Here is a 144179-nt window from a genome sequence, read left to right as displayed (position 1 = left end):
GAACAATCAAAATTCTTAACATAGATATATTTTCATACAGAAATAACAATATAATTTAAAATAACAGTTATTACAAACAATCTACTATCTTGTGTGGAACTGAGGGTTCAGTTCCACGAGAAGCAAATTAATTCTGAGTTAATATTGTTACACGTCTCATGACAGGGAGGTTAATTAGCTATTCCGTTGGCTGGCATCACGCGGTTAATAAGCTTACTTTTTACCTAGGAAGATATCTAATGTCTTCGTAGAAATATTAACGTCTGCAGTTAATTCACTGAAGTTTGTAATGCTTGAAATACATAAATGTTCCTGGTCAAATATCTGTAGTTTTTCCGCTTAATAAGCATTTGTCACAATATCTTCCGAGGCTTATAGTGTACTGAGTGCAGCTACCAAACAAAACAATATTCCATTACTCTCACTGTGCAACGATCTTCAAATATATGTTAGTGTTTTAATAAAACATATATTGTTGATTCTTTCTCTCGAGAATCTTCTACAAATTTTGAGAACAGGATGGACGCTCATCTCTTAAATTTTTTTCCCAAATTTCTTGTTATAAAGTTAACGTTTTAGAGACGCCACTGTTGACTTTTCCACACCTACATTTACTACCAGCGTACATTACAAATTCACTAACAGTCATTCATATTTACACTCTAATTCTTTCCATCACTTATGGTGCAAGCACGCTATCCCTAAGAGACAGTTCCTATGTTTGAAACACGTCTGTGCTTCGATAACGCTGACTTCAGGAGTAAAGCAAACGACACGACTCGTTACTTTAGACATCAGAACTACCTCAACAACACAGTTGAGATGACTAAACTCGCCACTGTTCGTTGTATCACAAGCTGACTGTGACCACTAACGACATACCATATAGTTACAAAATTTCTTTAGTCCTTACATACCATCCTTTAACTAAACAGTTGTCCAGTGCAACTTTACCTTACTGAGAAGAGACAACACATCTCGCGACATTTTTACCACCTCACCCTCAAACGTGGAAGGAGTTAGAAAGGCTGTCTAGTACATTCCAAATTAAGACATTAATAACATAAACTAATGGAACTCGTCCGTTTGGACGAACTACTTGTTTTACATGCAATTATACGACAAACTTAACGACTTCCTCCAGTTCTACCTGGCCAATTCACCATCGGAGTGCATTATTTATTGTATTCACTGCACTAGATGCTTTATACTGGAGAAACTATATGCAAGTTAAGTGATATATTACGTGAACATCTGACCAAGTTTATAGAAATAGAACAGCTTGAACAATGACAGTGTGTTTGTTGTTCCACGCAGTACGTACATAGTTTAGAATATCTATATTATAATTCTTCAACAAGTCTGTATAAACTTTCTTTCTTTGTAATACAGTTTAAAACTGTGTGACGAAGGACTTTTGCCCAAAAAGTTGCAAATTAATATAAAATTGTTTTTTATAGACGTGTTTACTTACTTTGAACTTTTTTCTTTTCTTATTTCATTAATTTTCAACGGTCTTTTCTACTGTTTGTTTTTCTAAATATATGTTACATGTTAACGTAGCTATATAGTAAGTATTGTAAGTATACAGTAACGAAGCAAGACGTAAAAACACTAGAAATCGGCTTTCGATACTCGTGGAGGGCAGAGCACACATAACCCATTGTACAGCTTTGCGCTTAGCTACATATGAACAAAAGCACTAATAATAAAGTTACACAACAGTGATAATATGATGTAACGCATTAGTACAGACATACTAAACATTTCTTTGTAGCATAATAGTTCATTTTAAATAACAAAACACCAATCATTAAATTTATGAACAATCACGTGTTCATAGTTCCAGTTTGATTGAGAATATAAAATTTTAGTGAATAGAAGTTTCGTGCATTTTAATGTTGTGTGTGATGTGTAGTTTAATGTTGTGTGTGATGTGTAGTTTAATGTTGTGTGTGATGTGTAGTTTAATGTTGTGTGTGATGTGTAGTTTAATGTTGTGTGTGATGTGCATTTTAATGTTGTGTGTGATGTGTAGTTTAATGTTGTGTGTGATGTGTAGTTTAATGTTGTGTGTGATGTGTAGTTTAATGTTGTGTGTGATGTGTAGTTTAATGTTGTGTGTGATGTGTAGTTCAATTTCTAGATTCCCCATTTTCACTCGTTATTGAAAGAAAGAGACTGAACTTTTGAACACAGCTAACTATGTTTCTGTAATGAAGACCTGTCAGCAACATTTACATTAACAAGGGGAAGATTTCTAGTGATACTTTAATAAAACAACTAGTTTTACACCAAATATTTTACTTTCTCTAATCATTAACTTCTTTAACTTTTAACAAACAGGTTTGGTACTTCATCACTTTTACCATGTTAACAAGCCAAACTTTAACGTTCAAAGTCCAATATTATTAATAAATGCTTCTTGGTTTCCTACAAACCAAACAAATACGACTTTATTTATTCCTCTGTTTTATTCAAAATTTACATCGAATGAAAACTGTGCTTAGCTCACGTTTGGCTACAAACAAGAGTTGAATATGGTGAAACCGTGAATATGTACATATACAACGTTTCCAAAATATCAGAATACATTTTGTTATTAATTTGTAATGAAAAAATGTCTAATTTCACTATACTAATGCGATATATTAGCTTTCCAGGGTCTCATTAATAAGTCTAAAGACTTATAAAGCTAAAAATTGGGTTTCGATACCCCTGGTTGGCACAGCCTGACTGCCCGTTGTGTAGTTTTATAGTTAACAATAAACAAATAAAGCGATATATCGGTTTGTGGAAGTCTGAATATTATTAGTTACAGATGAATTATATCATATCTGATAAATTCCAGATAATCTAATGTGTTAAAATACACTTACTGAGAGCCTATAACTCTAAAAATCAGATTTCGATAAAACAGATAGTTCAAGTTGTTTAACGGTAGGTGTTTTACTTTTTTAGTTGTTTTAATTTGTTTTACTTCTAACTCGAGATTTGCTGTGTTATTTCTTCAAGTCAAAGTGCACACAGGAGGAACAGTTAAAATGGTTTCTAAACTGTATTTAATTTTGTTATTAAAATAACATTTTACAAAAAATTTCTGGATTTGATGATAATTTCTTAACATAAAACAAATAAATTAGGATTTGTTACATTTATCATTAATTTAAAAAACGTTATCTGCTTTTTTTATGTACTGGAATGTAAACATCATTTTTCAACAAACGTTTTGTTTTAAACAAGTACTTGTATTATATCATAAAATATGTATTAACAAAACTTTGTTCTTTAATACGTTTTTCAAACAATTCGTTGCACCGAAAGATGGTTGTGATTTGGTTGGTCAAGTTTTTCTGACGTCATCGTGAGCTCTTGGGCCTTAACAGTTTTTACCTCATATTCTTTAGTTGGTAAAGTTGAATGTGGCTCAATAGTTTTTTTCTTCTCTGTCACGGCTCTGAGAGTGAGGGACTCCAATTGGATGAAGGGCTGTTCAACTGTGACGTTACAGACGTAAGAAAGAACCAATGAAAAAATGGTGTTCCCGAGAAACAAGTACATCTGAAAAAAACAAACTTTAATTAAACCTAATCTAGCGAATGTGATCATTGAAACTTCGTGAAAACCAAAGACGTATGTTTATCCTATCGAACTTAATCACTGAAAATGTTGAGAAGGCCGAAGACTTAAGTTTAGCTTTGAAAACCGAAATTATCGTGCAGACTAAATTAAAGTTTATTTTCTCGAGTTTAATTGCTGAAAGCATTATGAAGAACGTACACTTAAATTTAATTAGTTGGATTTGAAACTTGAGACAAAGAGAAATAACGAGCTTAATGTTTACTTAGTAAGACAAGTAAAAACTAAGGATGGAAATATTTTATACATTAAGAAAATTCCAATCTGTTTAAACATTTTGATAACGAAATAATTTAAGGCAACAAGGAAACTAAAACCAACTTTTCTATGTGCTGCTATTTTGTTTTAAATTAAAAGAGACAAGACGTTTAAAAGGAATAAATGCAATTATTTTTCATTTTCTGAAAATATTATCAACTCTAAAGACACAACGACCTATAACGAATCCGGAATAAAATTATAGATGACAGCAGTTTGTTTTCTACAGAAAATGAGCATGCTGATGGTGGATATTTTATCTTTTTAAAATGAACAATAAGAAAGAAACAAACACTTTCTGTGTAATACAATATCTCTAATGAACAGTTCTATGTTCCTTCTGCAGTGAAAGGCTTTACCATTTCGAAATGACTAAGAAACAGACGTTCTTGAAGAGATCCACGTCGATAGAACAGTACAAGTGGGTGGGCCAAATAGAAGCAGTAACTAAGGTTGCTTAGCGGTATGAAGATTTTAGAGGATAGGAACTTGTTGATAATTCCTGAAAGTAGAATAAGATAACGATCACTAAGAAACCTTTTATACATTAAACAACATTTCGTAATCCTCTAAACTCTAGTCATCAGGTTTTGATGATCAAAGTTTAATGATTGAAACTTGTTGGGTAATGTAAATATAGTTTCTCATTCATTGAATGAAACATTTATTGTTGTACTAAAAATCATTATTATTTATCTTGTTTTAAATATTTTAGTTAAAATTCCACAATGTTCCTTTAATGGCTAATTTTTGTTTTAGTGTAAAACTGTACTGTGTTCGCTGCGGGAATCGAACTCCAAATTCTAGCGTTATATACTCAGAGCTTCCAACTGAACCACTACGAGACAACGGTAAAAACTAACTTAATGAACTAATATTTTATTTTTGTCGTTGTTAGTATAAATATCCTATAAGTGCAACTTACATATTTCTAAGAAATATTCAGATTCGATACAAATACATCACGTGACCATAGCTTTTTCAAAATACGAATTGCTAACATTGGTAAAGTTTAAATGAGAAGTTAACAAGATTTCTATTAATTACCGACTAATGCGTTTAAACAGAAACGAAATAAACAGGAATCGTTATAAATAAATTACGCTATAATAGTGTCTCAACACTTACAATTAATAAACCAAATTGTACATATTTTACTTCTTGAAACAATTAAGAAAATTAGCTATATGTTACAAAAATCGCTACTCAGTACCCACAGTGAGCATAACTAAGTTGTGCAGGTTTGGGCTTAAAATTATGGAAAATAAATTAAAATCCGACAGTTAAAGTCCGTTGGTGTCGTTTAGTGGATGAACAGTAATCTTCAAAATGTCATGAAACATAGTTCAAGGCTATCTAAGGAAAAGTAGCTGCTTGTTACGTGTATTTTATTTAGACAGTAATTTTGTGTGACAAAGTCAAACAAGCTTATATATACGATACACTCAATATTCAATTTGGACATTAAGTTCAGCAACCCGAAAGCTCAGCTGACATTACTAACACGTTGATTCATTTTACCATGCTGTCTTAAAGAGCCTTCTAGCTGTTGGCGTGTTTCGTTTGTATTTAGATCACGTATCATAACCTCAGCACCCAGCAACGACCACTTTATCCAGAGAAATTAAAAGCCAGGTAATAATCCATATACACAGATCATATTAAATAGAGTAGCAAAATTCTTTCAACTTGAATTAAATGAACTTTATCTTTCTTTTCGCAAGAGTAAACACAATACCCAAAGATATTATAAAAGCAGGCTGGAAAGGGATTTATTTAAATTATACGTAATTGTCATCTTTTTATATGTAGCGCCATCTAGTATTTTGAATCTGAAGTATTTATTGTTTTACCAAAAGATGTCTAAGAGTTTTAATAAAGAGAAATTTTGTACGTTTACACGAAAACAGTGTTAAATATGAGCTGCAACTAGAATTATCAGAGACGAACTCGCTCTTAAAGAAGTGTAATTTATTCGTTCAATGATTGTACTAGTTTTTCAAGTAACTGTCATGAAAAATATAAGTACTGCATCAAGTTACATTAAGAATAATTTCATGGTAAAGTAATACGTATTGTAACAGTTCCATATGCTTTCCCATTGAGTTCTGATGAAAAGATCATTATTTCAGCTCTTTCTTCTAAATCAGGCAACTTTCACAAATCGTCATCTCTTATTAACAGTCTTGGGTTAAGCCACTACAAAAACAGTTATCAATCCAACTAAAAATAATATATTAAACTTATGTTATAAGTGATTCCAATGCCAAACAGTTGTTCATATGAAGAAAATTATAGCAAAACATAGTCAAATATATTTCTATATCTTTCATCTCGGAGATAAATATGGTTATGTTATTGTAGTATTGATAACAACTTTCAATTTAAACGCTTAAAAACACGCAAAAAACGTTAGGAAATAAAATATATTATTTAAATTTTTACAAAATAATTAAATCGGCAAAAATGAATGCTACTTAGCTAGAGAAGGCGTTCTCAGTAAAGACAACAGAACACATACAAGGAAAATCAAAAGTTTGTTATTGAATAATAATAGGTGTATATAATGTTATTGAATAATAGGTAGTTTTAATAACTCTAAATGGTTCAATGTTAGTCTGTAAATTAGATTCTTCCGAAGGAATATTGTTAGTTTGGTTGCATCTGTGTCTAGCCCAACTGAAAACAAACATAAATAGGTGGTAATGTTTTTTGTTTTTTGATGAAGCACAGAAGTTGATACTTCTGTTTCTCGTTGAGATATTTGTATACCTTATACAAACCGACAAACGTCGTTTGAACCAACGAAATAAAACTGTTATTACGCAGAAAACCAAAAAGGGTTTCAAGCATCTATTGGAGGATATAGAAATGAAAAACTACAGTACATATCGAATGGATTCTTAACTGTTTGTTCTATCCAACCACCAAGGATGTTCGTTAGAGCCCAACATACTCGTGTTCCGTATAACGACCAAGGATGTTCACCAGAATTCACCATACCGACCACCAGAGATGTTCTTCAGTACAAACTATATACATGTTATTTTCCACGACAAAGGATATTCATTAGAGCCCGCCATATGAAAAATGGCACAGTCTTTTAGCGAGACCTAAAAAGACATTACACAAATTATATTGTGTTGAAGTAGATATTTCAACAAACTACTTTCAACGTAGCTGCTAGGATTCACGGAACTTAGTTCAAATAAATTACGAGAATCGACCAACAAACCATCATTTTAAAGAATATTCGTAATAATTTACAAATCTTATCAGTGTAAGCAGAACTCATCTTGGGTTGCTAAGTTCTGAACTGAACACAGGTAAGTATCAGTACAAAACTGTCACGTTATATTACCTGGTTTATACCAAAATTAGCGCAAGAACTTTGTACGGAAACAAGATTTATCTGCTGAAAAACCCACAAGAGACAATATCCTTCAAAGGAACATTATGTTGAACTAAAGAATTAAGGCAGTGGAAATTATAAGTATGATTCGAATAAAGAATCTAACATTTCAATAGCAGCATCGAAATGACTGAGACACCTTTGTTAACAAACAGAAACAACAGAAAGCAAATTGTTATTTAATTATTTGTTTTATATTATAGCTCAAAAGCTTTAAGCATTTTATTGGTGGCTGTTAAAATGGTTGAAGGTCATGCGCATAACACCTGAATGCAACAAATAGTCCTAAAACTAGTAAACAAAATATACTTTGTCGCCAAATGTGAGACAACTAAAAACCTATTGAACAAAACATAACATCTATACATTTGGGATTTAATGCAAAGTTAATCTACTTGAAAATCGTTTAAAGGATATGAATATTCTGATTATAGTTTATTCCAATCTTATCATTATTAGCTTTCATATAATAATTATCTTACTTTAGGGATTCGTTTCTTTTTAGATTTAAGTGCATGTTTGTCTTATAGCAAAGCCACATTGGGCTATCTGCTAAGTCCATCTAGGGGAATCAAACCCCTGATTTTAGCGTTATAAATCCGTAAACTTACCGCTGTACTAGCGAGAGACTTTAGATTTGACATTACCTGCCAGTGTCACAGCGGTAAGTCTACGGACTTACACTGCTAGAAACTGGGTTTCGATATTCTTAGTGGGCAGAGCACAGATAGCCCTTTGTGTAGCTTTGTGCTTAATAACAAAGATTTGACATTAAAAACTAGTTATCTGTTCTGTGAAATTATCTATTAATATCAGTGAGAGAATACCTATTTTTTAAAGCACAAAATTTCTTAAAATTGTTTAAAGAATTTTATGTTGATTAAGCCTCTCGAAATATGTGTATAACTAATCCATAAAAGGATACACAGAGATAAATAGATGTTCGTGTTCGCATGCAGTTAAGATTCCAGGTTTACGACTATTCTCAACACTCGTCTTTTTTCTTAGACAGTGTTTTATTGATTTACCACATTACTTTTTATTTGTTTAAACCTCAGTTGTGGAAGCATTCTTTAAGGGTCATGTTTCATTTGCATTTGTTTATTTCAAAATGATTTACAACAAATCATCACTCAAAGTCTTCATAAAGAAGGTGAATAAATTATCCAATATCTAGGCTGAACTGCATGTAGATAAATAAGAGTTATTTATATCTATAAATAACAGGAAAACAAACAATCCACAGTCGTCACTAGTCATCAAAGTAAAACAAGTACTAGTTTGTTTTCGCTTCAGTTGTATTGTGCACTAGGTTTTCTAAAGTTATATATAAAAGTAAGGTGAAAGTTAATGTGTAAACCTTTACCTCCATATCCAGAAATGCAGACAAAAGCAACCCAGCTGACTCCAAGAGCCCAGCCTGTTCTGTGACAAGCTGCATAGACTGCAGTAAGGACAGGATGCATCGGTGTGCCTCTTCTATATTGGTATGGTCCACATAGTGTTAACAGGCATAAACAAGTAGAGCAGGACCATCCCAGCACTTGAAGTTTCTGTTAAGAAAAGAAGTATTGAAGGATATGTTTGTTTATACAACTTTTATGATGTTACATATCTTACAGCATCACAATAAAACAAACATGATAGGCCTGGCATGGCCTAGCGCGTTAAGGCGTGCGCTTCGTAATCTGAGGGTCGCAGGTTCGCGCCCGAGTCGCGCCAAACATGCTCGCCCTCCCAGCCGTGGGGGCGTTATAATGTGACGGTCAATCCCACTATTCGTAAGTAAAAGAGTAGCCCAAGAGTTGGCGGTGGGTGGTGATGACTAGCTACCTTCTCTCTAGTCTTACACTGCTAAATTAGGGACGGCTAGCACAGATAGCCTTCGAGTAGCTTTGTGCGAAATTCCAAAACAAACAAACATTTTAAGGGTTACGTCAGCTAGTTAACTAAATCACGATAAGAGAATAACTTAACCAAGATAAGAGAAAAACGTTGAATATTCTAGGACTAATTAATGTTAAATTTTTTGATTAGGTATTATCAAATAGTGGTTATAAAATATGATCAATTTTTCCCTTGTTTTTAGTTAACCTTTTAATCATTATTTACTGTTTCTTAGCGAAAATAAGTCAATTTAAAGAAATAAAAAGACAATAAAATAAAAATATAATTTTTCCAAACATTTCATTGGCTATATATAAAACATTAATTACATTATTTTTATTTTATGGTCGATTTATTTTCTCAAGTTTCTGTCCCAAACAAAATTTTATATCTAAAATTCGATTGTTAAAGCCCAGCTATCAAATTTTGATATAATACATCAACAAGTATTGGCAAAACTCAAACAAATTTCCTTTTGTCTACTCAACCATAACTCTATTTTCATACCACATTTTTGTTATAAGGCTATTTTGTTAACTTAACTACATGCTACCTCCAAATAATCCTGCTTGAAAACTGTTATTTGCTGATGATATTATGGTCTTGGTTGTTGCTAGCTGTGAGGATGTTGCTGCTTTAGAAAATTATTTAGATCATTTAGTGAGTTGGGTAAATAAATAGCAGTTGGGTTTTAATTATAGATGCCCAACAACACAGGTGGGTTACCCTAATTTGAGTTTTAAGTATAATTTGGATGGGAATAACCTTAACAGTTTCATGAATGAAACGGGTCTTCGTGAAGTGATTGATACGTTTTTCAAGTCTCCAAGCAGTGTGCTGTTGCTAATGGTAGGGCAGTTAAGATTTTAGGTTATATCTACATAAATTTTGAATATAAGTATAAAGAGGTTACAAAATAATTGTATAGGTCGCTGGTTAGGCCCGATTTATAGTAATGTGTTTAACCTTGAGTTTCTGATCTTATAAATGAGATTGAAGTGTTGGAAAGGGTTTAAATGAAGGCTACTAGAATGGTGCCTATTATGAAACGAAGAGAGGTTAAGATGTCCGAAATTGTTTTCTCTTGAAATAAAGAAAAGTTAGGTCGATCTGAATGACGCATTTAAGATGGGTTTGATACTGTTGATGCCTTATCTTTTTAATATTTCTTGGTAAGAATGATAGGACAAGGGATCACAATATAAATTTTGGCAGGGTAGGAGTCATCTTCAGCTAAGATAATTTTATTTCTGTAACAGAGAAATCAACAGAACCTTCAGATGCTGTGGAGGTAGCAAATTTAAGCGAGATCAAAATAAAACTTGATAACTATATGAATGATAAGGGATATGCTTTAATATTTTTATTTTATTTAATAGTTTTAGCTTAGTAGAGAGGATGGGAGAGTTTCGATGAATCAATATGCCCCTTGTTGTCTCTAAACATCATATGTTATGTTATTACAAAATATAGTAAGTATAAATATTTAAATTATATATGAGTCACGCTACAACAGAACAAAATAATAATAATTCTGAGATCATAAATAAGTAATTCATATAGTTTATTCTATTATCAAACGAAAAAAACACTCATCCTGAACTGAAGCACTGCCGTGGACACTTAAATTAGTTTTAGGATTAAATAAAACTACAACTTGAGCAAATCAAGAGAGTGTTTCTCCAAAACAAACATTATTTTTTACATTATTTTAAAGTCAAACCATGTTGGATTAACATATTAAATTTGGAAAATTAATATGTTCAGAAAGCACACAAACAATCGAATATTATCTTACCTTAGTGAGTAGTATAGAGCGCCATCTGTTGATAAAGTATCCCAGACCAACTCCAACACAAAATGCTCCAACGTGAGAATACGGTTTGATGTATACAAGGGTCATTATCTCTTCATAACGTCTTTAAATATTATAACAAGTTATTACGCAACATCCATCCATCTATTTTTTTTCATACTTGTTCAATGTTATATAGGGTAGGAACAACGGTAGTATATATATTTTTTCTAAAATATCCGTGTTTCAGTTGCATATTTGATAAATTAAAAAAATTATATAAATATATGTACATATATATATGGTGTGTGTATTTGAGTCGAACAGAAGTAACATTTTTAAAACTGGAAGAATATTCCGTTCTCTCAAAATAGACAACTTTTACTGAAAAACAAACAATAATTTTATATACATTGTTTGTTTTGAATTTGAAATGTGAAACTACACGGGGGTAAGGTCTGTTGATATGTTAGAACAAAGCTAAACAATATGCTATGTACGCTATGGGGAATAGAACCTTGGAATTTAGAGTTGTAAGACGTAAATTACCAATGACCCACAGGCGGGCAAGAATTAGATGATAGATACCTAACAGTTTTGGGTAAGATATGAATCAATAAGGTTCACAAATACATTTAAAGACTCTGACAAATGTGCTTTGTAATGTATTAACATTGAGCAGGTGCCTATGTTTTATATAAAAAAGACAAGCTAGTACTTACTTGTAAGATCCAACTGAAAACAAAGTCGCTGGTGGAAGATTATATGAATATGTGACAACACCTGTCAAAACAGCGCCACCTAGCAGCAGTAGCAAATTACAAATCCATCCTAACACTGGCCAGCTGAAATTTAGATTAAATTAATGTTAATATACACTATATTTATCCGTCTTATTTCAACACTATCAAGTTTTAATTGGTTATATCAACAAGTAATGGAAAAACTTACAGTTTTTCTAATGTACATTCCTATACTATATAACTGAACGCATACCACTAAATAAACATATCTACTTATATAATTATGTAAACTGATGTTATAAGTTGTACTATAAAATATACATAATAAAATAAATGCTATAGTGAATTACTTAACAAACAATTTTAGACGCAACTATGTATCTTTTGTTTCAGATTATAGATTTCTAGAATATAGTAATAAGAACAAATTGCTTTATAAATAACTTATTTCCTAACGCTAAAACAACACTTAACTACGCACAGATACCTATCTTTTTTTTGTAATTAATAACACCTGAAATAAAGTTATACCGGAAGTATTATGCAACAAAAAAAATAAGACAATTTCTGCAATAAGGTGGTTATTTCTGGTTAATGTACAACTTACATTCCACCTTTTATAATGTTCCGGTATAAAGTCAAGTCGTTTAAAGTGGTGACTAAATAGATACAACAGGTACAACACTTTTCGAACTATTTTGGCATTATACATAATTCAAAGCTGAACGACGGAATATATGCACTGTGCCCATCATAGGGATTGAACCTCGAACAAACTTAGTTAAATTTTATTGAGCGGTAGTATTTTAAGGATTTTTTCCTCCTGGTGGTAGCTCAGACTTCAGTAAGACGATATAAATAGTCATTTTCTATTTGGTCCGGCATGGGTAGGTGGTTAAGGCATTCTATTCGTAATAAAAGAGTCGCGGATTCGAATCCCCGCCACACCATACATGCTCGCCCTTTCAGTCGTGGGGATGTTATAATGTGAAGGTCAATACCACTATTCGTTGGTGAAAGAGTAGCCCGAGAGTTGGTGGTGAGTGGTGACGACTAGGTGTTTTCTTTTTAGTCTTACACTGCTAAATTAGGAACAGCTAGCGCAGATAACCCTCGTGTAACTTTGAGAGAAATTTAAACCATTTTCTATTTTAAATTTTTTTTCTTCTTTTAATAAATTTATGCGTATTTTAATAAGTTCAGTTAGTTATAAAAAATCTAGTGTCGTTTTTATTACGTTTTCTTACTTTTATTTTAATGAAAAGATATTTAACAACAGTGAGATAAATTTACAAAATCTCTGAATCCAGTCAGTTCTATAGTTACAAGTTTACTAAGACCTAATTACTGATTGTTTTTTTGTTTTACTAAGACCTAATTACTGACTGGTTTCTGTTTGTTTTCGAGTGACGATTTGAATTCAGAACTGGTTGGCTTGTTTTCAATTTCGAGCAAATCTACACAAAGGTTATCTGTGCTAGCCGTCCCTAATTTGGTAGTGATAGACAAGAGGAAATGCAGCTAGTCATCATCACCCACCGCCAACTCTTACGCTACTCTTTTAGAAACGAATAGTGGGAGTGAAAGAACATTGCAACACCCTCACACAAATGAAAGTGCGAGAATATGTGGTAGAACAGTAATTCGAACTCGCGACCCACAGATTGCAAGTCACGTGTCTTAACCACTTGTCCATGCCAGTTCCGTTAAATTTATAAAAATACTCTTGACGACACAGTTGACAATATATAACAGGCAAGTTCGATTTGAGATTATTTTGAACCAGAATTATGATTTAAGGATGTTAATTATCCACGGTATGGGATTTACAAATAACTTATTAATAAATATTTAATATTCAATGTTCCATTTAATATGTTGTAGTTAGATCTTTTCTGAAGAACAGAAACTGAAACTAATGTTAATTATTACTTCTTCAGAAAAAATTATAATTGTACAGAACGAAGTGTCCCATTACAAATTTTATTGTATGGTTTAGAATACGTTAAAGTTGTTGTCGTACAATATATGGTAAGCCAATATATTAGGTGTTATAATGGAGCCGTTATAATGCGACGATCGATTCAGCTATTTGTTGATAAAAGAGTAGCCCAAGAATTGACGGTAGGTGGTGATGACTAGCTGCTTTCCCTCTAGTCTTACACTACTAAATTAGTAACGGCTAACGCAACTAGCTTCCGTGTAGTTTTGCGAGAAATTCAAAACAAAAAAAACTACAGATGACCATTTGGCGTACTGGAGCTTAGACCAAAGTTCACTTAATTATTTATGTCATGTGAATTTTTATTGTTATATAAAGCGAGGTGCTTCGTCAGTATGGAACTTGTGTTAATTATTTTTGTAAATTTTGTTAAGAAGTTATAATGCATCGTAAGTTGGTTTTTTTTTTTTTGTACTTTTACAAACTTTTACCTGATTTAACTTCGCCTTTCCATAAATGATACATTTTCCGAAAGAAACGATTTAGATATTTGATTGTAAGGGATTTTCGAATTGAAATCACAATGTATCAAATCTTAGGTGAAATCGATAAAAATTATATAACACCACGAAAACTATAAGCCCCAATTTTTGTGTTGAAACTTCACGCCATTCATAAAGTGAAAACAATATTGTGAGACAAATGAAATATGAAGTATAATACACTTACAATGTACAAGTTACAAAATCTTACAAGGGCAATTCATTCACTTACCGGTATATTAGGAGCAGGGTTACTAGTGACACTGAATAAATTTGCATATAGGATGACATGTACCAAGTGTGTAACATACACTGTAATCAAATAAAGCAATGATTAGAACTGAAACAAAACTCAGTTTTATTACTTAGTTACTAAATCTTGAAGAAAACATACAAAGATATAAGTAGGAATAAAGGCGCCATACTGCTTCCATTATGAAACAATATAATGAAATATTTTCAATCTGTGAATGTCATTATGAACGGTATTATCAACACTTTGTTAAACAGCTAATAAATTTAAGTTTACTCATGTGAATATACTTACTGTTGAGAAGTTTGATTACTGAATTACTTAAGCTACAATAAATCCCACTATTATATACTTACTGTTGAGAAGTTTGATTACTGAATTACTTAAGCTACAATAAATCCCACTATTGTATACCTACTGTTGAGAAGTTTGATTACTGAATTACTTAAGCTACAATAAATCCCACTATTGTATACCTACTGTTGAGAAGTTTGATTAATTTTTATGATTCACAGTGACATATCGTTTCAGTATCTTCGTAATTATATTCTTTAAAAACAACAATTTGTAAGTTTACCAGTTCCTTTACGTGAAATAAGTTATTGACGAACAAAAGGTTTCTCCACCAGTAATTTCTACAGTTTTCATATTCGGGATTTATAGTTTCATTCCACCAAGGTCCTGACCCGAGCAACGGAAGAATAATGGCTAAGCCTACTATCAGCATGTACACTGGCGTCATTCTTAAAAAGAGAAAGAAGTGGCGTTAGGTTGAATATAGTGACCACCGATCTTGTGTAAAGTGTTAACTGTAGTAAAAGGTATCTAGTTAAGTTAACTATTAATGGCTAGCTGGTTATCAACTTGAATAGTACAAAGTAAGAATCAAGTTAACCGTTATAATCTATGAGCCTGTAATTCATTAACATGATAAAAATCGAGTTAACCACTACAATCTGTAATATCAATGCTCATCAACCACAGGATAAGAATCAAGTTATCAACTATAACCTGTAAGCCCATAACCCCGAGGATAAGAACCATGCTATCCATTACAATCTAATTATCTGTAGGAGCAGATAACAGTAACGACAACTTTAAAACAATAATTTTCATATTTTTGTTAAGAATGCTAGCAAACAATTCTAATTAATTTAAAAAACAAAACAACAACACAAAAACAATGTTTATGAAAGTAGAATCACATTAAAATATAGTTTATATAAATATTGTGGAAATTGTTACTCAGACATAACACATAATATCATTTTGTTTATTCAGTTATACCTATTAAAACTTACAAATAAATATAATAGTCAAAAATAAGATGATTTAGAAGTTTATATTTCGACAGTCAGAACAAGTGGCAGTTTAAATTTATACAATACGAAGGACAAATATCCCAAAATATCACCTTGACATGCGCAGTGGATGTGAGATCGAGTTTTTTATTAGAAATTTTTAATGACTTGATTTAGAAGTTTATATTTCGACAGTCAGAACAAGTGGCAGTTTAAATTTATACAATACGAAGGACAAATATCCCAAAATATCACCTTGACATGCGCAGTGGATGTGAGATCGAGTTTTTTATTAGAAATTTTTAATGACTTGACGGTAATTTAAAAAAACAACAACATTTATAAAACTTAAGCTTAAAAATAAATAAACACGCAAATACTGGTGAAATATGAAAGCCTTGGAAATAAAGTGTTCATCCGTACTGACCACCTTCCACTGTTTATATGCTTAATTTATAAGTATTTCAAAGTTTATTTTAAACTTTTGATCAACTGTATTTGTATACACACACACACACATATATATGTTACTTCATTGAATTCGGATACATTAATGATTTAAGCCCGAATTTTTATTTTTCTTCTTCTGTCTGTGTTTTATTATAGCAAAGCTACATCGAGCTATCAATTCTGTCCACCGAGGGGGAACGAGCCCCTTATTTGAGCGTTGTGAATTTGTAGACTAACCGCTGAACCAGCATGGGACTTTCTTTTCTAGTATAAGGCAAAAGAAATTCTCAGCAACCCCCCAAAAAAAACAACAAACATCTAATTCTACAGGCCTGTTGTACAAGAAGAAAAACGAAAGCCTTCAACACGTAAGCAATGTTTTTTAATTGATCGGAAGTTTGTGTGACATCGCATCACATTTAAATTAATGACAACTTTCTACTAAAAAAGATTTACTTGAAACTATTATTAGTGTTATTGTCATGTGAGTCATGCAAACTACCGATCAGTAGATAACACTTCACAAATATAAAGCTTTATATACCATAATAAGACAGTTTCTGTTTTAATTGTGACGGATTTACTATAATGTATCTATTTTAATATCACTATTTCTTTAAGTTAAATGTATATTCAGAAATGTACGTAACTTATACTGTTAACTCAAAATTGCAAAATTCCCACTTATCTACTAAACTTGTATAAAATTCCCGAGTGTAAGAATCAATAATATATGTGTGTACGTAGGTATTGGTGGGTCGCCTATATTGTTGCATAAGCTAAAATTTTGAGAAACTTACGTCTAATAATATAATCAACACGACGCGCCAAGAGACAGTATATATATATATATATTTTTTTTTTTGTTTTGTAGTTGGTGTGCTATAGGCCTCGAAAGCTATAAATGTTATTGTTATAACGCTTATTAATCGTGAACTTCAGACATCTGGCTAGAAATTTTTATAGATTTCAAATGTTGCAAACCATATAACTTCAGAGGATTCACATCGGAAATTAGTACTTTTACGAAAACATTATATAACTTCAGTGGTGGATAACTCGGCGTGTGATCAATGAAGAACGCAAAGCTAGCTACCTTCGTTTTAAGTTAATTGTATCTATATCAACTCAAAAGTAATTCACTTATCGTAAACCCTCGATAAGATATCAAGAAAGTTCCAGACCAGATACAAGACTCACTATTGTTTGTAAGTTTCTAAAATTTTCATAGCTGGATCATTATTTGTAATAAATGTTACTGTATATTGCTTGTATATATGTGTTTAAAAAGACAACTGTGTGAGTCAATCTTGTTGGAAAGTATCATAAATTGAATAGTTATCAATATTTATTTGACTTCTAAATCTAAATTACAATTTAAGTCAGTTTCAAGCTATTCGCAACTACGTAATACGCTTTTCATGTTATAGCAGTTAAAGCTTAACTTACCGCCAGACTTTATGAATACAGAAATGAATCGGAAACAGTTTGCCAATATTTTTCTCCAACTTATTCCAATTAGAATAAATAAGAAGAAGACCACTGAAAAAAAAGATAATAATAAATAGATTACAATTAACATACGATTCATGTATAACTGAACAATAAACATTGAAAGGCCTCTTTAAATACTTTTCTCTTTGACAGCGGCTCATCGTGGCCAGGTGGTTAAGGCACTCGACTCGTAATCCGAGGGTCGCGGGTTCAAATCAATGTCACGCCAAACATGCTTGCTCTTTCAGCCGTGGGGGAGTTTTAATGTGACGGTAAATCCCACTACTTGTTGGTAAAAGAGCAGCTCAAGAATTAACGGTGGGTGGTGATGACTAGTTGCCTTCCCTCTAGTCTTACACTGCTAAATTAGGGACAGCTAGTTTAGTGGAATGTTACTTTGATTTAAAGTTATTAATTGTGTATAATCTATTATAAAACAAAAACAGTGCAATGTATTTGTTGGCTTAACACATCATTAATTAAACACAATATTTTAAGAATTTAAATTATTAGTAATTTTTTTACTTGGGGAAGAGCTGAATTATGTGCATATGCTATTAAAAATAGATTCAACAGAAGTTTGTTACACAGATTCTAGAACCAGATTTCAACATTAAATGGAAAATCTGCTTTTTTTATCAATTATTAGAAATGTTCAACAATGTTTGAAACTGTAACGACTAAAATGTTGGGTCTTCATTACAAATATTAAATCAGTAAATATTACAAACGTATAAAGAACCTAAATAAATAATTCATTAGATAATTAAATGAATTTGACCTAAACCTATTAAACAGTGATTTATTGAAGTCAACATTTATCATTCATGATCAACCTTAAAAAAATAGACAAATATTTAGAATCTTGAGATTTGCGTCTACAAATGATAGATGATTATGAGACCTTGAAAACAGTGACTTACCTTACTAAAAAGAAACTGTCTACGGCCACCGTAAAGTTCTCAACAATCCCAAAAATAAAGTTATTCCCAAAATCATGAAATGCCAGGAGTCCTCCTATACGAAGTTCAAGTAAAAATTCCAAAATCTCAGACTTTCAAAACGAAATCAGTGAGACGTGTATGAATAAACCAATCTACATCAAGTGACGTGTGTGAATAAACCAATCTACATCAAGTGACGTTTGTGAATAAACCAATCCACATGAAGTAGTTTTCACATACATTAAAATGCATTAGAAAGAATGATGCCAAAAATGTAAAGTAATATCAACAACAGACTTCAATCCAAATTATCTATCGTTTTAACACTTGAGAATGTTACAGAATCGTTATCATGTAAATAATGTAAGGATAACCGTGAATATAATAATAAACGAATTAGCACAGAGACTTAATACTCACGATATCTCCTGTAAGTTGATTGTGATCCTAGAAAATAGGTATGCCCCAAAACCACCCACAAGGCTGACAGGAAACGAATACCATGAAGGGCCCCAAGAGAGTTTTTGGTGCAGCTTATGGTGCAGAACAAACGTTCAGTGTTGCTGAGGATTGAAAAAGATGTAACTACCTTTTTCAATGACAATCGGCAAGGGTTTCTGCTATTACCTAGAAAATATATTATGCACGTTTTAAATTGCGTTATAAACTCAGCCAATTTGTTATTGAATTTTGAAACTTTTGTTTTAAACGCAAAACCCAACAGTGACTACTGAATTTTAGTGCTAACCACATCGGACAGAACTAAAAGTTAAAAGCTAGCCTAATTCATTTTATGTAACTACTCTAAGATGCGCTTATTGTCATAGAAAAATATGCAAGAAAACAAACATGCCAATGCCTGAAGTATGCGAATTAGAAACGCGTTGAATCACCATCGAATATTTTCGTTCTTAATCTCACAACTTTAAGACCTACGAGTATTTCGTAAGCATATGCTATTTTTTGCTTTGAATAAAATAGTAGTATCAGAAATGTCAATACTTAGTACAGTACGAACTGCATACATAAACATAAAGAAATGGTTAAAACAGCCATACGCTAAAACTAACTCTCAAGTCACTGTTTAAGCCAAACGTATTTTATCGGTTGTTTTGATGTAATAATAAGACATACTTTTTTACCAGTTAAATAATATACGAAGGTAGGCAACATGCTACGTATGTTTAGTCTGTTGTCTCCAGAACCGAACTTTATGGTTAACCACTGAGCCACCAGCGACTTCTTTCTCCACCTTTACAGCAGTTTTCACAATATCTGTTATTAAAGTGTGCGTGTTTTCATATAGCAAAGCCACATCGGGATATCTGCTGAGTCCACCTAGGGGAATCGAGCTCCTGATTTTAGTGCTGTAAATCTGTAGACTTTTACTAAAGATTATCTCTTTGCGTTTTTCGATTTTATGTTGTCGTTTTTTTTTTTTGTTATTCACGAATCTGGTGTTGTTTAGAATCAATAACACATAATTAAAATATTTCACTTTTATTAATAATTAAAATATTTTACTTTTGTTCAAGTCACGCATGAAAACTACGATCTGACATTTACAAAAACCTGATTTGAGAATGGATATACTCGTCTTTTAAATACAAACACTTCCTTAGAGACAACAAAAAATCCCAATTTTTGCAATAAAAAACCGCTGGGACTGTCTTTGCCCCTTGTGAAAAGTATTTCAGAACCTCTTTGTCGCATTCCCCATATATAAGGCTGGTTTCTAAGTGAACTATACACGTATTAAGAGTTAAAAAAATATTTTACATGATTCTATAAATAACATTTCTAAATAATGCCAATACAGCATTCTTTATTTTACTACTTGTAATATTTTGGAAATATATATGTAGTTAACATATTCAGAGCTTTAAAAACTCAACAACAGGGTTCGGCATGACCAGGTGGGTTAAGGCGTTCGACTCGTAATCTGAGGGTTACGGGTTCAAATCCCTGTCGCACCAAACATGCTCGTCCTTTCAGCCGTGGGGGTGTTATAGTGTGACGGTCAATCCTACTATTCGTTGGTAAAAGAGTAGTCCAAGAGTAGTTGGTGGGTGGTGATGACTGGCTGCCTTCCCTCTAGTCTTACACTGAATCTTACACTAAATTAGGGACGGCTAGCACAGATAGCCTTTGTGTTGCTTTGCACGAAAATTGAAAACAAACAAACCAAACTCAACAACAGAAAAATAAAAGGTAAATTTTCTCATGTATCTTTGGAAGAACGTGCATATATTGAGATTTTAAAATGTCAGAATTCTGTTTAAATGAGATAACCTACAAACTAGAGTTATTTCTGGAAATCGTTTGTTTGTTTTTAAGTACAAATTTACACAATGGTTATTTGTGCTGTGTCTATCCCGGATATCGAAACCCAATTTTTGACGTTATAAGTCTTCAGACTTACCAATGAACCACTCAGGGGCAATTCCTGGGAAGATACTGAAAACAATAATAACTAGATCTGCTATGTGCAGATCAATTTAACACCATTTTTACTGGTTTTATCTAAGTTTTAAAGTTTTTAGTTGTGGTGTAATTTATCATGTGGCCTAGTTTACTTAAAGTGTGTAATACTGTTTTAGCGACCCCTGATGTTTCTAAGCGCAAGAACGTACACTGCTGGCCAAAATCTTAAGGACAATGAACATAAATAAAAAATATGCATTTTGCGTTGTTAGACTCAACCACTTATTTCAGTAGAGCTTCGAAAGATGAATTTTAGAAAATAGAAAACAAAAATAAAAACACTTTTGTAACATTTATTAGGGAAAATGTGAACACTATGAAATTAGCTTAAGTACTAGCTGAACAAACGTTTAAGACCATACTGAAACGAATCATTAATCGGTAAACACGTAATGGTATTTAGTCATTTGTATTCATGCCAAAGCGAATGTTTGAAGTTATTTGCAATGACGGTCGTGCAACTCACTACTGAGACCTCTTGTTGGGCATTTCCTACCCTGTATAGGTATTCTTTTTGGTATGGTCTTAAACTTTAGACCAGCTAGTATTTAGACTAATTTCATAGTGTTCACATTTTCCCTACTAAATGCTACAAAAGTTTTTTATTTTCCCTTTTCTTATTTTCATCTTTCGAAGCTCTACTCAAATAAGTGGTTGAGTCTAACAACGCAAAATGCATATTTTTACTTTATGTTCATTAGCCTTAAGATTTTGACCAACAGTGTATAATAAGCTATGTGCGCTGTGTCCACCGAGAGCATCTAACCTCGATTTTAGCGTTATGAAATTTAAAGAACACTGTTGATAGATCGATAAGCCTAAATTATGAGAACTGTTAAATTCTCAAAACATTAGGAATTTATAAATATATATTTTTTGTTCAGGTAGGTTTGTGCTTTATTCCAATTACTCATTCTTTTGTTACCTAGTTTGGTAAATCCTTTTACTCAAAATATATTATTTAGGTTTCTTTTAAACAATTATAAGCATGACTAGGTTAGTGATGCAAAAGAAGATAGTTGCCCCAATGACGAGAAAGTATAAGTGGGGTTTCCTTGCTCTGACTAAACCCCTGAAAATCGTAGGGTTTTAATTTAAAGCACGTCTTACTTCCTCAAGAAGATACTAAATGCCAAAACAAAAGAGGCAAAACCTTTTGGGTAAGCATCTTGATGGCTCAGCAGTAGCTCTGAGGGCTTATAAAGATAAAAGTCGGGTTTCAATGTCCGTGGTGAGCACCGCACATATATCACACCGTGTAGCTACCGGCTTAAAATAAACATTTCTTTTTTGAACAAAGAGTCGAACATTCTCTAAATATAAAACAATTAGTTTTATCCGCAGCAAAACTGTCGAAAACGAGTTAAGAGAGCTTTACTCATTTTGTTTCTATGTCTTTTAAGTACGAACTAAAAATTAACGCCAGTTAATATAATGGTACAAAATTAAAATGAATCGTCTTGAATATATAATTAAAAACGGTTGTAGATGATGAAAGTTCACTTTTAAATAACATATTTCAGTTATTGCATTAGGTAGAAAATGTTTAGGTTTGTTTTTTTTTTGTCTTTGAGTTTTGCACAAAGCTACACGAGAGCTATCTGCGCTAGCCTTCTTAATTTAGCAGTGTAAGACTAAACGGAAGGCAGCTTGCCTTCGCCACCCACCGCCAACTCTTAGGCTATTATTCACCAACGAATAGTGAGATTGATCGTCACGTTTCAACGCTCTCACGGCTTAAAGAGCGAACATGTTTGATGTAACGTGAACTCAAACTCGCGACCCTCAAGATTACGAATTAAGCGCCTTAACCATCTGGCTAAGAAAATGTTTATGGACATTAAAAATATTTCTCATTGGTAAAAAATGTAGACAAGCAACTTATTACATTAGCTACTGACCATTCAGAGAATCGAGCTCATGAAAAGCAGTGATGTAAATTATGTTTTCGTAACTGTAATAGTTGGGGTGTTCTGTCTCTTTCTTTCTTATTTTCAGATTTATCTGTCTTGGTCTCATGATCTAGACATACGCGACAGTATTTGGGGAAAGTTTCAAGTTTGTAGCAATTTATTGAAGAGTCCAACCAGTATATATTTTATATACGTTAATATAGCATCTAAGCAATGAAGCAGTTTTGGTAGGACACAGTTTTCCACAGTAGTGATGCACTTCCCTACCGCGCAATATTGATGCTAAACTTCCTGATTATAATCTATACAATCTTTGTAAACTTTAACATAACACTACTGCCAACCTATTGAACTCACTTTGTTAAATAAGGTGAACTACATTGCTTTAAGAACTATTTAATGAGTTTAATACGATTTTGTAAAACTTCATATATTGTAATTCACCTTGAATGTGCAATTTGTTTTTCAACTGCCTTCGATGTAGGAGGTCAAAACTTGTGCCAACCAACACCATCAGTCCGATTGCACCTAGAAAACATCTGAGAAACAACAGATCAAGGAAATTATATTATGGCAATTGGTGGTTAAGTAACACCAAAACATTGATTAAATAGCTGAACAAAAGTTCTTAAGTGTCCTCAAACTTAACATTATAACTACTAGTCATTAAAAAAGAACATTTGATATAAATGTATTCAGTTTTAACCAAATATTACACAAGGCAATTTGTATGGCCAGTAAGTGAATATTGAACTTTTCACCTTCTGATAAAGGTGTACTTAGGAACTGAATAAACAGCCCCCATCCCTAGCGGATCAGCGGTAAGTCTGAAGGCTTACAATGTCAGAATCTGCGTTTCGATAACGTACGTGGTGGGTGCAGCACAGCTAGCCCATTGTGTAGTTGTTGTTGTCGTAGTAACAATACAAATAGAAAATAAACAGTAAAAAATGAATTAGTGTAACAGAATATGACAACTGACCAGTCGTACGTTATTTAACGGTTATTGTGAACTTGTTAATACACTTTCATTGAATTTATGATGTGTAACATACCGTAATTACAAAGTATTCTGACACATTATGTTTCCTTTTAAGCTATGAAAGTCGTTATAATTATTTACACTATCTTATACTCAGTTTTTATTTGAAGAAACCTATAGAAGGATAATAATTAAATTACATCTGGAATTAAGGTATTAAAGTATATTTTATATAACCCTAAATATTTCCATGAAAAACGCTTGGTTTTGTTTAATTTGAATTTGGCGCAAAGCTACACAAGGGCTATCTGCGCTGGCCGTCCCTAATTTAGTAGTGAAAGACTAAAGGGAAGGCAGCTAGTCGTTACCACCCACCGCCAACTCTTGGGCTACTCTTTTACCAACGAATAGTGGGATTGACCGTCACGTTTCAACGCCCCCACGACTAAAAGGCCGAGCATGTTTGGTGTGACGGAGATTCGAATCTGCGACCCTCAGATTACGAGTCGAGTGCCTTAACCACCTGACCATGTTGGGTCTGTCCATTAAAAATGAATTTAACTTCAACATTTTTAATTTTCAATATTATTTTACTTAATTCTAAAAGTGTCTAACCTTCTTATAAACAACACCGTAACACACACTAGTTTAAAATGTATTAGTACATATGTCATTGCGACTAGGTCCAGGTGGATAAAGCACGCGAGTCGCAATCCGAAGGTCGCGGGTTCGAATCCCCGTCGCACCAAACATGCTCTCTCTTTCAGCCGTGGAGGCGTTATAATGTGACGGTCAATCCCACTCTTTGTTGGTAAAAGAGTAGTCAAGAGTTGGCGGTGGGTGGTGATGATTAGCTGCCTTCCCTCTATCTTACACTACTAAATTAGGGATGGCTAGCGCAGCTCGTGAAGCTCTGCGCGAAATTCAAAAACAAACAAATCGTTGCGACTAAATCCATTTTATATTTTAATCACTTCCCTGTGTAACTAATATGATAATTAAGACGCAGATCCTAATATTTGTACTGTATAGACAAAGAAAGGAGAAACAAGTATCAGAAGACAATTTTATTTAATTGTAGAGATTTAGTTAAGGTGCGAAAGTCTTTTTTAGGGCATTTTGTTAAACTGGGGATATTGTTAAAAAAAATAGTGTTTACATATATAGTAATTAACAGTTTCATCTTGAACGCCTCTTTGTTACATATGAGCCAATCAGAAACTTCTAGGTTCAGGCTGTTGTTGTTGTTTTAACACAAACTTACAGAATGAGCTATCTTCTCTCTGTCCACCCTGAAGAATCGAATCTCGGATTTTAGTGTTCTAACCCGTAAACTTAACGTTACTGACAGGGAAACAAGCTTCAGACATAGCCACAAATATAGAACTTCTCACTCACCGTGTACGCGACTACTATTAACAGAATAGCGGGGGAATGGCTGTTATGTTTATCATGCTTCCACAGTTAATACTGTAGAGCGTGACAAATGACATATTGTGGCTCGAGCCTTGGACCTTTATATTCGCAATTCATCATGCTATCCGCTAGCCCATCAGATATATATACACATTATGACTCTGTTTAAATAAGTATTGTTTTATGGAAACTAAAGAATAAAGAATTTAAGAAGTTTAGTTGGTTTGAAATTTCTATAACCCTAAAATTACATATCAAATAAAATGTTACCATGAAGACAAAAGTAGATTTAGAGTTAATTCAGATAACTTAAATTTTAATATCAATCAGAACTTACAGTACAACTAACTGGTGCGTTGAAAGTTGAGTGTGTGTTTTCACCTCACAACGTGGAACAGAAACCGGAAAATAAATGGCCTTTGAAGCTAAGAAATAATGAAATGAGGACAGTTAACAGAAACGCATTTCGCTTCAATTAATCTGCAAAACTATTAAAGCTAGTGTTGTTTAATAACTACGTAGAATATTATGAAAACAAAATCATTGATACGTTGATATTAATACAGTACCAACAGTCAAATATACTCTTACTCATGACACAACGTATCTGTATTGAGGTCAAGACGACAAATGATATTTATATAATATCACAAAAATATGATTGAAAAGAGAAAACTAGATGTAAATATAAACAAAAAATAGATTAACGCTAATCAACTTGTTTTATATCTAAGTTTTAAAATGTGATAGGAGTAGCTGTAAAGAAAACTGGGTGACAGTAAAAAACAGGTAACAGTTGGTCACTTTGAAGAGTTTACACCACTTCTAGGTAGAGTGTAATTTTTTCATTGCTGATTAAATGTAAGATATAAACATGTTACCTTTGTAGACGTGATCTAAAATGCTCCATTACTAGCTTATATGAATTGCGACAACATTGGTTTTATAGTACAATAAATACATATTCGATTACATTCAAAACTGAGGTGTTTAAATCAATAAGGAATGATTTTGATTAGTATTTTCTATTGTACTTACGTTTTAATGGTAGTATCCACATATTATTGTGTTCGAAAATTAATTATGACTTATTAATATCAGTTTTTCTATCAGTTTCTCGAAGTGTTATTAGGCTTTTATTTAGATACAGCGGAGGGCATTGCCTTCGTCTCTCCCAGCTTAATGCCATTTATTTGTTTGGAAACAGTGCAAATATAGAACTGTGCGAAAGTGTTGTGACAGTGATTGTTTGTTTTTTTAAGTTAGCGCAAAGCTACACGAGGGCTATCTGCGCTGTATTTTGACAAAGTCAAAAACTATATTTCAGGACGGCTGGTATGGGTATTAACACATTTACTAACAAAGCAGAGGACAACATTTCGACCTTCTTAGGTCATCTTCAGGTTAACAAGAGAGTCAAAAATTAGATTTCAGGCTAATTAGAAAAAAACAATGGAAGGTAAATCACAGGTGAAACATCAAATTTTAATTAATCCTCATATTTAGTACAACAGAAACTGTTGAAGTGCGTGAGTTCAATAAACAGTTAATATTTTGTGTGTTTCCCTTTGTTTAACTAACAGCAATCAGTCTTTCTGGCATTATTGCAACATATTTAATCAAAGTGTCATTTATAATTTTATTCCAACTGTCCCTAATACACTCCAATAGAGTTTCTTTGGAAGCAGCTTTTGACCTGTCAAGGTTTTGATCTATCAAATCTCAGATCTGCTCAGATATTTGAGATCGGAGCTATGTGGAGACTTTACTACATTTGAATGACTCCAGTAGCTTATTTCTTAGACAAATAATTTCTGCATAGGTTGGCAAACCACTAACGGATCAGTATCTGATGGTACTTGAACTGGTCCATTATTCCATCTATTTTCCAAAGATCTTATGTTTCCTCAGCAAATAAACTCTCACAAACTGTTACACCACTTCCCTTATATTCCATGGTAAGTGCTATGCATTGAGGTAAATATCTTTCACCTTTCTTCCTCCGGACGTACAACCTACACTTTGAAACAAATACTTCAAACTTGAACTCATCTGTCCATAACGCTTTTTTTAATCATTTACAGTAGAGTTTCACGTTTGGTAACAAATTTTCAACTCTTTACAATATTTAGAGGTCGAAGTAAAGATTTTAGCACCTGCACGACCGACTGTTTCATTCTCGTTCAGTCTTCTTAATGCTGTTAATCTGGACACTTTTCTGTCATTTGGTACATGGTTTATGTCATGCTTGAGATCAGTAACAGTCTTCCTTCTGTCCTGATGCCTACATAAACTAAGATACTTAACATCAGTATCATTGAGTTTAGGTGTTCTGTCTCTTTCTTTCTTATTTTCAGATTTACCTGTCTTGGTCTCATGATCTAGACATACATGACAGTATTTGGGGAGAGTTTCAAGTCTGTAGCAATTTATTGAAGAGTCCAACCAGTATCACGTAAAGCTTTCATGATCTGCTAACAATTCTCTATGCTTTGTGCCCATGGCATGACAACAAAACTCAATATATAGTGTTAAACACTGTTTCTATGGAAATTTATTTGTGGAGTGCTATTAAATTTGTTTTCTCTAACATATACCGGTACCATATGACAGCTCCTTGTTAGATGTTTTTCTATATAGTTACGACACGGCATGGAGTAGCATGACAGTTATTTCAAACACTAACTTTGATCAGTATGTTCATTCATAACCCTTCGACATGCACTTGGTACAAGTATATGGAAACAGTAAAGTATGACAAGTATTCTCACTCTGACTCATTCAGTTGTTAACAGAGATCAGTGAAGCATTGGGATCATTACCATAGTGTTGAAATTTACATTATGTAGTGATATAGGAGAATTAGTTACATAAAATGGAAAGAATGACAACATATTCCCTTGTCCTAACATTTTTGTACAGTACTGTGTGTATATATATATATATATAGCACGCATACCTAGTTGACATTGTTCTAATAGTTATTAAATAATGCACGAAATAATAAGAACTAATACTCCAACAAAAGTCTAATTTTGTACACTTTACTCTTTGAAAAAAACAACCTCCTAACTGCCCCAGACCTCCAATAAAACTCAGTCTCTCCTTGAAATCTGTATTTATGTTCCAGAACTTTAAAAATCAAAACTAGTAATATTAGCCAGGTCCAACAAACTTAAAATGTTTATTAATATTGGAAAACATTATACACTAACTTCTTTTACTATTATTTATTGACAAAAAAAAAAAGACAGTTAAAGCACTTATGACTACCAGTAATGATAATAATACCTGTTGAAGAGAGTTTATGGAAGTTTTCAAACCAAAGGTAGAGATTATCATCTTGTGTGACAAATGTCTGTTTTATTAAATTTCGTTTGAAACAACAAACGTTTTTCTCTACATATTTAGTATGTGTTTCAATAGTTAGAATAATTCAAAAGGTTAACTGTAATGCGTTTATAAAGTTGAAAAAATAAGTTTTCATTCAAATTACAGGTTAATTTTATTTATTACTTAATTAATTTAAAAAAATTAACATTTATGAAGAGTTGAAAAAAAATATGTAAATAGTTACTGGGTGTCAGATTTTATGTGGAGCCGAATTATTTACTCTATGTGTCTGTGATTTACTGGCGATAAATTTGAACAATAAACAGACATCACACAATCCACTTATTTTGAAATGATATATATTCAAAAAAAAGGCAAACTTTGTCACATCAATGATTATCACAGTTGTATCCAGAGTTTTAAATAATTGTTTCTTTCCATCAGCATCACCACAGTTACATTAGAACACTTTTTTTACAAGATAAATTATTCTCCACTATTTCTGTTATTACAATACAAACTGTGAAACAAACTTTAGAAATCGCCCGTAATGGCTAATTGACAATCACGCAGTCCAACTTAACTGTCACTTCCACTAACTTAAGTTCTTCCACTATGTATATGCACGTATTTGAAACATGCGACAGTAAAATCTATAAATATCTAGTGTTCCGGTAACAACGATATTACATATACTGAGAAAAAAAACTTAAAGATTTCGAAAACGATGACGTCAACAATATCACAAATGCCTAATACAATAATTAAACTGTGTACACAACGAGCGACTTGTACTCAGTTACTTAACAATACTTGTTAAAACTTTTGAAATAATTATGTTTTAACACTTTTGTTATGAAAACTGAAAAATCATTAAATATTATATCACTGAGTAACTTAAATAATAACTCTTAAACTCTTCTATATTCGACAGTTGGTTACAACTCTCAGAGGAAATAGTGTTACACGGAGAAAATGGAACCAAAAATAGTTTTGAATAAAATATGATTATTTTGGAATTAATAGATGTTTCAACACTCACGAGGAGAAAACTTCAGCACGTTGTTCTATTGATCTATAGAACTTACAGAAAGTACGTCGTGATAATATCATTTTTGAATTTATAATACAAAAACAAATTTTTCTTCCAAGATATTTGGTATATTGGTGTTATTTTGTTAATAAAAACAGAAATCCAATAGCAACACCAAGTGCTACATTCACAAAATGTTTAAGTTTTCTTAAACACCCATAATTAAAATTGAAAATTTTAGTCAAGGTCGAAGATTTGGGTGAAAGTTAAATTTTAAGCCTTCAGCTAAAATGTTTTTAATCTAAAAATCTAACGATATAATTAATAATTAATGATAATTTTATATTTATTTTCTTGCTATTAAAATGCACTTGTCTTCTGAATAAAACCGTGTCAAACAATGACAACTTCACAAAAGAAAAATCAAACCTTTTCAAGAGTAAGTAACCTCTGTCTGTCTTCCAATTTATTTAGAAAATATAACTTTTCTTATTATTCATTTTACATGATAGGATACGGCTGATATTAGTCGGTCTGGCATGGCCAGGTGGTAAAGGCACTTGACTTGTAATCTGAGGTTCGGGGGTTTGAATCCCCGTCACACAAAACATGCTCGCCCTACCAGGCGTGGGGGCGTTATAATATGACGGTCAATCCCACTATTCGTTGGTAAAAGAATAGTCCAAGAGTTGGTGGTGGGTGGTGATGACTAGTTACTGTTCCTCTAGTCTTTCACTGCTAAATTAGGGACGGCTAGGTAAGATAGCCCTCGTGTAGCTTTTCACGAAATTCAAAAACAAACAAACAAACAAACAATCCAATATGACGGAGCAAATTGAAGATAATGTCAGTGCAACATTTTTATAGCACAGGCTGAATGACTAATCATTCTCATTTCAGATCACATTAATAACCATCAGATTCCAGATTTATATAATAATAAACCGAATTTGTAAGACTGCCAATCTTTTATAATATTGGTATAATTTTGCCTACCTATAATATAACAAGTCCATATTATCCATTATGTTTTATCATAATGTGATAAAATTGCATTAAAACACTTTGCTTGCATAACATCCCAACATCATTAACAAATTTAGTTCTACAAAAACAAGAACTAATTCCTTGCATGAACACTTGTTTATAAGTATTAATATTAAGAAGCTGATTTTAGTAAGTAATTTGTACTGTGCATGTGCTAAAAGAAAAGAACAGTTAAGCCTTAAACATTCATAGATACGTTAGTTTTCAAAACACATTTAGGAACGTAAGGGTAATTAGGGTCCATAATTCATGCAATATATATTAGATAAAAGCATCGTGTTCAGTTACTGTGCAGTTGTTGTTTTGTAGGAGTGTGCTTGGCTATCAAATGTGAAACACGTTCGCCCTGAGGTGCACTTTTAAATGTGATAGTCAGCTTCGTTATTTAACATATTGGCTACTAAGCCTATTTTGCAGATACTTTCCAGGATGCCGCTAGTCATTTTACAATTACTTTTTTTAGGAAGAGTGTATATGTAGCCATTGCGTCCCAGCCAGTAAGTGGCCCTATAAAAAGAAATTAGAGCACGACTAACTGGTGGGTTGTGTAGGTCTTACTGGAAGACTATCACGACCCATCGGTGGGTTGTGTGGGAGCCAATGTTTTAAAAGCTGTTCAGTGGTTTCAAAAGTAGAGATGATTTTACCGGAATCTCAAGAGTGTTTGAACTGACTGTTTAGCATACATTCATTTTGCGTGCTGGTTAGGTTAAAAATTTTAGTTCCTAATTAAAAACTACATTCTTTGAAAATAATTACACCCAAACTAAACAGAGATTGTCTATAACACGGACGTCTTGTGTTAAGTCAGTAAGTTTCGTCAGAAAGTTTTATTTCTCATTATTATTACATCTTGACTATCTTCAAACCATAAACAACTGAAAAAACACAGTTTAGTAAAACTAGTTAAACGATTTACCTATAATCACAAAAAATGAAAAAGAAAAAAATAGTTAGGTTTCTCGATTCACTGCTTCAACCTACACCTGCATAATTAGTACCTCTGTAGCACATTTTGGAATTTTGGAAACGAATCTTGAAATATCCTACTTTTAAACTTTTACAATAAAAATGCTATTTATTAAGAATAACTAATTTAAATAGCATTGATGACCAAAGTTAAGTTTTATACTATTATTTTAATAATGCGTTGAATGGTTATTGTTGTGAATGCTAATTTTTATAACGCCATGTTTTGTTTTATGTCTCATTATTTCATTAAAAATACATAATGACTCTTATAAACATTTTGTGTGATGTTAATTCGAACCTCCGAACCTCGAGTTAGGAGTCAAGTGGCTTTACCACCTGGCCATGCCAGACCAACTAATACCACCCGTATCCTACCAACTAAAGATGAATAATAAGAAAAGTATTTTTTTTTCTAAATAAATTGGAAGAAATACAGAGGTTACTTACTCTTGAAAAGGTTCGATTTTTCTTTTGTGAAGTTGTCATTGTTTGACACGGTTTTATTCAGAAGACAAGTGCATTTTAATAGTAAGAAAATAAATATAAAATTATCATTAATTATTAATTATATCGTTAGATTTTTAGATTAAAAACATTTTAGCTTAAGGCTTAAAATTTAACTTTCACCCAAATCTTCGACTAAAATTTTCAATTTTAATTATGGGTGTTTAAGAAAACTTAAACATTTTGTGAATGTAGCACTTGGTGTTGCTATTGGATTTCTGTTTTTTATTAACAAAATAACACCAACATACCAAATATGTTGGAAGAAAAATTTGTTTTTGTATTATAAATTCAAAAATGATATTATCACGACGTACTTTCTGTAAGTTCTATAGATCAATAGAACAACGTGCTGAAGTTTTCTCCTCGTGAGTGTTGAAACATCTATTAATTCCAAAATAATCATATTTTATTCAAAACTATTTTTGGTTCCATTTTCTCCGTGTAACACTATTTCCTCTGAGAGTTGTAACCAACTGTCGAATATAGAAAAGTTTAAGAGTTATTATTTAAGTTACTCAGTGATATAATATTTAATGATTTTTCAGTTTTCATAACAAAAGTGTTAAAACATAATTATTTCAAAAGTTTTAACAAGTATTGTTAAGTAACTGAGTACAAGTTGCTCGTTGTGTACGCAGTTTAATTATTGTATTAGGCATTTGTGATATTGTTGACGTCATCGTTTTCGAAATCTTTAAGTTTTTTTTCTCAGTATATGTAATATCGTTGTTACCGGAACACTAGATATTTATAGATTTTACTGTCGCATGTTTCAAATACGTGCATATACATAGTGGAAGAACTTAAGTTAGTGGAAGCGACAGTTAAGTTGGACTGCGTGATTGTCAATTAGCCATTAAGGGCGATTTCTAAAGTTTGTTTCACAGTTTGTATTGTAATAACAGAAATAGTGGAGAATAATTTATCTTGTAAAAAAAGTGTTCTAATGTAACTGTGGTGATGGAAAGAAACAATTATTTAAAACTCTGGATACAACTGTGATAATCATTGATGTGACAAAGTTTGCCTTTTTTGAATATATATCATTTCAAAATAAGTGGATTGTGTGATGTCTGTTTATTGTTCAAATTTATCGCCAGTAAATCACAGACACATAAAGTACTTAATTCGGCTCCGCTTAAAGTCTGACACCCAGTAACTATTTACATATTTTTTTTCAACTCTTCGTAAATGTGAACCTTTTTTTAAAAATTAATTAAGTAATAAATAAAATTAACCTGTAATTAGAATGAAAACTTATTTTTTCAACTTTATAAGCGCATTCCAGTTAACCTTTTGAATTATTCTAACTATTGAAACACATACTAAAGATGTAGAGAAAAACGTTTGTTGTTTCAAAAGAAATTTAATAAAACAGACATTTGCCACACAAGATGATAATCTCTACCTATGGTTTGAAAACTTCCATAAACTCTCTTCAACAGGTATTATTATCATTACTGGTAGTCATAAGTGCTTTAACTGTCTTTTATTTTTTGTCAATAAATAATAGTAAAAGAAGTTAGTGTATAATGTTTTCCAATATTAATAAACATTTTAAGTTTGTTGGACCTGGCTAATATTACTAGTTTTGATTTTTAAAGTTTTGGAACACAAATACAGGTTTCAAGGAGAGACTGACTTTTATTGGAGGTCTGGGGCAGTTAGGAGATTGTTTTTTTTCAAAGAGTAAAGTGTACAAAATTAGACTTTTGTTGGAGTATTTGTTCTTATTATTTTCTGCATTATTTAATAACTATTAGAACAATGTCAACTAGGTATGCATGTTATATATATATACATACACACGAGCTCTAGAACAGCATTAAAGAAGTGCACCATAACGTATTAGTATGACGGGTAGGGAAAGCACAATGACTGATCTTCATTATCAGTTGATACCGTGTTTGACCCTTAACCTCAGGCGCTTAGATTTACATACTAGAAATAAGGATAGAGGGCCAGGTATAGCCAGATGGGTAGTAATGACCAATTGCTTTCCCTCTAGTCTTACATTGCTAAATTGGGGACGGTTAGCGCAGATAGCCCTCGTGTAGCTTTGCACGAAATTCAAAACAAAGCAAGCCAAAAGGATAGAGAAATTCAATTTGAATTTATACTGCCATCTATCTATGAAACTGTGAACAGTTGAATTAGAATACCTTTGATATATATTTCTGTTTATCTTTATATATTCCACATTCTGACTACAATTTCTTGCGGCCTAACAGTTTTCATATACAAGTATTAAGTTAGAAATAATTGAAAACATGTTTTTCATTGCTTGATAGAAGGAAAGTAACTGCTAAGATTCTTGTTAATGTGTTATAATGACTTTAAGTCGGTTGTAGATATAAAACCTTGAGTTACGTATTTTGTTCAATATAAACATTATAAAGTGATAACAGTGCTAGAGTTACCTGTAGTTCTACTGTGTCAGTCACGGTTTTGTATTTGGGTTTCTCTTCTTCTCTTGCGTCTTTGAAACCACTGAAGACTATACAATTCAACATTTTTAGGCTTTTTTGACACATATTAATATTTATCTCTCTTACCTTTTTGACTACTTGTTTTGTAAATATAGAAATGTCACATGTAAAGTAAACAACAACTGAAAGATACATGTTCTAATGATTAGTTAGCTATCTGAAACTACTGAACTTTGGAAAGTTTGAAATGTCCTTTCTTCATGGTGGTACAAAATCCCGAACTCACATACAAGTTCTTTCGATAGGACAAGTCCTATAGTAATAAAAGAGTTATAGCTTCCTTCGCAACACTACAAACGTAAATTACCACAACTTCTAAGGAACTGTTTGAGAGTGAACGACTCCAATACTTCTCATTGCAATTTGTTAGTTTAGTTGATAACCAGTAGAACACTCGTTGGAATACGCTTTTGTATTATATATGTTCCAAACAAGATCAAGATATTAATTGTACAGTCCTATTAGTGTCCTGTTTGATGTGAAGACTTCTTTAAAGTTCCATATAATATCACTTATTATCACATTGTGCACCGTGAGGTGCGATTAATAAATCATTTATTAAGTCAGATTATTCTCCAGATAAAATTAAGTTATACATTTATATTTGGTACATTACAGTCGCCATATTTTTAAAAGAGGGTGAGAAACTGTACTTACCTACACTCGCCACATTGTAAACGTCTTCTTTTGAACAAGTGGAAGGAACACAGACTCCTATCATTAGAGGAGATTGATGGATGATCCGAAGATTATAGTAGAACCAGTAACCAAGCTTAGTGGATTAAAGGAAATGAAAATAATTAATTAAAACCAAACGTTAACATTGAACATAGAAGACATTTAACTCTGGAAAACCAATGGGCTCTTAAACATCTGATTAACTTTTGAAACGGTTTATTTAATCATTTGTACACCAAATTACTTTTGCATTCATGAAACTACTGGTTACAGGGTCCCTAATAACATAAGAATAGAACAAAGGTTTTAAATGTAGAGAAATACCATTTATATTGAAATTAATCTCACTAATTACTGGTGGCTTTACCTATGCCTCTTAAATAGAGCATGAGTTATTTTGCTCTAGTTTTTGTAAGTTCTGCACAGTGAGTGCTATTATAACAGTTAAAAATACGAATTAAGCCAATGTTTGGACAGTACCAAGAGCCAATTATGTGGAAACAAATCGGTACTGTAAGTGTCAAGAAGTACAGGTGGTTAAGGCGCTCGGCTCGTAATTCGCGGGTTCTATTGTTTGTCACACCAAACATGCGCGCCCTTTCCGCCATGAGGGCGTTATAATCCCACTATTCGTTGGTAAAAATGTAGCCCAAGAGTTGGGGGTGGGTGGTGATGACTAACTGCCTTCCCTCTAGTCTCACACTGCTAAATTAGGGATGGCTAGCGCAGATAGCCCTCGAGTAGCTTTGCGTAAAATTCAAACAAACTTTAGTTTATGTTTTTCACATCTTCTCTCTAATATGCCACCAGTATTTTTGCCATCCTTTACAAATAGGCTCTATCTTTTACTATCTCTGCTTGTTATGCAAATTTAAAAAAGATTGAACACAGAAACAGCACTATTAACACACGGACCACTTCTTGCTTTAGAATTCTGAAATATATAAATTGTTGATTAATTTAGTATTTGATTTGTTTTGTAAAAAATCGACTGTTTAATTCAGTGCAAAGCTACAGAATGGGCCATCTGCATTCTGTTTATCGTGGGGAAACAAACCCCAAATCTTAGTGTTATAGGTCAGTAAACTTCCCGCTGATTCACCAGGGGGAGGACAAAGAAAAGCTGAAAAATTGTTGATCAGAAAGCGTAAAATAGCTTGTTATCTTTCTGACCCGGATCAAGGAACTGCCTGGATCCAGAAATACCAACCCTCATCAGAAACCTACAAGTGTGCTCGTAACTTAACACTGGGTCTAGAGCTAGAAACTATTACGTCTCAACTCTAATGGTCGAAAAAGTAACTTAGGTTTCTTAGGCCTAATTAACCAACCACTGAAGAATAAGGTCTGTCAGAGTCATCTGAAACACAGGTAACTTTAGATACTTGTTTTTGTGTATTTTGAAGAGAGACTTTATGTTTACATAAAAGTAGTAAAGTATAAAGAAAGATTGCTTCTAGGAAGCTCTTTCTTCTAGATTCACTATTTTTATTAATTTTGTAAACTAAGAATATTATTTCAAAGTGAGTAGCCATGTCTCTAATATGTAGATGGTTTTGTAAAGTACTTACCAAAGTACTGTTTTATAACTTCCCTTGAAATGTTGAAATATTCTTTGAAAATGTTTAATTATTGCACACGGTATTCAAACAGCGATTTAAACATATATTAAAATACACATCAGATCATATCGTAATCGTTTCCTGATCACCACGGTAGCAAGTACCTGTCTCAAACACAAATACTGCATAAAATAAGGTAGCATAAGTAGTTTATTTTGAATTTCTCGCAAAGTTACACGAGGACTATCTGCGCTGTCCCTAATTTAGCAGTGTAAGACTAGAGGGATGACAGCTAGTCATCACCACCCACCATCAACTATTGGGCTCCTCTTTTACCAACGAACCGTGGGATTGATTATTTGATTATAATGCCCCCACCGCTGAAAGGGTGAGCATATTTGGTGTAACGGGTATTCGAACCCGCGAATTACGAGTCGAGTGCCTTAACCTCCTAACCATGCCGAGCCACGAGTGTGTGTTTTCTTATAGAAAAGCCAAATCGGGCTATATGGTGTTTCCACCAAGGGGAATCGAACCCCTGATTTTAGGGTTGTAAATCCGAAGACTTACCGCTGTACCAATGAGGAACGAGAAAGTACGATATGTGGTTAACCCTAAAAATAAATAGTTATATGAATACATGAAGATAAAAATTTAACTAAGTTCAGTGAAGAAAGAAGACAAATAAAAATACAAGAAAAGTAAGACATCTTATAGATAACAGTATATATATATATATATATATATATATATCTTATAGATTACAGTATATATATATATATATCTTATAGATTACAGTATATATATGTATATATCTTACAGATTACAGTATATATATCTATGTATGTTGTATTATATTATGTTAATTAAATCTCATCAAAAAACATTTAGTTAAAAACAAACATTCAAAACTGTCCAAGTCCGAGCGATATCCTTGAACAAGCGTTTGACTTATTATAAGAGTCGTCTATTATAGCTTTCAACATAAAACGAGCATACGACTTACCGTGTTTGGGCGTAGACTATTACGTGTTGATCAGGGATTTCGATACAAAACACGCGTATCACTTATCGTGTGTGAGTGCTTACTATTATCGTGTTTATTAGGAATCTTCATATAACACATATATACATCATTTACTGTGTTTGCGTGTGTTCTGTCACAATACTGATCAGGGATCTCAGTGTACAACACACATATCACTTACAGTGTTTATTACGGATCTCAATATAGAACACACATATCACTTACTGTATTTATTATAGATCTCAATATAGAACACACACATCAGTTACTGCGTTTATTATGGATCTCAATATAAAATACACACATCAGTTACTGCGTTTATTACGGATCTCAATATAGAACACACATATCACTTACTGTGTTAATTACGGATCTCAATATAGAACACACACATCAGTTACTGCGTTTATTATGGATCTCAATATAGAACACACACATCAGTTACTGCGTTTATTATGGATCTCAATATAGAACACACACATCAGTTACTGCGTTTATTATGGATCTCAATATAGAACACACACATCAGTTACTGTGTTTATTATGGATCTCAATATAGAATTCGCACATCAGTTACTGCGTTTATTACGGATCTAAATATAGAACACACATATCACTTACTGTGTTTATTACGGATCTCAATATAGAACACACACATCAGTTACTGCGTTTATTATGGATCTCAATATAGAACACACATATCACTTACTGTGTTTATTACGGATCGCAATATAGAACACACACATCAGTTACTGCGTTTATTATGGATCTCAATATAGAACACACACATCAGTTACTGCGTTTATTATGGATCTCAATATAGGACACACACATCAGTTACTGCGTTTATTATGGATCTCAATATAGAACACACACATCAGTTACTGCGTTTATTATGGATCTCAATATAGGACACACACATCAGTTATTGTGTTTATTATGGATCTCAATATAGAACACACACATCACTTACTGTGTTTATTATAGATCTCAATATAGAACACACACATCAGTTACTGCGTATGTTATGGATCTCAATATAGAACACACACATCAGTTACTGCGTTTATTATGGATCTCAATATAGGACACGCACATCACTTACTGTGTTTATTATGGATCTCAATATAGAACACACACATCACTTACTGTGTTTATTATAGATCTCAATATAGAACACACACATCAGTTACTGTGTTTATTATGGATCTCAATATAGAACACACACATCAGTTACTGCGTTTATTATAGATCTCAATATAGAACACACACATCACTTACAGTGTCGGAATGCGTATTATTAGCAGGTAACTTTGGAGTCTCGTTCAATATCAAGTTTTTGTTCCCGAATGATGGCATTTCGAATTCTAAAAAACAATATTTTCCTCTGAATGATTCTTTTGCTTCCATGTTTTTGTTTATACTGTTGACATTTCTCACAGAAATATCCAAACATTCGTTGTAGGATCCCATGTCGGCCATAGTGCCGGTTAACACTCCTCCAGGGATCTTGCCTGAGGAATCAATCACTGTAGAGGAATAATTCACTAATTAACATAATCGAACAAAACACAAATTTTACGTTTGTTAGTGCCTGTCTTAAAATAAAATCATTATTTGAACGTGTCACTAATCGTGATTAGACAATACTAAAGATTAAATTTTGAATAAAAAACGGATAAGTAAAAAAACTACATATATACATATAGTAACATATGTGATATAAACTGTAAATACATATATACATAAATATATACACAGAGAACATATGGCGCAATTTATAGTTACACCTTGGAAGTGTCCTTTTCTTCAAGTAGGAGTCTGGTTCTAGTCAATGTTTATAATGTAAATATTTTAAAAAGTTCATATCACATGAGATAAGTGTTTTCGCACATTTGTAACAAAGGTAGTTATTTGTATACATACTGTTGATAAAACAAGTCTTTAAAATTAGGTCAGATTACAGAGGTAACAGAAAATAGTTAAATGTGTATTTTTCAAACTCCCTTCCCAGGAAAGACAAAAATAGATTTATTTAATTAGATTGATGAGCAGACAAACTGATAAATAGTAGTAATAACATATCTGCATACCAATGTATATATGTAAGTTAAATATCGGTATCTACAGTATTTATTCTGGGGGGAGAAATATTTAAAACTCACTTTTAATGGCCCACACCTCCAGTTTTCGCAGGGCAAACACTGTCTTCATAATCGACGCTGAGCACGTGGGAGACAACTTGACTTTGTGTCTGTTACGTACGAAGTAAGGCAGAGCTCGCTTTAACACCAAGTTGAGAGAACGTTTTAATGTATCTTCCACGTCTTTGATTTCTGTTAGGGCACTGTACTGAGTCGTGGTAGCAGGACTCTCTTCAACTTTATTTGTGTTCGTTGGTTTTTCAAACTGTTTTTGTTCATCAGTGGTAGAAATGGAAGCATCTTTGCTGCAGAAAACGTGACATAAAATCGCAAAAAAATATATTACACGAGAGAGACGAAAGTTTTCCATTACCATTTTCGAACCACCACAATATTTCAGAAAGAATTTTGTCGCTTACGGTGCGAATTCCTAACTTACCAACCAGTTAAAGAAACCCCATCGATCTGTTTGTTCCACTTTGAAACTTCCAAACGGTTAAGTATATTTGCGCAACGGCCGTTATATATGTTGATCCATTGGTCGGGTTCGTCGGTGAGAAAGTTAGTTGACCTATATAAATAACAGTCCATTCAACTTTTTCTCAAATAGTATGGCAGTTGCTTTTAAAACGAAGGCCTGGCATGGCCGAGCGCGTAAGGCGTGCGACTCGTAATCCGAGGGTCGCGGGTCCGCGCCCCGTCGCGCTAAACATGCTCGCCCTCCCAGCCGTGGGGGTGTATAATGTGACGGTCAATCCCACTATTCGTTGGTAAAAGAGTAGTCCAAGAGTTGGCGGTGGGTGCTGATGACTAGCTGCCTTCCCTCTAGTCTTACACTGCTAAATTAGGGACGGCTAGCACAGATAGCCCTCGAGTAGCTTTGTGCGAAATTTCAAAACAAACAAACAAAGCTTTTAAAACGAGATAGGTTCTAAAAATAAAAACGTAGTCTCACTTAAATGTGGTATAGTTTTATTTCACCCCAATATAAATATTTGTTATGTGTTTGAGAAACCAATTAATAAAATATCCATAACCTGAAAGTTTAACTAAATGATCGAATTACATCTTATGAAGCCAGAACTAATATAGAAGTATTATTAAGTTGGACTGAACGTGAAAAGTTCTATATGTCAGTAGATATACCTCGTTTATTTTCATCTCTAACGTTATTGTGTTTGTTTAGAATTTCGCGCAAAGCTACATGAGGACCATCTGCACTGGTCTTCCATTTTGTTTGTGTGTTTTGTGAATTTCGAGCAAAACTACACGAGGGCTATCTACGCTAGCCGCCCTTAATTTAGCAATGTGAGACTAGAGGGAAGACAGTTAGTCATCACTACCCCACCGCCAACTCTTGGGCTACTCTTTTAGCGAGGAATAGTAGGATTGAATCACATTATAAGGCCCCCACGGCTAAAAGGGCGAGCAGGTTTGATGTGACAGGGATTCGAACATGCAACTCTTGGATTAAGAGTCGAGCTCACTAATCACCTGGCTATGATCGTTAATGTAATGGATCTAGAAATCCAGCATGCACACGAAGCTCATTACGGATAGAGAAATCAAACATATACCTTGACACTTTTTTTATTTATATTTTTAATAATAAATGTCTTAAATTTGCGCTTGTTTTTTTTTCCTTCTGCTTAGAATTATTAAAGTATAATTCTATTGTTTATTCCAACTACACTATCCTTTATTATTTTCATCCGTGTTTCTTTGTTTAGTTATTTGCTTAAGATGAGATATACTGAACTTCCCCCTACAAATAAACCGGTATAAGACGATATTCGTCATACCTGCTTTGTTTCGTTTTTCTTGCTAAGTTAAAGTTCCTGAATCCTCTCTTATATCTTATTTCTAAGAAAGTCGTAACTACCATAAAAGTAACCGAGACGAACTGCACCTGTTAAAGGTTTCACTAGTCGTAAATTTATTTAATTAAAAATGTGCTTTATTATCATGCACTGGAATTTTCTACTTCAGATTTTATCCGTTAAATTTTTCGTATATCCAGCAGTGATACGAAATTCGAGTAATTTAAATGAGTTAAATATATATTGATTTTATTAGAAAGGCACAACATATATATAACATGATATATAAAAGCAGCTTTAAACTTAGCAAGTCAGAAATTTACATACACAAATAAACAAAACCTTGTTTATAAGGAACGCCCAATTTTTTACAGACTTCTGAATAATCGATCATTGCTAAAACTGAGATACTTGTACGTTATAGTAATATTAGTACGCCATTATTTCAATACCCTGCTCTCCACTTATCCTTACAATATTCTTGCAGCCAAAACAAATCTTTGTATTCTTCGTTCCCTGAACCTATCACTAGAGCTTTACAGACAAGACAATCAGAATCCGAAACTCTTAACAACTTTGTTTTCCCCCGAAATAGCTGAAGATTGGACAAGTTTGTTCCTACGAATTTTAAATGGCTGGAAATGTCACTTTGTTTGATTTTCCGCGTCTCTTTTTCCTTCCTGTTTCCGCTATACAGGAAAACTTCCCTTTACCGTGAAACCACTGCTTGCCATGGTTAACGTTTTTCTTCGTTTATTCCGCTTGTAGTTTCTCTCCAATGAAGGAGAGCATAAATTACAAAAGTCGTAATTTTATGTATTTTTTAGATAAACATACCTGTTTTTAAAGTGTAATTGATTTATCTTCATCTGTCACAACTAAATCAGGTAAGCTCTAGTTTCTGATATAGGTTTCTAATTCAGGATGCTCTTTATACACGAATAATTCTTGTTTTACATTAACAATTCATTGTTTTCAAGTTTATCAGCGAATCACCTTTAAACTACGCCATCAGCTGGAGTTCTTTTGTAAATCATCCCAGTCACATTAAACATGCTCGCCCTTTTAGCAGTGGGGGCGTTATAATGTTACGGTCAATCCCACTATTTGTTGGTAAAAGAGTAGCCCAAGAGTTGGCGGTGGGTGGTGATGAGTAGCTGCCTTCCCTCTTGCCTTACACTGCTAAATTACGGATGGCTAGCGTAGACGTAGATAGCTTTGCGTGAAATTCAAAAACATAACAATACTTTTATAAATCATAATATTTTCTAGTTTTATTTATTCATTCATTTTTAGAACTAACTAAACGTCATTCAGTGCAATAAATGTTTCAGCTTGAAACCTCCATTAAAACTTGCTGTCAAACCTCCTCCCAGAGGTAATAGGCAACCCCTTCCTATACATATTAAGTAGCACCATCCAAGACAGGAGAATTTATGTACATTTTACTTGTTTGTCATTAGTTGATTTTACTCCTTTAATAAACATATCCCAAATGAAAAGAATTAAGATAAGCTCTTTTACAGTCTTTTGAATCATTGATAAGTCTTATCAGAGAAACTTAACTTCAGTATTCTCACCGGACACGATCTACCGGATGAATATACTATTTTTGTTTGCCACGTCTACTGATTTGTATTTATTTGAATCCTATAGCAGCATAAGCAAATATGTTTTATCTCTTCTAGAGTTTACTTTTCAAAATAATGCAAAACTAAGCTATTGTTCAGGATTTAGTCTGTGTACAATTTTTTGAAACACTGAAACCATTTTTTCTCAATACTGTCATATTTTATTACTTTTCATGCACCTAGGTGGCCCAGCAGTGAGTCCCAGTGCTTAAAATTTCGTAAGCAGACACAGATAACCCATTGTGTAACTCGGTATTTAACAGTAAACAAACAAATAATTTTGATATTAAAACTAAAAGGATGTCAGTACACCTGCAACCCGTACGTTGCTGTCATCAGAGTTAATTATTGATGGAAACTGTGACAACTTAAGAGTTTGAAACACATACTTTAAAGTCTGTAAAACCGTTAGAACGTGCTTAATTGGTCATGTCAAACTACAAGGCATCCCCGAAGACATACCACATAGTTTTAGTAATTGCTAATAAAATATAATTTTATTTGATTGTTTTATTAAATGTATACAGGTGCACTGTCGTGTAACTTTAATTATGCAGAAACTAACACACTTCACGAGGGATCGAAATGGGTGAAAATGACTTGACAAACCTACTTTCGAAGCTCAAGATTAATTCATAGTTTACAAAGTTTAGAATTACCATACGTTTAAACATCTGCTAAAAATCTGGTTCGGTGGTTATCTTGGAGCAAAGCCATATGGGGGCTGTCGATTATGTCCACTGTTGAGAATCGAACTCCCAATTTTAGGTCCTTAATGTTATTGCTATTTCATCGGGGCACACACACACACAAAAGATTGGTGGTATGATGTCATATAAAAAGCTCCCTGGTGAAATAATGGTATATTTATGAACTTACGACACTAAAATTTAAGGCTCGATTTCTCACAGTGAAGCAGCAGATAGTTCAATGTGACGTTACTGTGAGACAAAGTACAATAAATAAGACTTCCAATATGAGATTTTAAGAAAGTGAAAGCAATGATAAAAATGATTAATTTTGGATTATCGTGGCTTCGAAAATAAGTAAATATTGAATGAAAACATTATTTGTGCAACACGAAAATTAAATCGGCTTGCGTAAACTTTACGGTAGAGTTGTACAAGTGTAATATTTTTACACCATATTGTAATACTTGACAAATACAGTATACTTGCACGTTTTAATACAGTTTTCTAAAAACTGGTCCCAGTGGCACAAAACGTTAGAAACAGGTTTTTGAAACCCCTGGTAGGTAGAGCACAGATAATTCATTGATTATCTTTGTGCTCAGCTAAAAATACCTTATCAAGTTATTTATGTCAATGTTCATACGCCACAGTTTGTAGTCGTAACATTTATCAGGATAACGACCTTAACGTTAACTATTTAAAAAATATAATGTACTATGAAAATCAATAATCGAGAAAATTGATTAAAAATGAAATGCAGAATTTGAAGAGAAAAAATAATATTGTAAGGAGGGATAACGAAAAGTGTGGTTTGAATGTATTGTTTTATTTAATAATATTAATTTAATTTGTTTCATTTTAAACCAGCTTCTTAGTATTCACGAACCTTTCGCGAACGAGCAAAACCAGAACAAATCTGCTTATTTTCTGTTAAACACACTTTTAAAACACTTATCTGGCGCAGGAGCTGAGTAAGTCATATTAAAATAATTAGGGTCTCACCACTTCGTCGTGACGTGAATCTTAACAATAACCCTTCAACGTAGTTTCAATTGGAAAATACCCCATCTGGTGTGTGTTTTCAGCATCTGTTTCAACAGCCCTACCGCACAGAAATCCATCGGCGCTGCGTCCAACCACTTGACCGGTATGTTTCATGGAATAGCAAGAATATTGAGGTATGCAACAGTTGAAGGGATATAGCACTGAAGACACTTGTGCACACGTGACTCGTGTCTCTGTTCCAGCTCGTGATTATATTGATTATTGTTGACTGGGAAATTTAGGCATATTTTACCCCTGTGTTTATGGATTCTCACTTGTTTTGAAAGAGGGTGCAGTTTACATAACTCGGATGTGGTACGGCTTATTGTAGGTATCTTTCTGTATAGTTTATATCCACAATTTCACTCTTGTTTTAGGTGTTTTTCTATATGGTTCATATTCACAATTTCACTCTTGTTTCAGGTGTTTTTCTACATGGTTCATATTCATAATTTCACTCTTGTTTTAGGTGTCTTTCTGTATGGTTCATATTCACAATTTCACTCTTGTTTTAGGTGTTTTTCTACATGGTTTATATTCACAATTTCACTCTTGTTTTAGGTGTCTTTCTGTATGGTTCATATTCACAATTTTACTCTTGTTTCAGGTGTTTTTCTACATGGTTCATATTCACAATTTCACTCTTGTTTTAGATTTCTTTCTGTATGGTTCATATTCACAATTTCACTCTTGTTTCAGGTGTTTTTCTACATGGTTCATATTCACAATTTCACTCTTGTTTTAGGTGTCTTTCTGTATGGTTCATATTCACAATTTCACTCTTGTTTTAGGTGTCTTTCTGTATGGTTCATATTCACAATTTCACTCTTGTTTCAGGTGTCTTTCTACATGGTTCATATTCACTCTTATTCCGTATTTATTTTCTAATGATATCATGTATGAGGGAAATTCCAGTCTTGGAAGTTTTAAATCCCTTATCTGGTGTTCTTAATGACCTGAGTGTGTGTGTATGAATATTTTGTGTTGGAAAAAACTATCAGATATTCTTTCTACATTTGATCACACTACCTACAAAACACAGAAAAATGTCAAAATGTGATCCTTATACATTCTGTTCCACTTCAAGCTATTTTATTCACGAGATTGTTGATTTGCATGTTTAAAGTCGTTATAATATACCGTATTCAACTCAGTAATCAGTGATTTCATTTTGAGTTGTTCGAAAGTTTAACTGTCTTGAATAACGTCAACCATCTTAACCACAATTTTTATAACATATGCCTTTTCCACAGATGTTTTTCATATGGAGCTTTCGCGTGATTTATTGAATATTCCTCTGAAGCAGTCTAGCAGAACCCATCGAACACTCGACTCACAGTCTGCGGTCACAGGATCGGAAGCTGGTGCCAAATAATAACACTTTTTCAGCCGTAAGATGCGTTATAATGTGGCATGCATTATACTCTTCGTTTGTAAAGAATAATTATAATGTGGCATGCATTATACTCCGTTGTACAGTTAGGAATGATACTAACCGGGTGGTTGTCTTCTCTTCAGCGGTATTGACTTGTACTGATTTCTTTTTTTGTTTGCTTAAGCACAAAACCACATACTGGGCTATTTGTACTCTGTCTACAACAGGTAATCCTGGGTTTTAGTGTTGTAAATTCTCAAAACTTTACGCTGACCTACTAGGGGACTTGCCATACGCAAAAAGAAGAAACGCAAAATTATTAAGAACAAAAATATCAACTTTTGCAAATACGTTTTTTTTATTAATTTTTATTGGTTGAATTTCACATCATTAGAATGGAAAGTGCATACACTTTTAAACTTACATTTAAAAAGCACTTTTCAAAACATTATTTTTCTTGTCTCAGAATCAAATTTTAATCTTCATGTTGTATATTAATAGTTCATCACTAACATTCACTCATCAAACTTAAAAGATTTGCAGGTATGGCCTTTAACAGGCGAATTATTCGTTATGTTGTTACAGATTTTTCATACAATAGTTTTGCGGCTTAAGTTACGTACTGATGCTTTTTGAGACATTGTTAATCTAAGTTAATAGTAATTAATCGCTCAGTTACAAGTAATATAGACAAAATCTTTAAAAACTCTTCACTCATTTTAACAGCTCTAAAGGTGCTAATCTCTCTCTAGTAACAATCATAAAGCCCAAAAATGTATATATATATGTTGATCTATATAAATGCAAAAATAGCATAATCTGGCTAATTATTATATATACCCTTGAAATGAAAAGTATAGAATTAATATAATTTAGAATAATCTGAAAATTAACAAAAATTTACAAATGAATTAAGTTAAGTACTGCTCACACACACGCTACTCTTCTGACCTGTGACCTCCTCTTCTCGTTTGTAAACTAGGTTGTTGTTCCTTCTGAAGAATAAAAGGTCTGGAGGATAAGTTTTACACTGACGTTACGCCATAAAAGCACCAGTGTTTGAAATTTGTAGGTTATGTCCTACTTCCATTTAGAAAAAGCGTAGGACCAGGACAGCCAAATATCACAATAACAACAGAAAGTTCTCAAACTTTTGTATTCTTACAGATAACTAAATTATAGGCTAAAATCTGTTTATCAGACTTCCTGCGTTCATTATTACCACACCGAAATATTATGTTAGAATCCACAAAAATCGCAGCTTTATTCACTGCTCATAAAAATACAAGGTGTTGAACATATGATAGATTTTTGTTAATTTTATAGAGCAGGTCGTCGCTATAGTAAACACTGAAGAGGAATTTATAATGTCAATGTTCATCACAACCAATATTCTTCATAGAATATAATAATTATAATAACACTAAATAGAATATTGTAAAATATCTTATTCTAAAAGTTATTAAGTTTGTTTTAATTTCGCACAAAACTACACGAGAGCTATCTGCGTTAGCCGTCCCTAATTTAGTAGTGTAAGACTAGAGGGAAAGCAGCTATTCATCACCACCCACCGCCAACTCTTGGGCTACTCTTTTACAAACGAAAAGTGGGATTGACTGTCACGTTGTGTCGCACCCATGGCTGAAAGGGCAAGCATGTTTAGTGCGAATTCGAACCCGCGACCCTTAAATTACCAGTTGAGCACCCAAAACATCTGGCCATGCCGGGCCGATTTGGCTTTAAAACAATGTATATTATATCTTGTTAAAAACAAGGGTGCATGAGTGTAGATAACTCTTCAAATGGAAATCTTGAATAGGTTGTAAACGTAGTCACTCCGCCATGCCTTCGCGTGCTTGGCCTTAGCGTATACATTTTAAATCTTGCCATACTTTGCGTTGTGTAACAGCTGATTTCAAGGGACCGCTAGAGCATTATTAAAAGCGTGTTTTCGTTTTTAACTTCCAAAATTCTTATCAGTGAAATTTCCGTGAATTGTTTCTAACCTTCACATTCGAGGAATGGTTATTATCTCCAACTTATATCAGCTTAAGCTGTTGTTGTTTTGAATTAATCAGCAAGTTACACAATGGGCTATCTGTGCTCTGCCCACAACGAGTATCGAAACCCGGTTTTTGTAAATCCGCAGACATACCAATGATCCACTGGGGAAGGGGGTCAGCTTAAGCTCTTTGCCATTGATTTGCAATCAATGTTTAACGATGAACCGTAATACATTATTGATTTGGAAAAATAAGATAAACTCAATGTGATTCAACTGTCTATTTGTGTAATTGCTATATTTACAAGTTAATTTAGTGACGCTAGAACTGATGTATTCGTGCCCATAGATATTATTCATGACTATTTTGTTTAATGCTGTATCATCTTCCTTAGAAATAACTTCTGTCATGCTTGATCACTGAAAATAACATGGGCTTTTGGAGAAGACGAATTACAGGACACTAATAAGAAAGTTAGATATTAAAAGCATCATAGGTAACAAAACCTTTCTCCATTCTGTCATTTTGAGTACATTAGCTAATTTATAATTTCTCTTACTATCAGTTTCATCGAAGTCTTTTTGACTGCTAGCTTCGTCAGAATTTTTCTAACTGATTTGTTTTGAATTTTCACTCAAAACTACACGAGAACTATCTGCTCTAGCCGTCCCTAATTTTGCAGTGTAAGAGTAGAGGGAAAGCAGCTAGTCATCACCACCCACCACCAACTCACGAGCAATGCTTTTACCAATAAATAGTGGGATTAACTGTACGTTATAATGTCCCTACGGTTGAAAGGGCGAGCACGTTTGGTGTGACAGGGATTCGAACCTTCCGATCCTTGCACGTTAGTTCGATGTAGACGTTAATTCTGTAGAAGGCGGAGAACAGTTAACTATTTTTACCTCAGAATAACACATCATGGAAGACAAGATGAGATAAAAAGAATAACTAACTATGGTGGTAGAAGTTTATATTTTATATTAATATTAGTACTTTCCAAGGTTAGTTGTCAGAGTAGGAAGCTTTCTGATCAGTTACCATGTTAGATGACACAGGTATTGCTAAATATTGGTTAATGCAAGTTATAAGAGTATTACTTTTAAGTTTTTTGTAAGCAATCTGTTAATAAAGGAGGGGAATGATAATTCTGTTTGTAAAAACATAAGCTGAAAGACAATAGAAAAATGAAAGCAAAGAAACTGGAAACAACATTATATGTTTTGGTTAAGATTCCCAACAAAACTTCTTAGTATCTTTTATGGACAGCCTGACTGTAAATGTAGATTAGTAGAGATCCAAATGGAAAGAGGCTCATCATCATGGAATGCTTGAATTGTTTGGAAGCCTACTGGATTATTCTGTTTTTTATTACATGAATCAGAAGTTCTGAGGATTGTTTTTCACTCATTCACTCAGTACATGAAAGATCATAATAAAAATATTTTATATAGTATGATATAGTTAGAAAATTAACTGGGAACTTGGATAAAACCAATCAGAACATCATTATACTTTGTTCTTATGGAAACCAACTGTGAAATCAAGTCACTCACATCATGAAAATTGACATACGGAAACTGGAAGATACTTTAAACAAGAGAGACTGGAGAGTTAATCAAAAGTAGATGAAAGCTGAGAGGCTTGGATTATTTTATTAGTTTAATTATTCTAGAATATTTGTTTATTTTGAATTTCTTGCAAGGCTACATGAGGGCTACCTGCACTAGCCGTCCCTAATTTTGCATTGTAAGACTAGAGGGAAGGCAGCTAGTCATCACCACCCACCTATAACTCTTGGGCTACTCTTTTATTAACGAATAATGGGATTGACTGTGACATTATAACACCCCCATGGCTGAAAGAGCGAGCACGTTTGGTGTGACGGGAATTGGAACCCGCGATCCTCGGATTACGAGTCGAGTGCCTTAACCACCTGGCCTTGCCGGACTAAATGGTGAGGAACCATAGAGATCTATCTTTTGCATAAAGGAATTTATTTATGATATGACGGTTAATTCCACTGTTCGTTGGTCAAAGAACGTCGGTAGGCGGTGGTCACTAGGCCTAAAAAACAGGAATAGAAAATACAGCCGTGTAACTAAATAAATAATTAGAAAACATACAATACTCGCATACAAAATATCCAGATCCACAAACACATTCCGATAGACTCCTAAAATTCGTCAAATTATTTCGCAAAAAAATTACCTACTGTGTGAATTATACACATGATTAAGATAGCCCTATATTTCTCTCACATTTTAACATTTATGATAGAAATAACAATTTAATAACGCCACCTAACGCCAGATAAATATACTTACATAGTTTTATGTTTATACCACAGCACTCTATGGCTATTATGTGTAAATGCTCGTAACAAAACCAACTTCATGTGATAAACATTTGTCGGACTATAAAGAGCAAATGTATTTATTATACAATATCTATGTAAGTACTTACATACACATTGCCCTGAGAGGGGTCAGAGTAAGTACAGGGTATTCTGACCTCATATCGTATTTAAATGTATATTCACCAGAAACAGCAATTATCTACCATGAGACATAAATACCGATACGAGACGAGCAAATAAACGCGTTATACGCCAATACAGACTACAACACCATTATCACAACCAATAAATCAATAAACTTGAATGCAAACAAAACGAAACCAGAAACAACCTAACCATGCAAATATATAACTAAACAAAGATTAAACGACCAGGCGCCGATGTATCAACGACAAGGCACATATAAAGCCAATCTTCATTGTGTAAGCTCTTAGTAAAGCAATTCTCAGAAAACATTTGAGTTGACTAACAATGTGAGTGAATATTTCAACGTATCCGCTTTTCACAGAAAAACAGATTAAGAATTAACAAAATGACGAAATATCTGAAGTGAGGATAGTTTTCAGATGTAAGCGGTTTCAAAAATATTCAGAAGAAATGTAAAAGTGTACAAAGCAACCTTTCTCAGAAAATAATTATAACTTGCTCAGATATAGAAAAAGCCGTTTCAACACATTTTTCTAGTTCATAGTAAGAGACGGCCCGGCATGGCCAGGTGGGTTAAAGCATTCGATTCGTAATCTGAGGGTCGCGGGTTCGAATCCTCATCGAACCAGACATGCTCACCCTTTCAGCCGTGGGGGCGTTATAATGTGACGGTCAGTCCCACTATTCGTTGGTAAAAGAGTAGCCCAAGAGTTGGCGATGGGTGGTGATGACTAGCTGCATTCCCTCTAGTCTTACACTGCTAAATTAGGGACGTCTAGCGCAGATAGCCCTCGTGTAGCTTTGCACGAAATTCAAAAATAAACAAACAATCAAGTCAGAGAAGTATTTTTTCGAACCTTTTCTTCATCACGAATTATTACAAATTGTTTCAACATGACATGGCTCTCAACTTTCTGAAGTGAACTATAATTTATAATGTTACTTCCTTCTTTCTAAGTTATTAGGAATCGTAGATAACAGAGTACATGTAAGATGAACAGATTCTCAGATTTATCGGTTGTAATAGATGGTAAATATGTGAAACTATTTACACACATGAACAATATATGTAAATCAGTATCAAAATTCTATAATAATGTCTCTAAAATATAGCTCGCGGATAACACGTGACCTTACGAATCTGTTTCAAACAATTTACAACAATATTTTACTTAAAATAAAATGTCGATTATTAATAAAGATACAAAGGAAATCACACTTCACGTCAAACCAGCACAATGAATATAGATGGTATCTTTGACTGTGCCAAAAACGTAGATTTTATTTTTTAAATTTTCATATAGGAGACAAAGCACCTGAGAATAAAATATTAAAATCACTTTAATAACAGTTCAAAGGTCAGAGAATATAACTGTAAACTTATTGTTCAGCATGTACTGTACTTTTTTTTTTTAACAACACCATTAACTCTTAAACCTGGAACAAAGATCCGGCAAATAACAAGATTGTTTGTTTCCGTTTATGAACAATAGGCTATCTACACTGTGCCCAGCGCGAATACCAAATTTCTGTTTTTAAAGCATAAGCCCTTGATGTTACGGTTAAATCACAGGGGTCACTAACAAAATCTACTCTTTAATTACGAACAGCGAAACCATTATCCTTAGCATAGAAATAACGTGTTAAACTAAAATTAAACGACCAATAATCCCGTGATAACGTAACTTTCTACATTGTACTAAGGAAACAAACGTTAAAGCACGTTCTGGACTGGTGTTTTAACGTACCTAACTTTAAGTATATTATAACTGACTGGTTATATTTCTTTAAAGTAAACACGCTTAAACAAGAGCTTCTAACTTACTTAACAATTGGAAACAACAACTATTGATTATATTCAATTGTACTAAATTAGCATAACCAAGAACTTATAACATAGATAATTGTAAATAAAACAGATTCGGTTTGGAATTTCGCGCAAAGCTATACGAAAGCTATCAGTCCTAGCCGTTCCTAATTCAGCTGTGACAAACTAGAGGGAAGGCAGATAGTCAACGCCACCAACCACCAACTTTTGGCTGCCAACAATTAATGGGGTTGACCGTTACATCACAATGCCCCCACGGCTGAAAGGGCGAACATGTACAGCGTAATAGGGATCCGAACCCGAGACCCGCAGGGTACAAGTCGAGCGCCCAAAGCTAGGTCATGTCAAGCGGTGTAAGCAAACAGCAACTCGATAATTATGCTTAAAATGAATATAATACTTGGCCTACGTCACTATGAATATGTTGCTTCTTTTAAAATATCTCAACCACTCCTTGATATCTGGTGCATCAGAGATCAGAAACCTCTTTGAGATTTTCTTAATCTAGATGCTTAAGCGTTTTGATTAATTTGAAAACTATCTTAATTGACCTGTAAGTTTATATAATCGGCATACATAATAAGCTATGTTTCTTAGTTCCAGCTCCATCCCAATTAGTGGCCTCAATAATGTAAAACTGTCACGTTTCAAAAATTAAAATCTTCACCCCACCTGTCCACTGTAACTTTCCTTATACAAAAATCAGGCAACGATTCTAACAATCAAGAAAACTCTCTTCTTTGTGGTTCATCATTAAGTCTGTTAACATATTACTAAACAATCGGGTTTCGATGCTCGCGATGCGCTGAGCACCGAAAGTCCATTGTGTACTTTAGTGCTCAGCAATAAAAAAGTATCATTCTTTAGGAATTAGTTTACAATGTTTATAAAAACAACAACAACTCAGGCACTTCGATGTCGCTTATTTTCACAGGTGTGTTTGTTCAAATGTTCTCTTGATTGTATATTTTTATTGCGTATATATCTTGATAAAGCGATTCTGGAAGACGATAAATCATTTCGATCGAACGATATTCTGTGCGCATTGATGTGTAACCACTTTTTGTACAATCTTTAAAGTTACAACCCATAATAAAACAATAAATAATTCTACACAGATAATGGCATTTTATGATGACATAAGTGACTGTGATCTTCGAGCATACCGACGTAATCACAAAATGCAAATATAAGATGATTTTGTTTTCTACGCATGTTTGGATAAAAATGGTTAAAAGCAAAAAATTAATAACATTACAATAATCAAATACAACCAAATATTACCAAATAGGCTGCTTTCACAGTTCTGAGAAAATGTTAGAGTAGTTTCGTGGTTCATAATCGATGTTTCTGTATTTCTGTTGAATTTTATGTAACATATATTTTATTCCATCTTTTTGTTATAATGTAATACAACAAGGTAATGTTTCCACAAGGAGCTATGTTCAAAACTAAACTTATGCAATAAATATTATTTAAAGTTTAAGTGTTATAGTATTAATTTTACCAACAGTTAAACTGAAAAGAAACTGCAGTGTTTCTATAATCAGCCAACCAAATGAATTATTTTCTTTTTTTTCATTATACATTATATATATTATATATCATATATTATACATTCTACAATATACATAACTGAAGTGTGAAAACTAGAGGCCCAGCATGGCCAGATGGTTAAGGCCCTCGACTCGTAATCTGAGGGTGGGGGGTTCGTGGGAGCGTTATAATGTGACGTTCAATCCCACTATTCATTGGTAAAAGAGTAGTCTAAGAGTTAGCGGTGGGTAGTGATGACTAGCTGCCTTCCCTCTAGTCTTACGCTGCTAAAATAGGGACAGCTAGCGCAGATAGCCCTTGTGTAGCTTTGTGCAAAATTCAAAACCAAACTGCAAATTTCACTTTTTATTCATAGCGTGTCAGTAGAAGAGCATTCATTTTATCACTGCTACACACCACATCTAAATCAGACTATTACGTAATGTTATGAAGAGTATGCGAGACGTAATCTATTTTCCACTATCAGTTCTTGTGCAAAGATAATAAATACGGATTCGCAAGTGAGACCTTATCATAAAACTTATTAGATTGTTATATACAAATATCTTCTTTCACAACGCCATTAAAATGTAAATAGAACTTTGTTATAAAAGTACACGATTCAGCCAATCTTTCTATAATTCCTTTTGTTTAGGTTTCCAACACAAGATGACGAAGAAGACAACAGTTATATTCTGCTTGTTCTCCGCTGTGCTGTTCTACACAGTGAGTGGCGAGTCCTGTGACGAGTCGCTATGCGAACGGCCATCCTGCGTCTGCGCCTCGCAAGGCTCACCAGAAGGTCTTAAGGTTGAAGATACACCACAGTTGGTTATGCTGACCTTTGACGACGCTGTGAACGTCGTTAATTTTCCAGACTACCAGGAACTATTGATGACTGGCAGAAAGAACCTCCGCAGTAACTGTCCTATCCTGGCCACCTTTTTCGTTTCCCACGAATATACTGACTATTCGTTAGTGCACGAGCTCTGGCGACACAACAATGATATATCCATCCACAGCATCAGGTAAAGTCAACATTTTTCATTTATTCAGTTTTCCAAGTAAACCTCGGTTAATCATTTATTGTCTTTGTTGTTCTTTCTAGATCTCATGTTTAAAATATGCTTTAAATATGCTCATGTTTCATTAATATTTAACTACAACAGAAAGATACCATAAACTCTGTGACTGATTATTGCAGATTTCTTCAAAAGTAGAAAATTGAAAATAATGAAATTTTGTCGATTATTGTTATTTATTACGAGTGATGTTTCTTTTAAAATATTGGATTAACACAAGGTGTCTCCCTCAACTAGAGATGATGTACTGTTTTGGAAATGGCAGGCCGAAAACATTGAATTTGGTATTTGTTTTTGGAGGTGTTGAATAAATTCTTGGAAAAATCATAATATTTTCTTTCCAAATATGCAATCCTACGGTGGTAACTTATTTCTGTTGGAACTATCAATAGTCAGAGATACACAGGGTTTCGGAATGGTTACGCCACCTTATCAACAATGGTCACATACATTAAAGTATTGTTTCTGTTTTGTTTGTTATTTTCAAATACAATTAAGTGACCATTTTTCATTGTCTCTTTGAGGTTGGATTCTTTATTTTTCATGTACTGGCAAAAGGCTGTTACAATCACTAATGTCCTTGTCAGCATCAAACCTATTTTTTTAGTGCTGTTACACCACCTTTGGATGTAATAGGTAGATTTACCTCAACAACAACTGTCAAAACGTTCATCGTGATCGCAATTCCAACATCTCGAAACCTGTTTGTTTGTTTTTGAATTTCGCACAAAGCTACTCGAGGGCTATCTGTGATAGCCGTCCCTAATTTAGCAGTGTAAGACTAGAGGGAGGGCTGCTAGTCATTACAACCAACCGCCAACTTTTGGGCTACTCTTTTACCAACGAAAAGTGGGATTGACCGTCACATTATAACGCCCCCACGGCTGGGAGGGCGAGCATGTTTGGCACGACGCGGGCGCGAACCCGCGAATTACGAGTCGCGCGCCTTACGCGCTTGGCCATGCCGGGCCAGATTATTGTTACAAAGAATTCTAAAAACCTTTTAGTTACTATATCACGGCATTGATGTCCATATTATTTAAAAACTACTTAACATGGTATAATTAAAAATGTAATATAGAATTTTAATTAAACTTTATTTAGAAAGAACCGAAATTGTGATTTTTAAAGGCTAGTTATGGTTCACGATTTTTGTAAAAGTGTATTTCTTTTAAGGAGGAAAACATTATTTACATTGTCGATCAGCGGTAAATGTACAGACTTGCAATGATAAAATCCCAGGTTATATTGTCCATTGGGTAATCTTGGTTTTATCAGGTTTATTTTCTGTATTGAATATTTAGTACTTGAGAGCTTAACAATGATGCGCCAATTGTTAATGAATGTTTTCTACCTAACAGAATTGTGACATATATGTAGATAGGGTGGAAATGGCGAGTGTGAACACGCCACTAAGTTACACCTATACCTATTTACGATTCATATTTAACAATATCAGACACCATTAAAATGCGCCATTGCCAGTGAAAGTTACAAAGTATTTCAGAAGGTGTTTTGCCCTAGATCCTTCAGTACGTTCTCACAAAACATTCTCTTTGTCTTGCAAAAGAAACACCCCTATTATAAAATAATCTTACCAAACCTCGCACCACCTTTACAAATGTCAGCCTATATCTCTGTATGACATACTGAACCAGTGATTTTAAATATAGATTTTTTTAAAACACCTCGAAATTTAGTTCAGCGTGCTGACATTTATTTTCAGATAAATAATGTAATTACAATATCTGTGAGAATAATTTTATCTTTACAGTTCTCGGTGACGAACTTGGATTGAATTATTTTAAAACTAACAAAAATGAAAAGTTGCCCGTAAACTTCTTCATTAAAGGATTGATCTGTTTTGAATTTCGCGCAAAGCTACACGAGGGATATCTGCGCTACCCGTCCCTACTTTAGCAGTGTAAGAGTAGAATGAAGGCAGCTAGTCATCATCGTTCATCGCCAACTCTTGGGGTACCCTTTTACCAACGAATAGTGGGATTGATCATCACATTATAACGTCCCCACGGCTGAAAGGGCGAGCATGTTTAGTGCGATGGAGATTGGAAACCATGACCCTCACGTTACTAGTCGATTGTCTTAACCACCTGACTAAACCAGGCTCTTCGTTAAACCCGTAAACATCATTAAAATATTTCTTCTGGATTTCAATCTCGGACACAAGTCGGAAAGATTGTCCAAAAAAAAAAAAAAAAAAAAACGGAGGTAAATGGAAAATTCTCACAGTTATTAAACTGAAAGCGATTCACATTATTAAACACCAAAATATTATTACTCTCTTATTGTTGTCACTTAACAAACGTGTAAAATGCATTTCCTTATATAACTGATGAAATGTAAACACTAATTGCATGCGAAACTTCGAACTTATGATGAAGTACAACTGTGAAACGTAACACCTTACGTAACATATAGATGAAGTGTAACAAACAAAACGAATAATACATTTTAATTTAAAATCATAATATATGGTTGTATATAAATGGCGAAATGACGGTAAAAACTGACAGTAAAATATTTTTAAACTCGTAAATAAATGTGCTGATGCTAAAAAAACAAAAGAGTAACTGTATCAGTCTGGTATTCACTTAGTCCAACAGTGATGTTATATCTTGAAATTCGCCGTTTCTTTATTTTAAATATGTAAATATTAAGAACTAGTTATGAAATCGAAACACTATTAAGTTGTTGTTTTCACTTGTCAAATGTTACTTGTTTCTAAAACACAACCTCCAGTTCAAACATTACAATTCTTGTCGGTTGACATAAAGCCTCTACATGTACGTTTAGTATAAACACTAGCTATTAAAACTGATTAAAACTGTTCTCACATTAATGGTTTATTCTTCAGTATTGGTGATGGTATTGAAACCGGCAGACGAATGCTACTAATATTGAATCACGACGTGCGCATAAATATTCCAATTACGTATGACATAAAAATAAAATTTCTATAGAGAATAATTAGTCGTGAATGTAAAATTTAATTTTTATCTATATAATTTACGCCCCCAAGTGGGAAGTCTGCAGACTTCCATTAACAGGAACCTTGTTTCGATACCCGTGGTGAGCTTTGACAAACAAACATATTTTGTTTTTCACATATCACTTTTTTTTGTTTTAGTAAGAAACATCTAATATGTATACGGCCAGGTATAAACAGCGTTTGGATAGCAGTCTAAGACTAGTGAAAGTGACAGATAAGCGGTCGTAAATAAGTAATGCGCTAGAATACCGAATTTTATTATTTCGCTTATTACTCGTTTGTCTAAAACCAATATCGTTATCAAAGATTTTAATATGTTAATTGCAATTGTGGGAAGAAGCTTTAGATTAGTATATATTCTCGATCTTCTGCTGGTGATTTGTTTGTTTGTTTCAACGGAAAGCTGCAAAATCGGTTACACGCGCTGTGTCCACCGAATTTTAGCTTCAGAAGCCATTAAGCTCACCATTGATCCACCAAAGATATCATTAATGTCACAGAAACATATCTCTAAGGTCCGGTATGGTCAGATTGTTAGGGGCGCTCGACCCGTAATCTGAGGGTCGCGGGTTCGAATCCCTGCCACACCAAACTTTCTCGCTCCTTTCAGCCGTGGAGGCGTTATAATGTATCAATCTATCCCACTATTCGTTGGTAAAAGAGTAACCCAAGAATCGACAGTGAATGGTGACGACTACCTGTATTCCTTATAGTCTTGCACTACTAATTTAGGGGCGGCTAGCGCAAATATCCCTTGTATAGCTCTTCGCGAAATTCGAAAACAATAAACACATCTCTGAATTTATAACTTGGTTGTTGTTTTTTTTTCAGTCATTTGCCTAACACTGAATATTGGAAGAATGCAAATAAAACCATATGGGAAGAGGAACTAGGTGGGATGAGAAAAATCATTTCCAAATTTGCCAAAGTACCGGAGTCTGACATTGTAGGTGTTAGAGCACCATTTCTTCAAACTGCTGGTGATGTAACTTTTGAGGTGATGAAATCGCTAAATTTCCTTTACGATAGCTCTATGCCAACTCGTGAAAAAACTAACCCTCCTCTATGGCCATACACTATGGACTATGGCTTCCAACAAAACTGCCAGATTGCTCCATGCCCAAAACTAACCTATGATAACTTTTTCATAGTACCTATGGTGAACTATTTCAAGAAACTTGAAATTGCACCAGGTCATTTCTTGAATATACCTTGTGCTATGGCCGATGCTTGCCTTCCGCTTCCAGAGACCGAAGACGAAACCTTTCAGTATTTAAAGGAAAACTTCGAAAGACACTACACAACTAACCGTGCACCATTACCTCTGTTCCTTCATCAAGCTTGGCTTCATAATCCGGAAAGAAAGAAGGGTTACTTCAAATTTGTTGACTGGTTGCTTCAAAAAGATGACGTTTTCATTGTTACCATCAGAGAAGCCTTAGAATTTGTGAGAAACCCCAAGCCAATCGACGAGTACAGACAAGTCTGCAAGAGTGTTAAGAGTTCCACTTGTGCGCCCAATCCATGTAGTTATTCAGAAACACCTCTGAACGGTCCTAGAAACATGCAATGTTGCACTACATGTCCTGCTAACTACCCATGGCTATGGAACGTTGAAGGAAAGTAGCATTGTGTTAGTTTCTTTAGATCACTCTGAACGTTTAATGATATGCTCAGGTTGACAGGCTTTATTATATCAGAATAATTACTTTTGAAATTATTGTACTAATATAGGTAAAGTTTTACTAATTCATAACTTTAACTGCAACAGATATTAAACAACGATATAGATAAACCTATAAGCAGAAACGTAAGGAAGAGTTTTTAGACAGATAAAAAACACATAATGATTTTAACTATTTTTGACTAATTTTAATACATATGTTTGGGGAAAGTATGGAGAATGTTGAAACTGCACTGTTTAATTAAACGTTTATTTATGAAGATACCCATCAGTATGTATGTGTTCCTTTTAACACGATCACTCTTTAAATAACAGTATTGACTTTTGGAGATAACTAATTGATATCACATAACATCCAATAGTCTCGAGTACCTTTAGACGGTTTTCACACTATTTAGTAATTCAGATGATTTAATTGTATAAAAACTAAATTGTAGTTTAGTTGCATTTAATACAACGAATTGTAATCGAAAATTGGTGTTAAAAAACACGATTTGAAGACTAAATATTAGTTCCTGCTATTTCCGCTGTACATTTTAACCCATAAAAAATCAAGAAGCATATCGCTGTTTACTATTTTCTTGTTTTGTTTAGTTTAGAACATTTAGTATTGATGCCTACTATGATTGTATTTAACTCTTTATGTTTGAAACGTACAGTATGAATTCCATACTGTATTCGTATTTAGTTAGCTCTGTACCTTTGGAACGTATATTATTGCTCCCCACTGTATCATTACTTAACTCCGAAAGGTTTAAACATATAGTGTACACGCGTAGTAATTATCAGTATTTAGCTCTAAGTTTTGAGTGGATAGTATTGTTTCTTGAATGTTTACTTACCTTTTTATGTGTCCAGTTTAACATTCTGGTCAAAGCATGAGAAAGAATAACAAATCTACAAAAGAAAACAGAATAACAAAAAGAATAACAGATCTACAAAAGAAAAAGAAAACAGAATAACAAATCTACAGGAGAAAACAGAAATCTACCAACAAATTGACGACATTTTAACAATTAAAACTTTCAGTTCCCCAAAAAGTGACAAAAGACAAAATTTTAATACGAAAACCTCGTAATTAACAGTAGATTTATAACTGAAACATTAAAAGTAAAGAGTGGATTTTAAATTTATTCTACTACCACGACGTAACAAAGAATAGCACGTTCCCACAACTATTTTTCAAATAGGTGGCGGGTGCTGTTGATTGGTTGACATCTTTTTTTTTCCTCTGGTTAATAGCTGTTAATTAGGAATGTGTGTATGTAATCCTTGGAGTCTTTCAACTGATAATTTAAACCTTTATGTCACGTAACATATCCTTCAGGCTAAAAATATCGAATGTAACAACGAAACTGTTTAGTATATGTAGCAGTAACAAAAATAGTAATTACCTAATTTGTTACGTGTTCTGTACGTAGCTCCATTTAATAAATAACATTGGAGCATATCAGTCGTTCGCTGTGATAAATAAAATCGTCTATGAATCAAAATAATTTTAACTATGTTTCAATGGTAAGATTTGGAATTTCTGATAATTAAACTGACAATAATAAACAAATAAATGTTTCCTAGTAAAAAAAAAAGCAATTTCAGTTGGGAATTTGAAATTAAGAAATAAGTAAAGTTGAAATAGAGACCTATAGGGTTCCACTATACCCGTCCCTGAACTTGAAAAAGTGTCAACAGAAAAAGGAAACCAGTCGTCACATGTGTTTCGTATGGCTCTTTGAACTAAATAATGGAATTGACTGTCACATTTGTCACCTGTCGACATTTGAAACGCAGAATATGGTCAGAAACATCACGTCTCAGAAAGCCAGAACCTTTCGATTCGCAAGCTGACACACTATTCATGATAAGACAATGCTTGGCCATGCAATACAATATTTGTGTTGTATCAATCCACTTCGTAAAGACTATTTTAAATAAACTATCGATAACTATTCATTGTTATATTTCTAAATATGAATTATTTTTAAAAAAAAAGTATTTGCCGTAGTTTTTAAACGTTTTATACAATGTTTCACACATTCTGTAGACTTTTTACTGTAAAATCTTTTAAATTTTGTTACCTTTAACGTTTGTTTAATCGTAAGCTACATTAAATTTTTTTTTCAAACCGTATACACGATGAAAAAAAATGAAATATCACTGCATCGAAACTGTTGTTCTGATATATCTTCCTACAGAACAAAAACTTTAATAACAATCACATCTTCTCTTTGTTCTATATATGTTCTCCCTTTTTCACAACTGAACATAACTAACAATCAGTCTGGATGAATCTATAGGGATTTTGTAAGATTTTTCAGGAGGGATGATTGAAGTTTACACAAACATTTTCCCTACTATTTTACTAATTAACAAATAAAATCTGGTAGAAAATGTTTGTACATAAAACAAAAACTTCATTTGTTTATCAGTTACCAAGTTGCTCTTCATTATTAACACCTTAAAGTAATATCAACTCCTCACTATTAACACCTTAAAGTAATATCAACTCCTCATTATTAACACCTTAAAGTAATATCAACTCCTCATTATTAACACCTTAAAGTAATATCAACTCCTCATTATTAACACCTTAAAGTAATATCAACTCCTCATTATTAACACCTTAAAGTAATATCAACTCCTCATTATTAACACCTTAAAGTAATATCAACTTCTCATTATTAACACCTTAAAGTAATATCAACTTCTCATTATTAACACCTTAAAGTAATATCAACTCCTCACTATTAACACCTTAAAGTAATATCAACTCCTCATTATTAACACCTTAAAGTAATATCAACTTCTCATTATTAACACCTTAAAGTAATATCAACTCCTCACTATTAACACCTTAAAGTAATATCAACTCCTCATTATTAACACCTTAAAGTAATATCAACTCCTCACTATTAACACCTTAAAGTAATATCAACTCCTCATTATTAACACCTTAAAGTAATATCAACTCCTCACTATTAACACCTTAAAGTAATATCAACTCCTCATTATTAACACCTTAAAGTAATATCGAAACAGTTTAGAGAACCTGATCTTATTGAAAGTTAGTCACAAAGTGTTTCCTACTTTCCTTAGTTTTTCAATCTTTCCTAAAACTTTAGGATCCTTGTAGAAGTAAAATTCATTGATGGAGTCTTGCACGTCGGTGGAATAAGATAATTCACGATCTCTTAATATTAATCTCTACTTTTCCGAACTCTCCCTTTGGGTGAGAATAGATTATCAAATGAAATTGTTTCAGAAAGTTGGATTGGATTATTTTTCAAACATTTTTCCACATACTGACTTCTTCTAGTTATGCAAGGACATTTTTTCTATGCCAATCCAGCTTTAAAAAATTGATCCTAGGTTAATTAATTTATCTAGCGAATATTGGTTCATATTTTCTGATGGCCTAAATGATTTTAATTTTACCTTTTCCTTTCTTAAGTGTCACATAGTTTCGAACTGATCAGTGAGTCTCAAGTTTGCGTTCCGTTACCGAAAAATAGAATCACTTCGCACCTGGAAGAAACGTGTAATTTATGAAAGTGAAGGCCAAGCTACAGTGTTGGGTCGAAGAGATGTTAATTTAAGAATTTATAGTAACTGCTGTTGACTAGCTGCTTTTCTTGTCTTTAATTTCTCATTTAGTAATTATGTGCGGCTTATTACGCATTACAATTTTAAATAGCCTAAAACTGAGTTACATTGTAATTTACATTTGGAAGTTAAATAAATGTCGATATGTATGCAATATCGATATGTAACAATATATATTGATACATTTTATTTTTTTAGTGCAATTATATTTTAATATACAAACAGAATTACAATTTACAATAACTATTATTAAGATAATGATCTATAAACAAATGTTTTACAAACAATATCAAATCTCCTTTTTGATCTGGAACTTCTTTGATGTCTTATCAAAGGTTCACGATGAGTGAATTAATTTCGTGTTGATGTAGGTACAATTCACTGAATATGAAGTTAGCTATGTTTTGTTCTGTTTGTTAATTTTGTGCAAACTTACACGAGGACTATTTGCGCTAGCCGTCCCAAATTTCACAGTGTAAGACTGACGAAAAGGCAGCTAGTCATCACCACCCACCGCCAACATTTGGACTGTTCTTTTACCAACAAATAATGGGATTGACCTTCACATTATAACGCCGCCACGCCTAAAAGGGTAAGCACGTTTGATGTGAGGAGGATTCGAACCCACGACCTTCATATTACGAGTCCAATACCTTAACAATCACTTGGCCATGCCGGACCAGGGGACTAGCTAGCACTGGATTCTTCATTTTTTGCCAATCTGCAGATTCCTCTTTTCTTACTTTTAATAAACGGATTTTACCAGATCCCTCACGTCCATCATTGTCACTTACGGAGAAATCATCAGTAGAACAATTACCCACAAGATCTCTGTAGGATCCAAAAAATCTCTCAGACAAACTGATAATATCGTCCTCTAACAGTTATTAAAAATAATTATCTATTTACAAACTTAAAAACAATATCGCATCCTCTTTTTGGTCTGGAACTTCCTTGATGCCGTAAACCTCAGAAGCTATAAATGTTATTGAAGAGCATTACAAACCATTTAGCTTCAGCAGATTCACATCGGACTTTAGTATTTTTAAAAGGCATCCTATAACTTCAGCGGTGAAAAACTCACGTGTGATTAACGAAAAACAAAGAACACAGTTCCGTGTTAAGTGAGTTGTACTTACATCAACCTAACTATAATAAACCAGTAATATATGCTCTCTTAGCGTATCGGTTACATTTATAGGTATGGGTAGGTTTTAGAAATTTCAGTCTGCACAACAATACTGACGATACATCAGTGTTCGCGTACACAAATATATTGTTGATTCTTATACTCGAAAATATTGTACAATTTTAGTGAACAGACAGAGATTTCTCAATACAGATTTAACAGCATAAGTTATATACATTTTTAAATATAAATTTAACTTAAACAAACATCGATATTACAATAGATATATGACAGAAAATCAGTTACATGCTAAATATTAACACTCCAGTACAGTAAATATCTAAAAAGAAATATCCAACTTATCAAATAATTATGAACAATTAACTACTAAAAATCCAACTTATTTCATAGGAAGTTTATCTACACAATAAAATATGCTTTTTTAAGAGTTCAGTTACTTCACATTTCTCCAGACCTTCTAAAGTCTACTTATTAGATCACTCTCTTTAAGAGTTTAATAACGTCAATGGTAATGCGTTGTGCCTCATAACTTTCAGTACAACTATATAAACTATCCTATGAAACTTAATATATAACTATTATGTTCACTTTACATAAAACACTTTGACTCCATATCAAAGAGGGTAAATCAACCAACACTACATATTTTATCATTTTTTAAGATAAATCTGAAACCACATGAGGAAATCTCAGAATAAGATGTCACATTTCAAGTTCCGTGAAAGACGAAAAAAAAAGAAGGGTAAACAATTACTACTTTCTTTCCAGATCTAGAACATGTTTTGAATTTTTTAATCTTCTCAAGTTTACGTCACTGCCTCGACTACAATTGGAGTGATGCAGTTAACGACTTTACTTTACCCAAGCGCCCCCTTCCAGATAGTAAACTCAATAAAGTTTACATTATTCCGTACACTTACCATCTCCATCCTTCAGGGCCCGACATGGCCATGTGGTTAAGACGCTCGTAATCTGGGGATCGCGGGTTCGAATCCCAGTCGCGGTAAACATGCTCGCCTTTTCAGCGGTGAGGACGTTATAATTTGCGGTCAATCCCACTATTCGTTTGTAAAAGAGTAGTCCAAGAGACGGCGGTGGGTGGTGATGACTAGCTGCCTTTCCTCTAGTCTTACATTGCTAAATTAGGACGGCTAGCGCAGATATCCCTCGAGTAGCTTTGTGCGAAATTCAAAAACAAACAAACCCATCCTTGAACATTCATCGAGTGCACCTTTTTTTCTTTCTATAAATGAAAAACTTGTACATGACTAAACAATGGAAGGGTATTGGGCCTTCGTCATGCAAAAAATATTATTTAACCTGTTTGTTTGTTTTGAATTTCGCGCAAAGCTACTCGAGGGCTATCTGCGCTAGCCGTCCCTGATTTATCAGTGTAAGACTAGAGGAAAGGCAGCTAGCCATCATCACCCACCACCAACTTTTGGACTATTTTATCAACGAATAGTTGGATTAGGTGTCACATTATAATACCCCCACGGCTGAAAGGGCGAGCATCTTTGATGTGACGGGGATTCGAGCCCGTGATTCTCAGAGTACTAGTTGAGTGCCCTAATTACCTGGCCATACTGGGTTTGAAATACGTTAGATTGATTTGGAAAGATGAACAAGTTCTTTTACGAGCTACAGGTTTAATTAAATAGATACTCTTATGGAAGTTTGGTGAGCCACATAATTTTTTTTTCAAATGTTATTTAACTTATACAACCTTTACTATTCGAAATAGCCTTGTCATTCCCTTTATTTGGCGTGAATATAAGTATTCATTTACTTTTTTCTTAGACCATTAATCGGTTCTCTTTCCTTTTCTGTTATACACACCATATTTGTTGAAAACAATAAAAACACTTTAAGGTCAACACTGACATCTATTACAATGCTATCACATTTTTTTTCCATTTTTTTTCTTAATAATACTATGATTTAGTTTCCTCACAAGTTTAAACTGTAATTATTATGCGTCTTCTTTGAGACATTTGTAACTCATGTATAGTAACATTCAATGTTTGCGTGTGTGTGTGATGCAACTCCTTCTAAACTCCTGGTTGCTCCGACATTTAAATGGTATCAGACGAATCGTCTCTGTCCTGATGTCTGCAGAAAGGTAAAAATTTTCATCTCACCACTTGCTGAACTTGGATATTTTCCAAAGACTCCTCTCATACATAAACTGCCGTACTCGCAAACTCCTAAACAGTGCCAAATGACTCGTCTCGGTCTCTGAGTTTGCATAAAGATTAAAACAATTACCCAACTTCTTAAAGAACCAGAGTATTTCGAATAAAACATTTTTACTAAATTCCATGAAATCGGACCCCACATTTGACACTAATTTATGTTAGAGCATGTAAATAAGTAGGCCTGCTAATTACTTTTCGTAACTTGTTTGAATCAACAAGGTTTGCACCACAGCGACATTTATAATTAAAATGAAAATTTGCAAAATACTAGCAAACCGTGGCTCAAAATTTCAATTATGAATAGAGAAATAAATGATATAGAATATAATATTATTTTCATATGACAAACGTTTTCCCATTCCAGAAACGAAAATATTTTTTATTATTTTATACGAAAAAATTCCCACCCTGGTGTCAAAATTTGATAATGTCAACTGTAAACAGATTAGTCAGTTAACACGAGGCTTAATCTAAATTGCATTTGCTTTTTATTTCATTATTTGTCTTTGTAAGACTCATTATTATCGTAATTTCAATGAACAATTTATAACCAATAAAAATCTAAAGCTTTCATCCTCCAACAAGTACAATTTAAAGCGTCTATAATAACACTGAAATTAATTACATTTCACAAAACGTAAATCTATAGCCTTCCAGGGCGTCCCCCAGTGGCATAGCGGTATGCTTATGGACTTAAACGTAGTTTCGATGCCCGTTGTGGACAGAGCAGAGACAGCTCTTTGTGCTTAATAAGAACCAACAACTTCCCCGATGAAGCAAAAATAAACACCAGGTGGACAGCATCCAAAATTAGTACAATATATTTCATACACCTGCTAGTTCAAGAACAGGTGGACTGTCGTATATTTAGTGTTATTTATAGTTCAGATGAAACAGCAAGGTTCAGTCTTACACTAGCTACTTCGACAACTATAGTATCATTACATACTAGAATTAACGATGTTTCTCCTTTCTTCTGATGAAAGGTCTGTTAGGAAAGCTCTTGATATGAGGATAAGGTCATTATATCTTCATCGACGGCTAATCGTTTTGATAAAAATGGCTATCTTCCTGGTTGTAATTGTTTTGTCAATACTATTTATAAATTCAGAAATTAAAAACGTCTTCATAAAGTTCAGCAAGTCTCAGGAGGAGAAGAAAATAATGAAAGATCTGGAAATAGACCAGTTATTACCACCTGAGGAAGTAGAATTACCTCCAATGCCGTAAGTAACTTTCCTTTTCTTGATGTATGTAAATTTGCTTTAAGTAATTTTCATGTAAATAAATGAAGAATTTTTTTCGAAATTGAAGGTTCTAAAAAATGTGCAAGTCAGACACACAGGAAACTTTTGGTTTCACTATTACTTTACTTTGTCCTCATGAAGTGAAGTACTTTAATTATCATATTTTGAAGATAATCTATTAGCATCAAGATCAGTCTATAAAATGTGGTGAACAAAGCACTATACAACAGCTTATTTGTGTTATACCTAGTGCAGGGATTAAACCCGGATTTAAGCTGCTATCAGAGGTGTTTGGAGTAATTATTATATGGACTAAGGAGTTATAAACTAAAGTATTACCTCATTGTAATGATCGAAAATATGTAAGTTTATCTTCAGCTTATCACAGAAAGGCTAAACAATGTTTTACCTTAGGTTTCTTAAGGTATTGCTCTTGAGTCATAGAACTGTAAAATACGTAATGCTCGGTTTTATTTTACGTTATTCGATTTATAATGGTTTAACAAGAATTTTCCTATGATATAATATACAATGATGTTTTTTTCAACTGAGAATCAGCTTATGCGTAGTTAGGAAAAGTAACCGGATTTGAGAACCCTAGGGTTCAGACACTAACGTCCCTAAGTTTGACCTACTCGCAAGAGGGAGGGCGTCTTGCAAGTAACGCCCAACATCAAAAGGACTATTTCATGTTGTTTTTGAACAGGAATAAAAGTCACTTTCTTAACGCACCTACAGCTGAATGCTTACCAAAACAGTTCCCCAGTGACACAGCGGCATCTCTGCTGCCTCACATCGTTAGAAACCTGGTTTCGATACCCGTGATAGGCAGACCACAGATAGCTCATAGTGTAGCTTTGTGCTTAATTCCAAACAAACCAGACTCGGCATGGCCAGGTGGCTAAGGCACTCGACTCGTAATATGAGGGCCGCGGGTTCGAATCCCCGTTACACCAAACATGCTCGCCCTTTCAGCCGTGGGGGCGTTATAATGTGACAGTCAATCCCGCTATTCGTTGGTAAAAGAATAGCCCAAGAGTTGGCGGTGGGTGGTGATGACTAGCTAACTTCCCTCTAGTCTTACACTGCTAAATTAGGGATGGTTAGCGCAGATAGCCCTCATGTAGCTAGATTTTAACTTATTAATTTTCCTACCAGAGATATACGATACAAAATATGAAACTAATTTCTATACTGAAGGTTCTTTCTTGTGTGATTAGAAACTCTGGTTTTTACTAATTAATAACCTAATATCTACTTACAACGCCCCCTACAATCCGATACCCGTTTATTCTCTCGACCGTAAGACCTGTGTCCATCAACGGTCACATTCAAACACTCTCGCTTTCTTAACCTGAAGATGACCTATGAAGGTCGAAACGTTGTTCTCTCCTTGTCAGTAAAAGTGTTAATATCCACACCAACCGTTCTGAGATATAAAAACTCTGGTTGTTCGAAATAAAAACTAAAAAACACAATATGACCATTTCTCAACCAAGAGTGCCCATAAAATGATTATAATTATATTTTGAGGAAGATAAATAAATTATACTGAAGTTTGTTTATTTTCCTTGGATAAATTTCTTATTTTTCATTTAAGGTTTAAATTCGTAATTTAATTACGAATTAGCTGTGAAAAAATTTAATAATCATATATATATATATATACATAACCTAAGAAATGATTAATTATGTCTTCGTCGTTTTATAAAAACTGTGATGTTTGAGAGCCAAAGCACCATACTATATAACCAGTCTAAACCTTCAATACAAACACAATGATATCCGACAACTAAAGCACCATACTATATAACCAGTCTAAACCTTCAATACAAACACAATGATATCCGACAACTAAAGCACCATACTATATAACCAATCTAAACCTTCAATACAAACACAATGATATCCGACAACTAAAGCACCATACTATATAACCAGTCTAAACCTTCAATACAAACACAATGATATCCGACAACTAAAGCACCATACTATATAACCAGTCTAAACCTTCAATACAAACACAATGATATCCGACAACTAAAGCACCATACAATGTTATCTGCGTATCAAACCTGAATTTTCAGTACTAAAAAAAAACCAGTGATATTCATTATATATGTGTAAAAACGGCTGGTATGGGTTTGGAATTTTTTTATGTAGAGGAGCGAACAACCTTTCGACCTTCTTCAGTCATCGTTGGGTTCACAAAGAAAAAAAAAGTGATCCTGACGATGACCGAAAAGGGTCGAAACGTTGTTCGCTCCTCTACATAGTGTTTTCTCAACTCATACCAGCTGTTTTTACATATATATTTTTATCTATATGTGGGTTTTCTCGTCATGATATTCCTTAATGTCAAACCTTTCGTGTAAAAATCAAATCATTAATTTCTTATACGAATATCGAAGAAAATAGCAGTTGTTTCATTGAAAATCACCAATCATTAACCACATAAACCCACTGACCATTGCATTAAAATTCCTAAGCACGTTTGTTTGTTGAACAATCAATTTTCTTAAATATCATGTAATATATCACGTTACGCCGTCCAATCATGGTGAAGAGGCATTACTTTTAGAGCCTTCTCGCGCTTTGATATCCTGTTCATGAGTGTTAGTTTATGTCATATTGAACTGTATATCAACATTTGAGTCTGATAATAAAACTATCAAATATAACCACTAAACTAATCATACAACACAGGGGCAAAAAATATAACCACTGAACTAATCATACAACACAGGGGCAAAAAGGAGTTTGTAAAATTTGATACCATGAACAGCTGGTGCTGAGGGAATGAGAACTGCACCTTATCAGCACACATGATCTGTATGGTCAGCACCTTATCAGCACACATGAACCGTATGGTCAGCACCTTATCAGCACACATGAACTGTATGGTCAGCACCTTATCAGCACACATGAACCGTATGGTCAGCACCTTATCAGCACACATGAACTGTATGGTCAGCACCTTATCAGCACACATGAACTGTATGGTCAGCGCCTTATCAGCACACATGAACTGTATGGTCAGCACCTTATCAGCACACATGAACTGTATGGTCAGCGCCTTATCAGCACACATGAACTGTATGGTCAGCACCTTATCAGCACACATGAACTGTATGGTCAGCACCTTATCAGCACACATGAACTGTATGGTCAGCGCCTTATCAGCACACATGAACTGTATGGTCAGCACCTTATCAGCACACATGAACTGTATGGTCAGCGCCTTATCAGCACACATGAACTGTATGGTCAGCACCTTATCAGCACACATGAACTGTATGGTCAGCACCTTATCAGCACACATGAACTGTATGGTCAGCACCTTATCAGCACACATGAACTGTATGGTCAGCGCCTTATCAGCACACATGAACTGTATGGTCAGCACCTTATCAGCACACATGAACTGTATGGTCAAGTCAGTGGTTCCTAAGATTCAAATACAGCTGTCTCCAATTTTGAACTACTGGCCAGGGGGAAGACTTTCAACTAGCATCACCTTCCATCATAATTTTTTGTCCGGGTCGTGTCCAGTGCATCACGTCCCGAACGTCGAATCTTTTGATCCGAAGTTCAACTCACTAACCACCAGGCCAAGCCCGGACCGAAAGAATAACACTGTTGCTTTGTATGTTAATTTATTGTCTTTTATTGTGTTCAAGCCACGTTTACGTTTTGAACTTTAGCAACACGATGGCTATCTGCGTTAACCGTCCTCAATTTCGAAGTAATAGACTAGAAGCAAGGCAGTTAGTGAACTCCACGCATCACCAATTTGTAGGTCACTCTAATCGAATAGCAAGAATTCACCGTCACTCTTATAACTCACTCACAGCCTGTTAGTAAAAAGATAGATATAAAAATCACAGATGACTTAGCGCTAAGCTACCTTCGGCTTGTAGCGTTAAAATTCTGGTTTGATTTCAAACAGAGATAGAAACAAGTTGAAACGTACAAAAAACCTAAAGCGCTTATTTCCAGATGATAATCTGCACATGTAACAGAGTAACGTTGCTGAATATATTTTAAATACAAAAATTAAATCAGTAATGATTTAGTCTTTAATTCGCCTTAAAAGTCTTTGTTTTCTTTTTTTTTCAGATCTCGCACAATACATAATACTGTCTTATTTTTCATTGGTTCGGATAATATGGATATGAAGTTTATATTAAGACATATAAATGCACATAATATAAATTATGTAGGCATGTGATCTGATAGCAATATGTCACTCAATCTGGTTTTTTTTTTCCCAGATATTAAAGATAATTAATTTGAAACTTTCAAAAATTACTTTTATTTCCCAATAAATTTGTTTGTTTGTTATTAAGCACAAAGCTACGCAACAGTTTATCTGTGCTCTTCCCACTGCGGGTATTGAAACCCGGTTTCTAGCCTTGTAAGTCCGCAGGCATAGTGCCGTGCTATTGATGAGGCGTTCCAGTAAGTAGCTACGGTTTGGCCCGGCATGGCCAAGCGTCTTAAGGCGTGCGACTTGTAATCTGAGGGTCGCGGGTTCGCATCCCGGTCGCGCCAAACATGCTCGCCCTTTCAGCCGTGGGGGCGTTATAATGTCACGGTCAATCCCACTATTCGTTGGTAAAAGAGAAGCCCAAGAGTTGGCGGTGGGTGGTGATGACTAGCTGCCTTCCCTCTAGTCTTACACTGCAAAATTAGGGACGGCTAGCACAGATAGCCCTCGAGTATCTTTGTGCGAAATTCCAAAACAAACAAACAAACAAGCTACGGTTTCGTTAACATTCATTAATGATTCGCTAAGTATTAAATAAAGTTTGTTTGTTTATTTGTTTTTGAACTTCGCGCAAAGCTACTAGAGGGTTATCTGCACTAGCCGTCCCTAATTTAGCAGTGTAAGACTTGAGGGAAGGCAGCTAGTCATCACCACCCACCGCCAACTCTTGTGGTACTCTTTTACCAACGAATAGTGGGATTGACCGTCACATGATAACGCCCCCACGGCTGAAAGGGTGAGCATGGTTGGTGCGACGGGGATTCTAACCCGCGAACCCTCAGATTACGAGTTGAATACCTTAACCCACCTGGCCATGCCGGGTCCCGTTAATAAAGGAATTAAATGCTGTAATGATAGCATACAAGCAAGATTAGTATTACAGAACAGAAGTCTTAAAATACATTTAAACTAATATTTGAGAATAGCTTCTTAGCCATCATTCAGATTTTCGTTCATTTCGGTTTTAAGTAAAAAAAGTTTAACCAAGTTTACTTTCAATGCATCTTCATTTATTACTAGTATTATATTCTAACCTAAAAGTATTATGCAATAAATTTAGACTGTTTCCTGAAGTAGTTACAAGTTTTTATATCATCATGGTTCTCGCTGCTGGTAGGGGATTTGAGAAAGTCGAAAGACATCCTGATACAGTGTACATGAGTACCACCATCTGCGGAGACAGAATAGAACAGGCAATCATCATGATCAAATCAGCTATCGCCCTCTGCAGGAATCCCCTTCACATTATCCTCATGACAGAAGATCATTTGAGAGATCCAATTGAAGAAGCTGTAAGTTACTAGATCTGCTGTTGTTATAAGATGATTTAGAATATCAAATAAAAATATATATAAAATTTAATTATTATTATAAATAACACAATGATTACAGTTAATTATGATGTACTTATCTGGATGAGCAATTACTGATAAGAGATAATATAGCCACGTTACTAGTCTATATTTATAATGGTGATAATAGAACAACCAGGCTGCATTGATGAGGAAAATAAACCCATAATCAAACTCTGGTGATCCTGGTGATTTATGGCAGATAATGTAACAACGTAGCAAAGCTATTCATTCTTGTAACAGTAGGTGATGTGTAGGAGATAATGTAACCAACTAATAAGACAGTTTTCATTCTAGTAATAACAGACGTTTTTACAAGATAACATACCCACGTAATCAGACTGTACTAAATCTTACTGATGTTAGTTGACTCTGAGGAGATAATTTGACCACGTAACCAAACTGAAACTAGCTGACTTTTGAAACATAATTTAGCTATATAACCAGCTTCTAGACAATGCAATGGCAATTGTCGAATTTTGGAAGAAGCTATGACCCTACAAACAGCCTGTGTCCGTGCTACTGACATTAACTGAATTTAGGAGATAATATAGCCATGTAACTGAGATAAAGTCATTCTAGTCACATTAGTTAGCTTTTTTTAGGTAATATAACATATAACCGTACAGTAGTCATCCTAATCACATTTGATGACTTTTGGGAAATAATACAACCAAGTTCCAAAACTCAAAATCATTCTTGTGGCAACAGTTAACTTTTGTGAGAAACATTAGCCATCTATTTAAAGTATAGTCAACCTTGTGACATCAGAGGACTTGTGACAGCAAGAATTCAAAGGCTTTTAGGTATGAAATAAAAAATATTCAATTTAAGAAAAACATTATGTTGTTAGATTGTCGTCATAATTACTGAAATCTTAAAATAAAGAATGCATAACACAGGAATTCAGATTGATGAATTTAGAAGATCTGAAATTAGATAGAAGTTAGTTATATAGAATGTCTATTTTTTGTTAGACGCTATTATTATTATTCTGTTGTCTGAAATATAATTTAACTTTTACGAATAGTACTGCTATATTGAGTTGTTAATAATTCACCGTTTAGTCATGATATAGGTTCCTGAAAGCTTTCACAACTGCTCTATTTACAGCATTAAAAATAATCGAGTTTTCCACATTTCAGGTAATGACATTTATCATTACCAATGAGATTAAACTGTATGAAAATTCCTTAGGATAAAAATTCGCTTTATCAGAAATCTGAAATCATTAGATTTGATAAGAAAACGGTAAGGTTAATTTTTCGTATTAGAATAATGTGGTCGATATTTAATTTTCATCTGGAGATAAATATGTATAGACATATGAACCTACAGGTGAATTCATGGTCTCAAGATTCAATGAAGCATGTGACCTTTGAATATCATGGAATAATGTATCCTGATTGGCTGAATGTTAGCGAATGGAAATGGTTATACAGCTTGTGTTCTACTCATAAGATTTTTTTACCGGTAAGTTACTATCCCGATATGGCTGTTTATTTTCGAAAGCATCTATATTTTGTACTAGATTATCTTGATATTTAAAATGGAAACTCTCTTTGTATATACACATATTGGCAATAAACCAGTAGTTAACTTATATTTCAGAGCCAAGGACTAAGAGAAGCGTTAATCTATATTTTGGCCACATCCTGTTATCAAACTTGAAACTAACTTCATTGTCATACAAACATCTGAACAAAAGGTTTTTATGATAAATAGTGGCGCCCCCTAACTAAATAAAATTTCCATTGTGCTCCTTCGCATTAAACTAATTTTAGCAAATAATAATAGTAAAAGTAACATTTTCTTTCACTGATTTTAATGATTTTTAAATGAAAAATGATTGTAAGGAGTGAGTAAATTCGAGAACAATATATATATATATATAGAGAGAGAGAGAGCAAAATCATTGGTTTGTTATATTATTGTACTTCCCAGGCCTTTCTGTTTTTACCGGCATTATTTTTCGCTTCTCTCACCAAAAGGTCACCCCTCCCACTTGTCCAATCTTTCAACAAACCACCTAAAGGAATCCTTAGACAATGATGGTGGTTTTCAGACGACAAGTTGAAGGAGAGTAACATGTAGGTAACGTGTGCACAGTTTCATCTACTGAAGACCACATGCTTTTAAAATGATGAAATGGGCGTGCATAACATTAATTTGACTAAAGTAACAAATACTAAGACTGAGAATTTAAAAACGGTTTGTTATGAATTTCTCGCAAAGCTACACGAGGGTTACCTGCGCTAGCTTTTCATAATTTAGCATTGAAAAACTGCTAGTCATCACCACCAACCGCCAGTTCTTGGACTATTCCTTTACCAATAAATAGTGGGTTTGATCTTCATATTATAGTGCTCCCAAAGCTGAAAGAACGAGCATATTTGGTGGAAGGGGATTCGATCCTCCGACCCCTTGATTGTAAATCGAACTCCCTAACCACCTGGCCATACCAGGTCTGTAAATAAAAAGGGATAAAAACGATTGACAGGTCATTTTCAGAAAAAAATATAGTGTAAGCTTTATCAAAGTATGCATCAGAAACACATAAAATTATCATGGCCTTTTCTGTCAATATTATTTGTCAAACTGCAACACTCGTGCTTTGCACTCATTTGTCGTCTCAACATTATAAAAAATTGGTTAATTATAATGCAGTTCATGCTATTTAACCTGATGTTCATGATAATATATTTACGTAATCGCACTTTGTCAACTGTACTGATATAATTTGGGTTTTGGAAAATAACCTAACCACATAACCAGATGTTAGTAATATTTGGAATGGAATGTTTTGTTTTTTTCTCTTTCAATAAAAAATCAAAGTCTGTTCTGTTGATTTAGATATTTTCAAAAATTTACTTAGAAATTACTGTGTGTACATAGCAGTACCTAATTTTAAAATGATAGACACTAGAAGGTAGCTAGTGTCCACGTCACTCTCTACTAGCTTCTGAGCTACTCTTGTCTGACCAAATGGTGGAATTTTATTGTCACTCTTATAGTACTCTAAAGGATCCAAATTTCGGAGTACGTTTTCATGGCAAAGGACCGGGAAACATAAACTTTGGATTCATATTCCGAGAACGCTAATCATCGGCCGCGCCCTCTCTCGGAGTTCTACAACAATTAAACATTTATTTTAAACCACATCATGATTTAACACTAGATCTAAAGTATCACGATGGTAACGCTTTCAAACTATGTGACACACATCATCTCGTTCATAAATAACGAAGTTGTCATGTCTTACTTTATTATTATGTAACTCTCGTATCTATGAAAACATATAATTAAAAAGAACTATACCAACCAACAAGGTTTGGTCGAACCTTCTATTTCCTTGTCATATAAAAATTATACTGATACAGTTTTAGGGTATTTAACATGTTGGAAGTCTGTGGATTTTTTTATGAGCAGCCATTGTTTAACCTATATTTCATGCAATATTCCTTCCAGATTTAATATCATAGCGCGTGTATTTTTTACAAACTTTCTGGAGGTCTGTACCCCAAGACCCCTGTAGCATTGGCATGCAAATCATACTGATTGTGCTTGGTATAATCTATGTTGGGTTTTGATCTCACAGTTTAGAATCCTACATTCAAACGTTCCATGTACGAATCTGTTTCACACAACGATTTATCTAAAAAGAAAGATTTTATTATCTTAAAATTACGTTTGAAATGCTTATAGAAGTTAATATACTATAAAAGAAACACATTCTTTATACAAAATAGTACAATAAATGAATTGATGGGGTCTTAAAATCGTTTTCCGTATTTAGTAACCTATCATTGCAAAGAAGCCCTCATCACTTTATAGCAAATTTAGAAAACATGTAATATTTTTAAATATCTACTGTTGGCATGCTAGGCCAAAACACGTTATTTGGATTTGTTTTGAACTGAGCGAATTTTTTGATTGTTGTATTTATTAATGTTGCTTCTACATCACAACAGTCTAGTCTACGACATATCGATGCTGTTGTTTTGGCTGACACTGACGTTCTGTTTCTTCGACCTGTGACGGAATTCTACAATCATATACGTCGTTTCCGACCAGAAAACGTTATGGGCTTGGCCATTGAGTCTCCAGCACCACGTACAGGCTGGTACCCCAGTCACAGAATTAACATTCCTATATACAAAGATCAAGGTTAGTGAAGTGTTCGATACTCCTCTAGATATATTTCTTATTACATGAAATATAATGCCAATCCTCCCGGTTTTAATCCATCTTTTAAACCTTACTTAAATCTGGTAATACTTCATTTGATAGAATTTAAACATATAACACGGAAATCTTGAAAGATAATTCTTTTTCAACGGATCTAAATAGTTAAGTTTGTCAATGGGTTTTATTTAAAGGTTTAAACGGTGGAGTTTGGCTGATGAATTTGACTCGATTAAGACAGTTCAGGTTTGAAAGAAGAATTCACGCAGTGTACGAAAAATATAAAGAGCGAGATCTGTTCTATGGTGATCAAGATATTGTCAGTATCTTCTTCAGTTATTATCCAGGTAAATATCCTTAAACTGTACCCTTCTTAGATTGTACTACTATTAGTATTATTATTATGCTATGAATACGTTAATGCACATCAAGAGTGAAATTACGAATTCAAAAATGGCAAAATTATCACCAGGTATCGTTTAACACTCCTACGAAAAGTGGGCCTACTAGGCCCCACGTTTCGTAGGAGTATAATGTAAATTGGGTATGCTCATCAAAGGAAGCATACCGATTTCTCCTGTTTTCTTTAGGTTTAAAACATCAACTAATATTATTTATTTCGTTTACATAAAAACCTTGCCTAGATTTAAATTGTGAAACAAGAAAATAAGAGTCTTTGCAGTTTTCAAAGCTGATGAAATTATAGCACTTGTTTCGGGTTTTCAAAAGGATACTAGACATAATAAGAATTCCAAGTTGATCAGATATTGCCTTCCAATCGATTCAAATGTTTTTGTTGTATAAAATTACGTGTTTTTACTTACACCGTTATGTGAAATTATCTATTCTGTTAACTCTGTTATTTTTTTAGTTCTGATCTACTTAGATAATTGGGTTCGGTCAGAACTTATGTATAAGTTTTATTATGAGTTTATCTCTCAGGTGTCGTCTACCAACAATTGTAAGTTATTTATCCGAATATTGACAGGCCTGGCATGGCCAGGTGGTTTAGGCACTCGACTCGTAAGCTTAAAGTCGTGGGTTCGAAACCCCATAACACCAAAAATGCTAGCCCTTCCAGCCGTTGGGGCGTTATAATGTGACAGTCAATCTTACTATTCGTTGGTAAACGAGTAGCCCAAGAGTTGGCGGGGGGTAATGATGACTAGCTGCCTTCCCTCTAGTCTTACATTGTTAAATTAGAGACGGCTAGCGCAAATAATCCTCGAGTAGCTTTGCACGAAATTCAAAAAAACAAACAAACTTAGTGTGTGGTGGCACAAAAATTAGTTTTTTAATAATTACTTAAACCTGTAATGCTGCTCGTATAAAAAGTTTCTTAGACTGCTCTTCTAAGAGTGTGATTTTTCGTTTCTGAGTGAACCTTACATTACCTGTTGTTTAGACGTGTTCGACTCGGAATCTACGGGTCGTGGGTTCGAATTTCATCACCGAAAATCCTCGTCCTTTCAACTGAGACGACTTTATAATGTAATGGTTAATTCCACTATTCCATTAGTGTAGCTCAAAAGCTGGCGGTGTAGTGTTGAGTAATTGCTTTTCACTTTTAAATTAAGGATGGCTATTAAGGATGGCTATCACAGGTATTAGCTTTGCGTAAAATTCAACAAACGTCTTTGAATATGTATCTATCTTATATCGGACACATTTTCTAACATTTGTTATATTTATTTTCCTATAGATAATTTTGACTTACTTGAACTACTTAGCTAAAATAATTCGTGAAACTCAATTCAGTAACAGAATTGTTTCTCTTGGTTCTCGCAAGACCGAGCTTATGTCTACCCTTGCAATTGGAACTTCCGAACAAGCCACTGCAATGCCGACGAAACATGCGACAGTGCTGAAAGGGAAGGAGTTGCTTTATTACACGGAATATCTTCGGCCTGTCACATCCTCAGAAATAAGGAAGAATACCTTACATCATTTGGAGCCCCTTATGACGTGTATCATAAGGTTTCTGTTTTGTTTTTTACACCTTCTTATTTTACTTTAAAAACTACTTGTAAGAATCTAAATATAATGTTTATTTTTGCAGAGCATGCGTCATTGAACATTTGCGATACATCTGGGATAACACATTGGATCGATTTTTTTTTTCTGTTTGCGCATAAATAGAGAGTCTACAGTAAACATATTTCATTACCTAGGATCTCAAAGATTAATTTATTGGTGTATTTCATAATTAGTTGTGCGCTTTTTTCAAATCAGGCTGACTGATTATACGTGAAACTTAAAGTACTGAAGAAAAATAACTACTAAATCTAATTTTGGACAGCAAATATAATACGTATGGTTAATTTCCTTGTCTTTAGTGTAGCAAGATTTATTAAGATAATTGTCACAAGAGAACGCTAATGAAACAAAAAAGCAGACATTTAAATTGTTTTGATGAGAAATACACTATTTATTTAGCTCTAGAGATGGTAAAAGAAAAACTCGTTTGTGATAAGCTTATGTTTATTTTTCTGAGAGATTCATTGTATATTGTAAAGTTTATATTCTAATATCAAACATAAAGAAAACCCACATATTCCTCAAATTATTAATGGCAACTAGTTTGTTGATTGAAATCTGTCTTTAACTGATTAGAGGGAGATGAACCATTTAAAAACATCTTCCAACAAAAGAGTTTTGTCTGGCTCTTTGGACCAAACAAGATGTTTGATTGTCAATTTTATAACCCGTCAACAACTCAAAGAGATGTTTTGTATAATTGCGGCTTGTACCTTGGAACTTTCAATTCATAAAATGACACTTTAACCATTTGGCTTCGTCTTGCTTAACATCTTTAAGAGAGATTTAAATTGAAGTTCAGAATTATAATTAGGTATATGTAAGACCTTTCATAAGTGATAATACATTGGAGCAAACCCTCAGGGCTTACTAGTAAGGTTGCAAAATTTGAGATTTCTAGATTCTTTCTACTTGAAGCCATGGTAGTCACAATTCTTTTATTGGTGGTATATCTCTAGCTTTCTTCCTAAAACGATGTGTACACACACGCGTGCACAAACATGGATAAGTAATCATACCTATTTGCACACTCTTAGGGTCCAATTAGTACAGCTGAAAAATCTTAGGTTTCTGGGTTCTTTCCTCTTGAAACTATTGTGGTCACTATAAAGAACCACTTTCTTTCTTTGTGATTTTTTCGCTAGATTGCCTCATTAAAAAGGTGAATATGCGCTCACGCACGCGGATAAGATAAGTAATAATACTAAGGTGTACACCCTCAGGGTGTACTTAGCTTTAATGCAAAATTTCATAATTCTAGGTTCTTTCCTCTTGGAACTATAGCATTCACATATTAATTTCTATTTGTTTTCGCTTGTTTACCTTACAAGAAGATACGCACGAGCGCATACATGCGGTTAAGTAATTACATTCAGGTGCACACCTTCAGAGTCAAATTGGTATGTGTGTAAAATTTCAGATTTCTAGATTCTCTACACTTAGATTTGTGGTGGTCACAGACACATAAACCCACAGACACGCTCATTTATTATTATATATAATGTGCGCACACTTACATGGATATGTAATAATAGTAAGGTGCACACTCTCAGGATCCACTTAGTATGGATGCAAAATTCGAGTGTTCTAGGTTCTTTCTTCTTAGAGCTATGGCAGTCACATATTTTTTTCTATATGGTTTTTCGCTTACTTACCTCACAAAAAGGTGCACATGCGTGCATGCACGTGGATAAGTAATAATACCCAGGTGCACCCCCTCATGATCCACTTGTTACGTATGCAAATTATAAGGTTTCGAGGTTCCTTCCTCGTAGGATTATGGTGGTCACATAAACACACACAGACACGTCCTTTTATTATTTTAGATAAGAGGGTAAGAAACACATAGTATGTTTGCATACTACATATTTTTCACACAGTTTCTTCTGTAAATATAATAAAAAGCCTTTGATTCCATGTTTCCAACAAAATTCTTGAGATGTTAAATGCTTTTGACTGATCAATAGTTTAAAATCTGGAATGAATATTCTTGAAACCTAGGAACCTGTGACCTAGCCATTTAGCCAATGAACATAAAAGGTGTTGATTAAACTGAATTTAATAGCCCCCTCATGAAATAGTGGAGAACATTTTATATTGGAAAACTACCTACTCCGGTTTTTCTTAATGTGAACTGAAACTTTGTGGACTATTTATTGGCTAACAAAAAAGTATTTCCCGTACTATATTATTGTTAGCGAGGTGAAATGTGATTTGAATTGGTAAAGTGATTGAAATCCGTCAGCACATCACGAGCTTGATAGTCAAAGCAAGAGGAAACATCATGACAGTCTCCAAATGACATTTAGAGATGTATCAGGAACCGTTTAGCGCCAACTTGGTAAATATTGTGCAGCAAGCCGAGTACGATACTATGCTCACAGCTGCTTTCAATGTATTCCTGCCTCTCATCCTATTGCTGACTATCGTGATGCTTCGACCTTTCCTATCGAATTGCAGATGAAATTGTCGCATGTCAGTCAAAATCTAAACAAACAATTGTGACAGAAGAAGCATGAAAGGTTGACAATTGTCTAGCTAATGATGCTGAAAATGTGGCTTTATTGATATATACTGAAAGATTGACAATTGTCTAGCTAATGATGCTGAAAATGTGGCTTTATTGATATATACTAAAAGGTTGACAATTGTCTAGCTAATGATGCTGAAAATGTGGCTTTATTGATATATACTGAAAAGTTGACAATTGTCTAGCTAATGATGCTGAAAATGTGGCTTTATTGATATATACTGAAAGGTTGACTATTGTCTAGCTAATGATGCTGAAAATGTGGCTTTATTGATATATACTGAAAAGTTGACAATTGTCTAGCTAATGATGCTGAAAATATGGCTTTATTGATATATACTGAAAGTTGACTATTGTCTAGCTTATGATGCTGAAAATGTGGCTTTATTGATATATACTGAAAGATTAACAATTGTCGAGATAATAATGCTGAAAATGTGGCTTTATTGATATATACTGAAAGATTGACAATTGTCGAGATAATAATGCTGAAAATGTGGCTTTATTGATATATACTGAAAGATTGACAATTGTCGAGATAATAATGCTGAAAATGTGGCTTTATTGATATATACTGAAAGGTTGACAATTGTCTAGCTAATGATGCTGAAAATGTGGCTTTATTGATATATACTGAAAGATTGACAATTGTCGAGATAATAATGCTGAAAATGTGGCTTTATTGATATATACTGAAAGATTAACAATTGTCGAGATAATAATGCTAAAAATGTGGCTTTATTGATATATACTGAAAGATTGACAATTGTCGAGATAATGATGCTGAAAATGTGGCTTTATTGATATATACTGAATTTACTTCCAGCAGGTAAACCTTAGTGTTAGGTAATATAGAGACTTAAGGATGTTGTATTTCTCTTACATATTTATCAATTAACAAATAAAAACTTGTCTCGAAAATATATGTCCAAAACCACCTTTTACGGGTGTTTTTGATTGAACTTGCTTTCAACATTTAACAAGTTTTAGTGTAAAGACGACACCCCTCGGCTTTCAAACCAATACATAATTTTATTTGTCTTAATTTAATAATTTGTTGGAAGTTGTATGAAACAAATACTTTAATTTGTTCTTCAAGTAACTGATTATTTAAAGATGTGTACTAGTTTTCTTTTATAAATTACAGTACCAATTGGGTATGGATCTGAAACGCTACCTTTTAGAACCAATGAAAGAAAGTATTAAACAACTGAGACCACGTGCCTGGTGCTATCGAGCTAAAGATCTGCTTGCTAAAGGCCTGGAAAATTACCTTCAAGAGTTGGTAGACGAGAAGCTAGCCAATAGTTCTCTAAACAAACTTAATAATTAATATAACAGGTATCTAAATATGAAAAAATAACATTATAACCTAATTAAAGTACTAAATTATTAAAGCTAGTTATAGTTATATATGATATTGTAAAATATTATTGACACGGGAACTAATTTTACGCAAGTTATAGAACATGTAATAAATCAATGACAAAAGCCAAATAAATACTTTTACAATCATTGCTTGACATTTCTTGTATGAATCATTTTCTTTACATAACGTGTAGTTTTTGAATAGTTAGCAGTAAAATATTTGGCAATAGGTTTACTTTGTTAAAAGATGTAAAACAATATAAGAGAATGGGTGACTCTATCTATTTCACTCTAGTCTAAACAAAGAAACTAATGTTGTAGACTACATTTTTAATATTTTAACGATTAGTTCACTAGTAGGAGGGTTCACATAATGCAATGATTATGCGAAGCCTCGAAGTTTCTTCAAAGTTAGGTCTTCTATGGGATCTGTTTGAGAAATACAGTACAATATGAAAATGAGTGAGTTAATATTAGCTAATCAGTTCTGAGTCAGTTAGTAAGTTAGGCAGTGAGAAGCAGTGATTCTTTCCTTCAGTGATTTAGTCACTTAGTTCATTATTCATTGAATTAGTCTGTTTTTCATATCGATCAATTAATTGGTGAATTTTTGCAATACCACATAACAAAATGGCTCTAGAAACTTTAGACGTCAGAGCTTAGCATCATGCATACTCTGAATTCTGAAAACACTGATGCATTATCCCAAAGAACCTGGGTTAATGAAGAATTTTAACGTACTGTGAAAAGAGGGAAGTGCGAGATAGTAGACAACTAATCTAAAGCATAACAGAAGATAGTCCAAAATAAGACATCCTTTAATGATGACGAATAACTAATATGATCTAAGACGTAACTAAAAGATTCTCAGGTGAAAGTTTGGAGGAAGTTTGAACTTAATCATTCAATAGATTTAGAATAATGGGGAAAATGCTCATGCCAAATAGTCACTCCATACAGCCCAAAGACAAAAGCGTGTTGTACACAGTGGGATTTATTACTTCTATAAAAGAGCTTGTTATGCTAGCAATTGTAAAAACCAATGAACAAAAACAGTAACTATAGTAAGTACTTCCACTCTACATTCATAAGCACTCTGTCATTTCCATAAACTTCCAACAACTGGATACTGTGGTATTAAGAAAGACACTGAAAAAAGTAGAAAAACTTCTATGGGGTTTGATACCAGGGATAGGTATACAATTGGTATAAATTGGGTGAATTATGCCATGACCAAAGGTTCATAAAAAAAAAAACATGATAAGTCAGAGCAGTTTTTCGTTGGAACACTATTTCAGAAAGTTGCTGTCAATTTGATTGGCCTTCTGCAATAGGAATAAACACGTTTTAGTCATGGTGGACAGTTTCACCAAAAGACAAGAAGCCTATGTTGTTCCTAACTAGGAAGTACAAATCTTGTATGGAAACTCGCCGATGAATTTGTTTTGACTTGGAGTACCTATGGAACTTCGCTCAATTGAAGGAAGAAACTTTGGATCAGTCTTGTTAGTGGAAATGTAAAGATTGTTGGAATTGAAAATATCATGATAACAGTAGTTCATTCATCTTTTGATACCATGGTGAAGAGACGCAACCTTACACTGTTAAATAAATTAGATGTTTATATGGATAAACATTAGAAAACATGATATCAAAATCTTTCATTGTTACTTATGACTTATCAAGTGGCAAAACATGAAGATATTAGCAACACACAACCACCACAAGATTAAGGAACATTGGTAATGTTGTATATGATTGGATACAACAAAGAATTAGATCAGCTAGCGATAAAATGAAATGTTTCTATTAAGTCATTCATGGTAAGGCTGGATTTCATCAAAGTTGTTATATGGTATGACCATACAATCTCCACCGCCAAGGTGGATGAGGTGGTAAGTGGCATATGTTATAGTGAAAATAATTAATGACATGGATTACAGAATTTAGAATTTCAAATGGTCCAAGCCAAAATTCATCCACCTTGATCGTGTCTGGAAGTACATTGGTGAGGAAACGGCCAAGTGATTAATCTTAGAGAAGAGTCTGACATTGGTAACTCAACTTGTTGAAGAGCTCATGAACCTTGTTGTGGCAAATTTCGGAGCCTTAACAGGAAGATATCCGTCACACGATTTGCTCTACTATCTAACTAGAGAGAATTCCCGCAATAACAACATGGTAAGTGACAATAAGAAACAAAAGATTATTCCAGCTGCATACCGAACGCTCGGAAAATGAAAAACACCAACACGACGAAAACTTTGTGAATGGACAGTTTAGGTCAACGTAATAAAATAACAAACCAAACTAAACCCTAGTTTTAACGTTATATGCTCTCAAACTTATCACTAATATGTGGAAGGGCAAGTTTAATTTACTATTTATTTGTGTATTAAGAATGACTAGTAGAAACTCTGTCCAACAGACGACTGCTTTTACTAGTAATTATAATCGTAGTGTTCATATATGATTTAGAAACATTTAAAAATTTGAACGTTTTCTTTCAAAAATATTTGTAGTATTCATACGTGATTCAGAAAAAGTGAACATTTTCTTTAAATAATTACTTTTTTCTGGGAAATGCTGCACGAGAAAATTGTTCGGATTGTCCTATTTAGTCTCACGCAACTAATTGCATCAATATGATTCAATGTACGTAGCTCAAAGTTTTAAAGGTATAAACTGTGATATATTTAAATGTATTAAAAGTAGCACCGTTTATTGAAAAACATCATATTTTTGAGAACTCCAGTTTCACAGTACTGCATTTAAAATTATATGAATAAAGATATAATCAAACCCCCACATACAGCTCTAGTGAAAATTGTGTTTTTGTTGTAAGAAGAGAATATTTATTTAAAATTCTGTTTTATTATAAAAAAAATGGTTGTTACACATACTATAGTTATTTTTCTAATTGACTGAGCCTTGAATACCAAAGTGTGATTTTTTATGGATGTTTATTTGCGATGCTATCAAATAGATGGCGCGAGAGTTATGGTCACATACATAGATACTGACATATACACTATGTTCTTTGTAATAAGAAGCTCGAAGTACTTCACTATCCAGAAAGAAGGCAGTATTGTGGCTTATATTTTTAATATTTTGAGGTTTTGTTTATATGAGAGATTTTTTCTTCAAATGATGTAATAATTTAAAGAAATCTCTATTTTTTTTTTTCAAAATTGAGGTCTTCCATGCGATAGTGAATGTTAGCATAGAATTAATTATTTAGTTCTGTGTCAGTTAGTTAAAGAAAGTAAGTTTATTGGTTAGGAATTCAGTCCCAAAGTGAATTAGTTACCTAATCAGTACGCTAATTAGAATGTTTCTTTAAAAAAATTACATATATAAGTGATGTAAAGTTTATTTGTTTATACGGCTTACTTTAGTTTCGGAATTTCTGGTTAAAGATATCTCCCAAACGCAAACTAACGTGGCAGGGGTTTAGTTCAGAGAGAGAAGTCAGAAGAAGAAGAATTCTCTCTCCAACTGGGGTGTTCACGAACGTTGTGGTTCCACTTCTTCCCCTTTCGTGGAAAGTTATTGAATTTAGGTTTTTTTTAACTCTTTTTTTTTGGGTGAAGGAGTGAAGTTGGTCATAATTAATATTATTCATGAACAAGGCAAAGATAGCACCGGAGAAAAGATATCTTTCCGTATATGATTTAATGATTATAGTTTCTATATTTATAACTATTAATGGTGTTAATCGTAAAGAATTACTTTGTTCTTAATTATGGAAGCTTCATAACATATCAAACAATAAACGATTTAATTATTTTAATTTCGATATTTATAACTATTAATATTTTAGTTGTAAAGAGTTACTTTATTCTTAGTTATGGAAGCTTAATAACGAAATTATTTTCTTTACGTATCATGGCTGAGTGCTCATTTCACAATCCAGAGTAATGGCAATGTTTTAGGATATGTTTATTTTAATTTAAACATTTGTATTATTTGTACCAGAATGAGATTTTATGTACGTTACGTGATGGACATGTAGCTTAAATTAGTGGAACACTTTTTAAAGTTTAGCAAAGAAGGTGATCAGCATAGGTCAGTATAAAATGCACAATAGGGAAGACTAGATGTTGATTTAATTAGTGCGTTTTTAAAGTAGTTACTGAATTAACAAGTTTGTTAATCAGTCGTATGTTAATTCAATTTCTTGAATATCGAATGTGTATTTTAAAGAAATTGTAGATATATGAAAAAGTGCTGTATAACTGAGAGACGATGTCCAGTGAATGAAATTTTTTTGTAATTTATTATTTATTGTGGACATAAATTTAACAGGGGGCGTTAGTAACGTTAGTTTTTACAACTTCTGGTAGAAAATATAAAATATTTTTGTTAGTATTAGGTGGACTAGCCTTTCCATTCATCTTTTCTCTTAATAATCCAAAACAACCCACCCAACAATAAATATCTATATATAATAATTACCTTAAGAACGTTAAGGGCGCATATTCATTTATAATTAAAAACGATAACATAATTATTCCATAAGCCGCAAAAAAACTGAACAGCTTTCAAACACACTAAGTCACGAAACTCAATATCATAAGTACTCGGCGTTGAGAGATAATGCCATTCTTTATAAATTGTTGTTTTACTTTTCTTAAACTTGAAACCTTGTTCACATTTTCCGGAAATATAACTATAATGAAAGAGTGAAATACAGTAAATATATTTGCAGTTTAATTCAACAGTAGTATTTTCAATGTACGCATTTAGACCATTTGGAACAACATTACATTTATTAAATGTTTCTTTGTTGTTTAGCACAAAGCTGTACTATGTGTTACGTGTGATGTTCCAACCACGGGTAATGAAACCCGATTTTTAGAATTATATGATCAGAGACTTGCCCCTCAGACACTGGGAGATTTAATTAAATGGGTTCAATATATGTATATTTATTTTTATATTATTTTACATTGTTCACAAACTACAACTGGCCACTTGGTTCTTCAAGATTGTCCTTTACGCCTAACCTTGGGAGAAGTGAAGTACTTAAAACTTGCTTCTTTTACATTAAGCACAAAGCCACAAAGGACTATCTGCTCAGCCCACCGAGGGGAATCGAACCCCTGATTGTAGCGTTGTAAATCCGGAGACATACCGCTATACTAGCGGGGGTAATATTTTATATGACATACTGAGTAGGGGGATTGGAGAGAGACTAGTTGCATCAAAAATTAGTTGGATTAAATATAACAATCATATGTTTGTTAAAATCTCGACACTTTTGGAGCTAACTGTTGCTGTTTTTACAATTTCTTTATGAACAAAACAATCCAATAAGAAACTTTTTATTTTACAAGTTCAACACCTTCTGCTCCTTCCTTCCTCTGTTCCTTGTTTTTAGAATCATATGATCTCCAGCCTTTTTCTCTCTTTGAAGTAAATAACCATATAACAAGTATGATTTTTATTGAATACATTTTAACATATTTTAACTCAATTGTTGGTTATTTATTTTTTATTTTTAAATCTCAGTTTGGCCCGGCATGGCCAAGTGGGTTAAGGCGTTCGACTCATAACCTGAGGGTCGCTGGTTCGAATCCCGTTGCACCAAACATGCTCGCTCTTTAAGCCGTGGGAGCATTATAATGTGACGGTCAGTCCCACTATTCGTTGGTAAAAGAGTAGCCCAAGAGTTGACGGTGGGTGGTGATGACTAGTTGCCTTCCATCTAGTCTTACACTACTAAATTAGTGAGGGCTAGTGCAGATAGCCCTCGAGTAGCTTTGCGCGAAATTCAAAACCAAACAAACAAATCCCAGTTTGCAGACCATAGAATATAATAAGTATTTTTAATCAAAACAAATATAGATCATAGTAAGTAAGATGAATACTTTGCTTTTGTTGGATTCATAATCCGCTTTTTCATTTTTATTAAAATTCCAATCAATTTTAAACAATACAGTTCGCATTTATTATTATGACTTTAATTGCAATTGTAATTGTAATTATTCATTTTACTATATTTATAAACTCTTTTAAATTAGCTACATCTTTGACATCTGAAGTTAGCCTTTTGGAAATGTTTGTTTGAAAAATGAAACTGTCTTAGCTGAAGATGACTTCTACTTTTCCATAATTTATATTTGTGTCCTCTACTCCTACTGTTCTAGCCATTAACTAAAAAATAAATAGAAATTGTGAGGAGTTCAATTCACAAGTTTAAATCTTCTTTTTTTTAAGAGAAAACCATTTCAGAAATCTTAACTCATCCTCAATAAACAACCTTTCTGAATAAGGTTTTATAATAGCCATCCTCTTGACCCGTTTCAATAATTTAATGTTTTCCTAAATAAGGAACTCTAGACTGAACACGGTACTCTAAATGTGGCCTAATCACTTATCTATACGATGAAATTTTAACCTTTTTAGATTTGTACTCAGCATTTCTGTAGATACAATCTAAAATCATATTTGCTCTATCTCTAACAACAATATACCGCTTGGATAGCTTAAGAGACTGATGAACCATAACATCAAGATCTTTTTCTTCCATAACACTGGTAAAGTTGTTCCCGTTAAAGATATATTCATAATGCAAATTGTGATATCCTATATATGTTACCTTGAATACATTATAAATTAAAGCCATCCCTCATTTCTTCAACTAATTAGCATATAATCTTAATCCTTTTAAAAAGCAATAGCATCTTCCTCACAGCAAGAAACACCCTAAATTTAATGTCCTTAGCAAATATAAAGAACTTATTTACTATTATTTCATCTATGTTATTGATGTTAATCAAAAAAAGCAAAAGTCTTAACAATTAACTCTTAAGTATTCCACTGGTGGCATTAATCCAGTTTGATTGAACTCCATTTATCAAACCCTCTGCTTTCTTCTATCTAACCAGCTTTCTATCCAATAGACCAACCTCTCCTCCACACTTACAGAAATAACCCTTTTAACAAGCATTTTATGTGGCACCTTGTCACGCTTTCTGAAAATCCAGATACACCAATTTCACATTTGAAAAAGCATTCATTTCATCAAAGAATGTAAAAAGAATATTAAACAAATGCATTCTCATAGAGAAACCATACCGACTGTCTTCATCCTGAATAGTTGCTAGATGGAAACAAGATTGAACAAGATAATATATTAATTCTTGCTTCTTAAGAAAGCAAATTGTGAAATGAAAGGAATAATAAAACTCTTGAGACAGATAATATTAGCTCAATACTTTTAAAAGAGGTTGGAAATTGGATATAAGAGCCTTTTAGCAAGCCATTGAATTGTAGGCTGGTACCAGAATATTGAAAACTGAGTAATATTACTTTCCTCTTTATAGGGCCCGGCACGGCCAGGTGGTTAAGGCACTGGACTTGTAATCTGATGGTCGCATTTTCGAATCTTCGTCACATCAAACATGTTCGCCCTTTCAGCGTTATAATGTGACCGTCAATCCCACTATTCGTTGGTAAAAGAGTAGCCCAAGAATTGGCGGTGGGTGGTGATGACTAGCTGCCTTCCCTCTAGTTTTACGCTGCTAAATTAGGGATGACTATCGCAGATAACCCTCGAGAAGCTTTACGCAAAATTCAAAACAAAAACAAACAATTCCTCTTGATAGAGGTGATAAACAGTTCCCAACAATTATGGGCCTTTTAACCTTACATCAGTTGTGGAAAACGTTTTGAAAGCCAAATAAAAGATACTTGACATAATTATAGGCCAAATTATCCTATAGGTTAATAAAGTCATAATCTCACGGCCTTGAGTATGATTAATCTCGAAAACCAGCAACAACAAAAGTTGCAAAGATCCCGAGTGATGCGATGCACATTTTGGAGACTGTTATTTTGTGTAATGTGTGGAGTGATATATTTCAGCCGTTTAACATACATGCCCTTAACTTGCAAAGTGCTAAAACTGACCTTTTTACTATTGTAAATCTAATGATGAGTCTTCAAACTGTTCTTTAAGGAATGCGGAATAGCTTTTGAAAAGGTCCTATGCACTGCTAACCAAGAGAACAAATCAATCAAACGCAGCAAAAGACAGAAGGCATAGAGCAATGCAATTTCTCACACAAGGACGTTTTTCGAATTAATACTTTCATCACAATCGTTGGTAAACTGTAAAGTGCATTACAATATTAGATCGAGGTATACATAGATATTGAAAAATCCTTCAGAGTCCTGGAAAAAGGTTTGCCTAATATGTCAAGTTATTAAGTCAGAAAAGGTATACAACATCTATATCAGAAATACCAGACTATTTCCAAGCAAGTTTTGCTAAAGAATTTCAGCAATTTGTTAAATTCACATTTTTTTTTTTAAATATTGAGAGAAAATAAAAGAAGGATAAAAACAAATCTCTTTAGATAAACTGTGTTTACATTGAATTCAATATGATGGAATGTTTCCTAAATGTCAATGCTGTTTGTTATTAAGCACAAAGCTACGCAGAGGGCTATCTGTGCCTTGCCCGCCACGAGTACCAAAACTTGGTTTTAGTAGTACAAGTCCACAGACATTCCACTGCGCCACTAGTGGCGGGGGCATCTAAATGTTGAAACTGCATTACGGCTGTATTTATTTTTACGATATTTAACTGCAGTAAAAAGCGTTCTTACTCTCTTCTAAAAATGGTAAAAAATATCCTATAATTTGTCATGAATCAAGGGTATCGCACTGTTTTATCCCTGTTGAACATCGAAAGAGATATTGTCACATCTTTGAATTAGGATGACATCACTTATGACAGTCAAAGCCAGAAAAATAACAATTTTTATATAAACAAATAGGTGTATTGAACTTTTACGGACAGGCAAAGCTGGTGAGATTCACTATAAATAATGTGGATAACAAGGACGTCTTTAGGGTCTTACTTATTATAGACTGTAGAAAATCTATATTAGAATTCTAGTGGACTTGGAGAGAGCGAATCATTCGAAAAATCGTAGGCGTTCTACTGAATATGATTTAAGTTGATGCGTATATTACATTAATCATTATTTATCAAATGTTTAATGTCAGAACGTTTCACACATAAAATGTGATAAGTAAAATGTGTGAAAATTTAAATCGGTTAATTTTAAAAGAAAAACATGGGTTTTTGGATGAGGATTTAAATCCAATGAATACAGCCTATGTGTTACTGTTAGGGTTATCCAGCTGTATATTTTAACTACTTTTAGACGTTGATTTTGCAAGAAACATGTAGCTGTTACACTTCTGTTTGTCGATATGCTTTAAATTTTCGGGAGCAGGGCAGTTAATTACCTGAATTAATGAGCCAGGAATTAGAGAACCAAATAGCACTTATTTCATACATAAGTACTGAAGAAGTATAAGAATTGTACTGTTTGCCTAATAGTTTTAATTACATCACAGGTGAATGTACCTTCGGCTCACTGATAAAATCACAGTGGGGAATAAAGCAAAGCGCCGAAATTTTAGAAATATATAAGACATCACCTAGCGACAAGAAAAGAAACAACCGGCAACTAGGAATGTGGCAACGTATGAGAAGAAAGTGCCAATGGAGAAATAAAATCCAGTTAATAAATAATCAACTAACCTATATAAAATATTGACGTAATTAAACAATTATATTGCACCATGAATATTATTTTACTTTCAAGCTGCACCTTTATCAGTAACTAGAATTTAGAGTGGACAGGTGTCTGAGGATTCGAGACGTGAAAATAGAACTGTGTACGGTATTGTGTATATCACTATCAGAGTATACAAGTATAATGTGATTTTAATTTATACGTTCGCTTGTTTAAACACGGCAGTGTAACTGCCACTCGGGAGAGGATAAACTCACACAAAAATATTTGAAGACGTTTTTAGAAATAATAAAACAGTTATGATTATTGTAAGATATTAATAATAGTATCAGTATCACACTCGGCGTAGTCATACTAGTTAGCAACGTTATGTTAGCTAGAGTTATACTGAAATATTGAAACTTGGATGTTTTTTAATACTTCATTTGGGTTTAATGAACTAATTTATGTCAATAAGTATGCATTTTAACATCTGAGGGACAAAAATGGCCTTACTGTTCTATTTTCATCAGACATCCATCTGTTAACATTCTTAAGGCTTAAGAAATAGTGAAATCCTAAATTTTATTTTGTAATTACATTAAAGAGATCGCCAACATTCAAAACAACAGAAAGTCGACTATAATGGACTAAACAAGACACTTCAACTAGGATCAAACGAAAACAATTTATTCAAACATAACAAAAATCCAAAACAAAACTTTCAAAAACTATGATACAAATTTTATCACAATAAAAATAAATAAATAATGAACCTATATCTGGACAGAACTAAATACAAATGTTAATAAATGATACAAAATAAGTTTCAGCATTACTAATTTCAATAAATAATATTATCAAAAGAATTGGGGAAAAGAACCAAGAGAAGAAAAACCCAATTCACCAAGGAATAGCACAATGTTTCAATATTAAACCATTTATCAAGATATATAATAATATAGTGCACTAATTATTTCTAACTATATTTTGTGAATTAACTTGTGTTTAAGATCAAGAAAGTTTTTTTTATGTTGAAGTTAGATGACAATACTACATCTTGTATGATTAGCTTTTACTATAAATGTACATTATCTTTCACAACATTAATATATGTATGCTACCTCTAGGGAAATTTTGTGTTAGTTTCATAGTATGTGTTATGTTCTTGAGGTTAGTAAGAACCTGGATTGTTTTTGACTACATGTTTTGTGTAATAATCCATTTATCACTTGGGAAGGATTGAGATATGTGTAATATCTTTGTAATTTAAGCTTTTTAGTGTATGCCATGTTGAAAAGCCATGCTTAATGAACATGGTACGAAGACCATGTTCTGCTGTTTTCACAAGTAGAAGTTGTAATACTTCTGTTTGGAAAAAATAGTATGTATAGAGCTGTGACCACAGTGAACTTACTGATAAAGGTGATTAGGCTAAAACCTATCTTTCAAGCCTGTTTCAGGCTCTGTTGTTGATAATTAAAAACGCTTGACATTGTATGAAAGTGGACAAGAGCTGCTCAGGTGTGTTTACAGTTGGCACCAAATCTACCAGATGTCTCAGTTATGGCAGTTCTTTGATTTTGAAAGCTCACCTTCAGTGGCCTTCTCTCCAGACTTAATTCAGCACTAGATAAAAAAAACAAGTAAATTATGCAGCCCACTTAAAATATATGTAAGAATGTTATAATCAGAAGTGTGAGGAGGAAAGAGAAGTACATGCCAGTATTGACTACAGAAATATGTACATTATCATATGTGATATTTATTTACATAATATTTAGAAATGGGATCAGTAGCAAATATGATTGGATTTTGTATATCCAGCTTCTGATTTCAGATGGAAGTCAGATATCAGATTTGATAATAGTTGTTGCCATTCATGTTAAAAGTGTGCCATAGGAATAGACTACTACTTCATCATAATATAGTATTAAAACGATTACTTCCTTATTATTTTTTGAAAATGTAATAAAGATGTACCATTCTATATGAATGAATGGCCTTTGCAAACCCTTTAAGAGAATTTAACTTGGGATGCCATGAGACAATGATTTTCAATCCCCTACTGAGATTGTTGTTTGGATTTTGCTTGTCAGTGTTGTCATTGCCACTACCACATGAGTACCTGTAATGTACAGTAACAATGTAATGAGTGGGGGTGATGTTTAACATGTTAGGTCCCACATAACCTACCACTGGGTCATTAAAACCATTCTAGTAAGACCCACATAATCTACTGGTGAGTCGTGTTCTGTTTTCTTTTTAAAGGGCCACTTATTGGCTGGGACACAATGGCTACATCTACACTCTTCCTAAAAAAAGTAATTATAAAATGACTAGTAGCATCCTGGAAAGTATCAGTAAAATAGACTTGGGAGACAATGTGTTAAGCTAGTTAATGACCATCACAACATCAGTGGGTTGGATGATATAATAGCTGTTATGTATGATGCATTTGCAAGAAGTATTATGCATGCTTAATATTGTGAGATAATCCATTGATGCAGATGATGTCTGATTGTCAGATTCATCACAAAATTAGTACCCAATCAAATTGGGTCTTATTGGATAGTGCAATCTCAAATCAGGCATTTGTCTTATCTGTAATATTAAGTATGTTCTACACTAGATATTAACATTCTCTCTATAAAATATATATTTCCAGTGTTGTGAATGGATTTCAACTTTTTAACATTTACGGACAACAATTGGTCCATTGAGGCTATCTCATCCAGTAAATTAAATTTTAAGTAAAAATCGAAACTCCCTCAAAGCTAGCCATTATCATTTAAATACGTCTTAAATTCCCTTAAATTGAGCTTATCCACCACATCATATGGCAATTTGTTATAAAAGTCAACTATTTTGTGAGAAAAGTAAAATTGTATTAGCTGAAAATGACTCCTACACTGCTAAAATTTATATTTGCATATACTTGTTTTACTGTTAAGTATGAAACAAGGTGATGTATTGAAACTATCATATATGTTAATAATTCCAACCAGTTCAATCAAATCCTTAGTTAATTATTTTTAGTTTTATTTCAAGTAAAAATTCATGATAGATTCCACATTGCTCAAGAATACTACTTTTAATCCATAATAGTTTCCATTAGCTTATTTTTAGTACATATTTATGAGTAGAAAAAGTACTTTATTTTGGTTTCAGTACAGTAATTATAATTTAGGATTTGACAGGATAAATCTTTCAATTCTCTATGCAATTGAATCACTGTTTTAGTAAAAAACATGTAAAGGTTTCTCTTTGGTTTTGTTTTTATATGCAAGTGAATATCAGTTGCTCGTTTCACTTCAAAAATATCATAATATTTTATTTCCTTGTGAGTTTTGTAATCTTTAACTGTTATAAATATCTTCAAAATTAAATATTTGCTATGTGTTCTAGAACACAATTTTGATCAGAAATGTATAACTACATTTATCCTGTATTTTGTTTCAATTGTACATGTATCGTATCAATGATCACAGAGAAATTTAAAAGTAGCAGAAGATATAAATAACTTGTATATACATCAAAATGTGACATCTTAGTTTATAATAAATAATAATATGTATATTGTCTAATTGAAGAAGTTATAAATGATGAAATATAAAGTACTTTATAGAACATTACCTTCAAGTTTTAAAGGATCATCCAGTTTATAATTTTACTGTTATTATTATTAGTTGTTTATTTTACAAGGTGTAACACAGTTTTGTTTTGGTACAGAATTGAAGTTTTTAAAATATTCAACATTTTCTGAGTATTGAAATTGTTATAAATTCAAACTTTGTTTTCTTTAGATTAAAACTGACAAATCAACAAAAAGTGAATGATTAGAGGCCCCATATGAAGAAATGATCATGTTTTTCATTGCAAGAACGTCTTTCTTTTTAAACTCTCATTCTTTACAAAGTAGTATCCTCTGTACTCCTGTGTTCAGATATTTGTGTCAAAGAACAAATTTTTATGTAAGAATATTCAATTCATCTTACATACTTATTAAAACCAATATTAGGTACCCTGTGAATTCTGCAAGACACATTTGTACTTTTTATAGACCTTCAGAAAATTTAGTTTTTACAAATAAACTTTGTACCAGGACTTTTATCAAATGCAGTAGAGCTCATTCCAATATGACTAACAAACATCAGTCTCATATCAAACAGTTGAAGAACAAACAAGATGAAGGAAGTCAACAGCGTAGAAAACATAATTTGTTGTTTGATGTCTGTAGCAACAAAGATAATATGTCTGTAGAAGAATGGAAGCAGTTCAGATATGAAATGATTACTTCTTTAAAACACAGAATTACAGAACATAGTTTTGATGGGACTGTTATGAGGGCAATGTTGTCAAGGGGAAACTGTAGTCTAGCAAAATCTTTCATGAAATACCTCAAAGCAATGGAAATCAAGCCAAATTTAGTAACAGTGTCTTCTTACATGGCACTATGTGGTCAAAAGAGCGAGGATGCAGATGAGCAGGAAATTTTGAATGTTTATAACACTTTATGTGATTTACCATCTGAAATTGATGTAGTTACAGCAGAAGGAATTATATGTGGTCTTTGTGTGACATCACAGTGGAGAGAAGCCTTGAAAATTGTTGACAAAATTCATAGCTTCACCAACCCTTCACAGAACTCTCTAAATGCAATAGCTTGTTCAGCTTTCAGAAATGGAGATGTAGATTGTGCCTGGAATATCATTGAGAAGATTGTTGATGCAAAACACTTACCTGGAGAGCAAGTGTATTGCAGCAGTATATGGCTAGCTAAACAATTAATCAACAATGAAACAGCTGATGGGTTTGGACTGATGGAGCGACTCTTGAATTTCTTTCATGCTAATGAAGTGCAGGTGACATTGTATGTTGCAAGACTTATCAAAGATTATTTTGAAGAGTATGGAACAGCACAGTAAGTAATATTGGTTTCTTAAGAAAATGTAAGGTTAAAATTCATAATTTAATATAAAAGTTTTTGTTTATTGATATAAAAAATTGTATAAAAGCAAACATAAAAGAAAAGAAAATTGTGTGAAATATATTTTGTGTATCAAAAGATCCCTAAAAAAAATTCTATAAAAATATTAATTGCTTAATTTAGTTGAATAAATTATTTGTGCTTATTTTCTAAAATAATTATGTTCATAAAACATTACTCCATCTTTGTTCACAGTGTAGTAGCATAAGTGTAACACCAGTCATGAGAAAAGTTTTTTTGAAAACTGATAAAAGATGCTTTGTAAAGTTATTTACTGAAGCTAAAAATTTTGTTGGAGTTTTTTGTGAATAAAGTTCTATTAAACTGAATTAATGTCACAAATGGGACATCTTAGGGTTCAGTGTTAGAATCTTTGCTGTTATTGATTATTGTCAGTCAACACACCAAATGATTTTAAATACTTTTATAAAGTAGCAGCATCCCCCTCACATCCAGTAGCACATGATACCTTAATATTGTCAAGAAAGTAACTTATTGTCATTCCTCACCTACATCACTGAAGGCAGGTGGCTTTCAGTTATAATAAATGAATGGTAATGCATTTGGGTTATCATAATTTGAATTATAATTGTAATTTTGTTGGGAATAACTTTAACAGTGTTGTGGAAAAAATGAATCTCCTTGCTATGGTTGATCAGTCTTACAAACCATCCGAGCAGTGTGATGTTTGTGATAGAGCTGTTAGGATTATTTTAGGCTTTTTCTACAGAAATAATGAATACAAGACTATAGAGATTATACTTTCATTCTGTAGGTCACTGGTTAAACCACATTCAGAATACTATGTTTAGTCTTGGGCCCCTTACCTGAGGAAAGATAATTACCTGTTGAAAAGGGTCAAGAGGAGGGCTATAAGCATGGTACTTGGTGTAGAAGGATTGTCATATGGCAACACATTAAAACCTCTGAAATTTTCTCATGAAAATAGAAGAGTCAGAGTGAATCTGATCAGGATGTTGAAGATTTCTAATGGGATTCTTTAGTAATGATGCTTCATCTTTTTTTACAGTCTTAATGGTGAAAATAGTAACACAATGGGATAGAAATATAGAAATTAACTTTTGGCAAGGTAAAAGTCATTTCATCTAATACAACTTTATTTTTCCTAGAGGTGATTGGCTTTCAAAACAGGTTACCTTGAGGTGTGGTGGAAGCAGTAAATGTAAGAAAGTTTAAAGGAAGTCAACATAAATATTTTAATGATATGGGCTGGCTTCGAGTTTTTTTCTTCTTTTGTGTAATTTAGTTGATGAGACAACCTTAATGGACCAACAATTCCTTTGCTGTTCTTAAATATTTCTATATTCACAAGTAACAATGACTGAACTCATCTGAATGTTGTTGATCCAATTGAAACATTTCCATTAAGGTACTTATTTTTCTTACAAGATTAGCTATCCTTGTCCAGTGCTACCCTCCATAGGTGGACATTTTTATTTATGCATGCCACAAGCCTTCTGGTCCCCTTATTGCCAATGTGACATCTGCTCCAGTTTCTCATCCTTCCCCTCCCTAACCTTTACCTGCCCCTCCTTGTCAGAATACCTCATCTCATTATTTTCTTTGACATCACACTTCATGTCTCAAACAGTACTGGGGACAGTTAGGTGCATTCTGGTCCTGTGCAAGCTCAAATTTTTTTCTTCAGTGGTGACTTTGTGACAAGGGTCATTTGGTTTTTCAGGTTTTGTTGGAAAGAATTGTGATTCAGTTTCTTTTCCAATCTCTTATGTCTCCTTTACCCATTTCCTTCCCTCCGTCTCGAAAGCTAATGTTCGGCCAACATCTATTGGAAGTGGTTCAGAACCTACTATATCAGTAGGCCAGTCTATTCTACGTACACCATCAGGTTTCTATTCTAGACTTTTTGTTGTTTCCAAGAAAACCAGGGACTGGAAGCCCATCATTGATTTGTCCTGCCACAGTTGATTTATTCAACTGTCTTGTTTTACTATGGAATAATATCTCACCTTACCTTGGACATTTTCTCTGAGCTTATAACCAAGATGGATGTCATGAATTCTTATTTATACATACCTATCTTCACACAGTCTTTTCCTTATCTTCATTTAGACTGTCACATGATGGTTTACCATTTTTTGCCCTGCCCTTCAGGCTTGTTTTCACCCCTTATATTTTCTGCCAGGTGGTCAAAACTTTTTCTTGCCATCTTGCTGTGATTCAACCATTGCATGGATGAATTGCTCAATCTAAACTGAAGCCAGCCAGTCATACTCACCATCTCCTTCAAGTGGCTGCTCAGGTGGGCTAGTTAAGCATATTGGTGAAGCATTTCCTCTGTCAAACCCAATATCTTATCGATTTAGGTGCCTTTTTGGTATTCATTTCAGTCAAACCCAACCTTCTCTATGACTTTATTCTATGGAATTGTCAGTTCCTCACATCCTTTCCTCTCCCTCACTTTCTGCTTGCAAGGTTATAGCTCTTTTGGGAATGTGGTTTTCAATGACATCACTGATCCCTCTTGGTTGTTGACATGTGCAATCCCTTTAATTGCTCTTTACAATTAATGGAATTTTGCTTGGGATCCTTTGACTGCTCCAATTATCTTTCCTCATACCTTCCTTTGTATGGTAGGACAAGGTCCATACATCTGCAGGCATCTCACTTCCTCCTATTTTGGATTAACATCTGTTCTGCTTAGATATACACATGAATATTAAAATGGTTTAAGTATTATGTTCCATAAAAAAGCTTTTTATAAAATACAAAACTTGCAATCTATCCATAAATGCTTTCATAGTGAATCTAGTTTAAGATTAACAGACATACAGTTTTCTCTAATATACAATAAATATAAAAAAATTTCATTCATTCATTCTTGTAGTGTGATAAACCAGATTTTCTGAACTATGTGTACTACTGTTAAGTTCAGAGGAGTACACTGGTATTCAAACAGTTCAACTGACAAAATTTTTATTGTCATAGTACAAAATGGTCAGATCAGTATTATTTGCAGAATACAATTAAATTTATCATATGACAAACATTCACAAGGAGTCAAATCAATATCCTGTACAATACACAGTGAAGTAGCATACATATATACTGATGTAGTATTTTCAGGTTCACTAATTTTCTTTTATTTAATCCAGTAAAATCCATAAGATAACAGGAATATCAGCAGAAAATGTTTTGTGGTGTCAGTCAAGTTCTGGTCTCAATGAGCTTAGCAAAGAAAGAGAATGCACACAAGAGCTTAATATTCTGTGAAGAATGCCTGTTATAGACATAGCGTTATGCACACAATCCATAACAGGTATTCTATTATTCTCAGAATATGTTAGCCGTCCATTTCACTGTTAATCATTCCAATCAGATAATAAGGATAGACTTATCATTAAAGTATCATCTGACCCTTCAGTGGAAAACATATTGCTGCCTACTTTTACATAATATATTTTATTTTACAACAGTTTTTCCCTAGAAAAAAATGCATGTGATACTATAAGTGATTGAAAAAGAACAATAGGTAACTAGGACAAAAGAACTTAGTCGCTTCCTTTATCAAAGTTCTACATATACATTAAATCTGCATACACTTATGTGCATTAAAACTTGTCCCTGCATAACACACTGATATTCACCAGATATTTGAAAAAATATCTCCAAAATACAATTTTCAGAAATGTTATGAAAGGATAAGTTTGAACATAGACAGCAAATGAGAAAAAGTAGATAAGAGAATGAACAAATAAAATATAATCTTTATTCACAAACAGTGTGTGTGTGTTTTATTTTTTTCCTATTGGCTGAATTTAATGCACAGTTGTTGGTGAAGAGAGAAAAGAGCTCCATGTTTCCATAAGGAAAAGTTAAGAATAACAATAGTGAAATGCCACACTGTTCAGTCAAACCAAAGTCCTAGAATAGTATCTCATTATCCTTAATTGTAAGTCAGCAGTCATTCCCCTAAATATATTCAAGGAAGACAAGTCCTCAACTCATACTAATTTGTACAAGTGTTTGTACCCCTTCTCGGAAAGAATCTGGCCCCTCTCTAGGAGAATGCAACACAGAAACAAGGCCAGACAAGTTTTACAAGACCTATGAAGTGATAACTGTAATATGTATTTTGTTTTGTTTTGTTAGATGTGTATCAGTACAAGCAAACAATCTTTCCACGTTAAACTTATAAAAATGTTTCAACTACATACAGAACACATGTAAGAAGTTAGAAAATCTACTTAAATATACTTAACTAAATATATGTTAGAGTTCATTGTAAATCGATTGTGTATAGCAGACAGTGAAGTTCATAATGTTACAAGCAACTACAGATAACCATATGTATATTATGTATAACCTAAAATGAAATTTATCATGTCAGACAACCACAAAGAGCCATATATACGTATTTCACATTTATTATTTTGCATTATTTTAACTGAATTTCTGTTGTACTTGAGAAATCACATATGATCAATTTTGTTTGTAATTTGTTCTGTGTGTATTATATTGTTAAAATATTTTTTAACTATGAGGAAAAAGTAAGATTTGTTGTATTTACTGTGTGCAGAAAAGGTGTGTGAAAGTATGAATACATTTGACTTATAACAACAGTTAAATCAGGCTTAATGTAATTTTTTAACTACCATTACACTACAGATTCAGCTGTTATACAGTTGTGTAGAAAAACAAGCTTTAGTGTTTTGTTATTGGTGTACTTTATGGCTTGTGTTACTTTACTACATGATTCAAATTTTTCTTAAGCTAATTTGAAAATTGTACATTCATTTTCAAGTAAATGGAGAAAGCTTCATTAATTTATATGGTAGTTTTGACCAACTGTAAGTCCTGGTCAGAATTAAATTTTTGCTGTGAAACATGATAATGAATTTTAAGGTATTTTGTTGGAAAAGTGTCTTGAATATCATTGAACTTGTGTGTTCTCAGCACATAACATGAAGGTATATTTTCTTTGACACATTCCTGCCAGTTACATTTCTAGACTGTATAACTGTTCTGTACTGACTTATTAAATATGAAGTTGGTGCTGTTATGTATAGGAGTAGTACTTTTATTATTGCTATTTTAGGATTCTTTCTACCCTATAGAACTATGCTCAAATCTGCCTTTTGTTATCTGCCACAAAAGAAAATCATTTCAGTTTTTTTTTCTGTTTTTTTGGCAAATATTACATGCAGATGGTAAAAATTATTTCATGTTCCCTTCAGTTCATGTACAAATTAATAGAATGTATTTACCCCCTGTTTTTCATCTTACATATTTTTACATGTACAACATTTCTCTCTTTTTGCTTCTCAGTTGTTCTTAATTCTGACCATGGAGTTGAAGGAAGTTTATATCACTCTGTAATATATTTACTGTTTATATCTTAGGTATGTTTGTAGATTGTGATAAGTTTAAAAATAGTTATTTGGAGAAAGTGATAACAGGTAAAAAGAAACTTATTGTTGAATCATTTGTGTTTCATATCCTGCATGGTTTAAGTGTTTGAGAGGAAAATATATTGTATATTTCACTGTTCAAACATTACTTTTTATTGTGTTTGATATAAAAACTGCTATAAGTATGATAATTAGTTATCAAAAAGGTTACAGAATATTTTAACATATTACTGCTATGTTTAAATATTTGAAGATCGTTTAAGTTAAAACATTTATTAGCCAGTGTTGTGCTTTTTGTTGGCCCAAAATTGTGGTGCTTTTTCTTTTTTCCTTTTCAGAAACAGTCTTGCCAAATGGAAAGGAACATTCACACAAATTGAAAGGTATTTTTATTTGTAATTTTTTACTATAAACTTAAATATTCCAAGATAATACCTACTCTCTTCACACACAATATCTTGATCCCTCGTGGATCTGCTTATGAAATGTGCATGGCCCTATCTTTGAACTAACTTCCATTTAAAAATCACATTTAATATAAACTGCATTAGTGCATAATGACATCATTTGATGTTAAGCCTCCAGCAGTAGAAGGGTAATGCAAGCCCCTTGTGCAGTAACTCCCCTTAAGCTCTTGCATTTGAAATAGCTTCATTGTCTTCCTCAGTATTGTCTTGAAAAAGAGGTGTTTTTAAAATTAGTAATGAATTACGTGAGAGCACAATTGTTTACAAAACTTAAATTTCATTGGTTTCTTTTATTACTCAAGAACAAATTTTAAAAACATGTTTTCTTTTTTCCTTCTTACCTATTATGAATTTTTGAGTGAAAGTAACTTTCGCTTTATCTCTTGATAGTGATGATATTCCTAATACAGGACCTGTGTCTATTGTAGTTATTGTGGTCACATTCTTTGTAGAGAACATGTCACCCATCATTCATGTATTATGAGTTCCTTCAAGCACACTGGGCTTCATTTCTGCATCCATTCAACCAGTGTTCTATCTCCCCAGTTTTAACATGTTCAGGATAATGTTGATTTCACTGGCTGTTTTCCTTGTCAGCATTTGCTGTAAACAGCTTCATTTGTGCAGTAAAATCCTTATCCTTCTAATATCTACCTTAACGTGATATCATAGGTATGTTTTTCTTTCCTTCTTGTCTGTTGACACCTTCCGTAACACTTAACTATATGACACCTGTATTTAAGATTACTTTGTCTTTCTTCTTTCACCTAGCATTAGGGTCCGTACCTTCCGTAACACTTAACTATATGACACCTGTATTTAAGATTACTTTGTCTTTCTTCTTTCACCTAGCATTAGGGTCCGTACCTTCCGTAACACTTAACTATATGACACCTGTATTTAAGATTACTTTGTCTTTCTTCTTTCACCTAGCATTAGGGTCCATACCTTCCGTAACACTTAACTATATGACACCTGTATTTAAGATTACTTTGTCTTTCTTCTTTCACCTAGCATTAGGGTCCGTACCTTCCGTAACACTTAACTATATGACACCTGTATTTAAGATTACTTTGTCTTTCTTCTTTCACCTAGCATTAGGGTCCGTACCTTCCGTAACACTTAACTATATGACACCTGTATTTAAGATTACTTTGTCTTTCTTCTTTCCGTACAGATGTTTTTCTTAAACAGCTACATTCCATGCTTTGTCCTCTTTTTCAACTTGGATCTTTTATCCTGGCTTACAGCTGTTCTTCATTTCAGTTACTTGATTTCCTGTCTTTAGAATCTGTTTTCACCTACCTGAGGAGGTTGTTGCTTTCTATTTTCCTATTAAATTCCTAATTTTCATGTCTTAATATATTTGTTACCACCCTCCTACAGTATTGTCTCTCATCGCTTCACCTCGTATATGAGGCACTTCATCAAACTCTGGAGGAGGGTTTTCTAGAGAAGTCTGTTGTCTTCTTTTTTTTTATCACATTGGCCCATTCTACTATTGCTTGATTCCTTTGCTGTCAGGATGGTATACTTTCTTAACTAACATATTCCTACCTCTTACTTCTCTTTCTGTTCTTTCTCAAATTCCATTCCTTTGCTTATTGGGCCTTATGGGTGTTCTTGACTCATAGGAGATCCAGATTAAGTGGCCTAGCACGAGTCATTATTGTCTATAATGGTTTCTTAATTTCACCGTTCTGTTCCTGTTCTTAAGTTTGCTGAATTCAAGTCTCCATTTTTACTTCCCAGCTTCTTTCCCTTCTTCTACATCTCATCCTTCCACTTTCCAATGTTATTGCTTATCTCATCAGTAACTGAACTGTTAAGTTTGGCCCTGTGGAAACCCATCTGTCTATTTATGAAGTCATTGTCTTCATATCTGTCTTGACAGATGGGCTACTCAGGTTTTCACCCATAGCCTCTCTCTCCACCTCTTTTCACCTCCTGTCCTTTACCCTTTCCTTTCTTCCATTCTCTGTTTCTCTTTATCATTAGTGTTTTGTAGATATGGTCTTAGTTTTATTAGCTAAGAATGTCATTAAAAGGATGTTTCCACTATATTTTGTTATTCCCATTATCTTTTTGTGGTTCTTGATAAAACTAAAAACTGGTATCTGGTTACTTATCATCCATCAGTTCTTATAAAGGGTTTCTTTTTTTCTCTGATGGTTCTTTTTGCTCAATCTGTGGATGAACAAAGTCAGTGTTTCAGATAACTTTTTGTACATTCTGAGTGGTTTATCCTCCAATTGTTTTCTTTGTTTTCTCCATTGGGACTGGGTCTTTCAGTACTTTGCTCTTACTTTAGCATTGCATCTGCTCTTTATCTCATTTGTACACTGGGCTTCTTTCTCTTATCTATTCAGCCAACGTTCTTTTTCCCTAATTTGAACATGATCATTATGATGAAGATTTGTATTTCACATACCAGTGTTTACTCTAAGCACAGTTTTATCCATGTTGGAAAATCTTCACCTTTCTAATCTCTACCTGTACATGATTTTGCAGATGTGTCTTTCTTTTTTTCTTTGTCTGTTGACCCCTTCTCTAATGCTTTACCACACAAAACCTGTATTGAAGACAGCTTTGACTGTTGGCTTCATGTTCTTTACACCTTCTTTCTCTGATATGGGTTTTCTTCTCCTGTGGTCAGTCATTATCATTTAGATTCTATATGCCATCAATGCCTCCTGCATTCTCCTTCACCATACTGAATTTCTCCTTTATTCAGATCTGACGTTTTTTCTAACACTTCAGTTGCTCACGAGAGTGATTGATCTTCCTCATTTCATCACTCCATATTCATTGACTGTCTCACTTCTTTGCTTCTCATTTTCACCAATGCTTAGATAAGGTCCTTTAGACTTGCCTGAGGTTGAAACTTAACCCATTAATCTCCCATTAACTTCTTTCAATGGCTGTTCTTCGTTAAAACTATATACCATCTTTAAAAAGAATATATAAATTATTTTCATCATCCTTTTCTCTCTTATATGGTCCCACTAAGTGACTGGTGTTGTCTTCTATGACATGCTTATTTCCCAAAATCTGGATCAGGCCAGAGGTAATAAAAAATACTTATCTCAGCTGCCCAGGCTTTAACAATACCCATTGTTGAGAGTGGGTGTTGCACAAAAGCAGTAGAGGTATCTTGTTTTATTAAAATTATTTATTTGCTGATCTAGACTCTTGTTATTCTGTGTGCTATCGTAGAAAAAGGCCAACACAAGGAAAGTCACTACTCACTTCTCTGTCTTACACTTCCATTTTCTAAAAATAAGGTTCTGTGATATTCCATTGAAATGTCTCCAGTAAATGACCTTTCAGATAGGCATCTGATGGAGATAGAGACACTTCATAAAGTTTTCCCAGTGCAAATTGTTCACCTTTTCAAGTGGAACACAAGAGAACCTTGCCATTTCCCAGTGCTTGGCCATTGGGGTGATAAAACATAGAGAGTTCCCCAGTAGCTGTGTACAGCATAATACACTTGGAAGTATGTTGGTGATGATGATGCCAATGCAGTACAGGTCACCCATCTTTATATGTCCAGTTGAGCTTAGGTGAGACACACCATACAATCTGATTTTGCTCTAACCACACTACACTTCTTGGTTTGCCAACCACTTGCATGCCAGGGGTTGGGTTGATAATGATGAAATTCTGCCTATACCTGCGACAGGTAGAACTTTTGTGCTTTCCCTATATTTCCTTACAGGCAAAGAGTAAACTCTAATCAAGACAAAATGCTGTCTCCCACAAGTGTGCCCCTACGGAGCTCTTGCCATTTAGTGTAACACTCCATGTGCTTTCTAAAGATAACATCTATTGGGTTGAGGAATAATTTGTGAGCGTTTTTTCAAGTTAAAAAAATATATTCATAAATGAAATGCTTTCACAAAATATTTCATGTCATTTGGTAGATACTTTTTTGCTCTAATAGATGGTGTGTTTGATTTTCATATGTCTTTAATTTTTGCTTTCATTTTCAGCTCATTAAATGGAATGTCAAGTGGACAAAATCGAGCATTTTCGACACCATCTGCTTTTCGCATTTAATTTCTTGCAATTTCGTTTAAAACAATGCATACTATATACCTAGGTATTACATGAAATAAAGTATCATAATAAATGTTTTGGGTGTAATGTGTTCATGCATTGAAGTATTGTATAGTCTTGCATGTAATGCTTGAATGAAATTATTTAAAAACGCTCACGAATTATTCCTCAACCTAATACATTTAATGTTTAAACCAGCCTCTCCACCACTTCAGTATGAAATTCTAACTATTCTGTGTGTGGTGAGGGTATGTATTTTTAATAACTACTTACCCCTACACACCATCCCCCCTATCATTTCCACTTTTGATGCACTTTTTTCTTGCTTTGTCTAAGAATTAAATTATTTTAAGTTCAAATGCTTAGAAGGAGTTATATGTAAAGAGACTGTACCATCCACCCATTAGTGAAAGACAATCATTGCATGTGCAGCTTACATTAATTGTCATTTTTATGTGAGAGTTGGCTCAATGTTGGAAATGCATTTCCAACTAAGGAAAGTTTTTAAATTTACTTTAAAATTAGCATTGAAAATCACTCAGCATTTTAGTTATCATTTTGTTCTAGGGTAAGTTTATAGGACACTAATCACCTATTAGCAACTTGTTGGAATTAAAAGATTCCAATGAGTCTTTCATGTAAACCATCATGCCTAACCAACAAGAGCTTGACGTGCTCACAGATTGCATGTGACTCTTTCCACACTCCTATATCAAATCATCACTTCTTGTTTGGCAGTGCTTGGGTTCTGGCATGTGTTTTATTTCTTTATTTAATGATTCATATTCAACTTTGTTTCACAAATGGTTGTTTTTTCAGTTAATATGTTTTTCAATCTGTTTGTTTTATTAATATTAGTAAATTCTAGTTGCCTTATTTTTTGCAATTGAATTTGGTGAATCTTTCTGTGCATTGAATTCAGAAGTTAACATTACCTGGTTGGGGGGTAACGCCAGTGGTTTTTCTCAGGCCTCAGGTGTTGAAAAACCAAACAGCAACTTTATCTGCTTCTGTATGCCAAGAGATAAAATGTTACTTGGGTCAACTTTTGCCCTCAGTCATTGCCCAGCCTCATCCAAAACAGGAGGGTGAGAATTTTGTTCATTAATTCTTCCTCCAGATATTTTTTTCCATCCCGTTCCCAACCCCAGAAGTCACTTAGGCCTAATGTGGTTTTTATGGACTTTTTGTTTCTGATTTATTACTTTTTATCCCTTTCTCCTATTTCTTATTCATCTAATCCTTCCTTATGTCATGAACAAACTTCTCAGCCTTTCTTTCCTGACATTTGCATTTGTTCTGATCACTTTGTCTTGCAATTACATGAGGGGATTGGTATGCTGTTTACCCCACACACACATACGGATTTTGTATCTGTTTGCACTTTCCTTCCATCGTGCTGTCTATTCATTTTTAGTTTCCATTATTGTCTGTTTAGTGGACAGTTCCCAAATCATTCATCTATCTTACCCTTACCAGTCTATTAGAATATTTTTCTTCCACACAACTACTATCCGAGGCTTTTCACAGGAATTGTGAGGTATTTTTTGGAGATGTCCTTACCATGCTGTCCTCCACTTTAGCCCTCGTATCATCTTTAGCCTGGTGTTAAATACATGTTTTTGTTGTTGTTGGGAACTTGTAAGTCGAAATACCTAATCGATTTATGTATAGGCACCATATTCTTGATACAGTCATGGAAACTATAGAGCCTTGGGTGACATTGGTTTAACAGCAATTCACAGTTATGAATATTATAGCCATTTTGTCACAATCAGAGCCTAATTTATCTCCAGTTACTACTTCCTGTTTTTCCCCTTTCTAACCCTAACCTGTCCCTTCAACTTGGAGTACTTTTCACTTACCTCAATGACACACTCTTTGTCAGCACCTGTGACTGTTTTGGTGGTTTGGATCTAGAGGGAGTTAAGCTCTTCAAGTTCGTCATTGCTGGCATTCCTTTGTGAGCAATCAATGGGTGCTTCAGGTTCTGTCAAAAAATTAGTTCCATTTCTTTCCCTCATCTTTGAGGCCTCATGACCAGCTAATGCCGGTTGGAAGTAGTTTGGGAATTACTGTTGCAGCAGGCCATCAAACCTGTTCCCCATCTTTCCCAGGGATTTCTTCCTGCCTTTTTATTATCCCCAACTTTTTCTCCTCCTATCTGTTTTCCTCTGTAGTCGATTTAATTCGCCTCAATTGCTTTGTTTTCCTGCTACATTTCACCATGGAGGCTTTACTCACCCTGAAGTGGGTATTTTTACCAGGGTTGTGCATGACCAAAATAGTTGTCTCCAATGATTATTTCCATCTATCAATATCACCCAGTCTCATCTTTATTTTTGGTTTGTCCATCTTTGGATGGTTTATCAGTTTTGGGCCCTACCCTTCAGACTCGCCTTAGCACTCTGTGTATTTTGCCAAGTAGTTTGAATATTTACTCGACATCTCCATGTTCTGGGGGTATTTTTTTCATTATTACATGGATGAATGGCTTTATTTGGCTCATTCTGAACAGGAATCAGTCTGTTATATTCAGCTGTTCCTTTCAGTGGTAGCTCAGGTGGGTTGGTTAATCAAACTGGAGAAGTCTTTCAACAGACTCACTCAATATCTTGTTTATTTGGGGGTCTTTTTCAATGCTTATATCAGTTGAGTTTAGCCTGCTCCTTTGCAGCTTTGTTCAACAGAACTCTTGGTTTTCTACATCCTTTAGGTTCAGACACATAATGGTCTTAAGGTTCTATTGCTTTTAAGAATGTGTTGACTTATGACATCGTTGATCTCCCTCAATTATGCCTATATAAGATTTCTACAGTGTGTGCTTCACAATCAGTGGAACCTTTCTTAGGATCCCCTTTTCACCCCATTTTCCTTCTCTTTACTCTGGGAGATGATTTGTTTTAGTGATTAGACAAAGCCCATACTCTGAAGTGTGTGCTGCTTCCTCCCCTGCATCTGGATTTACATTTTTTCAAGGATGTATCCTTTCAGGGTTGGGAGGTATGGATAAATCACCACAATGCTTCAGAAGGTGGTTTGCAGATGAAATATCCTTGCATATCAATGTTTTCAGACCTCTAGCTGTACATTTGGCATAGTATCAATTCCTTCATCTTGCCCAGTATTGTCTGGTGATGATGCATTTAGACAAGTTTAAGATTATAGCACAGATCAGTCGACAATGTGGCACCAGGTACAGAGATCTCTGTTTTCAGACATTGGGCACATGCTCATCACATTCTTCTTATCATATGTCTTGTGCTGAGTCCTCTCAAACTGATCATAGATTATCTTTTGCACCTCATCTGAATGTGTCACACAAATTGGGCATTAGATATCTGTTTTTTCAGGGATCTTTGCCATTGGTAAGGTTCTTCTCATGCTGATACCTTTTCTACAGCCCTCAATACCAAATTACCTCTTTTTTTTGGTCCCCTGTACTTCATTCTCAGGCTCTGGTCACACAAGTTTCTTTATGTATTCCCATACATATAATTATTTCATTGGGTGATTTCTATCATCCATTCCTCTCCTTATTGACCATCTCAGTCTTCACTTCAACAGTTACAATAACTGTTTTTCTCCCTTCCTTTCCCTCTTCCACTTTCTCACTTCTTTCTTTATCAACCTCACTTATGTGTCCTACTTCACACCCTGTGTTTTCATGCCTGGCTTTTGTCTAACTCTTGGCAAGACAAACCAATTTCACATGTCATGTCGCTTCCTTGTTAGGTGATTTCATCCATCTATCTTTCATGGAGGCAAGTAGAAGGTATACAGTAGCTAGTCTACATTTAAAGGGTTTCCCACTAAACAGCCTACTGTGGTTCTTGTTGCAGAATTTTTCATTTGGCTCATTTCCCATGGTTCTTTGATCTCAGGCAGCATTATCCCATACTTTTCATTTTTCCAACACTATAAAGTTTTTACTTTCCCTAACCTTACCATGCTGGTAGGTTCCTTCTGGATATATCACCCTCCTAGATGATCTGTGCTTCCAGACTGAGATATTTATGTGGTTCTTCATGCATGCACTTTACTTTCAGATGAACCACTTTTCTTTTGTTTCACCTTTCCCTTAAAACATATTTCCTTCTTTTCTTTGCCTGCAGACACCAATGGTTGGATTTGTTTGTTTGACATTGACATCTGACATACCCTTTATCATCCTACCTACTTTCTCTTTTATACAGATTGTTTCTTTCTCACAAAAACCTTGGCAGCTTGGGAAGGTGGTTCCAAATCTTTTCCTGTTACCCATCTTTACCCTCAATCAGATAAGCTTCTGTGTCTGGTCAGGGCTCTTTGTTGTTATGTTGCCTTTACTATTTCCTTCCAGGTGACACATTCCAGACTCTTTATCCCCTGACAGTCCTCTTCCCTTCATCATCTTTCAGCTTCTGCCCTTACTAAATGGGTCTGTCTTTTGGTCAGTTCACCTATTTCTCCTTACCTTCTTCTTCATACTTTGTTCCAGGTGCCCTCCCAACTGATCTGACACCTACCCTTTTCTTTAGCTTCTTGTCTTCATCATCCATTGGAAGAGATTATGCAGTCCAGCATATGGACCACAACCAGTACATTCATCGTCTACTTTCTCCACCATATTGCAGTTTCCTCCTCATCTGGGTCTTGTCTACTGCCTGTGGCAGTTTTTCAGACTTCTCTGTGACTCTAACTTGTAAGTTTCTATTCATATTTTCTTTTCAGAGATCTTCCTTCATTGTAAATTGAATTCTACTCTGTGGGGAGTGATTCCTAAGCAGATATTCTTTAAGTCAAAATATCCACTGTACAGCTACTTAACATGTGCTTTATTTCTGTGGCTTTGTATGCTCAACATTGAGATGGGGCATTTCACTAGATACTTGAAGGTTCATGACCTTGTGATATTTTTCTTCATAAATTTTCCCATCCTGGACCATACCACTCATAGACTGCATGGGTATAACAGAAAAGAATTGCTGCTTATTCCTGCCATACCTGGAGTTAATAACTCAGTATGGTCTGCTTTTCAAAATAAGGTTTTGTTGTCACCCATTGTGCTGTTTTAGGTGATGACACTCAGAGAAATGAGAACAGTGACTTGGAACTAGACCATTGAGGCACCCTGCTGAATGAGATTCTTACAATAATTATTCACTTACAGTGTAAGGTGCTAAACAATGAAAACAGAGTGAGACATTAAAATGCAGCTTACCTCTTAGACTGGGAGCTCTCACCCTATCCTTGTGCAGATGCCAGTACAACATGGGCAGGATTTGAATTTAGAGGGAACCAATCAACATAATTTTTTCACACAGGTTACAAGTTGTTTATCTTCTTCCCTTGAATTTTTTCATCGGTGTTGTGGGTCACAGCAGAAGATCATGGGATTGTTTTGGTTCTGTCCTTGGCTATCCTATATCATCTCGTCCTATGGAGAGGTTATTGCCATTAGGGTGGACGTGTTTTCAGAGCTTGAAGAGTTGACTGCATGTAATATACATACTTTTCATACTGGATGTCAAGTTCTTGGATCAGTAGCTCAGGTTAGTCATGATAGCATACCTGGGAACTGGAGTGTGTCTTAGTCCCCCAGTTCTTAGGTTTGAGGTATGATTATTATCCTGTCCTCAGGTGAAAGTTGGTACCCCACAGGCATGTTTTGGATGTAGTTGACTTACTGAGTACAGTCCAATTCACCCTAGGCTCTCTACATCTAGGAATGCATCCTTTGTTGACCCACCTTTCTTATTGTGGGATTGTTAACTTTACTCTGGTTAGAATCACTTTTCTACCACATTCTCTTCCACTTGGATGTGCTCCTCCCATTTTCCACCCTTAAATCTCTCACATTCCACAGTTGAGCAAAGAGTATACTTGGCCCAGAAGTGGTGTGGTTTGCTGCTTCTGATCTTTGGATCATATTCTCTCATTTCATCTTTTAGACAGTTTTGGGAGTTGCACTTCAGTCATTTCCTCACAAAGGCCCCTCATCATCATCAATATGTGAGTCCAGCTAATCTCTTGGAAGGGGTGAAGTACTGGATCAAAAGTTATAATTTTTCCTTATTGAATATGTATTTTTCATGGACACTTATTTCTTCTCACACTTCCTTCCCACCTTCCTCTGGTGGTTACATCTTCTGCAAAATTTCGAAGGAATAATCCAGTAGATGTGCATAAAAGGAGTTCCATTCATCACGAGTATACCATACTGTCATTGATGGAGAAGTGACGAATGATGATTTGCATCAGACATATTTGATTCTTATAGCATGGGAGCAGAAGGGTTGTAGCATGTATATAGAAAACATTCACATATAGAGGGCAGCACTAAATGAGGAAAGTTAATTTGTAAAAGGAGGAAGATACCTATCAGAAATACTTGTTCAGTACATGAAAAATTATAACTTCTGTGATGACTTAGGTTGGTCCTATTTTTATTGAAGATATTTTGTGGTTTAGTTTAGTTACAGCTTACAATGTTTTTACCACTTTTTTGTTTAGCTTTAAATCTTCATCTTAATAAATATCCTGTAAGAATAAATTTTAAATTTAAGGTTACAAAATTATAAATGGGAGTTCACAGGAACTTTGCATAGACGAAAAGTTCGTGTTGAATTGTGTTTAAAAAATTAAAACCACTGAACTATTAAGAGAAGTTTGTCACGTCAATTACATTTTAATTTGAAGTGTAAAAGTTTTGTTTAGACTCCTTTTACTATGCTAGATTTTCAAAATAGCTGTTGAGAGCTAAATGTTCCTTAAAAAATTAATGTAATAATGATATAAGAATTTTTTGACATGTAAAATTATAAGGTGATGAAATGATTTTATTCTCTGTGTACTTTTAAATTAGCTCTCCATTGTGTTTATTCAAAGTTAATATCTCATTCTTTCTTTCCTCAGTTTTTATTTGAAAAAGAGGGGGTGGTTTAAAATATGTTTAATATATATATATTTTATTATTTAAAATATGTTTAATATATATATATTTTATTATTTGAAATATGTTTAATATATATATATTTTATTATTTAAAATATGTTTAATATATATATATTTTATTATTTGAAATATGTTTAATATATATATATTTTATTATTTGAAATATGTTTAATATATATATATTTTATTATTTAAAATATGTTTAATATATATATATTTTATTAATTTAAATAGTGTACCAATGTTGTTTTCTAAAATTCTGTAATTTTGGATAAAATTAGGGCCTTTTGAGGGTACAAAGTGCAACTGTCATTTATTAGTCACTAAAATCAACAAACCTCAGGTAAAGTATGATGGATAATACTTAATCTTTTGGTACAAAAGTGCTTGTGAAATTGGATTTATGTATTTTGAACACTTTGTAAAATTTCTTTTTTCTGTGTTTTGAAAAACTTCTAAATACCTTTCAGTAATTATTCCAAAATAAAGATAGTATTTCAGGGTCCTTAACATACTCGTAAAAGGAATTTGAGATTCTAAGTGAGTAGTTTAAACATGCATTATTAGTATATTGCATTAATTTTAACTTTGTTTCAGAAATGGTGTTTGTCAGTCCTGTAGAGGAAAGATAAATCCTATTAAACTCCAAACCAGTGAGTTTGAAACACTGAAGGAGGCATTTCTCAATCGTGTCTTCATGGGAAAAGACATTTTTCTCAGTACTACAACTGATGAGTTCAAAGATTATTGTAATTTCATAAACAGTAATGCTCCATTTGATATTGTTGTGGATAGTTTAAATGTTGCCTATGCCCAGAAGAGACAAAACTCCAAAGCACTAGCTGAACAGGTATTGTATAAATCTCTTAATAGAAATAAATTGTGTAGAGTACTCAAGGATATTAAAAGTAAATTGTATTACTTCTAGAACTTAGAACCTCAGGTATGAACTCTACATGGAAATGATTATAGATATTTTGGAGAATAGATTTTAGTATTTGTTTTATGTGGGAAATTAGTGTTCCTAATTATCATTTTCTGCAAAAACAAACAATGCCTAAAACTTGCAGATAAATTAAAATTATAATTACTTCTAATTTCCTTCTATTTTTCACCAAGTTGCATTAAATAACTTTTCTAAAATGATAGGCTTATCTTTGTGCACACAATGGCTATTCCTTATACATCTGCTTGAGATTTTGCACATTCCACTAGTCTTGAACTGTTTCTTCCATAAAATACAATAAAGTGTGAACTGAGCTAGTGTAATGTAATCATTATGCAACAGTAGACCTCCATCAATAGGAGAATTACACATCTTTTGGGCCCGACATGGCCAGGTGGGTTAAGGTGTTCATCTTGTAATCTGAGGGTCACAGGTTCGAATCCCTGTTGCACCAAACATGCTTGCCTTTTCAGCCATGGGGGCATTATAATGTGAAGGTCAATCCTACTATTCATTGCTAAAAAAATAGCCCAAGAGTTGGCACTGGGTAGTGATGACTAGCTGCCTTCCCTCTAGTCTTACATTGCTATATTAGGGGTGGCTAGGGCAGATAGCCCTTGAATAGCTTTGTGCGAAATTCAAAAACAAACAAACAATACACATCTTTCATGCACAATAGAGTTCCATAAGTGCTTTAATGAACTTGTTTAAGTTTAAACACAAATAATTTTCATAAGATATATACTGCCTTTTCACAATGTTAGCTTGATTCATCTGGAGAATTGCTACAACAACCATGAATTCTAAAGTGATGGTGACTACTACTACTCTTCCTCCTGATGTTCTGGTGATGTTAACACAACCTTTACTCTTGGCTTGTTGATCATAGAAGATGTTACTGCCACAGTTTATTGTCATGGGTTTGATGGGTTTTATTTCTTAATTTTTTTGAAGAGAATACTTTTCCTTCAAAATTCTTTGTGGATGTGATTACTAAGGTTTTGTTCTTTACTTTCCCTTTCATCTTTTAATTCTTCCCATTCCTTACTACATGATGCTTACAATGAAGATTAATGAGTTTTTCCTTCTTCTCCAGACAGACAAGTCCATGTTGACACACTTCTGGATCAGTTTCATCTTCATTTTCAAATGTCTCAACTCCTTCAACTCAAGGATTCCTTCACCATAGCTTATGGCTGTTTCTCTTTTCTGTTCTTGGGTTTCCAATCCCTGGAATTTTTTCTACTTGCTTGGGAGACTAACCCCCTGTTTCCAGTAACACTCTCCAGTGCCAAATTTTTTTCTTTTTCTTACCCATATTCATCGTTACCTGTCTGTTCTTCATCTTCTGTCTGAAGCCACAGTAATCTCAGTAGTTTTTCTGAAGATCTATGGTTGTTGTTTTTCAATATGGCCAGAGTTTTGTCTTCTGCTTTGTTCCTATTTACTTGGTTCCTCTGTTGTTGGGACCTTCTGGCACATGACCCTCTTCTATTTACTATTCATCTTCTCCATTGTTACCTTTGTCTAATCTTGTATTTTCCTTCTTGAAGTCTTCCAGAGTGTTTCTACTGCCTTGGAGATTAGGCCAATACTGTTCAACACCAATGTATCAGATAGAAGCTGTAAATGCAAGTTTCAAATCTAAGTACTACAGATCAGGACCTTCTGCTGTAGTCTCAAGTGCTGGTAAAATATGTTTCTGTTCTACTTGTACATTCTGTTCATTCAGTAGCCATGACATAATACTGTGTGTACTTAATTTAGCAGTTGCCAAAGATACACTGATATCTAATGTGACCATCAAAAATTTAATATATTGTTTAAAAGAAAAACTAGGGTACTTTGACATATTGATACTTAAGCTACTGTAACAATCTACACATTTCAGAATATTTTTATGATAAATAATGAATTCATGATAACTAACTTTCATTAATTAAAAGCTGATAACTATGGCCATCTAAAAATGACAAATTACATATTTCTCATAATTTATTACATCTGTGTATGTGACATTATTTAATTGTATCTACACTTGCTACTGTTATATCAGGGAAAGGCTTCTTGTTTCTCTCTATATATATAAAGCACAAAATCTATCTGTGTCTGTGTGTCCTGTATCTCACTACTCCTAGGTCATTGAGCCAATTTCCTTCAAACTTTGTGGTATGACAATCAGTGATGATGAGAAAACCCATTTGTAGAGAAAAATATATATGTAAAAATGGCTGGTTTGGGTTGAGAATTTTTTATGTATAGGAGCAAACAACATTTTGACCTTCGTCGGTCATCGTCCGGTTCACAAAATGAACGATGACCAAAGAAGGTTGAAACGTTGTTTGCTCCTCTACATAAAAAATTCTCAACCCAAACCAGCTGTTTTTACATATATATTTGAGTTATGATAGTCTGGAACAAGGAACATTTTAATGGAGTTTCACAACCCCTTCTACCCTCATTATTACTGTTGTTGGGTGTTTATTATCTTTGATGTAAGTTAATGTTAACTACATTAATGTATAGTACCATGTTCTTCCACCAAACAAAAACTTGTTTAAATTTTACATTGCTTAGTGATACACAAAAGTCTTTGGATTTACAATGCTAAAATAAGGGGTTTGATTTCCTTCAATAGTCATGAGATAACACAGCGTAGCTTTGCTATAAGAAAACTCGCACACATACATTAAATTTTCTATAACACAACATATACACAGAGTAAGGGGAAGGCATGCAAATGTGTTGTGTATCTCAAAATGTACTAGTACTCTCTATGGAGGAATGAAGTGGAAAATATGGTTACCACTACTGCAATAGTACATAAACTCAGATGAAGCTAATACAATAACAGTCATCATAACATTGATATGAATAGCCATTTTTTGAGTTATACCCAATTTCTACTTTGACCTGTGACCTTACAACTGTATCTGATAAGACATTTCTATGGCCAATTACTGCCAATTAATTAGCAATGTGAAACAGTATGGAAGGGCTATAAGAGATGGGTATTGAAAGCAAGTATCAGGAAGCACCATTACTGCCACTTCTTTGTACAAAGTCACCCTCTCAAGAGTAAGAATCAATAATATATGTTTTATAAAAGCACTAATGTATCTTCAAACATTGTTTGACCAAATGAACTTTCTAGAAGTTTGCCTAAAGATTGTAAATTGATACACCAAAAGACAGTTTTAGAATATTGTATAACAGTACACTATAAGCCTTGGAAGCTATAACTGTGACAAATGTTTATTATTCAGAATATTACAAACTTCATTGAATTAACTTCATATGTTAGTATTTCTACAAGGACATTAGATTTATTTCTTGGTAAAAAGTAAGCTTGTTAACTGTGTGAAGCCAACCAAGGATAGAGCCAGTTAACTTTTCTGACAAGAGAAATGTAACAATCTTAGCTCAGAATTAATATGCTCATCATGAACCTAGACCATCAATAAAATATTCAGTTTCAGATGAAATAGAAAACTGGATATTGTTTGTGAGCTTGTAAAATATATGTATGTAAATAATTATTTGCAATAACTATTTGTTATAACAGGTATTATAAATTGCATTTGTTTTGTTGTTTTTTTGTATATTAAAATATATTTGTGTTGTTGAAGGAATTTGTGTTTATCAATCTTATTGACAAATGTCATAAATTTAATACATATTGACTTTTAATTGAGTTCTAAAGTAAAATTAAAATTTTCAGCCATTTGAAATCATAATGCATAATATAATAAATTGAAGACTCTTCCAAGATTAATTGTAATACATAACAGTTCTTAAAGTTTATACAAAACCTTTGGTGAGGTGATAATGGATACTGTTGTAATATGCTATAAATAAATTATGTGAAAGTTAGAGATTTTGCATTATTTGTCATAGCTTGCACCCCTACAGATTTCGAGTTCATGACCCACAGGATGGGTACCTCAGTTGTTTTGTTTTTAAATCCTGGAAAGAATGATGTTGTTTAACTACTACTATTCTACCATCTCTGAGTTCACTGTAGACCCAGTATCCAAACTGGTAGCAGTCAAAGCATCTCCTCTTATTTGTTTTTTTGTATAACTTTCAGTATAGTACTACATATGTGTATTCCTCTCTGTTATAGCATACATTAAAACATGTTGACAGATTTATTTCTTTTGCTGAGAATGTTAACCTTAAAATACTATTTAATTTCTTTAACCTGTTAGTAATTTCAAAAACGGTAACAAATGTTTATTGTCTGTATTTATTCTGATATTATAATATATATACATTAATGAAACATTCCACATTGAAATTTGTGCTGTGTCCTCTACAGTAAATTATTATCCAAGAGTCTCTCTGTACCTTTGTTTATGGTACCATTAAAACAGTTAAATTGATTGCCCAATTTTTATACTTTTAGCATTAGATTAAGAATCTATTTCTGTATATCTTCACCTTAGTATCCAATACAGTTTGTTTATGTTGTTTATTTTAATACTCAATTATAACTTTACATTTTTGTAAGCTTTTATCTATTAAAATCTCTGCTGAGATATTGTTTAAAGTACAAATAGCTGGCATATTGACTACACTAATTATTGAAAGTAATAATTACATGTGACAGGCTACTGAGGATTGTCTGCGTGTTTCTCACTATAGAAATGTATGCAGAAACGAAAATGATTTTATGAAAAGAATTGCTTTTTAAGTACATAAAAATGTTTTGCTAAATCTTTTTAACACCTACAACTTTCCATGGTTGATTTGAAATGTATGATATTGGTTTATTTAATCCTTAAAAAACTACCTTCAGAAGTAGCTGACAACATTATGCTTAAATTATACTTTTGAAACTCCATGTTGGACCTAACAATATTTAGATATGCATGCAGAGTATGATTTATAGTTTCTTTGTTAACATTTTGCCCTTCAGTTCATTTTAATTAAAACTGATTTTTTCTAAGTTATTTAATCATCTTTAAACTATGAATTGCACATATTGGTGAAAATCTACTCAATAAGACAAGTAGACTAAATAAATCTAACAATATAAAAAACACATCTATAAAACCTACATTTAAAATGCTAGCAACATTGTATGTAACAATTCATTTATTTCTGTTTAGCAATATATCTGAGAGGATGTGAAGAAGAGTTCATACTTTCTACTTTGTTAATAAAATTGTAAAAATGGGTTTTATCAGATTCACCTTTGAAACTTTATTGTATCATTGTTGTTCATGTGTCTCATGCAAATATTTTAATTCATGTACACCTTTTATAACTTTTTTTTGTAACTGAGCTTCTAACACCATACTAATATGTAGTTATTACATTTTTGTTTGTTTTTCTAGTTGGTTTTAGTTTTTGAACTTGCACATTCATTTAGATATTTTTCTTCTGTAGTAATTGGAGAAGGTGTAAACATTTTTTTATTTATGTTAAATGTAATTCCTCTAGGTGTTCTCATCATTTTACTTTCAGTTTCTATCCAAGGTAGATTTAATGTTATAAGGATCTTAATAATAGATTTTAATCTCATAATTAAAACTTTTATTGCATATGTAAATAAGTTATTTCACTTTTGTGAAAACTGCACCTTAAGACCAAAAATTTACTGAAGGATTAATAGACATGTTCTGAATTCAGTTATATATAAGGTAAAACCATATAAAAATGCAATAGTTGATTAAACTATGTTGTGCTTTAAAATCTAATTGTTCTCTTTTTATTAATTAAGAAAACAAAGTTAAAATTATTAAAAAAATTTTAGTGTAACCAGATCTTTGGTGAGACCGACACTCATGAAGAACTTCCTACTTAGTTTGTGTTTTCACACATCAGTTGTTTTCTATCTGTTCAGATCAGTATGAATATTTCTCCTTGATTTGATTTCATGCGTAACACATACGTTGTTATATAATTTTTCTTCTCTATATTAGTTTAATATTTATTTATATATGATCCTGTAGCTCTCATCTTATATATACAGCCCTAATTGTTATGCAAAAACTAGAAAAAAATAGATATTTTATTGACTTATAAAAAATGATTTTAAACATTGATTGCAGAATAATTGCTTAAGTGCATTTGTAATAAAAAAAACACAGATTGAAATTGATATTTGTTGCTGTATTCTAACATATACTTTTGTTTCTTTTAGTTACTCACAGTTGTCAGACATTTTACTAAAGCACAGAAGAAAGTTCTAGTTCTTGGAAGAAAGCACATGGAATATTGGCCCAAGCAGGAAATGGCTATTATTTCTAAACTGTCCTCTTGTTTTTTTGCTGATGATGTGTAAGTTTGTGTGTTGATAAGTTGATGACTTGAGCTATTGCTGAATTTAATAGTAGGTATTAATATTTTTATTACAAATGTTTATAAAAACTTGAACATGAATGCACTAATATTTCTGAAAGTATCAAAGTATAGTGCTCCATAGTTGTATGTATTAATACAGCATATTAACATGGTACTAGTTGTCAAAACAAAACACCCTGTAAACAAATAGCTATATTGTTTGATTTAAATCATGATTTTTAACCCAAAGTCTTTTCAGTTCCCCATGTCACACCTGTCAAACACTACACATTGGCCATCATTACTACATTTTTTTATTACTTTAGAAAACCTACAGTTACATTACTGTTTACTGTGGATTCAATGTCAGTGTTCCTTTCAGCGATATACTGTTTTATCATTACATGAGAATTATTGCTTCAACTTCAAAATTTGTTCTTCCAAAATGATAACTCCCTTCTAGAGCAGAAAAGTTCAGGGAAACTATAAAACTTTGTAGGAAAACCAGTCTGACATGATGGTTGCTGACATCAGTCTGGAAGAAATTATGGTTAATGTACAGTATGCACTTATGACAACTTTATATGTTAGAAATTAAATATTGAAGACTTAGTTATCATGCAATGTTTGAGGTGATCTAAAATAATTGTGTTTTTATGGTTATAATTATAACAGGTAAACATCAAAATGGGTTTACGGGTATTCTCTTTAGTCACCGGTAAATTCTGGTCATATTTCTTTATTTCAAATGCTTTTGGTTGACTAATTCAACATGAATTCCAAAGTTAATATTGCTACTCCAGGTGTAACACCATCAACAGTTACTATACCACAGGCTTCAGGTGCTGGTGGCCCAGTGGGATATTTTTCTATGTTTATTTACTGTGAGATCAATCATTACATGGATCAACCTTTATCTCTAAACATTGCCCCTCTTCCTCCTGTACCTGTAAAATCTGGTCAAGTTGATGGGGGCTTTGACCTCCTGTTTCTTTCTCCTGATCATTCCTTTACACTGGTGGAACTTAAACTGGCCCTTCATCATTTATATACAAAAACGGCTCGTTTGGGTTGAGAAAATATTTTACATAGAAGAGCGAACAACGTTTCGACCTTCTTCGGTCATCGTCAGGTTCACAAAGAAAGAGGTAACTGACCGGAAGCTGACCACATGTTTGAAAAAGGTTGTGTAACTGTGTGTCGAAATGTAGAGGGCAGTATTAGATGTTTGAATATATAATTTTATTTATTTTATTATATTAATATAGGTATAAAGGCGTTCCTTTATATTGATTTATTTTGGGTTTAAGTTGTTGTATAAGTAAGGCTTCTTTAATTTTGCGTTTGTTTATGTTTGTTTCTTTATTTAGTATTTGAGTGTTTTCTATGGTTATGTTGTGTTTACTTGACTTGCAGTGTTCGAAAACGTGTGAAGGTGACTTTTTATGTTCTTTGAATCTGGTTTCCATTTTTCTACTTGTTTCTCCAATATAGAAGTCGTGGCAGTTATCACATTGTATTTTATAAATAATGTTGGTGTTGTGTTTGTCAGTGTAGTTTTTACATAGTATAGACCTCAGTTTTGTGCCTGGTTTTTGAATAAATTTGGTATTAACTGGAATGTCATATTTTGTTACTAATTTTGCCAAATGTTGGTTATTTGTTTGCTGATGTCAGGAATATATGGTATACAGCAGTATATGGTTTCGTGGTTTTTTTGATTCGTGAGCTGTATTTACTTTAGTTGGTGGTTGATTTTGCTTTTTGTCTAGGTGTGTGCGTATAATGTTTTCTACGGTTTGTGGAGGAAACTTATTGATGTTGATGAAGTATTGTTTTATTTTGTCTAATTCATCGTTAATTTTATCTGGTGAGCATAGTTTTATGGCTGTGTTTATTTGGTTTCTTAGTATGTTGAGTTTTTGTTTTGTTTCATGTGCTGAGTCCCAAGGAATGTATAGTCCAGTATGGGTGATTTTTCGGTGGATTTCTGTTTTGAATTGTGTGTCAGTTCTTGTAATTTTGAGGTTAAGAAATGATATTTGATTGCTTTCTTCCTGTTCACATGTGAAGTTAATGTTGGGATGTATAGAGTTAATGTGATTGAAAAAATTAAGTATGTGTTCTGTAGATTTGAATCCCATAAACGTGTCATCTACATATCTGTACCAGTATAGTGGTGGATGTAATGCTGTGTTAATTGCTTGTGTTTCAACTTGTGTCATAAAAATATTGGCTAGAACTGGTGATACTGGGTTGCCCATGCTTAGGCCATTTGTTTGTATATAGTTTTGGTTGTTGAACATGAAGTTGGTCTTTATCGTGGTGAATTCTATGAGGGTTGCTAACTGGTTACTGGGAATTTCTATAGTTGGGTTAGGGTCTCGGATATAGAGTTCTAAGGCTATCTTGCAGGCTTCAGTGGTTGGAACTTCTGTAAAGAGGGATATAACATCGAAACTGGCCATTAAGGCTTTATGATTAAGTTGATTTAGATTAGACTTGAAATTAAAAGAGTCTTTGATGAATGAGCTGGCTGATGTTACATATTTAGAGAATGCCCATGCTATGTATTTACCAAGATTGTAATTAAACGATTCATATGTGGACATTATTGGTCGTAATGGACAATCTGGTTTATGAGGTTTGGGGATGCCGTATATTTGCGGTGTGCGTGAGTCGATTTTATGTAGGTAGGAATAAAGTGTTTGTGAAATTGTGTTGGCTTTTTTCATTTGTAGTAGTAATTTGTTCAGTTCGCCTCGTGTGTCTTTGTTGGATTTGTGTGTATTGGTTTAAATTTGTTCGTGTCTGATAAGATGTTATTCATTTTTTGGATGTATTCATTCATGTTCATTATGACTATAGCGTTACCTTTATCTGCTTTTAGAATTTTTATGTTTTTGTCTTGTTTTAGGTTTTTAATGGAATTAATGTCTCTTTTTGTAAGGTTGTTTTTTAGTTTTCTGTTTTGTGAAATTATACCTTTATACCTATATTAATATAATAAAATAAATAAAATTATATATTCAAACATCTAATACCGCCCTCTACATTTCGACACACAGTTACACAACCTTTTTCAAACATGTGGTCAGCTTCCGGTCAGTTACCTCTTTCTTTGTGAACCTGACGATGACCGAAGAAGGTCGAAACGTTGTTCGCTCTTCTATGTAAAATATTTTCTCAACCCAAACGAGCTGTTTTTGCATATAAATTTCTCAACAAGTGGGTTTCTCGACATCACTGGCCCTTCATCAGTCTGGCAGCACATTGCTTGGACCTGATGATGTACACTATGAAATGCTGTGCCATCTATCTCCTGCTTCTCTTGCTATTATTCTGATTGTTTTTAAGCAGATCTGGCAAGAGAATGTTTTTCATAATGCCTGGCACCAAGCTGTTGTCCTACCTTTCTCTAAGCCTGGGAATGATCCCAAGATTCCTTCAAACTACCATCCAATTGCTTTGACAAGCTGTCTCTGTAAGACCTTAGAGAGGATGGTTAATGCTCGTCTTGTTTGATTTCTTGAAACAAACAACCTCCTCTTGTCCACCCAGTGTGGGTTCCAATGACAGCACTCCACCATGGACCACCTGATTCAACTTGAAACGCCAATCAGAGAAGCCTTTCTCAAACGACAACATCTTGTATCAATATTCCTTGACATTGAGAAGGCTTATGATACAACATGGAGGTATGGCATTTTGCAAGACCTCCATATATATGGGTTACGTGGCCATTTGTTCATTTTTATTAAAACTTTTCTGATAGGCGATTCCAAGTTCTTGTGGGTTCGACACTTTCCTGTTCTTTTCTACAGGAACTTGGATTTCCTAAGCACTGTGTTTTGAGTGTCACACTTTTCAGCATAAAGATTAATGCCATCACTGAACAACCCCCTCTTAATGTTGCAAATGGGCTCTATGTTGACCACTTTCACATCTCACGTCAATCGTGGAACATAGTGTATATTGAGTGGCAGCTACAAACTGCCCTCAGTCATTTACTGAAGTGGACCACAGCAAACGGCTTTAACTTCTCTCTGTCTAAAGCCGTTTGCATACACTTTTGCCATCAATGGGATATTCACCCTGACCCTTAACTCCATATTGGTGAAGTTGTGGTCCCTGAGACAAATAAAACCCTATATTGGACTTTGGCTATCATGCTTCCATAAGGATTGGAAAGTTCTAACTATACTACACATTGATCACTGTTTTTCAACTCATCTTTTTCTTTTATTTAGGACTGATGCACCAATGTGTTGTCTGTGTAACACTCAGGTCACAGTAAGTCACGTTTTATCGTCTTGCTGTCATTATGACTCTCAACATCAACATTTTAAACATGTTTTGTCCCAAGGTTTATCTTTAACATTAAACAGTGTTTATTGGTGATGGTGACACTGTTCACTTTGGAAATGTTTTTAGTTTTTTAAAGGCCACTAATCTTTTTAATGCTATTTAAGTTTTTAATTTATACATTAGACCTTTTTTAATGTGATTCCCTTTTAAGAATCAAAGTCCATCTAGTTCGATTTGAAATTAGAAAATGGCTGTAACATCAAATAATTCGTAACCAGGACTGAAAAGGCCAACTTCAGGTGACTAATGGTGGTTTTTGAACTTACTTTTTAGTCTTCCTGATGAGTTATGATAATTACAATTATGCTACAGAAAGTCCTTTACAACTTGTATTACTGTAGTTTTACTCTTACTGTTGTAGACTAGATGTAAAAATTGGATTTAATGCTATTTATGTTTTTAATTCAAAAATTAAACTTTTTGTTTTACCTTAATTTCTTTTTATGAATTTTAATAATTTTACTTTAATTTTTTACTGGATGTTTGGTGCAGACGGCTTGGTTGCTTTGCACCATAAGACACCAAACCAACCAACCAACCTCCTCCTGATTATGCTGTGTCATCTCATACCCTCTCTGAATATTCTGTTTGGCTGTTCACAGTTTTTCTGGCTTTGTATCTCAGATGTGTGATGTTTTATCTTTTGCTTTTATATCTTAAGATCTTTTTTTGTTACTGAACGACCATACTTCCCAACTATATTTGGTGTTTCCCCCCATTTGGGCTTGTATTGAACAATTTGTCTTTCAGTTATGCAATGGTATTTGTATGCCTTGACCCTACTGGCTTTAGACCAGCTGGCCTTTCGTAGGGCTAACTGATCATATCTCGAACAGTTGGGTTTGATGTTACACATTTGGGGATGAACCTCACATTTCCCATTAGTCTCACCTATGTACAATTTTTGGCCTCTGTTTTATTTTCATGGCCCGATTGCAGTATTTTTCCATGACCCATCTTTTGTCTGAGGTTCTTCACAATAATCTTTAGGGGTTTTCTGGGAGCATCCTCTCCCTCCTTACCTCCATGTTAGCTCATTTATTTTCTTTGGATCTGACTTTATAAATGTGATTTATTGTTGGGAACTTTTTGGTCATGATGATGTTTTATCTTAAATCCATTTACCTGCTCCTTATCTACAAGACTTGTATAAGGCTCCACTTTAAAGACTTTTCATTTTTGATACAGTCCCAGAATCCTTGGAGTCTTGGGTGGTATCTGCCTAGAAGTACAAGACATCCTCAACCAATAGACTATCAGTCTCTAATATCTATCTGTATGTTTCCATCTCAGAACAATCTTTTCCTTATCTTCAGTTCATCTATTGAATGGTGATATATCAATTTTGTGCCCTACCCTTTGGGCTGTTTTTACTTATGTTTTCTGTTAGGTGGTACAAGTTTTCTTTTCATCTTCATGCCCTAGGGCTGTGTTTCCATTTTTACATGGATAACTGGCTATTACTGGCTCATTCTGAACAGAAGTCAACCATTCATGCTTATCTGCTCATTTTTAAAGCTGGTTGATCAAATTGGAGAAGTCCTTCTTCCATCTTACCCAATACTGTGTCCACTTAGGTGCCTTTTTCAACACTCACCTCATTCAGGTCCAACCTTCTCCTCTCAGACTCCATTCTGCAGAACTGTCAGTTCATCATGCCCTGTCTACTCCCACAGACATGGTCTACTGTAACACTACTTATCTCCCTCAGCTGTGCACACATGCTCCCTTCAGTAGACTCTACATGATCAGTGGAACCCTGTTCAGGATCCTGTGAATGTTCCCATCTCTCTACCTCCTTCCCTTAAATGATCTTCTTTAATGGTTGGACAAGACTCGTACATTGGCAGGTATCTCATCCCTTCCTCTTCATCCATACTTTCATCTGTTTAAGGATGCATCCTTTCGTGAGGCTCGGGAATGTATTGCTGCTTGCTCTACAGTTTTAGGTGTCTTCAAGTTTCTCCTGTGGCTTCTCAACTGGAGTGTTCAGTCTCCTCAATTTCAGTTTATCAAGCAGTTTTATTTGAAATGAGATAGAGACCCTATTACCTAAATGCTTTTGATAGATGGATCTTTCCTCTTTGGGGACAAACTGAGAGTGCTGGTGTAATCAAATGATTTATATATATACATATCATAGAGAAAGGGAGTTTAGTCAGATCATGAAGGTCATCCAGTTTTCCAGGAAATAATTATATCTCTATGTACTATTGTAAGTGTCTCATTTCCGGTACAATTTAGCTGATGGCAAGAGTGTATGTAAAAAGGTGTTAGGGATTTTATAATTTAGAAATGGTTAAATGTACATATATTTAAAACTATGCATAGGTGTTTAATTAAAATAAAGGTGACGCCTGGAGACTGATTAAAAAAGATATACACAAAAAATGAGTTTTAAGAAATTCAGCTTTCATATTGCATGAAAAAAATGAGTAAAGAATAAAGTTTTGTTGTTTTTTGGGTTTTTTTGTCTGATGGAGACGAAACCAATGAATGGAGATCACTGATTCCAGGATCTGGATTAATTCCAAAATGTTGAACAATGTTTAGATTAACAATCCAAAAAGATTCTTTGATTTCTCTGTCAGCTTTAGTTTTGAATACTGTTTCAGTGCCAGTGACTGGGTTAGTTAAAGTGTTGAGCAACAGGGAGATGTTTTTCAGTGTTAATAGAAGAGTTATGGTTGTTTAAATGTTCTCTTAAGAGTTGTTTGTGTATGTCCTACATATTGATGATTGCATTTTTTACACTGTATAAGATAAATGGTGTTTTGTGTTTTACAAGTGATTTCTTTATATATTTTAAAGTTTCTTTGATTATGCTTGTCAGAAAATGAGTCAGTAGTTTTTTATGAACTTGCAGGTTTGACAATGGGCTTTATTGCATGGACAACAACCACTTTTGTGTGAGATGTAGGTCTAATTAATCTGGAAACGTTGGAAATACTTCATTCCATACAATTTTTCACTGTAGTGATTTACAAGAGCAGTTTAAGTCTTTCTCTTCCATTAAGTTTGGAATTTTGTACCACTATAAAGATGAATATTCTCCCTTCTAAAAATAAACCTGGTAGAGTTGTTTATCTATAAATGTGGGAGTGAAACAGTTAAAAATATCCAGTCCAAACTTCTGTAGACTAAACTGTTATTTAAGTATATTGTATTCTTTATAGTGTTAATAATCATAAATTTTGTTGCAAACCCCATATACTGTAATCAAGTTCACTTTGAAAAGTGCCTTAAACTTTTCTTTATTTTTTTCTTAGCACATATCTGAAAGTTAGCTTAACAGTAAAAGCTCAGTGATATTTAACCTGTGCTCCAGTTTCTTACTTATCTTCTCAGGAAATTTTCCATTGGTAAAAATAAAATTACGAAGTTTGATTTTTGATTCTTGCGAGTTTCTGTTTCTTACAGTTACACTTCACTGTCAAAGTGTAAAATTAAACATACCTTTCAAGTTAGACTATATTTACTATAAACAGATATTCTTGAAGCTTTTCTAATACTTGCTTCATTCTAAGTGACTGCTATAACAAGTTTATCATTTTTTTAAACTAGCTCTAAGGATGACTGTTTTCTTCTGTATGCCACAATGATGAGTGGGATGGGAAGCATGTTTGTTTCTCGTGACCTTATGAGAGATCACTTATTTAGACTGCATGACTCTTACCTTGCTAAGGTCTTTACCAAATGGTTAAAGTTACATCAGCTTTATCTTGTGAGAGTGGAAAAGCCTGATCGAGTGGTGATACAGGTAACAGCATCCTTTTTGTATGACATTCTTTAAAGGATCTTCAGACTTATCCTTTTATTGCTCGTCTTAACTGATGTTTATATCAACTTATTGTTAATTCCAATGAAGACTTATCTAGGTATAAAATAAAAACAGCAGCTAATGAATGGAAACTCAACAAGTACTAAAAAAAAAAAAAGCTAAACATCAGAATGATACCACAGAAGCTACAAAACATATGTAAAATTTATTGTATTTGCTTACAGAATCTGTATGGAAAAATTAACAATCATATACCTGTTTCTGTTTATGATAAAATATAAATCTTGTGTAATACTCTAATGTTTTAAAATTAATATATTTTGTTATCAAAAACTGTATGTATGTATACAAACAGTGACAGTTTACTCTTGTAGCACACAAGTTAATCATCAGGTTTATAACCTGACAGTTTTGCTGATTTTATCAAAATATAATATTTTCAGTGATTCTATGTAAGCATTAGAAATTAAAATTGAACTTTTATCTCAGTTCAGAATAAAAATTTATAATGGTAAAGACATTATTGACATCCTAAAATGTCTGTGATTTTCAATGCTTTACAATAAAAAGAGATGTGTAGCTCTTAATGCATGAACTATAATTGAAGTTTGTCATAGTTATTTTCTTACATTAACTTTCTTAACTTTTTTTAAGGGCCCACAGAAGTTTCACATAACCACGCAGGGCTGCACTCAGACTGGATGGCATATACCATATATTGATGAGAAAGTTGTGGGACCATATGATACTGTTACAAAATGGTTATGTCTTCAACGTACTCTGTAAATGCACTTTCTGCAATGAAAATATTAAAAAATGGATTGGAGAGTTCATTATGTAATGATTCCTTTGTTTGTTTGGGTGTATGTGCAATATGTTTAATGAGATATTCAACATAAGCATGGCTTTCATTAATAACAGAACCATTAAAACAGTGCTTCAACTGCAACAATATATTTTTTTATATTCATATGTAAGTGAAGTGAGCATGGAACAGAAATGATTATCCAATCAACTCTTGGTATATTTTTAGACAGTTGCATCATTTTGAAAGGGCAAATAAGGAGCTCTGAAATGAAAATTAAAAAGATGTGAGATTTATAATGAGTGTTTTCAAGAAGATACCATTCACTAGGTTGGTGTTGTTTGTGATTAGCTTGAAGAACATGAGGGGTGTTCCACCATCTTCCCTGGCAACAAATATCTGTGAGATATAGTGGATTCAAAGCAAGTACTCTTTTATTGTCAACCCTGAAAAAGGATTTGGATGAAATGTTGCTTGAGAAACAGGTAGAAATTAAACATACTTAAAATTGGAGTTGTGTCCTCAAGGTTCAGACTGTGATTAAAATATATGGTGGCTGAATATACTAATACAGTGTTTCTAAATATTCTGGTGACAATGTATATATGTATATGTATTGGCTATTCTCTGTACTTCTGTATTACAAGCTTCACTTGTGTCTTCTGTGTTATAGATTTGAATTAGATAAGTGAAATAGTACAAGAGATTGGATCACCTCCATCAAGCTTCACAGTTGAGTGGGACAGACTACAGAGAGAATCACAATTATTTTAATGTACTTTAACAATATTAGTGACTGGATTAAGTTACAAGTTGTTCACTTAAGTTGCAGAATTTTAAAAAGCTAAATTGTTACAATATATAGAGAGAGTGAGTAAAACAAGTTGTTAGCTTATCTTGCAGAACTAAAAAAACAAACAAACCAAGTTGCTACAGTGTACTTCCTTACTAGGTAGAGATTCTAGAGCAACCAGAGAAAGAATTACAAAGGTGCTTACTTAAAATAATAAAAAATGGCATTACTGTATGCAATTTCCAATCAAATTAGACAGAATCATGTGGTATTCATTTCACTGTAGTTCACCTGAAATTCATGAGCAAGATGCTGCATTAGAGATCAACTATAGTGTCTTGAATAGAATTAAAATTGTTTTTTGTGTCAGCTGTGATGTTGAAACTCATTCACCAATATGTATATCTGAATAGAATATATCTATTTATAACTTTTGTATATTCAATGAATGAAATATTTCAAGGAATACTTAAAGCTTTCAAACTTAGCTTCTCATTTTACATTTAATGGTTAAAGATAAAAACAATGAGATAGGGAGAATATGGGTTCTAGTCTACCTCCTTATTTTGCCTATTTTTAACTATAATATTCCCCTCAGTGTGAATTCCTGTACGTGGTGAGTGGATCTCCCAGGGAAGGTTCTGTTCTTTCAGTTTACCTCCTCTGTGACCTAAACGTCCATCCACGTGTTTGCCGTGCATGGTAACCCGTGAAGGGGAGGAGAGGATCCTGGTGGTTGAGAGGTCCAACCCTAACACACCACTTTGGCCTTGAATTCCTGTAGATGGGCAGCCTTGGGGTGGCCCCCCTTGGGTCAGTCGTACCATCACTCTTTGTTCTTTCTATCTGTTGCCTGGTAAGACCTATGATCAATCAGACATTGATGCCCTCATTGAACAGTTGCCATCTCCCTTTTTAATCCTGGGGGACTTTAATGAACGTCATCCCCTCTGGGGAAGTGCTGATGTTGATAGGAGGGGTTGCTCTGTAGAGCATATGCTCTCTGATCACAACCTTTCTCTTTTCAATACTGGTTCTTCTACTTATTCTCATGCACCTAGTCAGTCCTTTACTGCTATTGATTTCTCAGTTTGCCCCTCTTCACTATTCTCCCATTTTTCATGGAGGGTTGACAATAATCCACAAGGCAGTGATCATTTTCCTGTAAGTTTAAAAGAGACTGGCCATAATCAGTGCCACCCAACCTGGATGCTCTGGTGGAAGCTGGATCAAGCAAACTGGCCCTCTTTCACTGCTCAAGCAGAACTTGATCCTACCATCATTTGCAAGTCATCAATAGATGACTGTGTGGCAGCAGTATCTGGCTGTATTATACAAACAGCTGCTCAATATGTTCCTAAAACCTCGACACTTTTTCCACGATATTTTCATCCATGGTGGATTCCTGCCTGTGACATGGCATGGAAGGCTCAAAAATGGGCCTGGGATACTTTTCATAGGTATCCCACACTCTCTGGAGTAAGTTCAAAACCAGCATATCTTTTACCACCAGTTCAAAAGTCATATGGGACAAGATTCAAAAGGTCAGTGGGCAATATAATTTTGTTCGTCTCTCGATCTTGCTCTCTGATGACTAGGAAGTAGCTGATATCCAAAGCATCACCGAAACTCTTGGTGAAAGCTTTTGCTGGGTATCTAGCACTTTTGCTTTTTCCTCCACTTTCTTAGTCATCAAGACTCGGGGAGAGCAATCACCTCTTTCCTTTCAAGCTGATTGTCTCTACGACTATATTCATCTCTTTACAATGGTAGAACTCAAACTGGCCCATCATCGGTCTGGCAGACTTCTGCTTCTCTTGCTATTCTTCTGATTGTTTTTAACTGAATCTGGCAGGAGAATGTTTTTCCTGTTGTCCTACCTTTCTCTAAGCCTTGGAAGGATCCCAAAATAGCTTCAAACTACCATCCAATTGCTTTGGTGAGCTGTCTCTGTAAGACCTTAGAGATGATGGTTAATGCTCGTCTTGTTTGGTTCCTCAAATCAAATAACCTCTTCTTGCCCACCCAGTGTGGGTTCTGACAGCAGAGCTTCACTGTGGACCACCTGATTCAACTTTAAACGTCAATGAAAGAAACCTTTCTCAAATGACAACATCTTGTATCAGTATTCTTTGGCATTGAGAAGGCTTATGATACAACATGGAAGTATGGCATTTTGTGAGACATCCATATATATGCATTAAATGGCCATTTGCCCATTTTTATTGAAATTTTTTTAATTGACAGAAGATTCCAAATTCTTGTGGGTTCAACACTTTCTCATTCTTTTCTACAAAAACTTGGAGTACCTCAGGGCTGTGTTTTGAATGTCATACGTTTCAGTATAAAGATTAATGCCATCACTGAACAACTCCCTCTTACTGTTGCAAACGGGCTCTATGTTGACGACTTTCACATCTCATGTCAGTCGTTGAACATGAAGTATATTAAGCAACAGCTACAGACTGCCCTCACTAAACAATTCCCTCTTACTGTTGCAAACAGGCTCTATGTTGACGACTTTCACATCTCATGTCAGTCGTTGAACATGAGGTATATTAAGCAACAGCTACAGACTGCCCTCAATCATTTACTGAAGTGAACAATAGCAAACGGCTTTAACTTCTCTCTTTCTAAAACTGTTTGCATCCACTTTTGCTGCCAACGGGGTATTCATACTGATCCTAAACTCTGTATCAGTGAAGTTGTGCTGCCTGTGGTTGCTGTAAGCTGACCTTTATACCACACATCAAGCAGCTACAGGTCAAATGTACAAGAGCACTGAACATCCTCTGAGTCCTCTCTTCCACCACTTGGGAAGCAGATTGATGTTCTATGCCAAAGATATATCATGCTCTTGATGATATTTTGTAGAATGGATGGCAACTGCCTGTTGCAAAGTCTCATGACCTTCTTTGCATCTCTGCTGTTTGCAACTGTCTTTACTATATGCTTCAAAACTTTGTTCCTTACCAAAGCATCCTATCTGGGGTTGTGTTTTCCTTCCTCGGTGGGCCATTCTTTTTCAGAACAAATGATCTGCCATTGCTCCTTTTGGCCTTCATATCCAGGTGCAGTTGGATGAATTGGGTCTGTCCTTGGCAAACATTGCTGTATCCACCAGTCAGCCAATCCCACCATGGCTTATTACAGTCCCCAAATGTGGCCTATTCTTAAGTCATCTGAGAAAAGCAGACACTCCTGATTGGAAATATTGTCTATTATTTGCTGAACATCTTTTAAATCATTCTTCCATTGCTATTTATACAAATATTCAAAATCAGGTGACTATGTGGGCTCTGCCATGGTTTGTTGTGGTTTGATGGTTGCACACAGAATCCCCTCTACAGCGTCTGTGTTCACTGCTGAACTGTACTCCATTTCTCTTACCCTGGATCACATAGAAGCTAAACACTACTCAAACTGCACTATTTATACTGACTCGCTTAGATCTCTTCTGGCCCTGGAATCATTTCATGTTAGTTCTCACCAATATTCAAAACTGACTGGCCCATTTCTTCATAACATCTACTTCTGTCCAGTTTCTCTAGATATCAGGCCATGTTGATATTCACAGGAATGAGTTTGTCGACACCACAGCTAAATCTATCTGCTCTGGCACTATCACTGCTGTGCATGTTCCATACATGGACTATGGTCCTATATTCAAGGTCCAGCTACATGCCAGTTGGCAGTTGACTTGGAGTGAGCAACATAAAAACAAGCTTTTCCAAATAAAACTCTCTGTTTGACTTTGGCTGTTTTGCTTCCGTGAGGATCAGAAAGAGGAAGTTGTTCTAACTAGACTATGCATTGGTCACAGTTTTTCAACTCATCTTTTTCTTTTATATGGGATTGATGCACCAATGTGTTGTCTGTGTAACACTCAGATTACAATAAGCCACACTTTACTGTCTTGCCATCATTATGACTCTCAACATCACCATTTTAAACATTTTCTGTCCCAAGGTTTTATCCATAACATTATACAGTATTATTGGTTGATGGTGACACTGTCCACCTTGGAAATATTTTTAGTTTTTTAAAGGCCATTAATCTTTTTAATGCCATTCAAGTTTTTTATTTTATATATTAGACCTTTTTTAATGCAATTCTCTTTTAAGAATCAAAGTCCATCTAGTTTGATTTGAAATTAGAAAATGGCTGTAACGCCAGATAACTTAAAACCAGGACTAGAAAGGCCAACTTTAGGTGACTAACAATGCTGTTTGAACTACCCATTAGTCATCCTGGAGAGTTATAATTAAAATTTTGCTACAAGTCTTAAAACTTTTATTACGTTACTTTCTGAAAATGGCCATAATGTCAAATAACTTGGAACCAGAACTGGAGAGTCCAACTTCAGGTGACTGATGGTGGTTTTTGAACTTACCTGTTAGTTTTCCTGGTGAGTTATGATAATTACAATTATACTACAGAAAGTTCTTTACAACTTGTATTACTGTAGTTTTTCTCTTACTGCTGTAGACTGGATGTAAAAATTGGTTTTAATGATATTTATCTTTTAAACTTTGTTTTGTTTTACCTTAATTTCCTTTTATGAATTTCACTAAATTTACTTTCACTTTAACTTTTTACTGGATCTTTGGTGCAGATAGCCAGCTACTTTGTGCCATAAAACACCAAACCAACCAAACAACCAACTATAATATTATGAAAAACAATGAGATAACATAGATGTGAACTTTATAAATGTCTGTATCATACGTAAGTGACACGTTGTCTTTCATTGGAAAAGGTAACTCAATCTTTCTCTCTCAAATATGTAAATTATAAATATTCAAGTATTCACAGTTTAAGATAAAAATGTATGTTCTTATTAGATATTCAGGTTATAAATAACGATGAAAAATCTAATACCAAAGTTTATCTTAAATTATGCTTTTACTAGCTTGTATTCACATCTGAAAGTTTTACTCTAATATTACAATGTACAAAAGTTTGGAGACATCAGGAAATCAATCTTTTATGAAGAAACTCAGAATAATAAATAGTTATGAGAATATAGTTATTTTACAATTTTATAAATAAAACTGTTCAAGCTCAGACAAAAACATGACCTAAACATAAGTTTATTAGTGTTCCATTTAATTTTTGGTTAAACGTAAAACTGCTGACACATATTTATGATGTATGTTTAACAGTGTTGTCAAATTAAAACAGTTTTAAAGTGTTCCAGGCTGTAGTTAGTACAAGGAGTGGCTATGGTAACTGAAGCTATGATTGATATATGAATTCAAGTGCCCAGCAGGTAAGTTTGTGTAGCACTTGGTAAGAGATGACCAGAAAATTTGAATGTACAAAAAACAAGCTAATCTTGCAGTTAACTCCTTCCATCTATCAAGGATTTTATTTGGGCACAAAATATAATTTATATAATGTATATTTTCAAATATAATATATACATTATGTATGTTTAACAGTGTTGTCAAATTAAAACAGTTTTTAAATTTTTATTACAGCTTAATGAGTTAATCAGCTATGTATTGATATATGAATTCAAGTGCCCAGGTACAACTATGAATATATGATCCTTCCTTTTTAGTTATATATGTGAATACTAACGTGTTAAAATTTAACTCCAGATATCATTGCTCACTACCATTTGACTGGATGCAATACATCACCAACATTTCATTGTTTCATATACTTTTACCTTCTCTTAAGACTCCAGCTGTATATTTTTTTAAACTTTTACTACAAAATTAAGAAATTTAATGCTAAATAAGATGACAATTGTACTTTTGGTAAATGTAAAGGTTTGAAATCATAAATAGATTAGTAAATTGTATATGGATGACAAAAATCCAGGTTAAGCCTGTCCTTTAACTGTTAAATGTCAGGACCGTGAGTCATGGAGAAATCATAGGGTTGAAAACATTTTTGTCATATTCTAATAACAATATGAATGCCATAAAAAATGAATGCAAGACTATCACCAAAATAATTAAAAATCAAAAGTAACAGGAAACTGAGCTGACATTCAGGTCAAAATCAGCACAAGGCCAAAAGCTTTAAAGAAAAAATTAACACATATATATACAACAGGTTGTTAGAAACATTGTGCAAGTTATTGCTTTAGTCCTAGGTTATGCACAGCATTTTACTTAAGCTGTTGATTTTAAGATTAAAGCTATTTAAGAAACCTCAAATTTAGATACTGCTACCACACAAAAGAACCTTCAAGATGTGAACACATTGATCCAAACATTGGTTAAGACTGCTACCGTACAAATATGTATGGGCTTCATAATTGCCTTTATATTTGAAGATATACATTATATAAATTATATTTTGTGCCCAAATAAAATCCTTGATAGATGAAAGGAGTTAACTGCAAGATTAGCTTGTTTTTTGTACATTCAAATTTTCTGGTCATCTCTTACCAAGTGCTCAGGACATTTAGACAGAAATCACAAACTTACCTGCTGGAGAAATAATATCCATCTATGCTTCAGTCACCATAGCCATTCCTTGTACTACAGAGCCTGGAACACTTTACTTGACTCCAACAAATTTAAGCCTTACAAGATATATTGAAAGGCTACTAAATAGAGTAGCCAACAAATAATGATGGCAGAATTTGTTTACAAGATTTTAGAGCTTATTTGTAGAATATGTTTTAAGTGAATGGATAGAATAATACAACATGGCCTTTCCATCATGCTACTTCAGCTAGGTTAGCTGACTTTTACAGAGAAAATTAATGAAAAAAAACAAGACAATTATATATATATTTCCAATGAATTATCAGCTTCTTGTTTCTCAATATGCCTGCGAGTTATATGAAAGCCCACTGCAACGAAATATGAAAACATAATTATTATTACCATCATAAGGGTGCACAAATAGAAAGTATACTTTGTATCTTACCTACTTTTAATAACAGTTATTTTGCATAGTTATTTTCATATTTATATCAAACAAAAACAACAATTTCAAAATATAAAATGATCTCTCTAGACAACTACCAAAGTTATCAAAAAAATACTATTCTGAAGAATAACCAAATTATGAAGAACAGAAAATAAAAGTTTACCTCTTGTTGAAAAACACTTTACACTTATAGATATGAAATGTAATTAAAGAACAGTTAATATTATCACTTTAGATCTAAAGGTAAGGAGAAAGTTTATAAATTTATAGTGCTAAAATCCAGGGTTTGATTCCTCATGATGGTCAGAACACAAATAACCCATTGTGTGGTTCTATGCCAAAACAAAGACAAAGTTTTATAAGCCATAATGTAACATAATATTTAAAGACAACAAGGAACCTATTAGTCCATCCTGGCTGTCAAATCCTCTAAACTAAACAAAAGTTGTCAAATAAATATAACTCTCAAAGCTACCAGGCTTTATTATTCATGTAGTTCTTAAACTTTATCTTAAACTATGGCCAAGTGTGTTAAGGTGTTTGACTCGTAATCCGAGGGTCGTGGGTTCGAATCCCGGCTGTGCCAAACATGATCGCCCTCCCAACCGTAGGGGTGTTATAATGCGATGGTCAATCCCACTATTCGTTGGTAAAAGAGTAGCCCAAGAGTTTTACACTGCTAATGCAGTGCAGATAGCCCTCAAGTAGCTTTGCACAAAATTCAAAAAACAAACAAAACATTCTCTTAAACTCTTTTACTGCCTCAACATGTGAAGGCAATCCATTCTAGAGACTAACCACCATGTTAGAAAAATAAAACTCTTTTTAGTTGAAGAAGACTATTATCTTGCCAGGTTTTATATTTATGTTCCCCTTGTTCAACTAGTCTCATAATTAAATATGAAAAAGAGGTGAAGCATAAAAACTGTCAATTCCCTTTACAAACTTAAATACCCAAATCAAATCTACTCTAGTTCCTCTTTTCTCAATAGAAAACAATGATCTCCTTATATGGTAACTCCTCCATCTCAGGTACCATTCTCTGAACCTTTACCAACAACTTAATGTCCTTCATAAGGTAAAGAGCCCAAGAGTGAACACAATACTCCAAATCAGTAACCTGTACAATGTAATTATGATCTCTTTTAGACTTGTATTCAGTATTTATGTAGATACAACCCAAATCTCTATTTGCAATACCAACAGCACTATTCTTTGATGGCTAAAGAGACCAGTCAACCATTACATCAAGATCCCTTTCATTTGTGATGTAGTTAAGACTATCCCAATCCAAATTATACTTATAACTTAAATTATGTTAACACACATGCATTATCTTGTATTTATTATAACTAAAACCCATCTGCTGTTTACTTGCTAAATGATCTAAATCCTATTGTAAAGCAGCAGCATCCTCTTCACAGCCAACAAGAACCAAGACCTTGATATCATCAACAAATTTAAGTAATTTATTGATTTACTTCATTAATGTAAATCACAAAGAGTAATGGTCCTAAAACTGAATCCTGAAACATTATTCCAGTTTGTCTAAACTTCATTTGTAATAATCTGCTTTCTTCCATTAAGCCACTTGCCTATTCAATCAGCTAACTTATCCCCCACACCTATAGAGAGTTGTTTTTTTCGCAAGCCTTTTCTACATCACCTTGTCAAATGCTTTCTGAAAACCCAAATACATCAAATATGTACCCTTGCTCTCATCTGCATTAGTAGTAACCTTTTCAAAGAATATCAAAATACCCATAAAGCAGATTTTCCCTTAATGAAACTGTTAAGTATCCAATAAAATTCTAAGCATCTTTTAACAGACTTTTCAAAACTTTTTTCCACAACTGATGTAAGATTAATGAGCCCCTGCAAATAACCTTCGTGTAACTTTGCGCAAAATTGAAATGTGCAGGTCCTGGCATGGCCTAGTGCGTTAAGGCGTGCGCTTCGCAATCCGATGGTAGCGGGTTCGCGCCCGAGTCGCGCCAAACATGCTCGCCCTCCCAGCCGTGGGGGCGTTATAATGTGACGGTCAATCCCACTATTCGTTGGTAAAAGAGTAGCCCAAGAGTTGGCGGTGGGTGGTGATGACTAGCTGCCTTCCCTCTAGTCTTACACTGCTAAATTAGGGACGGCTAGCACAGATAGCCCTCGAGTTGCTTTGTGCGAAATTCCAAAAAACAAACATATACAGTCATTCTTCCCCCTCTCTTTCATACATCATCCGTATTAAATAAACTATAACCCTGTATTTTAAAGACATTTTTGTCATCAGAATTATCTTCATTTAATTACGTTCCAGTTATTCCTGATAAGCTATCACAAAAACATCATACCTTTATTACACAATATGACATTTTACGACTGTACATCCATAGACATTATTTCAGTATGACTGTTATTAAGATATAAAGAAACATGGACCATTAAATTGTTCAGTAACATAAAAAGTTTATAAAATGTGGTTAAAAATTATTTTCAATGCATTACAGATATTTCATCCTTTAACAAATTAATAGTGTATGAATAATAAATTTGAAAACATTTGTGATCATGTAACATTAAACTGACATAATTAAATATATAGAGAATGTTGTCTCACAAGGTAAATTTCCCTAAACTGTATCCATAATTTCCGCGCCTGGTATGGCCAGGTGGTTAAGGCACTCGACTCGTAATCTGAGGGGCGCGGGTTCGAATCCTTGTCACATCAAACCTGCTCGCCCTTTTAACCGTTGGTGAAAGACTGGCCCAAGAGTTAGCGGTGGGTGGTGATGACTAGCTGACTTTCCTCTAGTTTTACAGTGCTAAATTAGGGAGGGCTAGCGCAGATAGCCCTCGAGTAGTTTTGCGCGAAATTCAAAACAAATAAAAGATAAAGAAGAGGGGATCCTTGACAACTGAAATTCCTTTTAGACAGGAGTAGAGGGAGAGTAAATTAATCTATAAGACCTTATTTTCCTTTTAATTAGCTATATTTTTATGCACCAGCAATATCAAGCGTGAGAAACACGTATACCCGATTCGATTTTATTACTTATCAGGGTCTCTAGAAGCCCACTCTCAAAATGAAATTATTTTAAAAAGGATTAGAGTAAATTAATCTGTGAGATTTTGGGGATGATCAAATACATCAATCGAAAGGGTTTAACCTTTCGAATCCAAAACTGTATTTTGATATCAAATTGGTCAAGATGTGACAGAGCAATGAGCTGAAAGTTTGAACTTATATAAAAAAAATTCTCAGAGCCGTTCTATGAGCTGCGATGCCACAGCTAATAAAAAGTTTGGAATTTAAAACTTACAAATATGGATCGTAGAAAATGTAAAGAAATAGAGCTGGAGACAATGTAGTCAAACTCTCATACAAACCCCTATTCTGCCTTCGTGCTGTTACCTAGAATAATACGGGGATTTTTATTTGAAGTAACAGTGTCTCCAATCTTGTTTCCCTACGTTTTTACGATCCCTATTTAGGGATCCACAGTTTTTATTCATCTTATTTGCTGGCTTTCTTATGCTTAACTATGGGCAGATGATTACTTGATATTTTGCTAACTATACTTTATAATGATAATAAACATAGCTAGTAGCTAACTGACACAGTTAATGATGATTTATTATAACTATTGGTGTTTTGATCGCATTAACTTGAGATGTAAAATATTAAGCTGCAGCTGGTGATTGTCATGAATACTTCTTTGAAAAAAACAGTGAACATTTATAGTTTCTGTGTGACTAAATTTTCTACATACAATGTAAAGCAATTGGCAAATATATGTCTAGACTAAAAAAACCACTTAGCATGTATACAATTTCACCAGTAGAAGGATAGCCTTTTCAAATAAAATGTATACATCTGAAATAAGGCTTTGAATAAGTCTTCGTGTTTTAAAAGCAATCATTCTATGAATATGTGTAATGAAATTTAGTATTATATATATTGATTTTTTACCCTTTCACTTCACGCATAATATAGTGTTTGGCTATCTAAAGACACTTAATGTATTATGTACAAAGCATTGGGTGTCTGCATCTTACAGTCATCTAACATTCATTTCTTATTAGCTGGTAATTCCTGTTTCACTGTATACTTCAGCTTTTCAAAGGAACACTTGTTAACGTGAAAACGCTAACTACACTAAAATTACAATTTTTTAGCTTATTTAAATTATATAAAAAAACAAATCGACCTTTCAATACCCCTACAACCGTTGCAGTATGTTATATGTTATTTACTATCCTATAAAAGGTTTGGGCTCAATATACCAAGTATTTTTTTTTTTTGTTGTTGTTGTTAGATAGCAGGAGAATAGCAACAATTATAATTACAAACAGGCAGTTTGAGCGGATTTTCTTACTTTTTGAGTCTAACTTGCATTTTTATATGGGTGTAGTCTTAGCAATCAATAGAAAAGGTTTTAAAGTGCTGTTTGAACAGAATCTTTACTGTTTAAAGTGCTTTTTTTCTGAACGTTTTATTAGGGTTTTGTGCATTTCCTTCGAT

General features: G+C 33.7%; 4 protein-coding genes across 16 annotated transcripts; 3 read left to right on the top strand and 1 right to left on the bottom strand.

Annotated features, from left to right (window-relative positions):
• Window positions 1-2252: 2252 nt before the first annotated feature.
• On the bottom strand, window positions 2253-49219 carry LOC143252033 (nose resistant to fluoxetine protein 6-like). Of its 7 annotated transcripts, none has more exons than XM_076503577.1 (16): window positions 45393-46860; window positions 40269-40818; window positions 39385-39632; window positions 35494-35608; window positions 25793-25880; window positions 23502-23596; window positions 19081-19287; window positions 18640-18733; window positions 17672-17764; window positions 15049-15214; window positions 14451-14530; window positions 11714-11836; window positions 10995-11115; window positions 8676-8862; window positions 4257-4399; window positions 2253-3561 (listed from the first exon to the last, which is right to left on the bottom strand). In XM_076503577.1, the coding sequence occupies exons 2-16, from the start codon at window positions 40621-40623 to the stop codon at window positions 3301-3303; spliced, it is 2376 nt and encodes a 791-aa protein (XP_076359692.1). In that variant the 5' UTR covers window positions 40624-40818; window positions 45393-46860; the 3' UTR covers window positions 2253-3300. The 7 variants fall into 7 exon arrangements, with proteins under 7 accessions (XP_076359692.1, XP_076359694.1, XP_076359691.1 ...); XM_076503579.1 differs by having other exon boundaries at window positions 40269-40552; XM_076503576.1 differs by lacking the exon at window positions 45393-46860 and having other exon boundaries at window positions 40269-40552; window positions 40687-40940.
• LOC143252034 (chitin deacetylase 8-like) lies at window positions 42778-60724 on the top strand. Its single transcript, XM_076503583.1, has 3 exons — window positions 42778-42954; window positions 55338-55710; window positions 59606-60724. Exons 2-3 carry the CDS (start codon window positions 55352-55354, stop codon window positions 60399-60401), a joined length of 1155 nt encoding a protein of 384 aa, XP_076359698.1. The 5' UTR covers window positions 42778-42954; window positions 55338-55351; the 3' UTR covers window positions 60402-60724.
• Window positions 60725-68280: 7556 nt separating this feature from the next.
• LOC143252032 (glucoside xylosyltransferase 1-like) lies at window positions 68281-84550 on the top strand. Of its 3 annotated transcripts, XM_076503572.1 has the most exons (7): window positions 68296-68632; window positions 74041-74215; window positions 75614-75748; window positions 78247-78442; window positions 78655-78807; window positions 80250-80437; window positions 84175-84550. In XM_076503572.1, exons 1-7 carry the CDS (start codon window positions 68367-68369, stop codon window positions 84358-84360), a joined length of 1299 nt encoding a protein of 432 aa, XP_076359687.1. In that variant the 5' UTR covers window positions 68296-68366; the 3' UTR covers window positions 84361-84550. The 3 variants fall into 3 exon arrangements, with proteins under 3 accessions (XP_076359689.1, XP_076359688.1, XP_076359687.1); XM_076503574.1 differs by lacking the exon at window positions 84175-84550 and having other exon boundaries at window positions 68281-68632; window positions 80163-80300; XM_076503573.1 differs by lacking the exon at window positions 80250-80437 and having other exon boundaries at window positions 68282-68632.
• A 9317-nt stretch (window positions 84551-93867) lies between these two features.
• On the top strand, window positions 93868-133017 carry mldr (mitochondrial ribonuclease P catalytic subunit). Of its 5 annotated transcripts, none has more exons than XM_076503571.1 (7): window positions 93868-94097; window positions 98107-98858; window positions 104656-104700; window positions 116380-116632; window positions 122880-123016; window positions 130952-131147; window positions 131823-133017. In XM_076503571.1, exons 2-7 carry the CDS (start codon window positions 98188-98190, stop codon window positions 131952-131954), a joined length of 1434 nt encoding a protein of 477 aa, XP_076359686.1. In that variant the 5' UTR covers window positions 93868-94097; window positions 98107-98187; the 3' UTR covers window positions 131955-133017. The 5 variants fall into 5 exon arrangements, with proteins under 5 accessions (XP_076359686.1, XP_076359682.1, XP_076359683.1 ...); XM_076503567.1 differs by having other exon boundaries at window positions 97741-98858; XM_076503568.1 differs by having other exon boundaries at window positions 93868-94102; window positions 97741-98858.
• Window positions 133018-144179: the final 11162 nt, after the last annotated feature.

Source organism: Tachypleus tridentatus, chromosome 6 (assembly GCF_004210375.1).
Source record: "Tachypleus tridentatus isolate NWPU-2018 chromosome 6, ASM421037v1, whole genome shotgun sequence".
NCBI lineage: Eukaryota > Metazoa > Arthropoda > Merostomata > Xiphosura > Limulidae > Tachypleus > Tachypleus tridentatus.
Note: the sequence above shows the minus strand (reverse complement) of the source record. Positions and strands in the feature narration are given on the sequence as shown.

What these genes read in the sequence shown, in the direction of transcription:
- LOC143252032 (XM_076503572.1), top strand. Translation starts at nt 68,367, where the DNA reads ATGTTTCTCCTTTCTTCTGATGAAAGGTCTGTTAGGAAAGCTCTTGAT. An exon ending in TCCTATATACAAAGATCAAG is followed by an intron (nt 78,443 to 78,654) that starts GTTAGTGAAGTG and finishes TTTTATTTAAAG; the next exon opens with GTTTAAACGGTGGAGTTTGG. An exon ending in CTTCTTCAGTTATTATCCAG is followed by an intron (nt 78,808 to 80,249) that starts GTAAATATCCTT and finishes GGTTCTCGCAAG; the next exon opens with ACCGAGCTTATGTCTACCCT.
- LOC143252033 (XM_076503576.1), bottom strand. Translation starts at nt 40,838, where the DNA reads ATGGACTGTTATTTATATAGGTCAACTAACTTTCTCACCGACGAACCC. An exon ending in GACAGTTTCTTTTTAGTAAG is followed by an intron (nt 17,765 to 18,639) that starts GTAAGTCACTGT and finishes CTTTTTTTTCAG; the next exon opens with TGGTCTTCTTCTTATTTATT. An exon ending in CTGCATTTCTGGATATGGAG is followed by an intron (nt 4,400 to 8,675) that starts GTAAAGGTTTAC and finishes TTCTACTTTCAG; the next exon opens with GAATTATCAACAAGTTCCTA.
- LOC143252034 (XM_076503583.1), top strand. Translation starts at nt 55,352, where the DNA reads ATGACGAAGAAGACAACAGTTATATTCTGCTTGTTCTCCGCTGTGCTG. An exon ending in ATATCCATCCACAGCATCAG is followed by an intron (nt 55,711 to 59,605) that starts GTAAAGTCAACA and finishes TTTTTTTTTCAG; the next exon opens with TCATTTGCCTAACACTGAAT.
- mldr (XM_076503567.1), top strand. Translation starts at nt 97,795, where the DNA reads ATGATCATGTTTTTCATTGCAAGAACGTCTTTCTTTTTAAACTCTCAT. An exon ending in GAAGAGTATGGAACAGCACA is followed by an intron (nt 98,859 to 104,655) that starts GTAAGTAATATT and finishes TTTCCTTTTCAG; the next exon opens with AAACAGTCTTGCCAAATGGA. An exon ending in CTGATCGAGTGGTGATACAG is followed by an intron (nt 131,148 to 131,822) that starts GTAACAGCATCC and finishes ACTTTTTTTAAG; the next exon opens with GGCCCACAGAAGTTTCACAT.